This window comes from Mytilus galloprovincialis, chromosome 6 (genome assembly GCF_965363235.1).
Source record: "Mytilus galloprovincialis chromosome 6, xbMytGall1.hap1.1, whole genome shotgun sequence".
Classification (NCBI taxonomy): domain Eukaryota; kingdom Metazoa; phylum Mollusca; class Bivalvia; order Mytilida; family Mytilidae; genus Mytilus; species Mytilus galloprovincialis.
In genome coordinates, this window is record NC_134843.1 from 63,013,790 (window position 1) to 63,121,801 (window position 108,012).

Here is a 108,012-nt window from a genome sequence, read left to right on the forward strand (position 1 = left end):
GGTATTTGTTGCCTTATTTGAAGTCCCATTGTTCTATTCTAATTGTTCATCCATTGCACACAACTTGAAGCACAACAAATGCTAAACAATTCAATGTTAAAACTTTTTAAATTGTACTGTCGCTTGTCGTTTGTATTCAATTATGTTTTGTTAAATAAAAAAATCGATATAACGATTGAAAACGTATATAACTGTTTCTTATATTACTCAAATTTTGAAGTAAAAAACATCAAAAATGTCAAGATTGAATTAAATTCATTGTTTATAGATGAACTGGTAATTAATTGATTTATTTTTAAATGTATGCCCCACTTATGGGTATTATGTTTTCTTGTCTGTGCGTCCGTTCGTCCGTCCATTCGTTTTTTCGTCCGCCCGTTCGTTCGTCTGTCCCGATTCAGGATGAAGTTTTTGGTGGAGGTAGTTTTTGATGAAGTTGAAGTCCAATCAACTTGAAACTTAGTACACATGTTTCCTGTGCTATGATCTTTCTAATGTTAATGCCAAATTAGAGTTTTTATCTCTTTTACACTCTACTGAACATAGAAAATGATAGTGCGGATGGGGCATACGTGTACTTTGGACACATTCTTGTTTATCTTTATTTGTCGGTCACGCAAGTGTAAAAAGTCGTGCTTTGCCGTCGCTTGCATGTATTATGTCGCGACCTTTAAACTACTGTCGATCTATTTGATTTTATACAGTATCAGTTTGTGTGTGATCTCCTAAGGGATTGATTTCTATAAACAACATGAGGAAATTGGATGTTGAAACGCAAGGAAAATTCATCGTACTCAACTTACCTATTTTCCGAGTTCATAATTTTGTATTTACTTGTAGTTATAAAACTTTCATTTTTGATACAAAAAAAATATTAAAGAAATATCTATATCTTAAGTATTTCTATAAAGTTCACGTAGAATATTTGTAATATTTAATATGCCAGTTACACAAAAATGTATAAATCAATGTTAATATTGTTTCATCAGTAAACGTTAACACACAATTATCATATTGCTTATACACCATCATTATGTTTTATATCGCCTCGAAAAAGATTGTATGTATTGTGTACCAGTTTTAAATATCAGTCGAATTTTGAAGTGTTGTTTCATTTCCTTGTCTGAGTATAACAAGATATAAAGTACATAACGGTAAACATTGTTATCGCATATATTTCACAACAGATTGAAATATGTCGGTAACATTTTTTTTTAATCGAATCTCCTTACCTACAAAAACGCGCGCTAATTATGAAAAAAAAATAATGTGAGTTTATTATCAGTCAGGTGTGCCTACGTATTAAACATGTTAAACGACAATAAATTGTAAACTGTATGAACAAAAACAAGCAATCAACATTTATTTCACTGTGCACAACTGTTACTCTATGGGACGTAAATTGAAACAAAGATATAGTCTCTCTTGATGCGAGCGGGGGTTGGGGGTTGGGGGGGGGGGGGGAGGGGGTATAAATAGCTAAAGTTGTACTAAATAACTCCTCGTTTTCCCTTATACCATTCCATTCATTTCATTTCTTTTACGGTTCGAAAGTCATCATTCAAACTAGTCTACAGAGTAATCTATTGGTTTTTTTCAATACGCGCATGTGGAAACTTTTCACTAAAACAGTCTAGCTTTTTATATAGATTATTGTTTTTCCCGTTTGAATGGTTTTACACTAGTAATTATTTGGGGCCCTTTATAGCTTGCTGTTCGATGTGAGCCATGGCTCTGTGTTGAGACTGTACTTTGACCTATATTGGTTTACTTTTGCATGTTTTTGTAAATTGTGACTTTGATGGAGAGTTGTCAAATTGGCACTAATACCAATCTTCTTATATCTATTTGCTATTTCAAAGTCGAACCTAAATCGAATACTAGTATACATACAAGGGTTGTCCGTAAAGTTCGTGGACAAGCTACAGTCTGCGTAAAAATAGCATTTCAGGTGAATTCTTTTTGTATATTTGCAATCCTGAACTATATCCTAGTTCGGTTTTATCAATATTTGTCGAATTTTAAATGCGAAATAATAACTCTTTCTTCATATAAATATAAGCAATAGGGACCCGGAGCACGGCTAAAATATCGCATAACATGCAGGCTGGTGTTTTCATATTTTTGTTTCTTTTAGTTTCAAAATCCGCAAAAATATATAATTTGAACTCTTAAAATATGATCTATTTTATTGAATTGTATTTCATTGTATTGCATTGTATTTAAAATGTATAATTGTTTGTTTGTATTGCTTGACCCTTATGGGTGTAATTTTGCAATAAAGATATATATATATTGTGACGTCGGCATGAAATAATAATATAATCTAACTTAGATGAAAATTCCAATCAAGTCAAAAGAAAAATTATCTAGCGAATAACGATTGTGTTTGAAGGGCATTGATGACTCCGTAAAAAAACAAATGATAAGGTCATACCAAATAGGACTACGATAATATGTGCCTAGAACTAGAAAATTCTTTGTATTTTGCCTAATTCAAAGTTTTTAAAACAGTGTTGATAAAAAAATATCATTGATATTTCATGCCAATAAAGAAATATAAGCCAACATTGTGCCAAAAATATGCCAACGTATTAGGTACTTATCTCCCACCTTTATACATCATAATTGAAAAATTATTTTTTATATTATTCCAACGTTCTTACAAAAAATGTGCTCTTCATTCTCTTTATCTAACATTTTCAAATATGTGTAGTCATTTAGATGTATTTACCTAAATGATTGAAAAATTTTATGCACAAACAAAAAATATTTAAAACCAGCCCAAAACAAGAAATACAATTTGAATATACTTTCATTTTTTTCATCTTAATTCAAATCAGCACATCATTATCGATAGGAGTGAAATTACTTGCTCTTCAATTGACAGTTGTAAAACTACTGAATATATATCATATAATATCTAACAGTACAATTTATGAGTTGACAAATCTTTCAATTCATTGCATCAACTTCTCATTAGGATGGGTAAACCGACTATATTTAAAAAAAACCATTTGGTGAACATCCATAAAACATATCCTGGACATGAGAAGGAATATTTTGTCCAGATGTTTGAAATATGTTTTCTGGATATTTTCAATTGACACTGAATAATATCAAAATTATGTTATTTCAATATAAAAGCAAGATATTTAAAAATAATGCTCTTTAAACATTCAGAACAAATATTTCCAGAAAATATGATGTTTTTGAATGATATTTTGGTGACATTTTGCAATATATTTTAAAAATATCAATAAAATGTTTTTGTGCTACCTGATCGGTACCAGACACGGCAAGTGGTCTATTAGTTCCTTAATTACCTTTAATTACAAGCCTTTAAAAAAATTCTTTATTTTGTCTATATGTGTACAGGTTGGCATTATCAGGACAGTTTGATACGAAAAGATCATTTGTGCTGTCACGTTGTCGTATACATTCCTTGAATTTTGCATTTGACCTAAAATGACCATTACGCATTGATTTGACAAAATTGATTTGAGCTGATGTCTATCCCTGAAATACGTTTAACACTCATGAATATCGTAATCAAATACATTTAAAGTAAAATATCAATTTGAGCAAATCCTTGACTAATATCTCAATATAATGACAGGATAACACAATGAGGATATGTTTTGCACTCTGTGACATCTTGGCATAAAGTAGAACAATTATTGAAATTGGAAAGAATAGATACTTCTATCAGACAATTTAATATCTTTGTGACGCTTGAAGAAAGAAATGCTTTTATGTATAAAAAAAAACCTTAAAGGGTCGTACATGTAGCTCTATTATTTTTATTTAAATGTAAGTCCATGGTGAACTCATAATCAGCTGGAAAAAAACAGTTCCAATGATTTAATACCAGTATCATTTTTCAATCGATCAGATCACCATATGTTACTTTATTTCAAGGTTTTTGTTCTTTATACTTTTAAGTTTACATTGCATAGTGAACCGCACCGAGACTTTAGCACATACTTTTTAATCTTCAAAAAAGATGTTTCGGATAGCAGACGCAAATATTTTGTCAAGAAATGGATCGTTAACACATACCTCAAAAGAATTGTTGCTAACATACAGAAAGCGTGGCTAACATACAGAAAGCGTGATACTAGAAATAGATCAACATTTAGGTGCATATATTAGAGACATTTAAGGCAAGTTGTTTCGTTGGTGTTTATGTCCTTTAGTATTTGGTTGGCATGAATTCATATGATGCAATATGTATTTTAGTTTAATGACCTCTTTTAGAGGTATTATAAATGATTGCTTAATAACTTGTATGTTGAAACCCACTAAATTATCAATAATTGTCTACAGTTGTTTTTTAAATTTCCATTATTTTCTTCACTGAGCTGGTATTTTGAATGTTACCGTTGTTCACAGAGCTTACCCATCCAAAATTTTAGCTTCAAATTTCCAAAACCTTTTTCTTAAATTTGTCATACTTTTATTAGTTTGTCCATCAAAAATCGAGATTACAAATTTGAGGTAGGGCCAATTTCCCTTGAATTTTTTTCACAGAAGGGTCAATTTCAAAAAGTGGTGAAAGAATAAAATTTACTCTAAAAAACAAAAAATAAAAATGATTTTTGATCAATATCTCGATTTTTTTTTATATCATGATTTGTGTGAACAATAGTTAATTCAACCCCCCAAAAAGGATGAAAGTCAAATATGCGGAGCTTATGGTGTTTTTAGGTAAGAAGGTAAGAAGGACATTTCAAACCCAAAAAAGTTATGTTTTTTGTTATTGTTATAATTTATACAACTTTTTCCCTCAAAAATGAAATTGATTTAGGGTGTCCTTAATACATGTATCTAAAAAACAACTTTTTAATGAAAAAGTGGAACATCGATAAATTGTACCTATAAAGCTGCTTAATAACAGAAATGTGTATTTATAAGCATCGCCGTGGCTCAATCGGTAGAGCAAAGAACTTTGAATGAAAGATTGTTTTGAAGAGAAGGTTCAATTCTCACACAGATTTTTGCATTTTTTGTGTTGAAATACTAAATTGTAATGTTGCTATCATATTTTTTCGAATTCATATATCATTTTGACTAGGCCTATATATCATTTGGTAAATTTTTTTTTAAATATGTGTCGCTTATTGTTTGCATTCCTATAACTATCCATACTCTTGACTTACTTCCTATTCCTGTGTTTACATTTATTATACATACGCAAGGAACAATTGCCGTCGAACTGAAGTAGGTTCCTGTACATAACCAATCACGCGAGATTGATTTAATAGCAACGAAGCTTAAATGTTGCGTGTGTAATATACATATAACGACAAAAGGCAATTGTAGAAAAATTTCAAAACAACACAAACAATTTTTGGAAACCTTGAACAAAAACGTTAACGTTTTTGAACATGGTACTATGTAACAAATGCAGACAGCAATTTTTTCGCCAATTAACCAACTGTGTAGATACTGTAGTACTGACATTGTAGCCACCGTCCTTGCACAGGTATTTTAGTCATCAGAAAATAAAGCAACACCACAGAACAAATAAATTACACTACAAACCGTGACTGTATGTAAAACCTCAAGAAAGTGTTGCATCTGTATCACATCAAAGGGCCAATTTGTTACAATGCCAGCCAGAAAATGCTATATTACATGTGTTTGTAACAGAGGGTGTTCTATGACCAACTGATGTAAGATGTTGTCAGGTTTATATAGACGATGAAACCTTAAAGACCGGGACAAATATAGATATATCCAGAATGAAAAAAACACCACATTTAAAAGTATCCGATATTATTTGGCATCTTGACAGGTTCCGTGGTATGGTACTGTATGCGCATAAGGGGCGTTAACAATTAACCAAAATCAATATTGGTTTTGATAAATAAAAAAATCAATATTCTTCTTCTTGTTTTTTGTACAAATTCCTGTCCAAGGTATGGAAATAGATGGTGTGACGTATTTTCATGTACTACAATTAGCATCTATCGGGCTATTTAAAACATGATTTACCTATTAAATCAAATGAAAAGAACTCCGGGGAAAATGGCCCTAGATCTTTCTAGTAAATTCTAGACTTTTGTCTTTTACCTTTTGTTTTAAGCTTCAGGAACATTTCACTGTGTTAGATGTTAGATTATGTGTTATTAATGTTTTATCGCATCAACGCTGAAATTTTTAAATCCAAATGGCATTGGCACTGATAACCTCTTTGCAATACTCATATTCATGTGTTTGTTCCAATACAAGAACAGATTAACTAGGGGTTTACAATGATTGATGCATCCAATGATCTGAAACACAAGCACATTTATAAGCTTTTTTCAAAGTCTTTATTAATGCATTGCTCAACCGAAATATGTGGCCACACCCTGATCAATTCTAGGTGTCCAAAACAGTATATCTACAGCCTACGAACCATCATAGAAGTTGCCTTCAGTGAATAGTGATGACCTTTCCATGTACTCCAAATTACACCATTCCAAGATCCAACAGGAGTCTTAATATAGTAATGACCATTTAGATTAGAATCCATGCAATTCTTGTACCACCATGCACCAGGATGACGTCGAGCACAGTTATCATTAGCGTCATCATTGTCCCTGTCTAGAGTTGTAAACCTTCCTCCGTTACTGTAGTTTAGACTGTCGCCTGTTCGAAGAAAAGTATAAAAAAATCATTCATGTCTGAAAAATCTGGAAAAAAACGCTTCGAACGCATGAAATTATTTAACGTGTTGTTTTCATTTCAATGTAGAAACCGTTAAGATCCTCGTGTAAAGTCTTCTGGTCACATTACGATCGAAACTCATGCGATTTCCCGAATCCCAATGGCATTCACTTTTGATCATCAAGCTTGAAGTATGATTTTGTTTCTCAGTTTTATTAAAAACGATGTAAACAGTGATATAAATATAACTGACAAACACGTGTTGGTGAAAATATCAGTAACCATCATATAGATTGTGTTTAATGACAGTGGCTTTATCTGGAAGGGTACACAAAACACTTTCTTTCTGAAAATCTGTATGTAAAATCACTAGTAGATATTTGTTTTAAAGTGGAAACTTTTGCATTCTTACATATTATGTTTGGTAGAAATGAGATAATTCATACTTTTTAAGATTATAACACTTACAGACTTAAAATCTTATCTCTAGAATTTTACATTTGTAGATAAAAATCTATTGTTTAATGTGGAAAAAACTAGTATGCTTGTAGGTTTGACAGTATTTTCTGTTAGTGTGGGAAAAAAACCTACACGCGCACGAATAAAAGATATTCAAGCGCATGCCTAGTTCATTGTTAAGAAATCCTAAATGAAACAATACATGTCTTGTGTCATACATATTCATGAGGTTTTTCACCGAGTTTAAAACAGAATTTTTGTTTAACTTTTATCGATTAAAACAGATAACAGCAAGATTGATATAGTCACTAAACACGACAGAGGAGGCGGAGGGGAGCCTTGTGATTTAGTTATTTGAATGGATAAGCCAATGGATTTTGCCAACAAGGATTTTGGTTTGTAGGTACAAATATTCATGCATGCAATGATATTGAGCCCAAACACAGTTTGCTCTATTAGATCTATATATATTAATTATGGACTTTAAGGGTACACAAATTGGAGCATTTTTTTCATTGCACATTTTATTTATTACACTTTTAGTTGTTACTTTAAGATATGGTACAAAACTAAACCAAAAAAATCAATTCGTTTTGGCACCAAATGACTTTTAAAATGTTTATATCATTGAAATAACTCCAAATTATCTCCATTGGGTGCAAAAAATGCCATTTTTTTGGCATCAAAATCGAAATATCTTTTTTAACTCATCGGTGACCTAAATTTTTTATTATTTTTTTTCAAATAAGCTGTACTTACACTGAACAATTGTAAAATTAAGCCGATTTATGTAATTTAGTTGGTTTTTTTTAATTCGATATTACCTTTATTTCTTCTATTAGTTCAACAGAAAAAAAGTACCTTAACAAAAATGCATGCTTCTTTCGAACGCAGATTGTGAGCTTAAATGAACGGTGACCCATTTTTTTAAATAGTATATGATAAAGTTCCTTTATAGAAAAAAAAGCGAAATCCTATATTTTAAAAAATATATATACCCTCCAGCCCCTTAATGATAGTCCTGAATTTATATTGAATAGTAACTGTTGTCACTAGATTTTAAGCATATACTATCAACCAATTCTTCACTGAAAAGTTTTCGAAAACATGTTATCAAAATTGTCTTCAATACAAATATATTTAGCAATCATTGCAATCGGAATGTCAATGATTAACAAATAAGTAAAATATTTTAAAAGAAATTATTTCAACAAGAGTTCTCTCCTTTCCTGTTTTGATGTAAAATAAAAGCTTATTATACCTACCCGCATGCCCACTGTAACCGTAGACATTTATTTTGTACATTGACGTTTCATTGCCTATGTAGAAATGTTGGTATGTAGCATAATCTTGATGGTTGTCAAAGTCATAGAGATCTATTCTCAATTCATATCTCCCTTGTGATGTCAAAGTGTGAATCTTGTCGTTACCTGAAATAAAATTTTGAATATCCCTTCCGGTAAATTAATCTGATGTTATATAAGACCTCACACAAAATAAAGTAATCTAATGGAATAAAAAATATGTCTTTCAATATTCATGATTATGTATATAATTCGTCGACTAATTGAAAGTCACAACAAGCACATGTGCAGCCTAGTTTTGGAAAGGAACTGTCATGGCCAAATAAAATGTATGTATATATGGTCATGATGGTAAATAGATAAAAACTTATCAGTTTTCCTTTATTTTACAATTTTTGTATACGAGGTTAGACAACCTTCAGTCTTAAGGAATAATGGTCTTGTTGTGAAAATTAATACTATATAAATATGGTTCTGCAGAAGGGATATTTTACAGTTTTCAAGATATTTAACAATCAATGAGATGAAAGAATGTGCATTTACCCTGTGGATAAAACCTTTGGTGAACTAAAAAGGTCTTGCCAAGGCGATTTGAAATTAACTGTATATGTATATATAGTTTATTGTTAGAACTATGAATAGTTTACACGATATTTAAGAATTCCGTATGTCAAGGAAAAGATCTTTGTTGAACTAGAAAGGTATTATCAAGCAATTTAAGAATAAATATGGTTTAAGGTTGAGGTTAGCACAATTTTCCTTTAAACAAGTAGGTGGGAATCGACCAAACAGAAGGTTTGTCCATGGCAAGTAAGATCGCATACGTTTATTTTTTAAATATCAATAGCCGAAAAGTATGCAAAAACAAATAATTTTCCTAACACGAAAATTTCACCAATTATCCGTTATTTTGACCCTGAGGTCAAAGTTCAAGGCCACAGGAAAATCTCATGTTAATTGGCACTGTCTTATTGTTATCCATCTTAAAGCCAAATATTACAAGTAAACTTCACAAGATAAAATATGCATTGTCCATGACAAGATTGTAAGAGAACAAGAAGCTCATTCCGTTGGAGGGAATATATTATACATACACGTGGTAATAATTACCTTCCAAATGTACAATGTTTTTAATTTCATTAATTCAAATTCCTTTGAAATCATTTCATGACATAATATATATATACCCAATTCTGTGTTTTAGTCTTAAAAAATTGTCAACAGTTATGCTCCTCTAGTAACAACTGCAGTGGTACAGTTGCTTATTAAGAACATAAAAAAAAGCTGCGTGGAAAATTTGGTAAAAAAATGTCTTCTTTTCTCTAGCCTAGATAAAAATATATCTTCATACATGCATTTTAACAACAAACTCCATAAAGAACTAAATATTCTTTTTTTTAAAGTACGTTTTGGTTTCAACTAACACTCAAAGCGTAAAAACATAAGATACAAGTTGTGTGTACTATTTAATACAAGTAAACAATTAATAAACGTGTGTACGATAACATGCTTCGTCTTAGAACTGAATAACATCAAATAAAACTAAGGTATGCCTTTTCCCTGCAACCATAACCTTTACTGATTTGCCATGATGATAGCATATGCGCTAAGCATTGATAAAAACTGTTTACCAAAACATACGTACCTAACCAAAATTCTCGATTGAGTTGACCAAATCCTGTTTTGTATTTTTCCCATCCTAGATAGAAATCAAGATCACCACTCTCTCTCCTCTGAATAACCTGTCGAGTGTTTTAAGATATATACAACCCCTTATTGGTGATATAGTCGTGGTTGTAAGATGTATACAACCGCAAACTAATGCATGATTCAAGTTTATAAGATATAAACAACCGCTAATTAATGTATGATTCATGATTATAAGATAGATACAACCGCAACTTAATGCATGATTCATGGTTATACGATATAAACAACCGCTAATTAATGTATTATGCATGATAAGATGTATACAACCGCTAATTAATGTATGATTCATGGTTATAAGATTGAAAACTTCAATATAAATGGACATGATAAAAAATAAATTTCAACCTGATAACAGTAAATTCCAATTCAAGGCCATTTTTTTGTCAGATATGACTAATCTCAAGGTTTCTCTACGTTTGTTTGTTTGTTCAATAATGGGTAATACATTAAAAGGAATCAATGGAGAGATAAAGATGCATTAATTAATATATAGGTCCGAGTGTGGATTACAAAATTAAATACCATGAGACATTCTAAATAGGCAAATATGTTTCACTACCCTACAAGCTTATCAAGTTTTTTTTTATCTTGTTCTTTATTTTTTTAAGTGTATTTGTATTATTCAAATGTGTTCAAATTTGTTTAAATATGCAGTGGTTATAAACAAGCACTTTGAAAAAAATTATGATGATCAAACGCTTTATAATGATGTCGAAAAAGGTAAAATGTTATCCCGGTTTTTGATTCTCATAAGCCCCAGTCCCACTAGACCCCGATCGCACCACGCTCACCGCGATCTAAAATAAATTCAGATCGTGGTGAGCTCGCAGTATGAGCGGCATGAAAATGTAAATTTTCGTTTCAATCACGTTGCTACTACGTCCTCATTACGCTTCTATAACATTAACGATTTCGCTACTATTATACCACGTTCTCACCACGCTTATTCTGCGACCTCAATACGATTTTCACGATCTTTCTACGGTCATCACATCTTCACTACGACCAATCCCATACTATGATTTATCCCATTGCAACACGATCTTACAACGCTTCTACTGCGATTATAGCACGCTCTTATCATGATCATACTACGATCGTACCACGATCTTACTACACTCCCAGCAATAACGTCAACATCGTGTTCCATATAAATACTTTATCATTCCTTCTATTTCTCATAGATACGTAGAGTTTCTCGTAAAAAAACAACGCAGTCATGCAACTAAAATCTACGTAAGGGTAAGATTAGAGGTAGATCTGATAGTAACGAATCATGACCCAGAAGATATATGTCGGACCCACCAATCCAACTTGAATCAAAACTTATTGCTGGTCCATCAAGATCAAATGACAGTGCTTTAGTGACTGATCATAGTAGGATTGACACAGATGTGTCAATAATGATTGAGCCGTTGGAGATAGGGGACAAGAGGTCCAAATGACATACAGACAAACAAAAGCTTGAGAGCTTTTATATGACAATGACAATGAGCATGATGATAGTAGTATGAACGTAGTCGGGTCGTAAGAACAGCGTGATGAGGACGGCATGGACGCAGGGGTGTAGCTATCCGGAGGCACGACAGCACGTGCATCCACGTCGTTTTCACAAAACAAAAAACAAAAAAACAAAAACAAAAAAGCAGAAGAGAGAAGGATGAGTTGGTCAATCGGAATCGGAGACTGTTGGTGTCTTTTCCGTCTATCCCGGATATTAGTTTGACAACCTAGTTAGGGAAAACGGTACTATTTATTCTGCCATAGGCGACAATACTAACAATTCCTAAATTTACCACTTTTTATAATAAAAACCTGGATAAAACAGTTATGTGTGGTGTTAGTACTTTATTATTCTATTTTAAAAATTAAAGCCAAATAGTATCATGACCAATTTCCAACGGAGCTTGTTTATGTTATCCATGCCCACCGTCATTTTACAACAAATTTTTGAAATTTTGGAAGCCTTTTCGAATAATTCTCTAGAAAATATTTCAATAGGTTTAAAATTTATATTGTAAATTTACACACTGCAGTTATTCATAGATAATTAAAAAAATATATTGTACCCTTACATCCAATCACAGCGCTCCTAATTTGACTTCCTTCACCTACCTTGGGTACACAAAAGGCCAACCCAATGCTGGGAAAATGTAATACTACCGTTTTCCCTACAAGTGTTGATGAAGCTGTTCATTCAGAAAAAGATCGTAGCTCCGAAGTTGCGTTCACATTGATTCGGCATTCAAAAAAAGAAATGGCAAAATAAAAATTTATAAATTGAATGTTAAAGGAAACACCTATGTTGTCACTTTTTTTAATTGATGAAATATCATTAAATAACGACATTTGATTTCAAAATAAATTTTTTTGTGGAGATTATGACAAGATCGGAAGGTTACTTGTATCTTTAACAAGATTTTTACTTTTGAATTTGTAATACTCAGTCTAAGAATAAGATGTGTAGTTTTGGAGCACATTTTACAGTGTACAGTTCATCAGTTTGGAATGAGATGTACCAATCGGCATTAATTATCAGATACCATCGATATCGTTGAAAATATGCCGAGGCGATGTGGTTGACAGACTACCGGAGACAATCACCCTGCAACCACGCCAAAACAGTATTGGAAAGTCTCATTATTTTTTGCGTTCATATACCATTTGATAAGGCAACTGGACAGTGGAGTCGCGTCAAGTTATCAGAAAATCGCTTCTTTGTGCTGTATCTGCTTCATCGTGTTGTAGGAAATATCCCAAACGAACAAATCTCAATATTGTCTGAAACATACGAAACTGACCTAGCATGTAATTTTGACGAATTCAATTGGGAGCTCTCTCGATGCCGAACACGTACGCTGGTTTATAACATCTCGCGAGTGCTACCATGCCATGATGGCCCTGATATCTACCAGTCACGGTACTACGTATGTAATTGAAAACAAATGTACGATCAACAATGAACAACGAAAGTTACATAGCTTTACTGCATATTCATCGGGATTCGAGTGTGAATGTTGACAAAGTAATAGAGAAGTTTGTTTCTGCGCAGACCCGAAGAGCAGATTTTGGACAATTTTGAGTAAATTCTGTATCACAAATATGTGTTGTTTATGTATTACTATATTCAGAAGATTTTTTAATAGTTTTACATTCATAAATGTTTATCTACATATAGCTCCTCTTTTAACCGTCCAATGACCGAAAACCGAAAAAAAAAAGATTCTGCATAATAGGGTCCCAAAAATTGGTGGTAGTTGATTCCACATCGTTTCTTTCTAGCTACGCCCCTGCGACGTGCTGAAATCCTACTATGGTCTTAAACAGCGTGGTATAAGCGTATTATAAAAGTGGTATAGTCGTAGTGGAAGCGTGTTTGGGTCGCGGTAAGAACGTGATGATCGTAGTAAAGTTGATGTGAGATCTTAGCGCAGTCTCCCTGACTAGAATCGCGCTTTCACTATGCTGCCGCTACGATGGTACAGCGACCTTTGTGATATTATCACGACCTTACTGCGCCCTCACTACGCTTCTACAACGACCTGATTTTGCCACGCCCGCACCACGATTGTTTTGAACATGTTCAAAATTGGAAACGATCATCACGATCTTGAAGACCTCACCACGATCGTACTACAACCTTACTGTGATCTGCACAATCGCACTACGATCGTAAAAATTTTGATTGTTTTCACAGATCGTAGTGCGATCGTGGCCTAGTTGGACTGCGATATTACATCACACTGAAATCGAGGACTAACTTGGAGTTTATCAAATTTCCGTCACAAAACCGGTGGTTGTGTTATCTGTAATTTTTATATGACGACCTATATTTGGTCAAACATTATAATCATAGAAGATCTACTTTTAGCGCAAAACCATTGATCAGAAAATGGGTTGTTCTGCGCTACGCCCCCCTTATTTATAACGGCCACGTTTTGTGTAGGCCAAGCTGTAAATAAAATCTCTAATCTAATGGAGAAAAAAAATTAGTCGATTTTAGGTATTATGTCAGTGTAAAATATCATCAAATTCTAGTTGCGATGTGAATATATCGCTGGCATATGATTAAGAAAGTTTAGTCATTGAATACAATATTTTAATCTGTCAGATCAAAAACATGTTAAAACAGTCAAGGCTTTCTGTTCTTGTTTCTACCACTATTTATTATGAAACTAAACGTACTGCAACCGTCTCAGCTTCACGTAAATATATATTTTCACTAAATCGCTGCCGTAATAAAAAGGATTTTTGATTCAATTAAATATAGGAAGATATTCATTGATGTTGTGATTTCTGTTCTTTTTATTAAGTAACAATTTGATTTTTTTTCATGAAATCTTAAAATTTAATGAAATATTTGTTTACAACACAAGGTGCATGTTCGGAACCTATAGGTTTTAGTTTAAGTGATATTCCCAGTTTAGTTTTACACATCAATTCTTGTAAGGTCTTTTGGGTTTCTCTGTTTATAAGCTATTGAAATTTATCGTATTTTGTTTCATCGGAACTTCAATAGCCCTTTCTATTTGTTAGCTTACCGTCCAACCTCCACCGTCGACTACCATTTGACAATAAACATTAAATCCATCTGAATTTAAGTTGGTTGGTTGAATTTTGTAGATTCCATTTCGATAGTCTTTTGGAAGGTCGCTACAATCCCTTATTGCTGTAGATAATAGATAATATAGTATACCATTTACATGAGACAGCAGTCTGATGAAATAAATAAGAAGAAAAAGAAGTATGTTAGGATTATCTTAAATCTGCAAGTATTTACATCTTATTAATTGGTACCGTTGATGATATGATATACAAAATCAGTCTTAAAATCCATGTATTTAATTAAGAGACACATATTAAAAACATGATGTCTATCAACATAAGTATCTGTACAAAATTACAATTCAAGTACATTCAAGTTTTTAGTGTTTCACTAAGACAATAAAACGCATATTGTTGTAAATTTAATGAAAAACAAAATATAGGCAAACTGGGGTTTTTCTTCTATGATATGAATGGAAAAATCACTTTTCTTCCCCACCATGTTGTTATGTATAACAATTTCCAAATCCCCTTGTTTAACTTTTAAATTAGTAGTAACATAGAACTTTCGTGGTTTAACATGCTTGTTTATAAAGATGAAAATGAAACAAGTCTCTTTTATTATTAACTAAAACTGCTAGAACTATAAGCTAGGGCTTTCCAGTCAGTTAAAACACACATCTGACCACAGCAACGACTACGACCTGGCTTATGTATTTGCTTTTTATATGCTAGCCTAGCTGTTTTATACCATGTTATATATAGTTGTACACCATACTACGTGCCTTGAATAATTTACTTGACTAATACCGCCTTCTGATTCCCCGCTGTTATGAGGCAAACAATATCAGGCATATACTAGAGGGGTGCGTTAAGGTTCATGTGGACCCTATGGAAAAAATGGCTGTATTTTCACCTCAAATTTAAGACAAACCTGTGCATCTGGAAAAGTTTTAAGGCATAGCATGCACTAGATAAAAAGAATTCAAATGCATTGTATGATTGAGAAAATTTATAACTTAACTGGATTTTGCCGTGCACTTTTTTTCGTCCCTGCAGAAGATGGTTAAATTAACAAACAGTTGAGTTTCCATTGATATGGTCCACTCAGGTACACAGTTAAATCACCAATTATTATTAGGTATATATTGTCCATCTATTGTCCATGTCAATCAATACCGCTCACTTCAATTATTACCTGTGGGGAAGTTCTCAAACCTGTTTCCCAACTTAGTTTATTTTGGCACCTTCTGGAGGAATGAAAAAAAAGTGTACTGCAAAATCATGGTAAGTTTTTATTTTTCTAAAACATAAAACATACTTGAAATTTATTTATCTAGGGCATGCTATGCCTGAAAATTTTTACAGATGCGGGCCATTTTAGCCAAAGGGTCCACATGAACCTTAAACAAATACACCTCATAGAGAGAATTTTATTTTAGAATATATCGTTAAAGTATAGATATGCTACATGTAGTTTACATTTACATTAAAGGAAAAGCCGAAATGTAGACATTTGGTTCAGATGTCGACTTGTCATTAGCCTAAATATAATCTGTTTAACATAAATATGTAACCAAATAGCCCAAGTGTGTATCTCCCGAAAGGTTCAGGTACCACTCAATCTTTTAGAAACTTTCAAATTTTACTAAGAAAACTTATAATACGATAAAAGACCTATTTACTTCTATTTCAAAATAAGAGGGGATATAAATCGCCAAAAACAAAAGGAATAATTCATAAAGGCAAATTTATTTCTTCTTTTTAAAACAATCAAATACTAGTACATTTTCAGTTATATACAATCGTTACAATTTTTTAAACGGCAACTTACATGTTACCTGTCGTTGTCGCTATCACTTGTAGGTATAGTTATTAATAATTAGTTTTGTGGGATGAATACTTTTCAAAATTATTTTCAATGACATTTTGTGTAGTTATGTTCTATATTTTGAACTTTGCTTACCTTTTCCAAAACCATTTAAAGGTTTCTCGTAACGGGTTTTTATATTTTCCTTCATAAATGGCGTAATGTTTTCTTTTATTTCGTATAATTCTTTTTTGCAAACATCGGCAGTTTCTTGCAATATAAGTCTTATGTCTTCCAATTCTTTACTATGTGCACTATTTTGCTCTGTCATTGAATTCGATTTTAATTCTACTTTCATTTCATTTATTTCCTTAATGTGCTGATTTTCTGCTTTAACCAACTCGTCTTTAATTAGACATATTCTTTGTTCTACGGTATACCCATAGAATGCACATAGCAGTGTCACTACAGACAGTGACAAAATAACTAGATTAGCCTCCATTATTAATATATTTCAAAACATTCTATATCTTAATTAGGATATAAATATTAACAAAGTTATTGGTATTTAAATTTGTATGATTAGATTATATTTAAATAAGAAAGAACGTTCCGTGTCACTTACCTCACAATAATTATTGGACACAAAGTTTAAACTTCTTGATTGTATACATCCTTTAGTTTGTTAACGATATGAGGTATATGCAGCGTGTTCTAATACAAACACTTGTGTATAAAAGTGCGCTTCTATTTCATATTTTGACTTGAATTTTCCCGCTATCGATCCAAATTTTATTTGTTTATAGTTGTGAACCAGATGCTCCACAGGGCGCAGCTTAATACGACCGCAGAGTTCGAACCCTGAACAGTTGGGGCAAAAATGGACACAACAACAAGCTTGATACAGCTCTGAATTTGGATTGTGATTAAATAGATGACACAACATAGGTTTCTGACACAGAATGAATGTGATCTAAGAACTTAAACTTAAAAACTTAAAATTTTTAAATTGGACATTTACCTATTATGGTCCAATATCCAAACTCTAAATACATGGTTAGATTCAGCATATCAAAGAACCCCAAGAATTCAATTTTTGATGAAGTCAAATAAAGTTCAATTTTGGACCCTTTATACCTCAATGTGGACAAATTTGATAACCGGGCCTAAATATCAAAAATCTAAATACATGGTTATTTTTCTACATTGGCTAGAGGTATAGGGGAGGGTTGAGATCTCACAAACATGTTTAACCCCGCCGCATTTTTGCGCCTGTCCCAAGCCAGGAGCCTCTGGCCTTTCTTAGTCTTGTATTATTTTAATTTTAGTTTCTTGTGTACAATTTGGAAATTAGTATGGCGTTCATTATCACTGAACTAGTATATATTTGTTTAGGGACCAGCTAAAGGACGCCTCCGTGTGCGGGAATTTCTCGCTACATTGAAGACCTGTTGGTGACCTTCTGCTGTTGTTTTTTTCTATGGTCGGGTTGTTGTCTCTTTGGCACATTCCCCATTTCCATTCTCAATTTTATTAGATTCAGCATATATCAAAGAACCCAATATATTCAATTTTTGTTGAAATCAAACAAAGTTTAATTTTGGACCACGATTTGGACCAAATTGAAAACTGGCCCCATAAGCAAAAATTTTAATAAATGTTTAGATTCAGCATATCAAAGAATCCCAAGGATTCAATTTTTTTTTATATCAAACAAAGTTTAATTTTGGACCCCAATTTGGACCAACTTGAAAACTGGACCCATAATCAAAAATTCAAGTACATGTTTAGATTCAGCATATCAAAGAACCCCAAGAATTCAATTTTTGTTGAGATCAAACAAAGTTTAATTTTGGACCTCAATTACAATGTAGGACCAACTTGAAAACTGGGCCCATAATCAAATACATGTTAAGATTCAGCATATCAGAGAACCCCAATAATTCAATTGTGGTTAAACTTAAGCATTCTAATTTATTTTGTGATGTTGGATGTTGCGTTATTTTACGTTGAGTTTCGTTTATACATATGTCGGATATGCGTTCGAAATATATATCTTATCCTTTAAAAAAGCACATTGGTTTTGCATTGAATGAACTTATGAAGACGTACCAAATTATAAGCCTGGTATACATGATGAGTTTTCGTTTACAAATGCATTTTTACTTTTACTTTTAAAATATATTAAAAATTGTACAGAAAAGAAAGAACGTGAACTTGCATTGAACAAAGAAATAAAGTTTTGAGGCAATAATAAATCTATAATCTATTACTGGCACTACACACTGGATAGGTTGTTGACACCAAGAACCATGCAGTTCTTCTTGATTCCTGTCCATATGATAATTTTAAGGACCCTCTGATGTCTTCAACATTTTTTTTTAAATCGTTATTTTTGTATAACTTCATTGATATTTTATGATATATTTGTTTTGTGGTTTTTTTTATAAATCAGACCATCTTAAACATACCAAACTATGGATGCTGATCAAGGTAAACATAATTTGACATCATTTGATGGTTTGTTTTGTCTGTTTCTAAAGTGTGTAGGTTATTTAATCGCCCATCATTTAAATTCAACTGTATCGAAAGAATGGGTGTGGATTAGATCCCTCAGCGTTAGTCAGTTTTACAGATTTCTTCACCTATGCAAGTGAGGTAGAAATACCGTACTTTTGAATAATAGGACTCCTTTTTATGCAACATATGCGCATTTCCAATAAACTCACATATATTCAGTTGAGCTCTAAAATCGATATCAAAACAGTTGTTAAAAGTCAATAATCATTTAAAATTTTAGTTAAAGTTATTTTTTTATTTACTAGAACATATAACACTGGGCAAAATTATTTTTGTATCTTCATTATTACGGATAAATTTTAGACTAACAGTCCACCATGTTGGAATATCTAAGCCAGAAGATTGGTAATCGAATGCATCATATTTATTTGAATTTTTACTTTTCAATATTGTAACCATTAAATATTTCTATAGTCTACGAATCATCATAGAAGTAGCCTTTAGTGAATATTTAGAGCCTTTCCATGAATTCCAAATTACACCATTCCAAGATCCAACAGGCGTCTTTATATAATAATGACCATGTAGATTAGAATTCATGCAATTTTTGTACCACCATGCACCAGGATGGCGTCGAGCGCAATTATCTTTGGCGTCATCATTGTCCCTGTCTAGAGTTGTAAACCTTCCACGGTTACTGTAGTTGAGATCGTCACCTGTACGAAGAAAAGTCTGACAAATTATTTATGTAGACACAATAAATACAATAAAGATCCTCTTGTAGACGCTTCCGATAGTCGAACGAATGAAACTCATGAGATTTTCCGAATCCCGATGGAATTCATTTTGAAGTACTAGTGTAAATCATAAATCTTGACTTCAGATTTTTTTTCCTACTCTATTGAACTGATGTAAACAGTGATCAAACTGACAAACACATTTTGATTAAAATCAAAAACCCATCATAAAAAGTGTGTCAAAAGTGGCGATGAGTAGACGTTTTTGTTGCTTTATCTGGAGAGTACACAAAACTCTTGATATATTTTTTTAACTAGATTGTTTTCATTCTTACACATTATTTTTGGTATGAATAAAACTACTCAAACGTTTGAGGATCAAAACACTAACAATATTAACTTCATTAAACATGTTATGTTAACAGTTTTATTATTTTTATTTTTATTTGTAACTGATGTTTTAGGAAAGATCGTGGAAGTATGTGATACGTAAACGAAAAATATATGCAAGCCTAAATGAAACAATTCATGCTTTGTGTCGTATACATATTCATGGAGATGAAATTGGAAATTACACGTAATTACTAAAATTTAGGAGTTACACGTTATTAATAAAATTTAGGAATTACACGTAATTACTAAAATTTAGGAACAAAATATAATTCCTGTTGCACTTAGTTAATACTTGTTGTAAGCAATTCTTAAAACTGCCCAGTTATTACCAGTAATTACTTTTTTTTAATGAAATTTAACACCTATTTACTAACTGATAAAACAATTTTGCATTGTATGATCAGCTGATCAAAATTACGGGAAACAATGATTTGCAGTTCAGTCAATACTATTACGAAGTGATCATCCTAAAATATACCTTAAAAATGTTAAATTGTCTGAATCATATTGACTGAAAAATTAATTCTGATAAAGATTAATTATTTACTGAGACGTTGTTCAAATCGTACAATAAATATATGCTATATAGTCTTAATGCCAAACATACCATAATCAGTAGATTGAACAAGAAAAAAAAAACACACACACACACACAAAAACGCAAGAGATATTCACAATTATCTCTCAAGATAAGTAAGAAAAAAGAAGATGTTATATGATTGCCAATGAGACAACTCTCCCAAAGAGGCAAAAATGACTCAGAAATTAACAGCTAAATGTTTTCGTATCGCCTTTTACAATAAGCAAAACCATTACTGCATCATCAGCTATAAATGGCCCCGAAATCACATATGTAAAACAATTGAAACGAGAAAACCAGCGGCTTATTAATTTACCTAAAAAACAACCGGAAAAAACATATATAACACAGCAACAAACGACACTCACTGTACAGTAATGGTTTTGAAGACATTTCTGTTGTATTTAAAACAATTCAACACATACAAGCTATTTTAACAGTCCAAATTATTAAATCAATTGCTGTAATAAAGAGTGAGGGGTTAATGTGCAACTCTTGCTCTGTCTGTCTCTGTTATCCCTAAGCCCCTACCAAGTCCCTTTCCTGGGCCCCCTTTGGAGTCTTAAATCTAGACTAAGGACAGGCCTATGTAAGATGCGGTGGGGTTAAACTAGTTGTGTCATGCTCATACCCTCTCCCATCTATATTTGTGATTAACGATATAAATATGAACTACAATTGTAGGCACATTGCCAAATTTTAAGTAGAAAGCTCAAAATATATCCAGAAATTATAATATCGGTCTGCGTTTGTCTGTTCGCAATTCAGGACCTGAGGACAGGTGTTTTGTAAGGATAAGTGTCATTGGCTTCAAATCCGACACTCTCAGTACGTTAATAGCTTGCCTACTAAACATATAATGAACGGGTAATAATATTTGCTACAAAAGGGCTCTTTAATATGACCTGTATAATACATATTTTTTTGCAAGCAGTAAGGTCAGGTTACGGCCTTAAATAGTCTATGTCACAGATTTCATTAAATTTGGCATACACTTTGGCTTGTTAAAGTGTGTCTGCAAATAAAAAAAAATGCATTTATCTCTTTTTTTTTCTGAATTATTATTGATTTAATTCTTTCAAAATAAGTAGTCAAATTTCTGTTTCTATATATGTATGATATGGAATGATATAAGGGTTACCAACTTCGTTTTTACGGTATACATCAAATAAAGTTGTGTCCTAAGTGACAAAATACCAAACAAATGGCGAAATAATCGTCACATTATCGCATTATATAGCGTAAAAAATATTAGTTAATACATAAAAAACGAAGTTGGTGAACATTAGATTATTTTATATCATTAAAACGGACATTTAAGTATAAACAATATTATTTTTCGATTTTCAGATATAACTAAACGACTCCAAGTCATATTCAGAATTATACCAAAATCTGTGACATAGCCCATTTACTGTTTGGGAGGTCTTATAAAATAATAAAAGGTGAAGTCTTGATTATAAAAACCATTTTCCAGTTTTAAAATCCTAACGGTAATTAATGAGCATGCAGTCTGTAAATACCTTTGAAATTTTACCCCAAAAGTAAGCCCTACAATCCCAGTCCTTTACTTTCTTGTTTAGTTTCTTAAATTATGTCTCAAATTTTGAAACAAAAATATCCAGTTAGTAAATAGCCGTAACAATTACGAAAAAAATCAGTGATTACCTGTACCTACTGAAAGAGGGACGAAAGATACCAGAGGGACAGTCAAACACATAAATCGACAACAAACTGATAACGCCATGGTTAAAAATGAAAAAGACTAACTGACAAACAATAGTACACATGACACGACATAGAAAACTAAAGAATAAGCAACACGAACCCCAACAAAAACTGGGAGAGATTTCAGGTGCTCCGGAAAGGTATGCAGATCCTGCTCCACATGTGACACCCGTCGTGTTGCTCATGTTATAACAATCCGGTAAAAATCTAATTCGGTAGGTCCCATTCATGAAATGGAAGGGGGTTGTAGTAACGACGTAAGGAACATATCCGATATCATCTGTCAAACGGTTATTCCATAACGGTAAACTAACTCGTGATAGCGTCCGTAAAAGGGATGATTTCAACTTCACCACTTGGAACTCTTAGTTCAATACTTCCTTGTTAGCAGCAACCCTCTATCAAGAATATCATGATAGGAAATACAAGCACGGGATTATCGTGTCATTTGGGAGATATATACCCCGTATACAGATGCTGCTGGAGTGTTGCTTCTTTGAATTGGAACAATTAGTAAATACATGTAATCACTAATTCGACTAGTAATTACCGGTATTTAATGAATTGTTTAGTAATTACTTGTAATTTCTAATTTCATCTATTTAACATGTATATTAATTGTGGACTTTAATGATATTCCTGAATTTATATGGTATAGTTGTCATTAGATATAAAGCATATACAATCAACCATTGATTCACTGATTGTTTTAAAACATGTTATCAAAATTGTCTTCAATACCAATATTTAGCAATAATTTCAATCTTAATGTCAATGTCATGAACAAATTGAAAACAAAATTATGTTCGACAAGAGACCACGTTTCCTGATTTTAATGTAAAATAAAAAAAATTAATACCTACCCGCATTCCCGCTATAACCGTAGACATTTATTTTGTACTTTGACGTTTCATTGCCTATGTAGAAATGTTGATATTTAGCATAAGCTTGATTGTTGTCAAAGTCATAGAGGTCTATTCTCAATTCATATCTCCCTTGTGATGTCAAAATGTGAATTTTGTCGTTCCCTGAAATTTAAATTTTGATTATTCCTTCTGGTATATTAATCTGACGTTACATGATAAACTAACATGTATCTAGTGGAATAAAAATATGTCTTCAAATATTGATATCATGATTATTTGTACAGAATTCCCTCGACTTATTTAAAGTCACAAGACCATTTAGTTATGGAAAGTAGCCGTCATGGAAAACAAATATATGTATTTATTGCAAATAGAGAAAAATCTAAATAGTTGTCATTTATTCTACAATTTTAGTATATGAGAAGATGCAACCTTCACTCTTACGGAAAATCGTCTTGTTGTGACAATTAATACTATATATGGTTTGGCAATGGGGATATTAACAGTTAAGAGATGATATAAAGGATTGTGCATATACCCTGGGGGAAAGCTTTGATGAACTAGAAAGTTCTTGTCAATGTTATTTGAAATACAATGTGAATGTATATATAGGTTATTATATTTAGGAATTGCAGATGTCGGGGAAAATGTCTTTGTTGAACAAGAATGGTAGTATAAAGGCAGATAAGAATAAATATGGTTTAAGGTTGAGGTTCGGCACAATTTTCCGTTATGCAAGTAGGTCGGAATCGACCCACATAAGGTTTTTCCCTGGCAAGTATACGTTTATTTGATGTACATTAACATCAACTATTTGCCATTGAAAGTCATAGAACCAGGTCATTTTCAATCAATCGTCACACAACGCCTTGTTATTATTCATCCTTGTGCCAAATATCAACAGCCTATGTGAAATCAATTAAAATTTATTCAAACTTTATCAATAATTATCCGTTATTCTGACTTTGAGTTTAAAGGACACAGGTAGGTCTTACGTTAATTGTCAGTCACTGTCTTATGGTTATCCAGCTAATAGTCAAATATCACAAGTAAACATCAAAAGATAAAAGATAGTTTGGCAATGACAATTATAAAAGTAGAAGAACTAAAAGTTTCAGAAAATTACTGCATTAGAAGTTGTTCATTTCGTCAGATGGGATATATCAACTTTCAAGTAAGAACCGAAGACTCGGCAATCAATAAACGCCGGACCCCGGGATAGTTTGAAAAGCCGACAACCTGGTTACGGAAGTTGATATTAAACATACACGTGGTAATAGTTACCCAATTACAGCATGTTGTTAATTCGTAATATCTAATTCCTTTGAAATAGTTTGATGAAACGATACCCAATTTTTTAAGTCTTGAAAACGGTTAGCTGCTCTACTCCTTTAACAACAATTGCACTGATACACTTCCTTATTAAGGACATCAAAAGAAAAAAATGTACGGTAATTTATGACACAAAGTTCGCTTCATTTAGCTAAGATACAGAAATTAGCATCTTATATGCATTTTTATCTACATAAAATACATAAAAACGAAATGCATGTTTACTTTGGTGAATAATGTTTTGATTCAACTAAAAACAAGGTGCAAGTGAAGACTTTTAAAAGCGATTAACATATTTTCAATGATTGCTGAAAGACAATGTGTCCTATAACATACTTCGTCTTAAAACTGAAAGATATCATTTAAATGTAACAATGAGTAAGGTTTTCTTTTGCCATGCCACTACTGATTTTTCATTATGGTAGCATACAATCTAAGCATTTATAAACACTGTTTACCAAAACATACGCACCTAACCAAAATTCTCTATTAAGTTGACCAAATCCTGTTTTGTATTTTGCCCATCCCAGATAGAAATCAAGATCACCACTCTCTCTCCTTTGTATAACCTGTTAATTGTTTAAAATTATATATAATCACTAATTAATGTATGATTTATGGTAACAAGTTTAAAAACTAGAATATAAATAGACCAATCAAGAACCTGTTGTTCAGTGGTTGTCGGTTTTTTTTTATGTGGTTCATAAATGTTTCCTGTCCTCCCTTTTTTATAGATTATTCATTCAGGTGGTTTTCCTGTTTGAATTGTTTTATTGTTTCACACTAGTCATGTTGGGTCTCTTTATAGCTTGATGTTCGGTGTAGGACAAGAGCCAGTGTTGAAGGCCGAAATTTGACCTACAATGGTTTACTTTTTACAGATCGTGACCTTGACGGAGAGTTGTCTCATTTGCACTCATATGCATGCCACATCTTCTTATATCTATGATAGAGAAACAAATTCAATGTGTTAACATTAATTTCAAATTCAAGACAATTTTTGGTCGATGTGATTATCCGCAAGGTTTCTCTTTGTCTGTTTGTTAGTTCACTAATGGGTAATACATATGAGGAAAAGATCAATGCCTCGTTTTCTATCAGATATAAAGATAAACACTATACAGTTATGAAACAAGAAATAATCAAACAGTATATAATTAACACAGATCAGAGAGGGTGTTACATACATGTAAAGCAGATTGTAACCCATATAACACATTGCGAAGCCGCGAGCAATTTAAGAATAGATTTATTTCAAGACGCTCGGTAATGAAACTGGGTATATGCAGTTTTATGAAATTTTTTTCATATCATTATATAGCAATACATTGCTTGAATAATTAAAGTTTTTATTAATTGACATTAAATCCTTTTAAAAAGTTTGTATTTGTTTTTAGTTGTCAGGTACGTGAAGAATGTGTACAATAGTGTGTTTTAAATTATTTTTAGATATCAAACAAACAAAATGGGATGTAAAAAAGTATACATTCTTAAAAAGTTAATCTAGAAGTGTATATCTGGAGATCAGTAGATACAAATTTAACCCAAACAACCAATTTATCTCTTTCGAATTTGCGGACATCTAGGTAGTCCACCGTTATGTATTGCTTCGGATGACAACCGTTTGATCTTGAATTATATTTCGTAGTTTGGGTACCTAATTGAAACAGAGATAAAGAAAACCAGAAAACCCTTAGGCTTTGGACGCTTCATCTACCAATACACGCAAACTCGGTCGTTTCTTTTTCAATCTTTTCCCAGGAAGGAAATATGAAAAGCAATAAAAAAAGAGGCACTTCGATAATTGATCATATAGAAACTTGAGGAAGTTCGCGCCAGTTTTGTTCTGGGTTCGACAGTTTTAAGGACGCCGAACAGAAAAAAAAATAGCGTTTAACTTTTATAAGTCGTTCAGAAATGTTTAGGTTGATACAATCCTAGGCACTTGTGGTTAGATAAACACGTAGCAGTAGTGTTGTCAAATCGAACTGATTTGAATAACCAGTTATTCGGATGATCGTTGGACCGATTAACCGGTTAACCGATAGTTTAAGTTGATGTTTGAAAACCTTATCTATAGTACCCTACATATGTACGTCACTTTAATATTATGATAAATTGAAGTTTGTCCATTGGCATTGTATATGAGGATTCCTGGCGAAGTTTGACTTTTAATAATGTAATACTACCGTATCTGCTATGGCGTTTATAATAACTTCAGATTGAAAAGATAAACAAACTTCTTGAAAATGTCTGAAACCGATGATTCTTTCTTTTTCTCTTGATGTTACAAAAATGATGTGGAGTGTTTTAAGATCAAGCGTGTTACTCGTACCATCATGTATACATTAATTACGTTCACCATGATATGCATTTCACAATTTCTAAGCCTTGCACGATGGAGGTTTCACATACAGATGAAGGTCTACGCAATATTAGATAAAAAAAAAAATATAATAAAGTAAGTCGTAAAATTAAATCGAATTTCTGATTTAAAGTTACTGTTTAATGAAAAAAAAACAAAAAACATGTATACTAATTATGTTTAATTAAGATCTTGTCCCGAGGAGATAGACAAGTTGCCTAAGTTCTAATTTAATTTATGTTTTTTGGATTAACAATAACAATCAATATTTTGGAAAATTTATCTGCCAAATTATTTACCATGACGATAATTTTTTTAAAATAGAACAAAATTGTTCAATGATTTTAATACATATTTATATCAAATCTATTAAAATTGAAAAAAAAGTTCGGTTAACCGGTAAGCGTTTGAGATATTCGCTATTCGGTCCTTCTGACGGTTAACCGGTCAACCGTTTAATCGTTGACAACACTACTTAGAAGTAATGATTATTCTCATAATACATACAGTCCAACGGCCATAGTCAATTGTCATCTCACAATAAACATCAAATGCTTCTGCTTTGTCGGGTTTAATCCTGTAGATACCACTTCGTAAATCCTTTGGAAGATCGCTGCAATCTCTTATCACTGAAACATAAACATAAATATAACAGCAATAAAATAAATGTTTTCCTTTTTTAAACAAATAAGCAATAGTAATTTGCCCTAAATTTAAACACCATATATCTTTTTGGAATATACATAAACACAGTCACAAGTTATGACAAGACAAAGTGACAACTTTTGGTGCCGGGATGAAGTCACAACAACTGAGGAATACATATGAATGCAAACATTAGCGAGAGCAGTTGCGTCGACAATGTTAAGATGTCTGTTGTAGTGGTATTCACAAGCAATCCAAATCAAGAGAGACGAAAAATGCATGATTTTGATAATTACAAATTAAGGAAATGGTTCTAATTAAAGAAAATGTTCATAGCCCTGATTTTTTTTTGTCAATTTTTGGCTTTACTTTTTGGTTATTTCATCTCAAATGTATACGTTTGGTTAACATCTATTTTTATTTTGAAACCAACAAAGTCATTTTGATCTTAACAGAATTAAAAAGGCTGTACTGAATATATTCTGAATATGATATAAACAGTTTCACTGATGAGTGGTCTGAGGGAAAACGGTACTATTACATTTTCCCAGCATTAGGTTGGCCTTTTGTGTACCCAAGACAGGTGAAGGAAGTCAACTTAGGAGCGCCTTGGTTGGATTTAAGGGTACAATATATTTTTTCATTTATCTATGAATAACTGCAGTGTTTATATTTACAAAATAAATTTTAAAACCTATTGAAATATTTTCTAGAGAATTATTCGACAATGCTTTCAAAATTTTATAAATTTGCTGCAAAATGACGGTGGGCATGGATAACATAAACAAGCTCCGTTTAGATTGGTCATGATACTATTTGGCTTCAATTTTTAAAATAGAGTAATAAAGTACTAACACCACACATAACTGTTTTATCCAGGTTTTTATTATAAAATGTGGTAAAATTAGAAAATGTTAGCATTGTCGCCTATGGCAGAATAAATAGTACCGTTTTCCCTGTAGAAGAAATAGAGATATTGCATTTATGTCAATGAGATAGCAACCAACAATACATATACAGCAGAGCAAAATATACACTTTTAAACAGAGATGCCTATGCAAATTGACAGGCTCTCACTCACTCACCTTGAGACAGGAAAAGAAGTCAATAAAAAGGAATATCTGCAACATGCTAAAAATGCTAAATACATGCACAACCAATCTCCGGACTACATGCTCACGGACCCAAATTATGTCGAAATTATTGTATTTCGAGACAGTTATGTATCAGATATTTTGTTTTAGCTTATTCACAGAAATGAAATCAAGAATTTGCTGGTATCCAATTATTATTTCAATCTTCCACTTCATAGAATCATGTCAAATTTGAAAACATAAAAAATTTATATACATTTTGTTTATATGTACTAGTGCGCCTTTTTTTAGTTACATCATATACTTTATAAATTATGATTTATTTTCAATTACAAGGAAAACAACAACATACAATAGTATAACGTACCAACGAAAGCTCGCCGCGATTCAAAATGGTTGCATTTTATTTTTATTACACCTACGATATAAAAGGAATACGATATGGTGAGCCAAATAAAAATGTACAGAATTTCATTCAACATAAATAAAGGCAACAGCAGTATACCGCTGTTCGAAATTAATAAATCGATTGAGAAAAATACAAATAAGGGTTACAAACTAAAACTGAGGGAAACACATCAAATATAATATAAGAGGAGAACTAGGAGATAACAGAAACACAATATTAAAGACAATAACAATCAAAATCAAGGAGTAAACAAAGACTCACATTACCAAAGGACATTTACATCAACAGTTATAAATAATAATTAAGAAACAACACAAACTCCACTAAAAACCGGGAGTGAAATCAGGTGCTTCGGAAGGGTAAGCATTACCTGCACCGTATACGGCACCCGTCGTGTTATTTCTTTGTTCAGTTCGGTGATGATGTAGGGTTATTATGACCGAGGAAGAATGTCAGATATGATTTCTGACACACTTTTGTCATAATGGCCAATCAGCTCATGATGGCGACTGTAAAATTTCTTGAATGATGACCTTAATTTGATTGATTCATAGCCATGTCTTAGCAACTTTTGAGAAAGCAGTATTCCTCGTTCAAAAAAATCAACGTTCTCTGAACAAGCTCTAGAGTAACGTATCAATTGAGACACATGTACTCCATATGCTGGTGCCGCTGGGATGTTGCTACGCAGAAATGGAAAGTTGACTATAGGAAAATTAAAATCATCGCGTGTGTAATACTTTTGGTATTCAACCTACCATCAGTAGTAATTTCGGGAAAAAGGTCTAAATATGAAGCAGATTTATATGTGTCGGTAGTATCTTTAATTTCAAGTTCACTCTCATATACATTCTATTAAATGTAAGTGATCACTGAATATATTATTATTAAGAGACAGTACATCATCAATATACCGAAAGGTTAAATTAAAAGACTGGCCTCATTTCTTTTCCCCTTTCTGTACAAGCCCTTGGATAAATTCTGCTCCATATGAATATAAAAACAAATTTGCAAGTAGAGGAGCGCAATTAGTACCCATTGGGATTCCAATAGTCTGTTGAAGATCAAATCTCCAAATTCAACAAATATGTTGTCAATTGAAAAGTCCAGCATGGCAGTGATATCCTCGTCGGTATATTTTTTTTCTTGACTCTGTATGATTTTTCACAAAGTAAGCTGAATTCCAGCCCAAAACTAGATATTTAAAACGTCTAGTGCCCTTTTTGTTTAGAGAAACATAAGCTGACGAGTTCTTTAAGTTAAGTATGTGGAATAGTGGTATAAAGAATTGCAAAAGGTTTCAATGTTGGACCAATGTTGTTAATGATTGATATTGTAAATTCACCTATAACTCTTTTGAATTTTTCAGTATCCACATCTGATTAACACCACTTCTTGAATATGCCATTTCGAAATATTTCTGAAGTCCTTCTTTGACTGCAGTGAGTATGGCAGTCAGAACTTTAGAAAGGGGTTTAGTGGAACACTTGGAATAACCTGCAATATACCTTTACTAATAAGGATTCTTGTGAAGCTTAGGAATCCAATATAAGGATAATAAATCCAGGTATTCATCCTTTGGATGAACACCAAAGGAGATTAGAACCGATTTGTGGTTTTCCAGGATCTCCTGCTTCGTAAGCGTACTTAGTGTAAAATGTAACACACACAGAAACGAACTACAATATAACAATGGTCATTTTCCTGACTTGGTACAAGACATTTTAATAAAAACAAATGGTGAGTTGAACCTGGTTTTGTGGCATGCCAAACCTCCCGCTTGTATGGCAATGTTAAATATAACATTAAAATTACAACATAACATGATATGACTGCAATACAAATAAACGGGAGAACATATAGGACAGAGAAACACACGAAAAATTGCTAACAAAAGGTGCCAGGTTTAAAATTTAATACACCAGACGCGCGTTTCGTCCACACAAGACTAACCAATGACGCTCTGATGAAAACCGTTCGAAAGCAAAAAAAGTACTAAGTTGAAGAGCATTGAGGACCAAAAGTTCCAAAAATTTGTACCAAATACGGCTAGGGTTTTCTGCCTGGTATAAGAACATCCGTATCATTTAGAATAATTCATACTTTTGAAAACAGTAAAAGATAAATTACCTAAACCAGCATATAAAAATTCACAGCCGCGATAGTCAAATCGATAAACGCACAAATTAAAGTGACTTCACATTTGAATTTCTGAAAATTTCCAAATAATTGGATAGAATTAGGATAAAATGCATAACAATGGAAATAAAAAAGTATTTAGATTTTCAAGCCGACGATTAGCTTCTGGTCAGTCATGTTTTGTTCACATATTTTCGAGTGTTCAATGATGAATAACATATAATAACAGACATGTAACAGATTTGCAATGTTTTAAACAACTGTTTAAATCTATAAAAATAAATGATACCAGAATTTTAAAACTGTACCATAGTATTTACACGTCGAGACAAGTAAAAATCCATCCAAAATAATTGTGACACACAGATATGCATTTACTTGATATATTTAATTATTTGTTATAAATCTTTTGTCGGTTGTTATAACATAAAAGTTGTCGGTAATCAAAACAATGTATTATTCTAATTGTAAAAGAGGGGCGAAAGGGGTTGCTTATGCTATTACAAATCCGGTAAATAGTCTAATTCGGTAGGTCACATTCGTGAAAAGGGAAGGGTATTGTAGTTACGACATAAGGAACATATTCGAAGTATTATCAGAATCTTATCCTAGTTCAAGAAGTTTAACTACTTTACCTTTTCTATTTTGAGTTCCGGTAGATAGGTCTGTCTCGAGTATTTGACTTTTTTCTTCCAATCCTTGAATGCGATGTTGAATATCTCCAAATTTTTGCTTCATTAACTCATCCACTTTTTCATTTAGTTGTTTTCCAAACGATTTCAATATATTTTGACTGATATTACTAGTGTTTAGCAAAGCTACTAATGGTGCTCTTTGTGGGTCGTCTATCAAAGGTGCAATGTATGTGCCATCTGGGTTTCCAAAACATATGGAACCGATCGTGAGAACAATCAAATGTCTGACCAGCATTTTCTTGACAATTTTACAACTGTTAAAGTATGTGCTGTTTGTTAAGGAAGATGATATTGAAGTAGGTACTTTATTGTAATATGAAACGGAAACTTTCAATTAATATTGTAACAGGTTGTATGAAAATGTCAATTTCAATTTGTCATTATCATATGGATCTAATTTTGACAAATTTAATGAAAAAAGTCCACCGCCTAAACATGAGTGCATATTTACTGAGTTCAATTTATAATCGATATAGTATTAATTTATTGGTGTTTTCATAATATTCCTGTTATGTGTACAAGGTCTCTTATAATGGTCGAGGATGTATGTAATGACATGAGTCAACGCCGAGGGACATAACAGCTCCCGATGCCAATATTACTGACCATGAATAATAACAGGTTTAAACACCCATTTGTTAAGTGGCAATGCGTAATACCTTAGTCCTCATCAAAGCAAATATTTTTATAGGAGAAATTGTATATACATGTATTTAATAAAATTTTGTCTTAAAATCGTATCTCTTATTCTACTCCATAGATTTTTCTTGAAGAAAATATATGTTGTTGATACATAAATTTCCGTGTTTTTTAAGTTTTTTTTGTGCTTTCTATACAATATTCACCCATTTTGAAAGAAATAAACCTGAAATATTGCAGATAATAAAAGTTATGAATGCATTATTTTTTCAATTTACAGTTGTAGTTCAAAAAGCCAAGGTTGTATGAAAATTTTAGCTAAATCTGCGACAAAGCCCATTTACTGTTACTTGACCTTAAAAGAGTGTGATGGAATAACATGTAAATATAACCATAGTTTAATTGTTGTCCTGTTCAGTGCAGCTATTCAAATGATACTGTCTCGAGTGCAGAAATTTCGTAACATACTTGTTGCAGTTTAGGAATCTTTGTTCCGTATTCATAAAAATACTATAAAACATATTGACAGCAAATTTGAGAAATTATTTTTATTAATCGCAGTTTTTTACTTATAATTCCATAATCATTCATTCTAGAAGACACAAGAACAAAATATAAGTTTCGTTTAATTTTCCGTCCCATAATCCATGGTTAGTCTTTTTCAAAATCCCAACTTGAGATTACAGTCTTCGAATCATCATTTCAGTAGCTCTAAGTGAATGATTTGGACCTTTCCAGTTTTTCCAAATAATTCCCCTCCAAGCTTTTGATGGCGTCCTGATGAAATAGTGTCCATTGAGATGACTTTCAAAACAGTCTTGAAACCACCAAGCACCAGTTACACTTTTGGCACAGTTCCCACGGTCTTTATCATTGTCCCTATCGAAGGTAGTGAAAGGCATTCCATTGTGGTAGTTCAAATTATCCCCTTTAATGGAAAATAGTGTTGTAAATAATAGGTATTCCTAATTTTTGTATATTTTAAAATATTCCCACTCTTGTTTTGTTACTTTTTGTCAGATATTCGGAATCCTCTAGTTATGTTTATATAGTATCAATAAAACAAATATTTCCCCGCTAACCAATTTTTTCGTAATAACGTTGTGATGTATATTTTAAAAGTCATTTTTTAAATCTTATAAAATTCTTGTTAAGGTTTGTTATTTATATACAATCAATCATAAAAATCTCACAATATTGAAATTCGATCAGTTGATTTTTTTTCAAACTTACTTCAATTAAATATTTGAAACATTCAGATAGAACTTAGTTAAATCATAAATTAGTAGCTGTATTGTTGAGAATTCTACTATGATATATCAACGGGAACGCAATTCTAAAAAATAGTATCACAGTTCAAATGGTTTCAATATTATGAAAATATTAAACAAAAAGTAGATACCAATAAAAGAGGGACGAAAGATATCAAAGGGACAGTCAAACTCATAAATCTAAAATAAACTGACAACGCCATGGCTAAAATTGAAAAAAGACAAACAGACAAACAATAGTACACATGACACAACATAGAAAACTAAAGAATAAACAACACGAACCCCACCAAAAACTAGGGGTGATCTCAGGTGCTCCGAAAAGTTAAGCAGATCCTGCTCAACATGTGGCACCCGTCGTGTTGCTTATGTGATAACAAATCCGGTAAATAGTCTAATTCGGTAGGTCATATTCATGAAAGGGAAAGGAATTGTAGTTACGACGTAAGGAACATATCCGATATCATTTGTGAAACGGTTATTCCATAACGGTCAACCAACTCGTGATGGCGTCCATAAAATTTACGAAGGGATGATTTCAACTTCACCCTTTGGAACTCTTGGTTTAATAGCTTCCTTGTGAGCAGCAACCCTCTATCAAGAAAATCATGGTAGGAAATGCAAGCACGGGAATATCGCATTAATTGGGAGATATATACCCCGTATGCAGGTGCTGCTGGAATGTTGCTACTTAGAAATGGAAAGTTCACAATTGGAAAGCTGAAATCATCTCTTTTGTCGTAAAGTTTTGTTTTCAGCCGACCCTCATTGTCAATTTCAATAAGTAGATACTAAGCAATTTACTTATAATACCTACCAGCACTACCACTGTAACCGTAAACATTGATTTTGTACTTAGATGTTTCATTGTCGATGTAGAAATGTTGGTATTTAGCATAAGCTTGATTGTTGTCAAAGTCAGCGAGACCTATAAGCAGTTCATATCTCCCTTGTGACGTCAAGGTGTGAATCTTGTCATTCCCTGGAATTGAATAGTGCCCAAAATATTACACCTCTCTGGTATATTTATTTGAAAATCGCGTAAGAATAAAAACTTGTAAAAATTGGGGTAAAGCAATCTAAATCAGTATTAAAAAAAATTTAACAAAGAAACACAAAAGGTATTTAGAAAACGCCTCATAAATCGAAAATAAACAGACAAAGCCTGGCTAAAAATGAAAGAAACAAACAGACAAACAATAGTACACATGACACAACATTTGATTACTATTATCATGGTAATCAGTATCCGATGAATACAACGCCCGCTCTTATTTACTTGACAAAGCTGTTTCATAGAGGGAAATCGTAAGTTGTCATTTCATGCAAATAAGATAATATTATGGTTTTATAGTTACATTGTAGTGTTGTGTCGTTGTTCTCCTCTTATATTTATGCGTTTCCGTCAGTTTTAGTTTGTTACCCCGATTTTGGTTTTTGTCCTTGGATTTATGAGTTTGAACAGCAGTATACTACTGTTGCCTTTATTTATAGTTCGACATAAAAAAAACCATCTTTGCTTTTCAAAGTCAAGGATCAAGATCAGAAGTCGTCTTACGTGGTACATGTTTAAAAACTTGTAAATGACATTAAACCCAGTTTAAGAAAGTTCAACAGACCCGCAAGGATCATTAATTCTTCGTCTTCTTATGGCACTAACTGTGTAGCTGCTGTTAATTTTAGCTAAGGTTCCTTAAATAAATTATGATATTAGTACCAAAGATATTTCTTGCCTAAAATCAGTTAACAACAAAGATTTGTCAGATTTCATTCAGTTTGATGAATGTAACTTAGGTATTCAATTAATGTGTTATGCAACGATACTTGTTTCATATTTTGTTAGGATGATTTCATGATCACTAAAGAAGGTTCAATACAGTTAATCAATACATACTAACCTAACCAAAATTCGCGATTAAGTTGTCCAAATCCTGTCTTATATTTTGTCCATCCTTGATAGAAATCAAGATCACCACTCTCTCTTCTTTGTATAACCTGATGAAAATGTATTATGTTTTCTTAAAGATTTATATATTCTTCTGCTATTTTACGTTTGCTTTATTGTCCTTTTTTAAAGATCAATAGTTTGAAATTTTGAATTAAGCATTAAATTTTAAAACAACTAAATATATGATAAACGTATTAAACTGAACAAACCAGCATCAGTCCCTTTGTATAACAGTGCTGAACAAAAAAAAACCGGTAACCTCTTTGAATCTCAATGTAGAAAAATATGCTTTTGTATCATTCACTTAGTCATGGGAAATGCTTAACTTACCTGTAGGTATATGTAATAAGTTTTGCAAACGACCTGAGATTATCTATCCTGGTAAAGAATGATGATAAAACAGAGACAAAGTAGAATAGACTCTGGTCATCTTGTTAATCATTTATGTTTCAATAATACAGGGTTTATTCAGTTACTTATCAAAATTAAAGAAACTTAGTGAGCACGCTCACATACCCCACGTCCCCACATTGTCATTGGAGAAATTAAATAAGTATAAGAAAAAATATTGAATAAAATTTCCTGTCAATATACATAGTATGTCCTTATTATCTACAAAATTTCATGAAATTCTGTTGTGTGTTTTCAGAGGAGTTGAGATGACAAACTGTTGCAGAAGTACATTGAAGCAAATAAGTTCAAAGGGGCATAACTCCTAGAAAAAAATTGAACCGTAATTTCCTGTTGATATGCACATCTACATAGTATGTCCTTATTATCTACAAAGTTTCATGAAATTCTGTTGTGTGGTTTGAGAGGAGTTGCGATGACAAACTGTTGCAGTAGTACATTAAAGTAAATAAGTTCAAAGGGGCATAACTCCTAGAAAAAAAATTGAATCGCAATTTCCCGTCGATATGCACAACTACATAGTATGTCCTTATTATCTGAAAAGGTTTCGTGAAATTCTGTTGTGTGGTTTGAGAGGAGTTGCGATGACAAACTGTTGCAGTAATACATTAAAGTAAATAAGTTCAAAGGGGCGTAACTCCTAGAAAAAAAAATTGAATAGCAATTTCCCGTCGATATGCACAACTACATAGTATGTCCTTATTATCTGAAAAGGTTTCGTGAATTTCTGTTGTGTGGTTTGAGAGGAGTTGCGATGACAAGAAACAGGACTGACGGACTGACGGACGGACTGACGGACTGACGGACGGACGGGTCAAAAACATTATACCCTCCGCAACTTCGTTGCGTGGGGTATAATTATTCTTATTCTCTTAGATAAAGGAGGATGACCTTGCGTAAGTGTCTTTCTCGTTATTATACAAAAGGAGACAACCGAGAAGACCTATTGTCATTGTCAATACCATGTCATCCTCAACCGCTATACAACATATTGAAATGACCACAAGTAATTTATAATAATAGTCCTGAACATGGTTGTCATAGTTTAAAACATACTCAAACAATCCATGACCAAGTCCGTTGGGTAGGTAATAAAAAAAGCATAAATAGACTTATTAAAGTCCGGAAAATGTCTCTTTTTTTGCTAATCGGATTGATAAAAAGGATAATTAGTCGTATTTAAATGTGAACAGATTGTGGAAATCGGAGAAGAAAATAAACAGATCAGTTACCATGATGTTTATTTGAACTATACTTTTTTTTATGGATACCTGCCAATAATTATTTCGCCCATTACGCAATAATACGGAATCATTGTTCGGTATTGGAATATTTATTTCTCTTGAAATTAAAACGCCTCGGTTCAATAGTTTTTTAATTGCATGTGTAATCCTTTGCAACTGAAGAGGATATCTTAAAGATTCTAAGACGAGAAGGTGAAAATGAAATGAAATGTGTTAGATCTAACCTTCTTACAACAGGCAGGCTTGATATTTTAGTTAGACTTTGCACTCATACTATGCAGCAGAAGAAAAATGTATCGTGGATTTATATCTATTATACATACAGTCCAACCACCGTGATCAACTGTCATCTCACAATATACATCGAATTCTTCTGCATGGTCTGGTTTAATCCTGTAGATACCACTTCGGGAATCCTTTGGAAGATCGCTACAATCTAAAATGTATTACTTTCAATATGTCGCCGTACAATTACATGAAAACTGTCAGTATAAAGATATTACGGTGTATCATTTGATGTATTTACTATCATAATCGGAGAAAATATAACAGTAAAATGAAATAATTGTTTACCTTTTCTATTTCCACTTCCGGATGAACGATCTGTCTCAGTTGTTTTACAATTGTCTTCTACCTTCTGTATGCGACGTTGAATATCACCTAATTTCTCATTGACTGAATTGTTCACTTTTTCGTTTAGTTGGTTCCCAAAAGATTTCAATATATTGTGACTTATATCACTTGTGTTAAGCAAAGCTACTAAAGGTGCTCTTTGAGTATCATCTATTAGTGGTGCAATATATGTGCCATCTAGGTTTCCAAAACATATCGAACCACAAAGGAGAACTATCAAATGTCTGACTAGCATCTTCGTGACCATTTTGCAACTGTATGTTATTTTTGTCAAGGAAGATAATATATTGGAGTAGGTAATTTAAATTTGTATTTCCTTCCTCATAGATTTCAGAGATTTCGCTTGTGTATTTACACGGTGTTTACAAGGGTTTATCGTTTTTGGCATCGGCCAATGTAAGACGACATTTGTTAAATATTCAAAGTGAGCCATGTTCTTTAGAAGTGTCAGATATTCGGTAGGGTTACACAGTCCAACAATGACGTAATATGGTATTCACACTCTTATCAAATTTTTAATTTGGATTCGAGCTTCTTTCTCATCCATATTAAAATTGATTTGTGTATATATACCATATAAGGTCACTAACGATCTGTGTAATATAGAGTTGTGTGAAACGGAAATGCTGTAAGTTGAAAATCAATGTATCATATACCAATCGATATTGTTACAAAGTATTTACTACAAAATAGAAAGTGTAAATATCAGTTCGTTTTATGACATGCATATGGGAGACATTTTCATAAAATTTATGAAATAATGCCAATAGACTTATCCAGATGTACCATAACCTTAACTGTTATACCAATTTCAATACACCATAAATTGAACTTTTAAAATATCAATTGTATCTTTAATTTAATACTCTGACATTGTATTAATTGGTTATATGTATTTTCGTAATCAAAGTTTCAATTATTGCATTGTGCTGGTTCTGATATACTTGCAGTCCCCTTGCATTTTTTTGCTATTTCCAAAGCTTATACAAATAAATACTATTGTCATATCTCCAACAACATATATGTCATATGTCCAAATGATGAATATTTATTTTGATATGCCAACTTTGGTATGCACAAAAGGAGTTATTCTGCAGAACTAAGAATTAATCTTACACATGGAGAGTGCAATAAAATCTAGATGAGACTAAACAATAAACAAATTAATCGTCAACCAAACAGTCACCACAAATTCTAATGCAATTGATTAAGATTGGTTGACAACATTTATTTAAGATCCTTCAATAGGAGCGAATAACCTTCTAGAACGAGGAATAGCAAATAATCCAAGATACTCTTAGGAAAACGGGAACACGACGATTATAACAGAACCCAAGAAAACCGGAAATGTTTACGAATACCAAGTGGGAACATGTGAAAGACGTTTTTCATAATACACAATCAACAACTATATACGTGTGGACGCAAATGAATATGTAAATAACAAATGTATCTTTTTTAACATTACTAGAAGACAATATTAATAAAAGCATACCAGAAAACTGCTTGAAAAAAGATGGATGAAAACGGATTTCAATAAATATATGAAGGCTTTAAAAAGAACTTGCAAGAGAAGAATATATCTGGAGATAGAAATGTGGTGCCGCTATGGTATAAAGATATGAAATGTAAAACCATGAGATACATTAGAACGTCTGGTTGGTACCTCCTAGTAACACCAAGATGCGAACCCGATTGAAATGCTGATTGTAACGCTTTAACGTAGAGAAAGCACAAATGTTCCTATGAATAACGCCCCGCAACTGAATTCTAAAAGGCTACACAAAGACCCTTAAAGAGAGCAGGAGCTTACCCTAATTCAACAGTTGCAATGATCTTTTACCTGTAAAGACTTTAAAATTTAAGTCAAGATGCATCAACAGAAAACACCACTCAATATTATAATCAACATGGAAGGAATTACGATTCTTATTGGTTAGTCTAAGTTTACGTTAATCTGCGATTCATGATATTTCGTTTACATAAGAATCATCAGTGACGCTCAAATCAAAACAGTTATTAAGCCAAACAAGTACAAAGTTGAAGAGCATTGAGGACCTAAAATGTCTGGCGTATTAAATCATAAGCCTGGTACCTTTGATAACTGTTCCCCTCGAATCATTAAGAACTTGCAGTTGGAATAACTCTTTAATTACCACTGATTTGTAGAAGATAATAAAATATTGGGAAAACACAATTAACGTGGAAAACAGTGTCTTGTCTTTGAATTAAGATAAATGATCGAATCAGTGAACTATATGCCAACATAAGTTACAGAAACTAGAGGCTCTAAAGAGCCTGTGTCGCTCATCTTAGTCTATTTGAATATTAAACAAAGGAAGCAGATGGATTCATGACAAAATTGTGTTTTGGTGATGGTGATGTGTTTGTAGATCTCACTTTACTAAACATTCTTGCTGCTTACAATTATCTCTATCTATAACAGTACTTTCTGTGGAAAATGTTATTGAAAATCTTCAAATTTTAAGAAAATTGTTAAAAATTGACTATTAAGGGCAATAACTCCTTAGGGGGTCAATTGACTATTTTGGTCATAGTGACTTATTTTTAGTTCTTACTTTGCTGTACATTATTGCTGTTTACAGTTTATCTCTATCTATTATAATATTCAAGATAATAACAAAAAAAACAGCAAAATTTTCTCAAAATTACCAATTCAGGGGCAGCAACCGATTATCCGATTCATCTGAAAATTCCACGGCAGATAGATCGTGACCTGATCAACAATTTTACTTCCTGTCAGATTTGCTCTTAATGCTTTGGTTTTTGAGTTATAAGCCAAAACTGCATTTTACCCCCATGTTCTATTTTTAGCCATGGCGGCCATCTTGGTTTGTTGGCCGAGTTACCGGACACATCTTTTTAAAAAGATACCCCAATGATGATTATGGCTAAGTTTGGTTGAATTTGACCCAGTAGTTTCAGTGAAGAAGATTATTCTAAAAGATTACTAAGATTTACGAAAAATGGTTAAAAATTGACTATAAAGGGCAATAACTCCTAAAGTGGTCAACTGACCATTTTGGTCATGTTGACTTATTTGTAGATCTTACTTTGCTGAACATTATTGCTGTTTACAGTTTATCTCTATCTATAATAATATTCAAGATAATAACCAAAAACAGCAAAATTTCCTTAAAATTACCATTTCAGGGGCAGCAACCCAACAACGAAATGTCCGATTCCTCTGAAAATTTCAGGGCAGATAGATGTTGACCTGATGAACAATATTACCCCAGTCAGATTTGCTCTAAATGCTTTGGTTTTTTAGTTATAAGCCAAAAACTGCATTTTACCCCTATGTTCTATTTTAAGCCATGGCGGCCATCTTGGTTGGTTGGCCTGGTCACCGGACACATTTTTTAAACTAGATATCCCAATGATGATTGTGGCCAAGTTTGGTTAAATTTGGTCCAGTAGTTTCAGAGGAGAAGATTTTTGTAAAAGTTAACGCAGGACGACGACAGACGACGCCGGACGCCAAGTGAGCTAAAAAACACAAAAACTGAAACTTCTAACGAAGTCGTTGCAAATTGTTTTTCAGCAAGGAGTTACGCTCAAATCGTAGCTAGGAGCTGTCTTAAATTTGCAGTAAGGTGAGTATTTCTCCATGATGCAGGCCTCACTGTGAATTTGAGATAAAAAAAAACAGCGCTGACCCTTTATTTTTTTCTGTGAGTTTTTTGTGTGCAAGTCTTGATTTTGTGCTATGACAGTATACCCCATTTTATTTTTTTTTCTTTTCTATTCTCCATCTAGTCATTGTTTTTAAAAGTGATTCTTTATATGGCCATTCAATCATATTTTCCTAAGTTAGAAATTGGGGCTGCATACAACATATTCCTTTATTTTGATTTGTTAACCTGTAAATACTTCAAAATGGAGGGACTGCATGAACTTTAAAATGGAGGGATTGCATGAACTTCAAAATGGAGGGATTGCATGAACTTCAAAATGGAGGGATTGCATGAACTTCAAAATGGAGTAAGTGGCATAATCTTATACTGGTTTAATTTCTTTTTTTTCCAAAAGAATTGCGTCAGTAGCAGTAACAATTTCAAATTAAGCATAATACAGCTTGAACCTTTGTTTATTTATTTTCATATAGTATGAATATACACTGAGGATGCAGTATACTTTTGTAACAACTGATTCATTGATAAAAACAAACCAAAAGATCAAAATAAAGATGATGCTATGTATCTCATAAAAGGCACATATATAGATGAAAGTGTAAGTGTAAATCAGGTTGACAAAAAACAACAAAAAGTTAATGATCTTAATAACATTTATTTAAGAATAACAATTACACACTAAGTTTTAATTGTTTTGCAAAGACTTTCTTATTCTTTATAAAAAAAAGCACCATCCATCTTTGCTTACAATCATGCAATAACTAGTTTTATAATGCTGTTCATTACAAGATTAACATAAAAATCTTCTTTTTTTTTTCTCACTGTGTTACACTCAAATCCAGTACGGAAAACTCTTTCAAAAATGTAAATGGCAGTGTAAAGTTTACTGACGTAAGCTCAGAATTGAACATTTAAGGTAGATATTACAAGGGAGCACTTAATGTAAGCAAAATAAGCACTTGATACATATACATTTTAAGTAAATCAAAAATTATTCTACATATGTCTACTCATTTTCACCTACTGTGGCTTTCTAATTTTTGGACAAAAAATCAGAAGAATACCTATTTCTAATACTGATCATTCTAGTTATATAATAAGACGGAAAACAAAGCAGAAATAAGTTGTCTATCAAAAGCCAAATCAATAATGGAAAGGAAAGATGGTATTTATATATAGAATTCAAAATTCTTGATTAAGACTACAAAGGTATTGTAGGAGGAAAAGGTAAGATATATTCAATGTAATATATTCACCATATGATCATATATGACAAACCAATCTGGAGTTACTATTTACTATATCATTTATACCAGAGAGTATTTTCATGTATTTTTGGGTATAAGTTAACCATAAATATAATGTCTAAATATTACTTAAATGTAAATTTAATGTTTAACGAAAAGTAAAAATTTCCTAAAGCTTTGAATGCAGACATTGGCAAAACCAAGACATTAAATATCCAAGAAAACACAATCCAAGAAAATTTGTATTCATGAGAATAAGTATTCAAATGCAATAAAATGAATTTCCAACTAAGAAAATTAGGACGTCAAATAGTATAGTCAATACTTTAATCACATTAATAATTAAAACATACTGATGTATAAATTATTACTTGATTGGTATAATAGGAAAAAAAAACAAAATAGCAAAAATTAAAACAATACATTTTATGTAAAAAATTCAGCAACAAGTGTTTTACTAAATAAAACAGGCAAGAGACAGATAAAATACATTCAATTGAGGATTTCAGTACTGGCTTATACACAACTGAGTAATATATGTAAGTAAAATGTTTTTAAAATGACTACCTATAAAGAAATTAGTAAAATATATATACTGACAAATTGGATTTTCTTTGTACAAATATTGAATACAGCACCAATACAATAAAGAAAATCAGAATTGCAGATAATTCTTATATATTTCTCCCCAGATAAATGCAAAAATAGTCTATTTACTGTGGAATCATTTATATTTGTGGGTACCAATTTACGAGGATCATGGAAATCTTACATGTTCATGGATCTTTAAATTCTTGGTTTAGCAGAAATCTGCATACAATCCTATAGAAATCTGTTATTTGTTTAACATATTATTTCGTGGTATCCAACAAATTCTAATGAATACACAGTAGTATATTGAAATTCATTAACGATTCATAACTCTTAATATTAAATTTTATTGAAAGACTTAACAGAACCAGTCCCCATTGGTTCATCAAATTTTTGATTTCTACAATCTGCCTTAGCTCTAATAATTTCTCTCAATTACTTCTAAAAAGGAGGTAATATTACTATTGCATGTGATGATCAAAGCACTTACAAAGTGACAGTAACCTAACAACAAAAATACCCATAAGACATCTAGAGGTCAGTATATGCTATAACAATAGACATGGTATATATAATACGTCCAGCACTACATTATTATACTAGTATGTCATTATTTCTATTTATAAATCTTGTTAAACCAATGGCTGATATAGTCACTCGAAGGAATTTAAACACTACAGTTGATTCAAATTCACCTTCTGAATGCCTACTTACAAAATTTATTTAATGAAAAATAAAAAAATTGTCCTGAAAGTTATTTAGCACCTCTTGATTCAGGTAGATAATGGATTTCAGTTTGGCAGTGAAATAGGACTGATGTTGAATAGTATAATCATAAAATTATGAGATCAGAGGAAAGTTTATTCCCTGATCATGTCAATAACACTATATAATAATAAGCACCAGTAAATGAACAGGTTTTTAAGGATATAAATGCTGTTTTGATATCCTTTGTAGATGCCATTGTATCCGCCCTACTTGATGTTTTTTTCAATTGCATATTCTAAAAACTCAAATAGAAATTGATTATGTATAATTGCAATCTACTTGTACAATCTATTCATGTATAACTAGTAACTACCTTGAAGTCAATAAAAAAAACCTAGCCTTTATGATAATAAGTATCAATCAATTTAAGACAAACTTTTTATAGACAAAAAATAAACAAAATCAAAATACTGCACCTCAAACATCACAAAACAAACAAAAAATTCAAAATTACATGCAATCCCTACTCTAAAAATAACTAAAAAGTATTAAAACAAAATAAATTAATAAAAGTGTTTAACTTTGTCAAGTTTTAAAACTCCTTAATGAACTATTGACTGTTGAAAAATGGATGGCAATCAAACCAATGAATGATCCATTATAATGTGGTTATTTTGTACCAATGGATTTGATTGGATAACAACTAGCTTAAAGTTCTCAGTATGTCTATAACTCAGAAAAGTTGTCTTTTTCTGGAATTTTTGGTTCACCTAGCTCTGCCACTTGTCCCATGGCAAACTCAGGCTTACAATACAATATGAATATCTCCTTATTATTACCAAATATCATAATTATGACGTACATGAAACTTTCCCAAAATCAAGTGTGCAAAATGACAAAAATACAGAAAAAACTCTTTCATTGATTAAATGAAATATTGAAAAATAATAACTATACTATTGAGGGTTCTTGAGAAAATTAATCTGAACAAATTTTTTTGCTTTCAAGCATGAACTGTGTATGAAGGTGTTTCACACTTTGATCAGTGATGTACTATCTATGAGGTTTGATGTGCTTATCGATCTGAAGTTGAGGAATAAAACACAAAATAGCATAACACCTGATGCAAAGACAGTCATGGTATATCAAAAGCCACATTTCTGTGTAACATAAAAATGCAAGTAACTAAAACTAAACAAACGGAATGAAGAAGAAAACAAGTTTCACCATGCAGACCTGCTGTTTAAAACATAGATATGTATAAAACATAACAGTTGTATAAATCTTTAAAATCATGAGTTAAAAATAGACAGTAACAATATATACATATCACAGAAAAGCACACAATGGATTTCCATAATGATTTGAGATACATTACTAAGTATAGATATGGTATGTTGATTTGCACATATAACAAGTGTCATTTAAAGATAGATGCATTTAGACTTTTTCAAATCAATTAAATCAGCCCTAACATTTGAGTGAAATATGATATACAAACTACCAACAATTTATCGTTAACAATAACAATTATAACAAACATATAGCATTTTAATCATAACGTCACACTGAATCATCAGTTCTCTAAAAATAACTCAATTTCTTAGTAGGAGAAACTTTATCTCATAAATATAACCCAGTAACACTTGCTCTTTAGGATATAGTCTAAAATACTTTTAAACTATGCAATTTTAAATGTAGATATGCTTTCCACACAACAGCTATTGATCATTTTAAATGTTTTCAAAATTAAAAAAAGCTCACTCTCATTGCTATATTGTATCCCTAAAATCAAAACAACTAACAAATTACACAAAACTTGCATTAGCTTTGCATTCGTTTTCAAATTGTTTGGAATTTTACAGTTGTTTGTCTAGCAAACTATTACTAAATTTAATATTATCTTGTCAAATTAGATATTAATCAAAAGTAAATTTCAAATCAAGTATTAAGCTAAAGCAGTTATAGGTTCTATTCACAAAAAATACTTTCTACATCATAAATAAATAAAAGTATAACACAATGATTTTCAGAATGCATAAAATTACACATGCATAAAAATTGTCCTATTTGTTTACAATGCAAGCATTCAAAATTTTGCCACATAATATGGGACTTCTATTTTTTATTTGAATTATATTTCTGTTTTGTTTACACATGAAAAAAGTAGTTACAGAAGAAAATTCATTGATACAAGGATTAACTTTACATGTGTTTAAGATATTCATCCAGCATGATAAATATTGGGTTTACAACTAGCAAATTTCAAATCTTAAGTTGAGACAGATAAACATTGTTCAATAAAACAGTAAACCTATATAAATACACTATGTGTGATGTCCTGACTTAAAAAGACAGTCTTTGTTTGAACTTTCCAGCAGAGACCGGTGTAGATTTAGATTCTGTAGATATCTTCTTGTCTGGTGTATGCATACCATTCAGGTCTTTATCAGGTGTCAGGGAATCCTGTTTCTGAAGAAAAAGATAGTTGAGTTACCATACATTCTGTTTCAACTAGTTAGAATATTGACAGTATATATTTATAAATTTATCAAATATTTTTCTTTTAATTATGTCAAATAGATTTTTTTTTTAATACCCAGAGTGTGGTTCTGTTAGTTCAGAAATTATTTGGTGCATTTATTATTGCGATTTTGTCAATTTAGACTAAACTGTGATTTTAATGTTTGTGATATTGAGAAACATCCTGTTTAATTCAATTAAAAACAAAATTAAATGAGAATCAAAATTATTGTGATTATAACTCACATTTTTCGCAATAATGAAAACATCGCAATAGTTTCTGAATTTACAGTATTTATGAATATTTGTTGGGCTCACTAGTTTAACGTTTTACCATGTTCACATTGTTTGGTTATTTATATATTTTGTGGATAAAGGTAGGATGTTTACAAAATCTTGAAAAAAAATCACAAGTTAGAACACTTGTTTATGCAAAAGATGAGGCACAACATTCGAAATGTTTGTAATTTTTTTTTTAATTTCTATTTACTTTAAAAACAATTTATTTGTGATATGTAAAACTGTTTTTTTTTTTTTCTATTTGATTTTTAGTTTGTAATGGCGGAAAGTATGGGAGAGTGATTCTTTTGTTTTGAAGATAATACCTTAGAAAAATAATTCTTGTAAATACAACTAATACAAACAAAATTTTCATGCATCATGCAATATAATGTTCAACATCATTATTAAAACCAAACAACTACGTGGAAACATTACCATATCAAGTTTGAGCAGGGACTTCTTGATATACAACAGCTACAAATCAAGCATTCAGGTATTAATAATTTTCTATGCCTGCCCCTAGTCAAGAACCCTGTCTGCCTTTAGTTATGACTAAATTTGTTTTTGTTATTTAGGGAATTAAAATTGCAGATATATGATAGACTTAGTTTAACTTTGGTAAACTAAATCAGATCATGAACAGACATAGTGTTTACATATCGACACCTCTCTTTTGATGAAGACTTTTAGTTGTCTTCTTTCTGTCTTTAGATTTTAAAATCTTTTGGTTGCTGTCTCATTAACTCAATCACAGACAATACCTACATATTCTTTTGTTCATATGCCATGAATCTTGAAATCATGAAATATTGAGTTACTGTAAATTCAGAAATTATTGAGTGCATTAATTTTATTATTGCAATTTTGTCATTTTGAATTTAAATGCGATTTTAGTTTTTATGATTTTGAGAAAAAACCTACTTAATTTCAGATTAATATTACAAAATGTGAGGTTTAATTATTGCGTTTACAACTCTGTAGCATTATTTGCAATAATAAAAACCTCGCAATAATTTCTGAATTTACAGTATACAAGTGTGTCAGAAAAAGAAATCAATAATGTTGTGGCATAACACAATATAGGTACCTTCTATATGTTTTGGATAGACTGAATTATGGATGGATAGACAAATTGATTAATTGATTGGTGTTTTACACCCTTTCAGCACTATCCCCTTTTTCTTGGAAATGAATAGAAGGAGAAGAGCAGTTACAAGACTTGCTTTTGACTTTAGAATGAGACAATACCAAGAGCCAATTCATATCAAGATAGTTCAACTTACAGAGAGAAGTCCTTTATCATTACACCATTTCTGGAAACAATCCCTGGCTATCTTTAGACTTTCCTCGTCTGTCTTCTTACAATATAGTCGAATCAACTGTTCAGCAAAGACACCAGGCAACATCAGTGATACCTAAAATTAGGTAAAATTGTGAAATGATATAAAATTGAGACTATTTATTTCATACAGGTTGATGACAATACTACAAAAACCTGTATATTACACATGTGATTTACAGGGCCAAAACTATCCCCAAATGTACCTCATCCATTGAAAGACATTTAACCCTAGACAGGCACATAATTCTTACAACAAGGTGACCACTTTTTCTTACTCCTTTATGTTATGTTTGATGGAGCAGTAAATATAAATTTAAAAATCAAAGTGTGCACATAAGCACAGAGTTTCATTTCACTTAGTTTTTGAGAATGTAATAATTTAGGCTATCTAATAAAGGTGTTTTTAATATAAAACTAGATGTGTCAAAGCGACACGAATGGCCCCGTCCCAAAAAGTTGAAAAATCTGCAATTACAATATAAACACATGTGAACACAAACATGATGGTAGTCTAACATATCAAAAATCAGTTCAAAATCTGGAGGAGTATAGAAATAATATCCATATAACTGTGATTTTCAATAATTTATCAAAGTCCAAAGACCGTAATTTCGTCAAAAATTAGTGGAGCGGAACGAAACTTAAACTTGACCTGTAACTCATCATGGTTAACTCACATACCAAAATCAGCCCAATATCTGAAGGTAGTTAGAAAAAAAGTCTGTATAACTGTGATTTTCAGCAATTTCTCAAAGTCCAAAGTCCGTTATTTTGGCAAAATTAGAGGAGCGGAACGGAACTTAGACTTGATCTGTAACTCATCATGGTTAACTCACATACCAAAAATCAGCCCAATATCTGAAGGCGTTGAGTAAAGAAGTCTGTATAACTGTGATTTTTAACAATTTCTCAAAGTCCAAAGTCAATAATTTTGTCAAAAATTAGTGGATTGGGACAAAACTTAGACTTGACCTGTAACTCATCATGGTTAACTCACATACTAAAAATCAGCCCAATATCTGAAGGCAGTAAGAAAAAAAGTGTATAACTGTGATTTTAAACAATTTCTCAAAGTCCAAAGCCCATAATTTTGTCAAAAATTACTGGAGCGGAACAAAACTTAAACTTGACCTGCAACTCATCATGGTTAACTCACATACTAAAAATCAGCCCAATATCTGAAGGCTTTTAGAAAAAAACTCTGTAAAATGGTCTGTTGCGGAATGACTGAAAGACAGAATTTCTGACAAGGGTAAAACTATATGGCGCCGACAACTTCGTTTGCAGGGCCATAAATAGTTGTGGTATGATTTCCAATGAGACAACTCGTCACAAGAGACCAGATGACATAGAAATTAACAGTTATAGGTCATTGTATGGCCTTCAACAATAGTTTGTCTTTGTAAATTAATCTTTTTGGGATGCTAAATGTTTATGTTGTCTAATGTACTATCCACTGTTTTTGGTTATCAATGCTACCCTCATAATGTATGACCAGAATATTTTCACACCTGGCACTCATTACTTCCATTCATAAGCCATAATTCCCTATACTTACGTGGTGTTTGTCTAAAACAATCGCTTTAGTTACATCATTCTTATTATAGAATCTAACATTCTTAATGGGGTTTTCTGTCTTCATTCCATAATCTAAGTACACTAGCTGTAAAAATAAAAATCAACAAAAAAATAATACTTTGTGCACGTTAGTTTATCAATCAAATAGTAAGATATAAGAAAGCATTAGTTTAGCATTAGAAATTTCCTCTGAGTTCGGTATTTTTGTTATTTAAATTTGTTTTGGAAGGCAAATTTTGTATTCTTCAATCAGACATCATTTTTTACATTTTGTATTAGTCTTATCAATTAAGTTTATCATTTGAATTAAAAATATAATCAAAGTTCATTCTGAACACTTTGGCATATAGCATGTATAGGGAATCCCTATTAAGTGGTGTCAAATTCCAAATGTAGCAAGGAAGGCAGTAAGAAATTAGGCTGGCTTCCAAGGGACTTTTTTTCCCAATCATTCTTGATTTCACATTCTATTTTTAATTATGTACAACAAAAACATGGTGACCTTACATGACATATGACCTGTGTAAATTTCACACAACTATCGCTATTATAATATGTTACCAGTCTGTTTTGTTATATATTTGACACAACTAACATGTATAATGATCTATATAATATTTTTATGATTTCAATTATTTTATGGTGACCTTACATGACATATGACCTGTGTAAATTTCACACAAATATCGCTATTATAATATGTTACCAGTCTGTTTTGTTATATATTTGACACAACTAACATGTATAATGATCTATATAATATTTTTATGATTTCAATTATTTCAAATAGTGTACAAAGAAGTGTTTCACATGTTCTCTTTTGTATAACAAATTTTGAAATAACGATCCCTAGTTCAAATAAGAAATGTGACTGTATAAAATTGAGAATGTAAATGGGGAATGTGTCAAAGAGACAACAACTTGAAGTTCAAGTTGAACAACCCAACCAAATAGCAGAAAACAGCCCCAGGCTGTATACTCGACATGAAAAAAACTTACATGTACAACTAAGTCCTTTGGCAGTAACTTGAGGCGTGACTCCTCTTCAATACATGACATGATCTCTTTTTTTATTTTTGTTACATCATCCTGCAAGAAATCAGACAAACAATAAGATAAAATCAACTCCAATAAGTCTCCAAACTCAACGGCATGATTAAAGCTATTTGCATAAACTATCTCAGCATAAACATTTCTTTTGTTTATCTTGTAAAAATAATTGTAGAATGTGTCCATGGGAGATGATAATCCACTTGCATGTAACATTATAAAGGGACATAATTGGAAACCGTAAATAATTAGAGAATGTGTCAATGGGAGATGACACTCCACTTACATATCTATACTATTAAACGAGAAGACCTCATTTTGTGTGTCGCTTCTCTTCCTCGCACTATAAATTAATCAGCATGCCTTTGTGTCTGATAGGTACCGTGCATAGTCGCATTTGTCATCCATTCTTATGACTATTCAGTTTGGGTTATTTTGGGAGAAAAACGAAAATAAAGGCAACCGGATATTGATTCCTTATTCAAATCCACTTTTAAGTCGGATATTGGATCCGGTTTTAACATTGAGAATGTGTCCAAAGTACTTGGATGCCCCACTCGCACTATCGTTTTCCATGTTTAATGGACCGTGAAATTGGGTAAAAAATCTAATTTGGCATTAAAATTAGAAAGATCATACCTTAGGGAACATGTGTACTAAGTTTCAAGTTGATTGGACTTCAACTTCATCAAAAACTACCTTGACCAAAAACTTTAACCTGAAACTTGCACTTTCATTTTCTATGTTTCAGTGGACCGTGAAATTGGGGTCTAAAGTCTAATTTGGCTTTGAAATTAGAAAGATCATATCATAAGCAACATGTGTACTAAGTTTCAAGTCGATTGGACTTCAGCTTCATCAAAAACTACCTTGACCAAAAAATTTAACCTGAAACTTGCACTTTCATTTTCAATGTTCAGTGGACCATGAAATTGGGGTCTAAAGTCTAATTTGGCTTTAAAATTAGAAAGATCATATCTTAAGCAACATGTGTACTAAGTTTCAAGTCGATTGGACTTCAGCTTCATCAAAAACTACTTTGACCAAAAACTTTAACCTGAAGCGGGACGAACAGACGGACGAACAAACGAACGAACAGACGGACGGACACACAGACCAGACAACATAATGCCCCTCTACTGTCGTAGGGGCATAAAAATGAAAAATAAATAAGCCACTCAGGGCGTTGTCTATATCGTGGTTTTTAGATGGTAAGAACGACTATTATACCTCGGTTTAACACACTTGCACATTATTTTCATAAGTACTCGGACGGGGACAGAACAATTATTTTTGCTTTGATCTGCATGTATACTATGATTAATATACTACTATAATATATAGAGACTGTCTACATAATATATAGCAGTGATCCCCATGGAGAAGAAACTTAGAATTAATAGTTAATAGAAAAGTAAATACACTTTTATATTTATAAAATTGAGAATGGAAATGGGGAATGTGTCAAAGAGACAACATATGTATGTTCATAGTATACAGAAACGCGAAAATAATGATATATAACAGGAAGCAAAATAATGAAGGACTTTGAAAAAAAAGGGTTTAAAAATATTGTCCTGTCTCCATATACCTATGTGATTTTTTAATATCATTTCTTAAATTCCCCAGACATAAAATCTTTTACAAAAATTCATCCTTAAAAAGTTAACATACTTTCAACAAGCTTAGACTGCCTGCAATTTTGCTTTTAAGTCATAAGGACTTCCGGATTTTTAACTTGCACATAAATTTCATAAGAATACTTGGGGACAGGACAATAATTAACATCAGTCGCATTGATATAGACTCTATATAATATAGCAGTGATCGCCTAGGAGAAGAAACTTGAATTTGATAGTTGATAGCAAATACACTTTAATTATAGTATATGTATGTTCATAGTATACAGAAACGCGAAAATAATGGAATTTAACAGGGGAAAAAAATATGATAACAGACTTTGGAGGCAAGGGAGAGGGCTTAAACTGTTTCCAAGTTCCTATGAATTTGATAACTTTTCTGAAATTCTCCAGACATGAAATCTTTTATAAAAATTCTTCTTACAACAGTTTACATACTTTCAACCAAGCTCTAAATGCCCGCGATTTCGTGGGTGTGTTCTAGTACAGTATAAAGGGACATAACAAGAGCACCAAAAAAAAGTGAAACCATTCAAATTCAAACTTGATCTTTGGGTTATGGTAATAAGCATTGTGTATAGGTTTCATAAAATTTGGTTTAGGCAAACTTAAGTTAGAAAACAGAACCAAATTTGGAGACATATGTATGGACAGACAAGCATGGCACTCAAAGCCCCATCGCCTAGACATGAGGCATAAAAGTCGGTATTTACTAAGATTGACTAATTACCTTTTAGTTTTAAATAACCAAGCTATGAATTAGGAATCAGAGAAGAACCATTTCTTCTTCTTTTGTTTATTTTTTTAAAATTTTATTCATACCTTTGTTTTTCCTTCTGTTGGAGTTGTTTCCCCTACACATTTGTATAACTGTCTACGCTCGATTCTTCGTAATATTTCTCTGGACTTGGCAAGGTCCTCGTCAGTAGACATAAGAATCACATGAAAGATACTGTCATTGAGGTTGGTATAGGCTACAGGGTCATCTATACACTCAGATAATGTTACAAGTTTTCTGTAAAAGAATAGAGTAGTTATAGATTATCGTTGATCATCTCAAAAAGATTGATTTTCTCACTTGAGCCAGTACGGCGAAAGCGAGAAAAGCAATCGAGTTGAGATGACCAATGATAATCTGTTTATCGCTATTTTACCTATGACGACGTTGTCAATTTCATTAGCCATGACACATGCCTATAGCAAGTAGCATGATATGAAGAATTATCACAAAAAAAGATCAAAGGAAAAATACACCAAATAGCGATAATGTTAAATGAATACATGTAGCTGTAAGAATACTAATAACAATAAAGTGTGAATGGCGTTGAAATCTGCAAGGTTAATGAATAATTATAACAGAATATCCACAAATCATACAATTCATGAGCTTAATTTAGGAAATGCCCTATGGCAGTAACTACTGTAGTATATGAATGGGTATTTGTATTTTCACTGCCAATATTTTGAGACATCCTTCACAAATGGAATACATTTAAGGCTTAAACAAGGACATCTCTTTAAAGATAAAAAGGAACTGATAACAAAAATGACATACCCATCTTTCCCTGGTACAATCCCTTTCTTATCTGCATGAATGAAGGCATCTGTTATCCTAAAATAGGTCATATGTAAATATTTCAGTAACACATAATTGTACCAACATGAATTTTGAGTCTTTCATATTGAACTAAAGATTGCAAAAAAGTTTAAACAAATACAAAAGAACTGGAGTTTGGTGCATTTTGTACAATATATCTGATAATGGATTCCTAATATCAAATTTGATATCAGTAACCATCATTTTAACTTACGGTGATGAGTCGGTAATATTCTCATCCCAGTATTGGTTGTGGTGCATATTGTGTACTTTTGATGTTAATAATTAGATGTACTAATTATAAAAAGTTTTCAAATTGTGTAATGTACTTGTGCCAAATCTAAAACTTACATAGTTTCTATAGCATTGCAGACTCTGTGTTGGTAAGCCCTTCTGTGTAATGTTGCTCTAATCTGAAACATGCTGTAAAGTGTATCTGCTTCCTGAAAATATATTTAAAAACAATAATAATTATAGTTAAAAAAAAATTATAAAGAATGCAAAAACATGCACCCTAGAAGAATATGTCATGAACCATATTATAGAAGCAAGATGTACTGTGCAATTAAAGTTCTTTTTTAATTATCTTTAAACAATAAATTTTGGTTATTTTGGTTTTGCATTTGTTTTGAAAGGCAAACTTGTACTCGAGATTTATTTCAGCCAAAAAAAAAAGAAATATTTTTGATGTGCCTTCATGAATGTTATTCTTGTATACTGTTTTTTTTTTCTCTTAAACTTAGATCTTTGGGCATTTAAAACTTGAATTTAAACCATATGTCAAGCTATAATTTGTTTAAATTCTAAACCAGTTATAAATAATGATCAAAATTTTATTAAGCATCAAACATATTGTTACCTTATCTCTAGAACAGATCTGTAGTGTGCCATCTACATTTAACACTCTTGAAAACTTCATAAACCTGTGGTGATCAAAGTTGTTCTTTATCCCCAGACCATGACAGTCCCTGGCAAAGTAGTCCCATTTATCTACATCTATACCATTTCTTTTGTTTGCTACTATCTGTAAAACAATAATGGGTTTAAAATAAGTTCTGAAGACCAAACCTATATAAATCTGGTTTAAACTTTTTAATACTTTTTGAACAAAAACTGCTAAATCTAGAATAAACACATCATGTAATGCTATAATTGCAGCTGTAGTGCTTATTTATTTATGTTGTGTCGTGTGTACTATTGTTTTTCTGTTTGTCTTTTTCATTTTTAGCCATGGTGTTGTCAGTTTGTTTTAGATTTATGAGTTTGACTGTCCCTTTGGTATCTTTCGTCCCTCTTTTATAAGAATGTGCAACCCATTCAGAACCCTTAAAGGGAAATCACACTATTGTTTATACGCATTGCTCTCGGCGCCGCCATAGTGTCGTAACTGTATTATGACGTCGCCGTTTTCGATTCCGCCGTAAAGGTTGCTAATTTATGAGAAAGCGAACGCTCGAAGGGATGTTCCACTAAAGCAGGAGAAATGATAATGGACATATCATATTTTTTACAACTGATATGGTGTACTAGCGAGTTTCTAGATTGTATTGGGGTTTACCTGCGGAATACAAAATAATGGGCAAATACTGCAGAATAAAAGGCAAAAAAAAAAGATTGAATGATGAGGTGCTGAAATATAAAGAATAAAAAATATTGGAACACACAAAATATACATTAACAAATGAATGACCCACTATCCAGACCATTATGATAAAAAGGATCTACCAATACAAAACACATAATCATCATGCATAATCAACACTAAGAACATTGTAATTTCATCCTCTCCGACCATTTTCTCGATAACGAAGTCGGTGACATATAATTTTTTTTAATTTTCTGATGTATATGTTCAATATCTAATTGAATTCTAAATTTCCAAAAATATTATGGACTCATCTTGACCTTAAGTGAAAAAATGAAAATGCTACTCGAAATGGACAAAATGTATGGCAAAAAAAGCCGAAAGTGGTCATGAAATGGCACAACTTTGGCAGCGTATACGTATCGCCGCGATGCGGTATGTAGGTTTCAGCGTATATTTTCGGGGGGGGAGGGGTACATATAGACCAAGAGTACCAGCATGTTAGCGTATAGCTATCGGAATCTATAGTTTTCTGTTCAAAAGAGGGTTGTAAATAAGAACAATGAGTTTCAACTTACAGTTTTCTCATATCACATGAATGCAACGTCATAACTATTATAGTCTTCTATACTACATGTATAAATAATTCATCAAACATCTCATTTCATATAAGTATTTATCCGGCTCAGCCTGTCGGGTTTTTACAAAGCAGAGTCAAATTCATATGTTCTAGTTCTGAATATGCATTAAACTTGCCACTGGACGTAAATGTGTGAAGTCCTACTTGAAATCGTTATTTATTTCACATGTGACGACAGAAATTATCTAAGTGTCGTCCATCTTTCCCAAATATTTCTTTAATATCTAACGCCTCTGAACCCTGAACAGTTGGGCAAGTTTAGATACAATATTAAAGCTTGATACGGTCTAAATTTGGATTGTGATAAAATTTTTGACATAATATAGGTTTCTGACACAAAATAAATGTGGTCAAAGGTATTAAAAATCTATTGTGCAATACTGTGCAATTGGAGATTTCTTTTTGAGATATTTCGAAAAATTTGCAAAAAAAAAATGAAACGCCAACCCCTCCCCTCTTGGAGTAATTACCACCAAACTCAATCCCAGCCTTCCCTGTGTGGTATGGAACCTTGTAGTACAATTTTAGATAGATCCATAACACAAGTTATTGTAAAATAGTAATTTTAGTAAAATGCTTGTTTGTGGCCCCTAATTCCTGAACGTTTTGAGCAATTACATGTACCCCTTAAATCAATTTCATCCTTTCATTTGTGATATAAACAATTTATCATAGTTGTATGAAAACTGATGAAAGCGATGTTGAGTTATAATTGTCCGAAAACTGGAAAATCCCCCTTTTTTAATGGATAACTCGGAAACGTAAAATCAAAATTTATAAAAAAAAAAAAAAAGGGAGCTCACGTCAATAGATATAAACAATTTCTTTAAAGTTTCATGCCAATTGTTTAAAGCGTTTTTGAGTTAATGTCTGACATGTTGACGACGGACGTACGGACAGATGTATACCATAATACGTCCCGTAACCGGGCGTATAATAATTCAACACGTACTATACATTTGGCTTTACCAGTCTCCAACAAGAGAAATATTTAACACACACACACACATGTATTTATGAAGAGATATACACATGTCTCACAGATTACTGTAAAACTGTAACAAACACATTAATGGTCCGTCTGGTGAAAGAATATTCCACTCATATAGACAAATGTTTAGTGCTGATGTTCATGTAATATTTGCCACTGAAAGTTTTGCAAAAATCAAGAAAACAATGGTTAAAAAATTAATAAATAGTAATAAAAGTTCAGATGTAGGTTCGAGTTTAGATCACTCAATGTGATCACTGTCGACAGTGATAAAGGGATGGCACTGGCTACGGTTACATGTAAATGTAACAATAACAAAAATATTATTGTTACATCGGAGACTAAGTACCGGAATGCAAAGTTGGGTAAGGAACCGATTAATTACGAATGTAACAATAATTATTGAGGCTACGGTTACATTGTGTTATTGTTACATGAAAAACAGCAATGTACGCTAGATTTATTAAATTTAAATTTTCTATAGTTATGTTGCTTAATTCTTTGATATGTACTAAACAATTATACTAATAATAATGATAAATAATAAATATTATTCAGCAAATGGCGTTTAAATAGTTTTACGTATTAATGGTTTTGATGTTCTTAAAGGTACAACTTAAGATTAGTAGTGTAAAAGGCGAAAAATGGTTTGTTGTTGAGAACTCGGGCTGAGAAAAGTGTTCACTTTTTTAAGTATTGAACTGCACATCTACTCTTATTACTGTCATTATACTTTGAACAATGGATGAAGAGATTCCTATTACCAATTTTGTTTTGGATGAAAAATTTTAAACTTGGGATGCGTTTGATACGAAACTGAAACAATATCAAGAAACAAAATTTCTTACAGCTATAGGAACAAACTCTGAAAAAATGATACATCAAAAGCAAGGTTTTCTAACTGCTAAGTTGGATACTGAAATTTGAGGTAAACCTAAAATCCGTAATGGACGGCAGTGCGATCATATTGAAAGACGACATGAAACTATACCACATGCTTTCAACCAAAATACTGGATGTATTTCTCACAAGAAGCATGGCAAACATTAAAGGTTGCCTTATCTTCTAAAAGGAATATTGCAGAATAGAATTGCACGGTATGCAATACAGACGTTCGTAATGCGGCATCACTGGTGTGTGATGGCTGCTTGGAGTGGATTCGTCAAAAATGCGTCGGACTTAAACATGCTCCAAAACCACTTACTCCGGATATGTAGAAACTGTCATTGTAAATACAAAAATAAAGAAATTGTATGTAACAATTGTATGTATTGTAAATATAAAATAAACGTCATCAATTTTTATAAATTAGTACATATTACAAGTCCCATCGTACATTGCTGTTTCAAATTCATGTAACAATAACGCCATGTAACCGTAGCCTCAATATTTATTGTTACATTCGTAATTAATCAGGTCCTTACCCGACCATGCATTCCGGTATTTAGTCTCCAATGTAACAATAATATTTTTATTATTGTTACATTTCCATGTAACCGTAGCCAGTGCCTAAAGGGATATTGTCGGAGACCGTGACTGAAAAGGACATCCAGTTTGTTGACTCTTTATTCTTTGGTTCTTTAAACAAAAATAGCCAACATGATATATCAGAGAGTGCTTAAATATTGGCACACAAATTCAATTAATTATTTTCAAATTAACTATCATTAATGAGGGGTGGGGGTCAGAGGGGTCCTGATCCCGAAATCCCGGGCTTAAAAACATGAAATTCCGAGGTTCTGACATCCCCAACATCGAAAAAAGAAATCCCGGATCCCGAAAGGGTCAATCCCGAAATCCCGAGCTTAAAACACTTGATCCCGACGTCCCGAAAAAGGTCCTTCCCCCCCTCCTCATTAATCAGTATTGGCAAACATAGGTGCATTTACCACAATGAAAGTAAAATGTGATAAAAGAATATATACATTCAAACAAAAAAAAGGTGCACCAACAGAAAATTGAAACCACATTAATTTCATCGGATCTCAAAATTTAAACTCTTACCAGAATTTTTACTCCATCTAACAGTATAACTCAAGAAATTTCTAAGTGTAACTCGAGCTTAAATTAGAAATCTTACTGGAAAAAATATTCGAAATCAAAATAAAACTGGAACTCGAACTTAATTTGTGTCGATTAAGGAGTGTTGTGTAATAACAGAAATGTTAGCCAATTTTAAATTTCTTCCGAAAACGGTGTCATTGAGGGCTATTTTTTTTTGAAGTGCCGAGTTTGTGGCTTTTTAAACACGGCATTTCGGGTTTTATCTTCCCGGTGCAATGGACAAGTTAGTGAATTTATTCTGTTTGTAGTCTAAATGGAACGTGTTACTTTTCATCCCAGATACCCTCAATCTTCCGAAGTGGAAGATTCTAAATCTGCAAGCCGTAAATTAATTCTTTAATACGGCATGAGGTACACATTAGTTTTTCCTATACAACAAATGCAATTAAAAATTTTAGATGACTCCAACTTTGACAATTACTTTTTTATAAACTGTTACTGTATGTTTAATAATGATCGAATAATCAAAATACCTTAAAAAAAGATTTATTATATAAAAAAAATAAAATATATATAATTTTAACCCAATAGTTCCAAGCATTGCAAGAAATGCAACGTCGTTCTATAACGTTAAGAGAAAAAGTTATAATTCCCGCCAAAAATTGATAATAAGATTATTTCCACTGTGGCGGATTTAAAACATCGGTGACCCCCCTTTTTTATTAATGCTTTTAAAATCTCCCCTGAAGCTGCAACTAATGCAGAAGTTTGAAGGAAAAAACATTAGTAGATTTTTTTTATTTCAATAAAAATCTATAATAAACGGCAATTAAAAATGGCGGGAAATGTAAAAAGGCTTTAAAAATTAGGAAACTGAGAAAAATAAATGTGTATAAGATAAAATTTACAATTGACTGTTTTAGTTAAACCAGTTAAACATCGTTTTTCAATAATTTTGCCTTCTTCTAGTATTTTTGAGCGCTATTTCTATATTACAGTATAACGCAATTCTTTACTTTTTGATGACGTCATATCTCGAAAACAACATCGGTGACCCCAATTTTTTTTTCGCCTAAAATATTTAAATAAGTATGATCTGTCTAAATGCAAAATTTCAATGAATTATTATTAGTAGTTTAAATAGTGTGATTTCCCTTTAAGGATGTATTCTTCTAACTTTCAGTCTCAGTCAGTCTCGTTGAAATCTTTTTTTTTAAATAATTTCCAAAACATGTGATACAAGTGGAAAAAATCAAGGAATTTTAGAAATATTATAATTAAACATAAGTCTTTGAAAAAATTGTGTATTTACAATGAATGGTTTTTGAGTAATCCACTTTTCAAATTTTACGAGCAATCAAGTCAGTATTTTTAGCCAAAATTTTGAGAAAATGGGTGAGGGATACAAGAAATGATTTTACAAGAATCATGTACATCCCATATCATTTTGGTCTTTTTAAATTACTTAGATATGTATTTTTTCAATCATTTATAACAAAAAAGTTGAAATAATATGCATTTTGTTTTTAAAACTGCGAAAAATCACAAAAATACAAAATTGACTGCATGTTAAATTTTACCCAAAAAAGCGTCAAAATATGATAAAACTTTCTTATATTAACACCTACCTATAGTTTTTTTTTCAAGTAAAATATATTCAGATTGGTCCACTTCATCTTTAGATAAAGCATGAAAAAAAGTTTAATTGTGGAACTGTGATTTTTTCATGATAATGGCCAAAAAATAGGTAAAAATAGATGAAAAATGGGAAAATCATCAAAATTGGTCATTTTCAAAGGGCCGTAGCAAAAAAAGAAGTGCACCACCATATGATTTTTTCTTCACCAATTATTTTGTTAGTCTTCTTTTCCCAAAAATCAGGTAAAGAAAAAAAGTTTAATCCTAGAAATTTTTGTCTCCTCAGAGGTGTACATCCTTAAGTATAGTTTCTTCTGAAATTTGATGCTCATCCTTTTGAGCAAAATTGTGCAGTAAGAGCTGTTCTCCAACCCATTCTATCTAAAATATGTTATTGTGATTTGTATGTTATGTATGCAATGATGATGTGATGGTTTGTAAATATTAATAACTTTAAAATATGCGTGCTGCGGTCTTCTGTTAAACTGTTCTGTGCAAGGATCTCAAAATTATTATATTACTGGTCCCTTTCACAAATATATGTTTACAAATTAACTGTTATTAAAGCTAAATCCATATTCTTGTTGGCGTATTATAACACCATTCAACAAATATACAGAAACTTAAAACAATATGTTTGCTAGACAATGGTGTTGCCATTTTGGTTGAATTAATTTATCCACAATCACCTCATACAAAAAGCCTTTCTTTTCTTCTCTACCTTGATAAGGCCATTCCTATAAAAACAAATAAAATAAACAATTACAATTCAAAATTCTATTACAATTAGAGCTATTCCAGAAAAAAATGTATGGTGGGGGGTTTGAAGGCAGTTTTTGTCAGCAACCACCACCCAGACAATTGTAATTGAGAATTAAAGTGCATTATAGTGTGAAAAGTTGCTCTGAAACCCATCACCCATGTATTATTAATATAATGTGCCTTCCATATCAATTTCATAATATAATGGTTGTAGCAAACACAAGTTTATAAAAGGGACATAACTCTAAAACTTTGTCACACCACCTAAATTCTAACTTGTATTTGGTGGTAGTAAAGTATTGTATTAAAGTTTCATAACATTTACTAAAGACAAAGTAAAGTAAGATTGCATAACCGATCAAATTGTTAATTTTTCCATTTATAAAGGGACATAACTTGATCAGTGTATGATGGTATTAAAGGCGTATACTAGTGATAAAACATTTGGTTCATGAAAACTAAAGTAAGTGAATAGAAACTCAATTTGGGACTTACACTCAAATGTAAAGACACATGTTTATAAATGAATGGACGTACATAGAGGAGTTAATGGTTAAACTTTATGCATTCTCTGTCACTGCTTATTAAAACAATTACAAAGAACATCTGGGAGACCTTTTTTTAATCTAACCCAACAAATTATCACATTCAATTAAATCAGTTTGAACACATCTTTAAAAGTAATAAATTTACTATGAAATCATATATAAATGCACATATCAATTTGTTAATGTTAAACATTGACTTACAAGCTAGATTTAATCATGCCATTCCAATACATCTCTTATTGAATGATCCAGAATTAAAACAAAAGTTTGATTTTGAATAATGAGTTTTGAAACACTTGATGACTTTTTACAATATTACATTGCAAATTTAAATAACATGGAAATCAGTCCTTAAAAGCAAGTAGAACAGCCAGATGTCTACCCTTAAAAATTTATAAGGGGTTGTTCAGTTTTCACCTTAAATGTCTAATCAATGCAATAAATCGTCATTGTCGATAACATGAATATTACTAACACAAATAGACCTATCCCGAATTTTCAATCATGCCTTACCAGTTCTTGAAATGTATTTGGTTAAAAAAAAAAAGAGGAAAAAGATAAGAATAAGAAGCATAGCGATGCAATTTAGGTCTCTACAAATATTTGATCGGAAAAAATAGGTCTGTATTTTAAATCTTTTAAAAAACAAAGTGCACCGGCAAACAGTTACCCAAAAAATCAGAGCTAACCAATCCTTAATTTTTAATAGCACTGAAACTTCAGGTACTTTCATACATTGGAAGCGAAATTTAAATCAACATGAAGCAAAATGAATATAATGTTTTGAGGATGGAGAAAAAAGCAAAATCTTATTGATACTTTTTAGAAAGTTGCATGAATGTTTAAGCTAAAGATTTGTTTATGTTTTGTACTCACTTCTGTAACACCCTGTAAAAGTTTTTCCTGTTTGAGTGAGCATGGAAAATGAATTTGTAATTAATTTTAAACATATATAATGAAGTGTCATACAGTTAAAGGAGACAGTAAATATTTCTAACCTTAATCATCTTTTTATGTGTTTACTTGGGAAAATACCCAATTACTTAAGAACGTTTCCCTGAAGAAACTAAGAATTTTGTTGAATGAAACTACTTGATTTTAGTTTTTTTTTTCCTTTTAGCAATCAGGAGAGGTTGCCATTAAAAAATGTGTATAAGCTTGACAAAGGAAACTTAGATTAAATTGGACAATAAAAATTACAATGAACAACAGATCAGTCTAACAAAGGAATGTTAAGGAAAATAAACTAAAATCTGAAATTTGTAATCATATATATATAAAGCAATGTACTACAAGAATGAATTAACAATCTTACATTTTTATCCTTCTTCAAGGGACCTGCAATCTGTTCCTTAACAAATGTTATATCCTGTTCTGTCAAACCGAATCTCTCAAACTCTTTTCTCAGTTCATTTTCCTCGATCAGGTAATCAAACATTTTTACAGAGGCATCTTCATGCTAAAATAAAGTCATTAAAGTTTCTAATTGTTTGATGATAGAAGTATATTACCAACATATACATACTGAACTTGGGTATGACTATTTTATAACAGGTCTTTTTGCTGTCTTTAGTTTGAAGTTTTAACCTCTTTTTTTTATCTTTAACTTCACAAGATTTTTTTTAACCACTTAAATAACTTGAACTATTTTACATTGATTGTGTTTGGCATTTAAAAAAAGTTCAAGATATACAACAGATTTTTAAAAGTAGAAAATAAACTGAAATTTAGTCATTTCTCATATTTTAAGGCATAATTTTGTTAGTTTTTTAATTGTAAATTTATAATCAAAATCACTTTTTTTTATAATAAAAATATTAAGGACAAATATAGAAATAATGTCTACCATGTGTCTACAAACACAGCGAATATTAGAACGATGAAAAGTCTGAAAAATTTCTGTTTTGATAAATATCTTCCTTAAGGCTTTACTCTTTCAACATTCTTTTCCAGATTTCCTATTTCTTTAACATTTGCTTCAGCTTGAACTATTATCCTGGGGTCTTTTAAAGTTTGCTATCTGTTTTTATGCCCCATTTATTATGTCCCATTTATGGGCATAATGTTTTCTGGTCTGTGCATCTGTCTATTTGTTTGTTTGTCTGTCCGTGCGTCACAGGCTAAAGTTTTTGGTTGAGGTAATTTTGATGAAGTTGAAGTCCAATCAACTTGAAACTTAGTACACATGTTCCCTATGATATGATCTTTCTAATTTTAATGCCAAATTAGAGATTTTCACCCATTTTCTCAGTCCACTGAACATAGAAAATGATAGTGCTGATGGGGCATCCGTGTACTGGGGACACATTCTTGTTTTTGGACAGCTTTGTGGTACTAACCTTCCATTTCAAATCTGGCCTTACAGTTGGTATAAATTTTCCATCAAATAAATGTGAAAAAGGTCCATGACCTGCAAATATAAATTCAATCAAGCTTTAAAGAACCAAATGTTTTGTACAAACTAAACCTTTTTTATAATTGTAGATTTGTACATGTTATATTTCCTGTACATTTTTATTATACATCACAGTTCACAAATTATCATTCCATATATATACTCAAACCATATGTTATAATTCGACAAAAACAATCTGTTAAGACTCTTTTCAATATGTCCACATATATTTTGTTCCTTTATAGATTGGCCTTTATCTTTGCAATACTTTATATTCGCAAATGAGACCACATCCATGAAAATTAAAGATGTGAACAACAACAAGTCACCATATGCCTTTAACAATGAGCAAAATAAACACCTTTCTGCTCAGTAAGCTATATTAGCCCCATCATTGGAATGTGAAAAATTCAAAAGATTAAACCTATATAATTGGCCTCATTTTGACATTACTTTGTGGTGCTCTTTTGAACACTGTTGACCAAAGCAAATATTTGAGCCATTTGATGTCCTGACGTAAAGTGTAGCATTGACAGTACATCAATTGAAAACGTGCAACATATATTAGCATACAAATACCTGCATTAAACTCTAGGATCTAAAACAAGCTGTCAGAAACATGCACACACAAATGTACTGGTTTTAACAATGTGGTTCTGTCTTCCTTATAAACCCTATTAGCGGTACATTTTAAATTAATCATCTTAACATAATCATTCATATTCAAAGTGTTTACTTATACAAATCATTTAATTTAATATATATAACTTAAACTACCTAAATCATGACATAGGCCTGCTATTTCTACACACAATACATCTTTATTTGTTATGTCTAGTTCTGGCTGTCTTTTCTTCAAAGTCCGTGCTAACTGTCCAGCTAGATGACAAACACTGAAAAGTAAAGATAAATACTCACTCTTAAAGAAATTGTATTAAAAAGTAAAAACATTCATGGGTAAAATATTTATAAGTTGTCATCAACAGATGTATGTATACCAACTCTTTTGAGAACCTCAAAAATCATAAAAAATATGAGACAATGAATTGTGGATGGAACTTTATGATATTTCCTGCCACTATGATCTTGAAATTAAAGCCAGCTTTTTATTTGTACAGGGTCTGTCCTTTTATTGTATTGTGGTGATAGCAAACTTTTAAGGGGGTAGTTTTGTACATATGCTACAGCTTAACCTAATTTCTTTTTATCTGTTGGATGCTAAACATCAACATATACATTCATCCATAACATTGATGGAAGCATTTTAGTCCATGATCCATTTCAGATAGCTTTTTCTCGACCACATGTCTAATAAGATATTTCAAATTCTTTTATTAATGTTTGTTATTTAATCTATTTACAGTTAAATTTTGTTTGGACCAGTTATTAGTATTATTTGTGGTACTCTTGTACAACCTATGAACATAGTCAAGTAAGAGAATAAAAAAAAATGTGAAAAATATATAAACATACTGAAGACATTCGCAACCATCATCTTTAGAAACAGCCAAAATCACACAAAGTTTAAAAAGACCATTGAAAGTCTGATATTCTCAAATATCACCATAGCTATATAATACGCCTTCAACGACTTGTCATCAGGTTATAATATCTAAGGAGTTTCTAAGAATGTAATTCATTTACAAGTGTTCATGTGGGACATTGAAAACCATGCACATAGGACAATAGAACAATGTTTAACCACAAATATACTATCTTATAGCTAGAATCACTTACCCAATACAATGTTCAAATCTGTTATGACCAGCACCTGGATAAACAAAGTAACAAGCACCTAATTGTTTCAAATATCTCAGCCTCTGAAACTGTGGTGTATCAATTATCTTTACACATAGTGGATGTATTTCTGTGTGACCATGGACGGGATCATTAAATACCTGCAAATATAACATGAAATCACTAAAATGAGTTTACAATATTAGTATTATCTTTCTTTTATCAAATTCAAGACATATATTGCATTAAACTGATAGTATGAGGATCCTTGGGAGACTAATAATAAATCAGCAATTTAAAATTGAACTAAAATGATGGTGCTTTAAATTACAAAATCTTGAACATTTCAAACTGTTTCCTGTTCTTGTCTTCATCTTCAAAAAAGTTAAACATAAACTTAGGGAGTTATAAAAATCCCCAAAACTGACCAATAATTAATTCTGAAGTCCATATGTCATAGGTGCATTTTCCCTTTCAGGTTTTTATTAGAATTTTTATCATTTTCCTATTTAATTTTTTAATCTTGAATAAGTTTGTAATCAAAAGATTGTATTCCATTAGGATTATATTTATTTACAGTTTTCTTATTTAATTCTTATTGAACTTATCTAAATTTAATTACCTTCAAACTAATTAGAAATATTTGAATATGTCACATATGTTTTTGAGAATAACAGTAATTGTTCAAATTGTTAATTAGGCAGACAGATGTCATTTGATAACTCACTTTAATCCTTTAATTGTAATCTTTAATTAATTTACTATTCATATTTTAACTTTATCATTTCATGTTATTACTGGAATCAATTAGGAATTTACTTGTCACATTGAGTTCTTTTCAGTTTTGGTATAAATAGTTCGTAGAAATTCTAATATGGCACTAAGTCTTAGTCACCGTTACAACAGTTAGAAGCGTGAAGGAGTTGGAGTGATCCTGCAGAGTACTGTCTTGTTCCAGTCTTGGTTATTCAAGGATCAGTCACAAAAGATTGACTATCGATCATCTGAAACATTGGAACGCCATCAACCCGACAACAAAGGAAAGACCAACAACTCATCGGATCAAGACCTTTAACCCTGGATCCAGTTCTATCTAAGAAATATAACTATTTGGACAATATCATCTTACAAGTGCATTTCAGACAATTCCAGCTAGTGATTATACAAAAGTGATAAGACAATTCTTACGAACAGTGACATTTAAATTCTCTAGTGCATTTGTTTTGATTATTTGGAATTATCTTTGGCATATAATGTTATTTATTGCACAGGGAAAATAGAAAATAGACTAAAACACAATGTACGCAAAGGATTTACATGGAAATATTTTGAATTCGGGGGGATATAGAGCCGAGATTCAAAGCCCGTTGACAGTAAAACCACCAACACGTCAGCATGTTCCACATTACGCAAAAATTAAAGAATACACTAGGTCCCATAAATGTGCTGATTGCGATAAACTTCATTTTGAGATTGAACAACTACAAATGCAACTTGAGGAGAGGTCCAGTAGAAGAACCAGGCTAGCAATGATTGACACAAGAGAATCAGCTCGTTCGGGTGATTACAGATATAATAATAGTTGGGAAGCCTCCTGGGCAGACACTCCAGATCTTCTGTCCACTCACAATAAAGGAAGACCAAGAGGTCAACAAACTGATCTACAGGAAGAAGTAAAGAGACTGAATAGAGAACTACACCAAAGGACATTGGAAGTGAGGAATTTACGTGATCTACGTACAAAAACACCCACTGGTTCTACCTTACCAACTGATTTAGATGCAATGGTAGACCCTTTACCAGTTGATAGAGTGTCATCAATGTATACGGATATTTATCGCAATGATTGGGTAACAGCAAATAAAGCTCTACAGAAGGATAAGTTGAACCCAGAACAAGCTGCTCAAAAACTGCTGACCGTGCTGATTGATGCCTATACCTACTGTGATAAAGTTGCACCACAACATTTAGAGGCAATTCTCAAATCAACCATTAAAGTAAAATTCAGGGCACAACTAATGTTCCGAGCGGTAAAGACGATGATGCTGACATACACCAAGAAGCTGGATTTTTTAGAAAATCTATTGCTGAAAAAGTAGCACTGAATATAATCAAGAATTTTCGATATGAAGTTTTCATGAGGAAAAACACTTTTACTCCCAGACAAAAGCTGAATATAGACATTACTTCATATGTAGATAAATGTGTTGAAATCACATGGTACATGGCGGTTCAAAATTATTCAATCATTTTAGATGACAGTGTATCACGTGATAATCATTTTGAATATGCACACTATGACTCTTTCAACGAGGATAAAGAAGTTAATGGAGCTGTATACCGTTATCTAATTTGGCCAGCTCTTATCAATGCAGAAAATAATGAACACCTTTGTAAAGGTGTTGCTGAAAGATCAAAATCATTTTAATTTCCTGTGTATTGTCATATAGGAATGATTAAACGATGTTGGTACCTCTTGTCTCGAAAGACTTGTAAAAGAAATGTAATGTTATTTATTGTGCATGATTTTCAGAGGTGAAAGTACTGTCGATTATACGTATAGAATTTAAATAAAAGATGCAGTATTCTAATATGACGTTCTTCTTTAGCTTTGGGTACAAAGCCATGTTCTAATTCAAATAGAACATGGGCTGCACGTGATTGACGTCACAATTGAAATTGCAACGTCAGATGAATTTTGAACAACACCAGAGATCAAAATGGACATTTTTGTTGGTGTTGTTCGCTAGGAAATTAAATATAAACATTCTAAAAGTAAGTTTAAATGTTTCTGTTCTTTTTTTATTGACAAACTGTTGCTTTTTCTATAACGTTTTTGTTCATCAAATCAAAATGGCGACATTTCGAGCGTCTATTATAGGTCCGCTTCGAAGTACAAAAGTTCAAAATATTCCTATTAGAATCGAAATAATTCTATCATGCCATGCTCTATGCTCATTTTAACATGGGTAGGCATTATATTTGTAAACATTTAATACCTCGCTAACGCTCCGTATTAAGATATTAACAAATATAATGCCTACCCATGTTAAAATGAGCATAGAGCATGGCATGAAAGAATTATTTCTTAAATATTCCAAAACAAACAACAAAAAAAAAAACAAAACAAAAACACAAGTCAGTCCTTACTACTAGTATATATGTATTATTTCAAATGTCTTATGTATATAATTCCAGTATACCCTCAATTTATTGTTGGACATCCATGTACATAGTTACTAGATATATAAATCATATCAACAAGTCTCTATTTTTGTATTGGTCAATTTATTATCTTATCTTTTGGTTGATCATTATAAAGTATGGTCACATCAACCAGACTTTGTAATTGATCATGTTCTAAGTAAGCCTGATGAACTTATTTCAGTATTTCCAAAATTATTTTCAAACCTTTTTTAAAAATTGAGTTTCGCATAGTTCAAAGACTTAGATTTTATATTTTTAGATGTATATACATGTTATTTTGCTTGTATATCTTTACGTTCATTGATAAAATAGATATTAACATGATTAATATAATGTTTGAGGACAAAAATTTTAGAGTGGGGGGAAATATGTCATAGGTGCATTTTCCCTTTCAGGTTTTTAAAACTATTTTTATCATTTTTATCATTTTCCTATTTTATTTTTTAATCTTGAATAAGTTTGTAATGAAAAGATTGTATTCCATTAGGATTATATTTATTTACAGTTTTCTTATTTAATTCTCATTGAACTTATCTTAATTTAATTACATTCAAATTAATTAGAAATATTTGAATATGTCACATATGTTTTTGAGAATAACAGTAATTGTTCAAATTGTTAATTAGGCAGACAGATGTCATTTGATAACTCATTTTTATCCTTTAATTGTAATCTTTAATTAATTTACTATTCATACTTTAACTTTATCATTTCATGTTATTACTGGAATCAATTAAAAATTTACTTGTCACATTGAGCTCTTTTCAGTTTTGGTATAAATAGTTCGTAGAAATTCTAATACGTCAAAATTAATGACACTTTCTCAGAAATATATATACTTCAAAATGGAACGCCCCAAGGTAGCTGCATAAGCCCTACTCTCTTTAATATTATGGTAAACGACCTCACTGACTGCATTAAAAATTGTGAAATGTCACAGTTTGCAGATGACGGAGCTATCTGGTTATCGGGAAAATGTATTTCTTTTTTACAGAAAAAAATACAACAGGATTTAAATAATATTTATAAATGGTGTAACACTTGGGGATTCAATTTATCCACCAATAAAACAGTGTGTATTATATTTAATAGAAAAAAGAATATTCCTGATATCAAATTTAAATTTGGAAACAATATATTGCAAATAGTTAAAGAAGTCAAATTTTTAGGGATTATATTTGATTGCAAATTAACTTGGAATAAACACATTCAGTACATACATACTAGATGCACCAAAGTGTTGAACTGTATGAGGGTAATATCTGGGACCAAATGGGGTGCTAACAGTCACACACTACGAAATATATATGTAGCGTTAATAAGATCCAAAATAGATTATGGATGTCAAATTTATAATACCGCATCATACTCGACAAAAAAGATCCTAGATAGTCTACAAACGCAGGCCTTGCGTACTTGTACAGGTGTCATTAAAGGGGCCTCACTTGCAAGTTTACAGGCCGAAATGGGTGACCCTCCCTACGAGGACAGAAGAAAATCTTTAATTACAAAAGCATATTTAAATATTATGAGTTATGATGATCTCCATCCAGCTAAAATTAGTTTACAAAACGATTTTGACTATCAATACTATCAAAACCGTATTAAAACGAAGCAAAAACCATTCTATTGCATAGCACAAGATGTTATACAAACATTTAATATTGATACAAAAGTTATATATAAACAGAGTGAATGCCCACAGCCCCCGTGGCACTTACTTAAACCCAATGTTAGCACCCAGTTACACAATATTATAACAAAAAAGGACCTCCCACATCTTATCAAAAGCGAGGGCGATATCCTCATTGATACTAATTATAAAAATTATATAAAAATATATACTGACGGATCCAAAGAACCAGATAGTGGAAAAAGTAGCTGTGCTTATGTAATACCAGAATTCAAAATAAAAAAAGGGTATAGACTGCATAACAATTTATCAGTATTTACATGCGAACTTATGGCAATATTCCTTGCACTCAATTGGATACAAGATGTCCTACCATTAAATGTTGTAATATTCGTTGATTCATTATCAGCTTTACAGGCAATACAGGGACCTTTATCAAAGGTCAATAACTTAATTATTTATGATATATACTATAGATAGTATAACAACGCTACTAAAAGCAGGTATAAATGTCGTGCTCGAATGGATTCCTAGCCATGTAGGTATCTGGGGAAATGAGTTAGCTGATATGCAAGCAAAACATGCTTTGAATTATGAAATTATATACGCAAATACCCCACTATATAAAGAAGATATTAAAACTTTATGTACAAATATACTTAAAACTATGTGGCAAACTAGCTGGGATTCCAACAAAAAGGGTAGACACTTGTATGAAATAAAGGAAAAAATATCATTTAAGGTGTCCTAACCAAAAATGATAAGGCGCAAAGAAACTATTATGTACAGACTTAGAACTGGATATGCTAAACTAAATAAACATCTATTCAAAATAGGAGTTAAAAATTCTGAAATGTGCGAAAATTGCGGTAGAGCACCAGAAACAGCAAAACACTTTCTGCTAGAGTGCACTACATATAGCGATAACAGAAATGTTATGTTCCAAGAGTTAATAGCACAGGGAGTTACAAATTTTTCGATGCAAAGTCTGCTTAGTGAAAAAGCACAATCAGTCCTACCCATTATTAATTTTATTCATGCCACAAAAGGGGTCATATAAACATATGACATTTGTATAAAACAATGCGTAAATTGCAATTAAACTCTGAAAAGAAAGAAAGAAAGAAAAAAAAAAAACAAAAAAAAAAAACAAAACAACAGAACTAGGTAGGGATACATAAGTTCAGATAATTTTCTATAAATGGCAGTCCAAGTAAGCTATGAAATGCAAAGACAAATATATATATATTTAAACATTTTCATTGAAAGGATAATATCCGTAATAAATTTAAAAAAAAAACAAACAGAAAAAACTAGAATAAGAAATAAGAATATGAAGAAATAACAGGTTATAAAGTAAACATGTAAACACAAAACTTACCCAACTTCTTCAATAACACCAATGCCACACCACAAACATGTGTTACAACACTACAGTGCTAGTACATACACACCCAGGTACAAGGACGTGATTTAGTAACCAATCACCCAATCAAACACACCCACAATTTTATTGTTTCATTACATAAGTATAAAACAACAACACTACAAGGTCAATTAAATAGTTCAATTGTGAAATAAAGGAACACAGAAAGGGTAAAAGATGTATTAATATATAAGTGCCTTTACGACTTTATAAAATAGCAAACATTTTAAGCATATCGGTAGTACTACTATAGTACCCTTAGCATTTAAGTTTAAAAACCAACAAACCGAATTTCTCAACTCAGATTTCAATTTAAAGGCTAAAGCTACAACTAACATATAAAAATAAAAAATTTAACTAACAAACAAAATTATTTAAAAAGTCGTATGCATTACTTGTAGACACGTATGTAGATTAGCGGTGCCAACCAGTGGTCGCCCCCAGACATGGTAGTCGTGACATACAGGGCATGAAATTAAGTTAAAGTTAAATCCAGTTTGACATGTACGAAGCTTAGAAAACAGTGGAGTCAGCGCAAAGTACATCGATTGTACTGAAATGACAAAAAAGCCCGTACAATTCAAACTGGAACCCTTGTAATTAATTTAGAAGTAGAATGCCCCGTTTTGTTTTAAAATAAGTAATAGTTTCATTTATTTAATTATTTTTTTATTTTTTTTTACTCTATCTATACAATTTGGATTTTCAGGGGGGGTATATCATGAAACAGTTATTGCATTTCAGGAGTTAGACATGGGCTTGTTCTCTGCCTGACTGATCATCAGTCAGAGCACACGACGATGCCTTGTTCCAGGTTGCAATTAACCTACACTATCATGGTTTGTATCTTCCGTGAGATAGTGCGTATACACGATTCTCACGGGACCACTGGCTGGGGCAACTGATCAAACATAGTCTACTTATAGTATTCAAGAAATACGACAAAGCAACTGACCATCTTAATTAAAACAAACATAATTAAGTGACACAATACGTTATTTATAACAATAACACTAACAACCACAGATGGAGAAAAAAACAAAAAACATAAACAAAAAACATACAGCATTTTTCTTCTAGTTAAAAAATAGATGTAAAAGTATAGGGCAAAACCCGAAGTCTCAAAAACCAAATTTCTTAACCCCTTATAAAAGATTAAAAAAAAAACCATTCATTTGTTTTATAAGTTTTATTTCTATTTAAATTTAATAAAATAAGTTTAAACTAGTACAGGTTAATAAGGCGCACCACCACCTGTAAACAAAAAGGGTCGCCTAGAATTTATATTTATTTTCTTTAATTTTTAATTAAATGGAATTATCTCTAAAATAAAATATTACTATAATGGACTAATTCCAAATTTAGTTACCAGGGCGCAATTACCAATTGGTAAGTCGTCCACCAAAAACATATAACCGTAACCGTAATACGGCACTAAGTCACAGTCACCGTTACAACAGTTAGAAGTGTGAAGGAGTTGGAGTGATCTAAGTGATTTAAATTCCCTAGTGCATTTGTTTTGATTATTTGGAATTATCTTTGGCATATATTGTTATTTATTAAATTGTTAAAAGTTTTAGAATATTAACTTTGTATTAACTTGTCTGTCGTAAGTCTATTTATGGACTGACCCCCTGTCCCTTGGACCAGGCATGCATAGTTAGTCCCCCCTAGCAAAAAGCATGTCACACTGGCCCTCGGTGACACATATTGAAGGGGCAATTATCTACTGCTGCATTAAATTATTACCTCTGACTTGTACATGCCTCTTCAGAGATTGGCAAGATTATATTTGTATGACAGAGATTTCCCAGTCTAGCTCTCTTTCCAGTATTATTTTTTTTACAGCTTAATATATAGTGAGGGCTTTTGAGCAACTCTCAATATAGAAAAGAGCCAAAGTAACAAGGCTCTTCAAAAGTATTGGTTACTTCTTTGAAATTGAATTTGAATTTCTGGTAAAATAGAATGTAATGATAAAAGTCAATCATACCTTTCTCTGATGCTCTTCAGAAATACCTCTGATGAACTTCAATACTTCTAACATATCACCAATTTTACTGAAAAATAATTTAAATGTGTTAATTTTTTTTGTTGTCATAAACTAGTTATGCTTATATGACAAAGTTCATTGATTTTGTAGTAATAAAATGAAATTTAGTAACAGAGTAGTGTGAAATGAAAGTGCAATGATGATCCTGGGTGTTTGCTTAGCTACTAGTGGAGAACAGAATGCACATTCATGACGATAACATGCTAATAATATAAAATGAATTTTAACCCTGCTTTCGACTAGATTGACAGACTGAGCTTGATTTTTAGCATACTAGTTCAAGAGGTAGCAGACTACAGCAAGACACATTATTCTTAACTCTTCAAACATACTATTGAGAGTTCAGAAAACAAATACTCACTCCCTGAACATCTGTACAGAAAAACAATCAGCCTCTCAGAAATTTCATATGTAAACTAAGTGCTAAACTACAACTGCAAAGAATTTGTTTTTGATTACAGGAGAAGTCTTCAGGATAAACCTTTAATTCTAATGCAATTAGTTTGTAACAATAATTTTCATTGGACATTGAGAAATATTTTGAGGGGTTAGATTCCATGTTCTACCAGTCAGTAACTAGGAAAGCCACCATTTTGAATTCTGATTTCTTTTTAGGTATGTAATTTCTCAAAAGATAAATAAGATAGTCACATTTTGAGCCTCAAAATCATCTTTTTGTCTAGATATCGAAACCATTCTGAAGCGTACGAAAAAGTAAAAATACAATTAGTATTCATGTTGCTACTGTATTTTAAGCTTGGCCTTCGTAAAACTTGATTTTACTGTAGCAAATAACTGCTAGGTAAACTGAATTTGTGACAGTAAAATCTACGTTTTACGAAGGCCAAGCTTAAATTACAATACAGTTATCTCCTAAATCTACAGGCCCAGACTTCAAATTTGGCAAAATTTTTCTGTCATGTCTGTTGGCTTGTATAGATGTGTAACAGGCCTAAATGGAATTTTACCAGCCTGCACTGCTAGGCCTGTGGTTCACCATGAAGACTGCAGAGGGAACTTTTATAACATATTTGCATGTATCGCTTCATGTTAATTTCTTGCAAAAACTTTTAACAACATATTCAGCTATAGTTAAACACAAGACACAAGTCACAACCTCAGGTCAATTTCTAGATTGTCACAGAAACTTACAACAAACCTTGAGGTAAATTATACTTACTCTATACCCATAGCTGTCAGTTTTTCTTCTGTAATCATGTCTAATACTGCTCCAGATATGTTTTGTTCTATAAAATCACAAAATTACATTACAATTTACTGCTTATATTTTTAATTACATAAAATGAGAATGCTGCAAAATTGAAGAATATATCAAACATGTAAAATTCCTTGATCATGTTTATGCAAAGATGGTAAAAACTGTTTTTTAAAATCACACTTGCACTAAAAATTGTGAATTTGGAGCATAAATGCCATTAAAGAACTTATGAAATTGTAAAAAAACAATTACTCATATACATGTATGATGTACAATGCATTATATATATAACAAATATAACTACTTAGACAAATTCTAATGTATTGAACACATGAACATTATAATCAAAGTGCTTGAAAGCACTGAACGGTAAAGATTGCTTCAAATTTATCTGTGGGAAGTAAAATTAAATATTGCATCAATTTGGTTGTTGTTGATTTAACAGCTATTCTAGACAAAAGAAGATAACTCCAACTCTAATTTTTAAAGATAAGGTTAACAATGACATCATTTATATTTTTAGAACAGATATTAGATACCGGCACCTTGCAAAAGTTATGTAGTTTTATAGACAAGTAAAACATTATTTTGTGCCTTGAATATCTGAGCATATATTACATCAATAAATTTCTGGAAATGTTCAAGGATAGGATGTATAGAATGTTATGATCAATGCACAATATTTTGTGTATCAAAAAAGATAGTGATCAACCTTGGAGGATTTAGATATCAAATCAGTCCCATAAGGTTTTGATTGCATTTTATGCAATATTTACCTAAAACCAGATGCTCCGCAGGGCACAGCTTTATACAACGGCAGATGTCGAACCCTGAACAGTTAGGGCAAGTATGGGAACAACATTCAAGCTTGATACAGCTCTGAATTTAAATTGTGATTAAATAGTTGATACAGCAAAGGTTTCTGACACAGAATGAATGTGGTCTAATGAACATAAAAATATTTTTTTTGCTTTTGAGCAATATACTATGATGTTGAATATAAATCCCCTCAAAAAAATATATTTGAAGAAAAATTCTTTTTAATTTCTGAAATCTGAAATGAGAAAAATTTTTCCCCCACCCCTCCCCATTTTTTTCACCTCCCCCAATCCCTTATTCCAAAAATAATCTAAACTCAAATTTCTAATTACATTGGCAAAATAACTACTCATTAAAATACATCTTAAAGTATTAAAATATAAAATAACTTACAACCATGGTGAAAATTAATATTTAAATTAACAGTAACTTCTAACCAGATGCTCCGCAGGGCGTAGCTTTATACGACCGCAGAGGTTGAACCCTGAACGGTTAGGGCAAGTATGGACACAACATTCAAGCTGGATTCAGCTCTAAATTTGGATTGTGATTAAATAGTTGACACAGCATAGGTTTCTGACACAGAATGAATGTGTTCTAATGAACTTAAAATTTTTGTTTCTCTTAGAGCAATTCACTATGCTGTTGAATATTAATCCTCTCAAAAAAATGTTTGAAGAAATTTTCTTTTTTATTTATGAAATTTCAAATGAGAAAAATTGAACCCAATTTTTTTAATCACATCCCCCTTTCCCTTATTCCAAAACTAATCTCAATTAAAATTTCTAATGGAGTTTGCAACAATAACTACTCATTTAAATACATCATAAAATATTAAGATGTAAAAAAACTGCTTGTTATCACTGAATGGTAAAGATTATTTTAATTTATCAGTTGGTAGTAAAAAGTGAATATACATTGTATATTGTATATAACAAAGATTTAAGTTGATTCTGGACAAAGAAAGATAACTCCAATTAAAAAAAAATCTTGCTATTGCACAATATTTTGCAATTAGATATTTCTTGCTTACTATTCTGGACAAAGAAAGATAACTCTAATTAAAAAAAAATTTGATATTTCACAATATTGTGCAATTAGATATTTCTTGCCATTGCGCAATACTGTGCAATTGAAAAGACTTGCTATTGCACAATACTTAATATAATAATTTTAGATCCTGATTTGGACCAACTTGAAAACTGGGCCCATAATAAAAAATCTAAGTACATTTTTGGATTCAGCATATCAAAGAACTTCAAGATTTCAATTTTTGTTAAAATCAGACTAAGTTTAATTTTGGACCCTTTGGACTTTAGTGTAGACCAATTTGAAAACAGGACCAAAAATGAAGAATCTACATACACAGTTAGATTTGGTATATCAAAGAACCCCATTTATTCAATTTTTGATGAAATCAAACAAAGTTTAATTTTGGACCCCGATTTGGACCAACTTGAAAACTGGGCCAATAATCAAGAATCTAAGTACATTTTTAGATTCAGCATATCAAAGAACCTAACTGATTCATTTTTTGTCAAAATCAAACTAAGTTTAATTTTGGACCCTTTGGACCTTAATGTAGACCAATTTGAAAACGGGACCAAAAGTTAAGAATCTACATACACAGTCATGACAGTTAGATTCAGCATATCAAAGAACCCCAATTATTCAATTTTGATGAAATCAAACAAAAGTTTAATTTTGGACCCTTTGGGCCCCTTATTATGTTGGGACCAAAACTTCCAAAATCAAACCCAACCTTTCTTTTATGGTCATAAACCTTGTGTTTAAATTTCATAGATTTCTATTTACTTATACTAACGTTATGGTGCGAAAACCAAGAAAAATGCTTATTTGGGTCCCTTTTTGGCCCCTAATTCCTAAACTGTTGGGACCTAAACTCCCAAAATCAATACCAACCTTCCTTTTGTAGTCATTAACATTGTGTTTAAATTTCATTGATTTCTATTTACTTAAACTAATGTTATTGTGCGAAAACCAAGAATAATGCTTATTTGGGCCCTTTTTTGGCCCCTAATTCCTAAACTGTTGAGACCAAAACTCCCAAAATCAATCCCAACTGTTCTTTTGTGGTCATAAACCTTGTGTCAAAATTTCATAGATTTCTATTAACTTAAACTAAAGTTATAGTGCGAAAACCAAGAAAATGCTTATTTGGGCCCTTTTTGGCCCCTAATTCCTAAAATGTTGGGACCAAAACTCCCAAAATCAATACCAACCTTCCTTTTGTGGTCATAAACCTTGTGTTAAAATTTCATAGATTTCCATTCACTTTTACTAAAGTTAGAGTGCGAAAACTAAAAGTATTCGGACGCCGGACGACGACGACGACGACGACGACGACGATGACGACGACGACGACGCCGACGCCAACGTGATAGCAATATACGACGAAAATTTTTTCAAAATTTGCGGTCGTATAAAAATGAATTTACAGCTACACTTCTCAAGACAGTTATCACTTCCTTTAACCTAATTTTCAAGCAATGTAAGGGAGAAAATCAAGTTATCACAGTATTTTTCAAATTTTAATTGGAATTGGATTACCTCCCTTTCACTGCTTTTAAATTGTCTAAATTGTCCTTTAACCCTTGTTTTCCCCCCTTTTTTGCCCCTAATTGCTTAATGATTTGATCTTTTACCCCCTTTAATCATCCCTTTGTAGTATGGGAACTTGTGGTATAATTTCAGAGAGATTAAATATACATTTAAACACAAGTCATTGACTGAAAACTACAAAAATGCTTATTTGGGCCCCCTTTTTGGCCCCTCACTTATTGAAACCCCCCTTGGACCAATAACCCCCAAGACTCAATTCCAGCCTTTCCTTTGTAGTAGGAAACATTGCAGTATATTTCAGAGAGATCCATACCCTTAAACACAAGTTATTGTCTGTAAACTAGAAAAAAGCTTCTTTTTGGTCCCTTTTTGGCCCCTTTTTCCTAAATGTTCAAGGATATTAACCCCAAACTGACACCAAGCCTTCCCTTCATTATATAGAACCTTGTGGTACAATGTCAGAGAGATCCATACAGTTAAACATAAGTTATTGTCCCAAAACTTCAAAAATGCTTGTTTTTGGCCTTTAAATTCCTAGACTGTTTGCCCCATAACCCTTCAGGTAAGTCCCAACCTTCTACTTAATGGTATGAACATTGTGGTACAATTTTAGAGTAATTGAAATACATGTATAATATAAACAACTTATTGTCCTGAAACTAGATAAATGTATGTTTTGGGCTCCTTTGGGCCCCTAATTCCTAAACTGATGGGACCATATAACCCCCAAAATCAATCCCAACCTTCCTTTTGTGTTTATAAACATTTTTTTTTGTGTTATAAATTTTAATGAATTCTATATACCAATATATGACCAACCGCAAGAATTTTTGCGGCCATATAAAAACTGGACACAGCAGTTTTTAAGAACCTTGGACTAGAAATGACTAATAATCCATGCACTCAATTGCTCTTAATGCTTAATAAATGTGCCGCAATAATATAAATTATAATCACTAAGATTCTAGTACAAAATGTACATAATACAATTAGAGATACACACCTCTAAACTTGTGGGCTACTTCACCTAAACCAATTTCCTCCAACTTCTGAGCAAGATGGTCTGCTGACCACGACTGCTCTCCTGTTCCACCATAGTTACTCTCCTGTGTGGAGGGAAAACCATCCAATATCAAATCGTTCTCTTCCACAACAGGCTGGCCAAGTGAGACTTCAGAATTATTTTTCTTCAGAACATGCCATCCATTACCGTTAGTAAAGGGGAGATCTTCTGCCTTTCTTTTTCTGTCATTCATTGTGATATATAATATCTGTAAAAAAAAATCAATTTATAAAAAATCAGATGCTGATTCATGGTCTCCAAAAAAGAAAATTGAGAAAGGAAATGGGGAATGTGTCAAAGCGACAACAACCGGACCATGTATTTTGTCAATTTTTCTTTTAGGTAACATGTTTATAGGATTTTAATATGGCAGGCAGTTGTCTCTTAGGCAATCATACAACATTTTTCTTAAATGTGGCATATCTCCTCAATCAAAGCTTAATTTTTACTAACACAAATTCTTCATCTGTGATTTCAAAGAATTATAACAATTTAACAACTTGTGGAAGGAATTTATTGGTGTATATATAAATTTGACGAAAGCACTCACAAATATATTGAATTGGTCAAGTGTTAATGTTATATACTTATAAATTCCTTTTAAAAATTTTTGATCATATTATTCATAGCAAAACAATAAAATAGAAACATAAAATGTTATTAAAATTAAAATATATTTAATTTGCCATTTGAAACACAAAGCATATCACATGCTCCTTATGTGAATGTAACTAATTATTTCATATTTCAAAATTACAACTCATCTGCAGGTATAGTTATGTGCTTAATTTTACCTTATATCAGAATTTTAAATTCATTAAAATATACCTCAAGTTTTTGTATCTGCTCAACAGTTGTAATTTTAAATAACTCTTTTGGTTATTTTTTCTTTTTTTTCTTTCTTTCAGAATTACCCAGCATAAAGATAACTTAAAAATAAATAACAATTTAAAGAAAAGACCCTTTACTGTTTCAAACTATCAAACTATGTTCAATATAAACTTACAAATTCAATACACAACTATTGACATCTGCTCCAAATGTGAAATTGACTTTTCAAAAATCATGGGGTGTATTTAGAGAAAGTGGATGTATATGGGTCACTCCCTCAACCCAGAAACAAATCTATAGAATGGGAGATTTATAGATTAACATCAATATCATGGAATTCTAAATTAATATCAACACCATCAATATTGACATTAAAGATGGTTCATTAGTTTCTGAACTAATTCCCACAAAACTGCACTTGTCTAACATGTGAACATGTGTAAAAAGTCACATGACAAACAGCAATCAACATTTATAATGACCTTCAACACTTAGTAATAAATTTTACATACATTTAATATTAATAAATCATATAATTACATAATTCTTTAAAAACAACAAAATCTCTAGGTTATGACATATATAATGTACGTACTCTACATTTATCCTTAAATATAAATCTTTAATTCCATTACAAATGTCATGTTATATAATATTGAGGACACTATGAAAGTTAAAAACATTTAAGGACAAATCTCTTTAAAATGAAACCACATAAATCAATGTTTAAAGGAAATACAAATTTAAAAGTTTTGAATTTTAAGATATTTTAACTAGACTTTAGATGTAGGGCAAGCTTCTCATTGTGTGTCTTTTTTCTGAAATTGTTTAATGATTTTAAAAGATTTGTTGGAAATTGAAGCTCAGTCTGACATAAATAATAAGCTAATCTTTCCAAAAATTGAAGTTCAGAAAAATTTCTTGAAAATTAAGATTCAAGAAATTATAGAATGGAAACAGAGAGGCAAAATTTTAGATGCATGTGTTTTTTCTTAAAACATCACTAACAGATTAAGTTATGTACAGTTTAACTTAAAGAAACACTTTAAAAACTAGATGTGTGACGGGGCCCTGACAAAACGACACAAATGCCGCCCTGTCTCAAAAAGTTGAAAAATCTGCAATTTCATTACACATGTGGACACAAACCTGATGGTGGTCTCACATATCAAAATTCAGCTCAAAATCTGGAAGCGTATAGAAAAAAAGTCTGTACGTATAATTGTGATTTTCAAAAATTTTAGATAGTCCAAAGCCTGTAATTTCGGCAAAAATTAGCGGAGTGGAACGAAACTTTAACTTGATCTGTAACACATCTTGGTTAACTCACATGCCAAAAATCATCCCAATATATGTATCAGAAAGCTTTTAGAAAAAAATTCTGTATATAACTGTGATTTTCAACAATTTAATTTAAGTCCAAAGCCGTAATTTCAGCAAAAATAAGCTGAGCAGAACGAAACTTAAACTTGATCTGTAACACATCTTGGTTAACTCACATGCTTAAAATCAGCCCAATATCTCAAAGTGTCTAGAAAAAAAGTCTGTATAACTGTGATTTTTAACAATTTAACAAATTCCAAAGCCCGTAATTTCTGCAAACATAAGCAGAGCAGAATGAAACATAAACTTGATCTGTAACTCATCATGGTTAACTCACAAACCAAAAATCAGCCCAATATCTGAAGGCGTTTAGAAAAAAAATCCGTATAATGGTTTGTTGCGGAATGATGGAATTACGGAATTTCGGACAAGGGTAAAACTATATGGCACCGACAACTTCGTTGCGGGGAACTTTGTTACGGGGCCAAAATAAAAAAATCTTCAAAAATTCTTTCAAAAGGATACAAAAATTTACAACAATCAGTTTAATTTTATATATCAAGAGACAAATAATGACCTTATCATAATTTTACTATTTCCTTATTTTCACTTTGACTAGCTACTGGTACATATGTTATGAAAAAGAATTGGCCAAACACAATGTATTGATTTTGATATAGATACTTTCGGTTTATCTATAAATCAGTTAATCAATATACATGTATATATATATATATATATATATATATATATGTGATTTATGTTTATTAGAGCATGATCAATATTGTTTATATACTATAAGTAACATCTGCCACCTATCCAGTTGATAGATAGTCTTGTTCTCCAGGAAAATAAGAAATTTCCAATCGCAATCAATTTTGCAGTTGTTTTTTTTCTCTTTTCTTGTTTATTTATTTTTTCAACATCAAATGTCCAAAAGTAAGGATTTAACTTCACCCTTTTACCACCTGACTATGGTGTTACAGAATTATAAGAATATAACAACAAAAGACTATTTGTTTAATTAGACAAACTAAATTATGAATTAATCAGAAATCTCTTTTTGTCTCTCTGATTCTCTCTCTTCTTTTTCACAATCTCTTTATACAAAAATATCTATAGACAATTAAATAGAATAAAAATTTGTACATGTGCTGTGTATAAATATTGCATATTGTTTGCAGTCAAGTTGACATATACAAAAAAAAAAAAACTTAAAAAAATCTATATAAAATGTAGTATGATATCAAAAAGAACAGTTAACTTATACATATAATAATTTGTTTTAAAAGTTCCATAGAAACTTGAAATCAAAGTTGACAGAATAACAAAATACTGCGCCAAATAAAAAAAATATTGTTAACTTACATGATTTACAAACTCAATGTATAACTTCAAATGTGAAAATGGTTAGTATTAATCCTCATGTGTATTTAAAAGAAATGATCAGGTCACTCCCTACGTACTGACTCAGTATATAGAACAGGGGTTTTCCAGACTGCTAGCATCATCATAAATTTTGACATAAGCTGGTTTAATAAATAAGATTTCTTGTAAATAGAAGTTGCAGGTGAACGAAAATAAGATGCATGTGTATAAATGCACAAAAAAAACTACAGGAATTAATTAACATGTACAGCATTGTTTGTACAGCAAACAACATTTTAGAATGTAAGATATTATTACTAGAATTTAGGTCAATTTTTCTATTGTGCTGTAATATTAAATGGCAATTCTGGGAAATTGACAGTGTGTGTCATAAAAAAAAAATCCAGCCCAGAAAAATTTCCTGAAAATCGAGATTAATGAGCATATTTTAATTTTTTTTAATTCAAAATATTGGCCAACCAGGCCAGGAGGTGCTCAGTTCAAAAAGTACAAACACATTGTAAGACATCTCTAAAAAGCTTCACACCATGTGTGAGAACTTTTACTGAAATTCTCCAGACACAAAATCTGACAAGCTCTAATGCCTGTGATTTTTTGCGGGGCTGATCTAGTGTTATTTTGAAAATTAAAGTATGACAAATGCAGGGTGTCCCTTTTCATTTAAGACTTTAAAAACATAACTTCATATTTGGTGTGAAGCTTTTTAGAGCTGTTTTACAATGTGTTATTTTATGCCTTCAAAAAGTAATGTTCCAATCTGCCACAGAACATCATTGTTTTAACTACCGTACCCATGTCATTAGAGCAAAAGAAATGGGGTTTTTTTTCGTTTTTTTTTTGTACTATAAATTGAGCTTCTCTAAATTGTGATCTTGTTAAAGATACTTTGGTTTTGTGAGCAAGCATTTCATAGAAAAAAACAAAGCTCATTGGTAACTTAGGTAAATACATGTACAGTATGTACTATTTTCAGAAAGTAATTTTACATCAATCACCAATCATGTCAATGAGCTCAGGATGTGAAATTATAATAAGTTATAAATTACTTACAACAAACAGCCACTATCCATAGCCTAATATATCATTGTCTTATCTGTCTCGACACCTACAATGACATATGCTCTGGTTAGCTACAAATTATATCAAAATTTAATCATCAACAAAAAAGTCTTGCATCACTGACAAAGAATTTAAAGTTTGTAAAAAATGTTACTATTTATATAGCTTTATTTTGACAATTATGTAAAAGTTTAATTCAGCATGTTATGCATTCTTTGAAGTCAATTTACAAGCACATTTTTGTACATGTATATTTATAGATTTATTAATCCATGTATTTCAGTTTGATTTTTTCGTTAATTGACAGGAACTTATTTGTACATATCAATTTATAGATTTCTAAATACATGTATCCTCTTTGATTTTTTGTGTGTTTTAATTCAAAGTTACAATATATATCTAGTGAGATTTAACTTATAACAAGTCTTAAACAAATCTGACAACTTAAAAATTTGCTCCTTGATTGAAAAGGTTAGTGGCATGGGGACTGACCCTTAAATTAACCAAAAATATAATGTTCAATGCTAACATGTCCACTGTAACATGCTATTATAATAGACAATAGATAATGCAATATCAAATTTAATTTGCCACTGGACGTTAAGCAACCAACAATCAAGCAATATCAAATTTAAACTAGATAAAAGTGTGAAGATAAAATAAATTTAAAACTTGTTAAACATGTTAAATGATGATATTTATATTAGAATTTAAATCAATATTTTCTTTTCAGTTTAGCGGGCTCAAACCCTATAAATATTAACATGTAATGTTTAATGCTGACATTTCAAATGCATACATTCAGTCGTAAGTCCTATAACATATGACTTTGCATTCTTATTCAACTTTTAAACATTTTTATACTGATATTTTCATATTTTTATTTTTTTGAATGCCTGATTTGTAAGCTAGAATTGTCTGCTGGCTGGCATTACACGTCCACAGTCAAAATCTTGAACAAAATGATTTTCATTCTGAGTCCAGTGCTATTATATATTCAACTCTTTTTTTCCTGTGTCTTTTGAATTTATATTATAAATATAATTTCATTAAACTGTACAATGATTTAAATGATGGTTAAGTTAGAAATAATATTAAAATAACAAAAACACATGTACATGTATTTTGCGGTATTTCTATGGACAGAATTTTTTGTTAAATAAACATGTATAGTGTAAGTCAGTGGCTTCTTTTCCCTGTCCAAATAAAAAATTGAATATTTTTATTAGGTGTCTTCCTCGAATGCCAACATTTTAGATGTTACCTATTCCTCGAATGCCAACAAAAATATTTCAAAAGATGTTTATATAAAAACAAAAGGTGTTTTTATAAGTATTTACAGTGAGTTGACTGTTAGTGTTGCTCTCCATCAATTGCAACTCATTCAAAATTTTGACCCAATTGCAATTTGTTTTATTAAACCAAATTGTTCAACTGGTCAGAATATTGAACAAATTGTTCAGTCAAAATGTGAAAGTGCAAGGTGATACTTACAATCCTATAAGACTGTTACTCCACTTTAATGATGTTGTGACAAAATTAGTTTATCAGTTTGTATAGTTATATTATATTCATTTCCATGCTGAAGGGGAACTGTTTATTTGGAATTGCTATAAAATTGTCCAAACTAAGCTTTCATATAGTTTTTCTTTCTAAAAGTATTCTATATTTATAAGAATCAGATATCATTTTAAATAAAACATCATATATTCAGTAAAATATGTATGAAATAACAATATGCTATTGAGAAGTTTTCAGGGGAGATAACCTAAAATATTATTCTTTTGAATAAAGACTTTTTGAAAGAAAAGTTATCATCTCCCCCATGGAAACTTCCTACAAACATATATTGCATTTTAAACATATTTTACTGAATATGTGATGTTTTAATTCACATAATGTCTGATTCTTATAAATATAGAATATTTTTAGAAAGAAAAACTATATGAAAGCTTAGTTTGGACAATTTTATAGCAATTCAAAATAAACAGTTCCTCTTATTTATAAGAATCAGACATTATGTGAATTAAAACATCACATGTTCAGTAAAATATGTGTAAAATTGCAATATATGTTTGTAGGAAGTTTCCATGGGGGAGATAATAACTTTTCTTTCAAAAAGTCTTTATTCAAAAGAATAATATTTTAGGTTATCTCCCCTGAAAACTTATCAATAGCATATTGTTATTTCACACATATTTTACTGAATATATGATGTTTTATTTAAAATGATATCTGATTCTTATAAATATAGAATACTTTTAGAAAGAAAAACTATATGAAAGCTTAGTTTGGACAATTTAATAGCAATTCCAAATAAACAGTTCCCCTTCAGCATGGAAATGAATATAATATAATTATACAAACTGATAAACTCATTTTGTCACAACATCATAAAAGTGGAGTTAAAGTCTTATAGGATTGTAAGTATATTTTATTTTATCACCTTGCACTTTCTTCACTTGGCTGTGGTTTTCTACTGCAGTTGGTTCAAAATTCTGACCAGTTGAACAATTAGATTTTATAAAACAAATTGCAATTTGGTCAAAATTTTGAATGAGTTGCAATTAGTGGAGAGCAACACTAACAGTCAACTCACTGTAACTGTTAAAAATAATTAATGAACTTTATAGAAATGCAACATTTTATCACTTTCTCATAAGGAAAAATAGTAGATTTTAGGGGTAAAATTATTATGAATTTTAAACACATAAAGAAAATTATAACGTTTTATTACTTTTTATCAAAAAATATGTTTGGAATGAATATGTTTATAACATAAGAAATTTTAAAAATTTTAATGAAATTTTAGTTTAATACAATTATTTCAAACAAAATGAAGAATATACGAGATTTGTTTAGTTTCATATCAATTTAAATATATTTTATTAGTTAATATAAAGTATATGAAGATTTCAGTTGTACAATTAATTAAATTTAAAAAAATAATTAAGTTAATTTGATAACTTCTAAGCTGGAAACTCTACAAAAGTTTCAAGAAAATTCATGAGATATGGTTACAAGAATTCAGATGAGTTACGAACATGACAAACAACTTAACAATATTATTTTACGAGTCACTTACAATAAAAAAAAAAACGGGTGTAATTGTATAACCAAGAAAAATATCCTGAACAAACTGAAATAAACAAAATAGTAATCTAACACGAGATACAAAGTTTCAAGAAATTTAATCAGTAATATGGTAAGATATTACAGTACACAAAACTATAGAAATATTGAAAAAAAAAACCTTCAGAGCCCAAAGAGTCTATTGTAGAATTAGTGCAAACTGGAATTCCTGTCCTGACAATATGCACATATTGACTTTGTGATGCAACACTGTTAAAAACTTCATTTTTTAAAAGAGAATCCATGTTTGTTCAAGCAGGAGCAGCAACATATTATTTTTAACAATTTAACAAACATGAACTAGATCTAGCTAACTGTTTAATTAGTATGATTGTTTTGATAATCATGCACTTTTGTTGTGATAACTACTTGCACCTATTCCTGCCCAGTTAGCATATTTTTTTATTTATTCAACATGTTTTTTAATTGGTAAATGATTCTAAATTTTTGTTAAAAGGATTTTCTAATTGATAATGATTTCAAACATAGACAAAAGTTCCTCAAAATTTGAATTTGTGAATAACCACAACAGTGCAAATTTACTCAGAGTTATAATGTATATATAGTTAAAATATATAATAAAGTGTTTATATATATCAGGGCTTTCCATTGAAGCCGGTAGCAGGCGGAAATCCGCCGCTTACAGTGGCTTCAAGTGCCGGCTACTTAACTGCCAAAAATATAAATTCAAAAAGAAAAAAATATCTTTTTCAAATGTTTACAGGCAGCCGAGAGACGTATATTGTCGCAAAGTCGCGGTCACGGTAAACAAGAATGAAAAGTCAATGTTTACCTTGGGCTAAATATAGTTCACATGAATTCAGATCACTGATTGGTTGTCTATTTAAAGTCAGAATGCATCGTTTCTTTTCAAAGATAACAAGAGAGATGTTCCGGTGGTCACTGAAAGATAACAATAGAGACGTTCCGATGGTCATTAACTCGTTGGCTTTTTTTGGCTTTTAAAACGTGAAGACAATCAGATAGGATGACAATCTTATGTTATGGAATAATATTAGTCAAATTAAAGAAAGTGTAGTAGATCATATTGTTCAGAATCTGGAAAACAGTATCTTTTGAAGTTCATTTTTCAAAGCCCACGTGGTGTTCAGAGAATCAAGGTCAAAAACGAAAGTAGAATATTGTCGACTCGACCTCAAATAAATAATATTTCCAAATGATTTATGTATCCGACTTATTGAACAGTTTACAAAAAAAAGAGAAAATCAGAGGATATATCAAATTTCTGTCAATGCTTGAGAAATAATTGTATGATTTAAATACGCGTAACAGTCTTTAGAGAGAAAAGGGGGGTCATTTGTTTACAAATGCACGTAGTTATGCAAAATAAATCGATCAAGATTTCTAACAAACCGGATGATTATTTAAATAAAACTCCTTTAAAAGTAAATGAATTTTAAGCATAAGGTAATGATATAAAAAACTGACAAAAAAAAAATGAAATTTCTTTGAGCTTTTTTTTCTTTCTTTAATTTCATACATAAAAAATGGTCATTTGAAAGATTAAATTAGGTGTCAGGAGATTGCGAGAATGCAGGATTTTGCTCTATTTATGCCAGAGCTTCTGGGGGCCTTGAGCGGCCCCCAGACCCCCTGCCGTAAGGCACCAAGCTTACAGCTTGGTGGGCGTCCGGCTTCGCCGAACGCATGTTGTAGCCGCCTATAATTTTAATTCAGCCATCTACTTCCATTTCAATGGAAAGCCCTGATATATTGTAGTTAAGTAACTGGCTTAGAAAAGGTAAAAAAAACTATTTGCTTGCAATTTTTATATAAAACTTTCATCGAAATGTTTTATGTTTAATGATCATTATGTTTTTTGAAAAATCAAAAGAAATACCAGAAGGACAATACACCACACACTTCTTTTCATAAAAAAAAAAAAAATCTGTTCATTGAATGTACATGATGTATATGACTTTTAAAATTTTATCAAGAAATCTAATCCTCAAAACCGTCTCCTACCTACAAAAATGACAAAGTCCAAAGCTCCAGATCATCTCCCACCCACAAAAGACAAAGTTCAAAGCTCCAGATACTCTCAGACCTACAAAAATGACAAAGTCCAAATCTTCAAACCATCTGACCTACAAAAATGACAAAGTCCAAACCTACAAACCATCTCCTACCTACAAAAAAGACATAGTCCCAAACTCCGAACAATCTCCAACCGATAAAAATGACAAAGTCCAAACCTACAAACTATCTCTGACCTACATAAATGACAAAGTCCCAAACTCCGAACAATCTCCAACCTATAAAAATGACAAAGTCCAAAACTATGAACAATCTCCAACGTATAAAAATGACAAAGTACAAAATTCTGAACAATCTTCGACCTATAAAATTTGCAAAATCAAAAACTCAAAGCTTTTTTCCGAGCCATAAATTGTCAAAGTACAAATTTACGAAGTGTTTCCAACCTTAAAAAAAATATGTACAATTCTCAGAATTATATAGCTCAGAACTCTGACCTTGGCTTGGAATCCCCTGCTAATATACTTTGAATTTCAAAAGAGAGGCAAAGGATATTAAAGAGACCCTAAAACAATTGTAATGTAAGGGTAAGTCGCAAATAGTCAAAAAATAACATAAGGACCCAAGAGCTACACATTGATCCCTGAAAAAAAGTATATGATTCAAACCCCAAGAACCCCCCTTTCTACGCCTAGACCCGCCACTGGAGGGACAGCACATATATCATAAAGTATGCATAGTAAGAAAACATATGATCTGATCATTATAAAGTAAAACACCGAAGAAATAGAAAAAAAAGGGGGGGTCATCTGCGACCTGATGGGAATTAAACTCCTACTTTGTTTCGTGTCTGCGACATAGTATCAACAGACACAATGTTATAAATGAAGCAAAATACATAAAACAATAGATTTGTGAGATGCAATATGTACCTCTTTGTAACTTGGCGCTCTCTTCCCACATCACTGCCATCACCACTGGTTCAGTTGTCTTCTTTGGTGTCACTAAAATGAGATTCTCGGTTCCGGTCCTGTCAGTTGTTGTTATCTTTCCTCCATTGTCTGGAGAACTGTAATGTTGGGTATGGTTACTGACGTACTGTCTGTTAACTCGGATGAACCCAAGATTTGATTTCTGTCAAATAAATCATAAAGATTTCCATCACTTGGAAAAATAACAATTTGTTATTTTTATACGACCGCAAAAATTGAAAATTTTTTGGTCGATATTGGTATCACGTTGGCGTCAGCGTTGTCGTCGTCCGAATACTTTTGGTTTTCGCACTATAACTTTAGTTTAAGTAAATAGAAATCTATGAAATTTAAACACAAGGTTTATGACCACAAAAGGAAGGTTGGGATTGATTTTAGAAGTTTTGGTCCAAACAGTTTAGGAATTAGGGGCCAAAAAGGGGACCAAATAAGCATTATTCTTGGTTTTCGCACCATAACTTTAGAATAAGTAAATAGAAATCTATGAAATTTAAACACAGGGTTTATGACCATAAAAGGAAGGTTGGGATTGATTTTGGGAGTTTTGGTCCCAACAGTTTAGGAATAAGGGGTCCAAAGGGTCCAAAATTAAACTTTGTTTGATTTCATCAAAAATTGCATAATTAGGGTTCTTTGATATGCCGATTCTAAATGTGTATGTAGATTCTTAATTTTTGGTCCCGTTTTCAAATTGGTGTACATTAAGGTCCTAAGGGTCCAAAATTAAACTTGGTTTGATTTTAACAAAAATTGAATCTTTGGGGTTCTTTGATATGCTGAATCTAGAAATGTACTTAGATTTTTTTATTATTGGCCCAGTTTTCAAGTTGGTCCAAATCGGGGTCCAAAATTAAACTCTGTTTGATTTCATCAAAAATTGAATAATTTGGGTTCTTTAATATGACAAATCTAACTGTGTATGTAGATTCTTAATTTTTGGTCCCGTTTTCAAATTGGTCTACATGTAAGGCCAAAAGGTCCAAAATTAAACTAAGTTTGATTTTAACAAAAATTGAATTCTTGGGCTTCTTTGATATGCTGAATCTAAACATGTACTTGGATTTTTGATTATGAGCCCAGTTTTCAAGTTGGTCCAAATTTTAATCAGGTTCCAAAATTATTATATTAAGTATTGTGCAATAGCAAGAAATTTTCAATTGCACAGTATTCAGCAATAGAAAGAAATCTTCAATTGCACAGTATTGTGCAATAGCAAGTATTTTCAATTGCACAGTATTGCGCAATAGCAAGAAATATCTAATTGCACAATTTTGCACAATAGCAAGAAATTTTCAATTGGAGTTATCTTTCTTTGTCCAGAATAGTAGTTGAATCAACTTAAATCATTGTTTTATACAATATACAATGTAAATTCACTTTTACTACCAACTGATAAATTAAAAAAAATCTTTACCATTCAGTGATAACAAGCACTTTTTTTACATTTTAATATTTTATGATGTATTTAAATGAGTAGTTATTGTTGCAAACTACATTAGTTATTTAAATTGAGATCAGTTTTGGAATAAGGTGAAGGGGGATGTGAAAAAAAAATTGGGGAAGGGTTCAATTTTTCTCATTTCAGATTTCATACATAAAAAGAAAATTCCTTCAAACATTTTTTTGAGAGGATTAATATTCAACAGCATAGTGAATTGCTCAAAGGCAAAAAAACATTTAGTTTATTAGACCACATTCATTTTGTGTCAGAAACCTATGCTGTGTCAACTATTTAATCACAATCCAAATTTAGAGCTGTATCCAGCTTGAATGTTGTGTCCATACTTGCCCCAACCGTTCAGGGTTCAACCTCTGCGGTCGTATAAAGCCTCGCCCAGCGAAGCATCTGGTTTAAAAAGTGTTGGAAATCTTCATGATTTATTTGACAGCCATTATTTAAAGACTGAAGAAAAATTCAAAACGGAGAATCCCTTTAAACAGTGGTGGATCCAGAACTTTAGTTAAGATCTAGAACGTTTTGTTAAGATCCAGAACTTTTGTTAAGATCCAGAACAAAAATTTGTTAATCACTAAAGCATGACTGGGGGCACCCCAGTCATGTTTAGTGATTCCCTATATATTCAACTATTTTTTTCGCACGAAAAAGGGGGTGCCGGACAGTCCAAGAGGCCCCTGGATGCGCCTTTGCCTTATCAAATCGCAAAATCAAAAGCTTAAACAAATCATACGAATGTAAAACAACTGTCATATTCCTGACTTGGTACCGTCAGGCACATTCTTAGGTGGATTAAACCTGGTTTAAATTACTGTCAACTAGTTTAATTCTTATAATTATACCTTTTTTAAGCCAGCTAACACTAATACTTTTAATATATTCTCTCTCGGCTATTGCTAACCAAGGACTAGTATACTGTCTAATACTAATTAGTTCTAGAATACTAGTCCCAGTTGATAGCATGTGAAATATTTGTCAAAACTTATCGGGAACTATGTGTATGTGATTTGTTTCTTTATTTTTCTTCTGTTTATAAGTGTTCTTCAGATCCACCTTCGAATTCTGAACGGTTTTTGCAGTGTTATTGATTTGGCCAATTATAGCATATATGCACTCATATCATCATTATCAATATCATTAAATAACTCATAAATTTCAAATAATGCGTTGTGAAGAGTATAGATATCTCAAATATCAGTTTTCTTATCTTTCCCAAATTCTTTAAAATACTTTGAGGTACAGAAAATAAGACCAGTTTGTCCTTTTCTATCTTCTAATCTTCTCTGTGTTCATAATATACGTGAAATATTTGACACTGTCCCATTGTCTGTTCTATAAGCTCTTACTCTTGAGTTTTCTATCTGTTACTGTGCCAACACAGCCTCCCAGCGATAAAAGAATATGTTTGAAAGATATATGCACTCGGCTACCTTGACAGTTTCCTCATCGAAGATCAGTGGTTCTCTCCGGGCGTCTCGGCTTTCTACTCTCAAAAACAGCTGGGCGCCATGAAATAGCAAATAAAGATAAAAGTGGTAATAATGACCAACAATGAATACATCAATCATTGTACATTAGATCAAAGTTTTGTTAAACTCGAATCTTTATATTTGAAATTGAATTTGACAATAGCAATTATTCCCGCATCGTATTAACGATGAATCCGGATAACACTGTAATATGTGCCGCTGGACATGAAAATGCTTAACCTTTAATACTTTTAAATAATAAGAAGATTTGATGAATTTTAAAGCAGAACTATTTTAAAATTTTGTCAGATGTTTTAGGGGAACCCAATAAATATAATAAGGAGTTATTTACGATTTCCAGGGATAATGCATCATAGAATGGGTATATCTTAAAGGTTGGTGTGTCCAACAATATATCATATGTGGTATTTTTTTGTTTAACTGTTTGATCAGGTTAAACATTCAAAAGTTCTTCAAATTCGATTAATAAATCAAAGTCGACACCTTATAATATAGAATATCTGTTTTATATAGATAAGGGTGTTTTCAAAATTTTTGAGAATGAATAGAGCTGTCCAAATTCGAATGCAGCATTTGTTAACTTAGTAGACATGTCTTTGACAAGCAATACTTTCAACCACTGAACAGGGTCTTTAACGACCCAATGCGCAAAAATGACAAAATTAAAAACAAAGTATTGCCCCTGCTAACCTGAAGAGTGTAGTTTTCAGCTCGAGAGGTCCCAGTGAAGACATTTTTTTCAGTTAAAAAATTTGAGGTACAGAAAATCAGATCATTTCGTCTTTTTCTATTTAGTTCTTTGAGTCGCTTTTTTGCTTTTTTTTTTTACTTTATAATGCATGACATGAAACTTTAAATTCATGTTCTAAAACAATATTTACGTACGTGTGCATTGTGCTCCAATATGAAAATATGGGATAAACGTCAATGATATACAGCCACCCAGTGACAGAAACAACCGAAAGACATGTGCTCGGTTTGACGGTAAACCAGATATATATGCGAGATAGTTATGGGAAAAAGGAAGAAAGAACCTTCTCAATTTTGACTTAAATTTGTTTTTCTTTTTTTTTTGTTTAAAATTAATAAAAAAAAAAAAACCTTTCTAATGTAGAGTTCCTAAGATAAAAATATATCCGTTGGAAGAACCCCTTTTTTCGTGCTCTCAGATTTCAACACTCAAATTAAGCTTTCAAATCTAATTACAATTACAACCTTGCTTTTTAACCGATCTATCCATGTACTAGAACGGCAACTTTCTTCATTTAACTTAAGAAAAGATACAGTTGCATGCGTTATAAAACATGCACATGAATAAAAAAAAAAGGAAAAAAAAGAGGTAGAGCCAATTTGCCGGGAATTTTTTCATTCGATAATATAGGTAAATCATGTTTTAAATAGCCCGATAGATGCTAATTATAGTACATGAAAATACGTTACATCATCTATTTTCATACCTTGAACAGGTATTCCTACAAATACAAGGCCAAAACTATTGACTTTATTTTATTATTAACATCCTTTATGCAAGGTACCATACCATGTAACTTGTCAAGGAGCCAAATAATATCGAACAAATTCAAATCGTGTTTTTCTCATTCTGAATATATGTATATATCTGTATTTTTCCTGGTCTTTTAAGGTTTTGTCGTCTATAAGATAAAATAAGATAATACATGTATACATTTTAACCGGAGAACATCTTTCATCAGTTGGCCATAGATCACCCTGTGTTACTAACACATGTTATCTTGCCTTTTCTGGCATTTTAACAAATCGGCCCTTCGTTGTGATACAGATGCAACAGATTCTTGATGTTTTACCTACAATCACGATTTGTAGTGTAATTGATTTGTTCTGTTGTGTTGTTTTATTTTCTGGTGACTTAGGTTCCAGTGTTAGGGACTGTGGTAAACATTTCAGTGCTAGTATCTACAAAGCGACAAAATTGCTGTTGACTGCATTTGTTACATGTACATATAATACCATGTTCAGAAAAGGTTTGGAAAAATTGTTTGTGTTGTTTTAAAACTTGTATACAATGGCCTTACTTCAAGTTATGTGATATTACACCCGCAACATTTGGGCTTCATTGCTATAGAATCAATTCTCGTGTAATTGGTTATGTACAGGGCGAGGCACCTACATCAGTTTGACGGCAGTTGTTCCTTGAATATATGTAATAAATATAAACACATATATAGAAAGTAAGTCAAGAGTATATATAGACAGTCATAGGAATGCACACAATAAGCGATACATTATTTTTTCTTTAATATACATGTAAAATAATATACTAGTACACTATAAAGTCAAAATGAACCAGAATGACTGTATGAATTAAGCAAACATCCAAAAAATGTGATAGAAACATAAAAAATTAATATAACAACACAAAAAATGCAAATTTTCTGAGCGAGATTCGAACCCTTTCTTCAAAACCACCTGTCATTAATTAGTAGTTCTGTGCTCTACTGATGGAGCCCCGGCGATGCTTTTCCATAAATTTCTTAAAGGAGCTATATCGGTACAATTTAGCGATGTAACAATTTTTTTCTTTAAAAAGCTGTTTTTTATGTAATAAGGACACACTAAACCAATTTCATTTTTGGGGAAAAAGTAGTATGAATTACAGCAGTAATAAAAACATAACTTTTTTTTGGTTTGAAATGTCCTTCTCGGGAGATTCTGTTTTTCCCACCTAAAACACCCGATATTCCGCATATTGGACTTTCATTCTTTTTGAGGGTTAAATCAACTATTGATCACACATATCATAATATATATGTAAATCGAGATATTGATAAAAAAGCATTTTTTATTTTTTTATTTTAACGTAAATTTTATTCTGTAGGCACTTTTTGAAATTGACCCTTCTGTGAAAAAAATTCCCGGCAAATTGACCCTACCTCTTTGGAAAGATTTTTTTTGGGGGGAAAAGGGTGCTCTTCTCTGTGTTCATAATATAATACATGAAACATTTGCCACAGCCCCTTGTCTGTTCGATAAACTCCCACCCTGAGTTTTCTTTCTGTTACATGCCAAAAAATCCTAGATCACTTGAAAAGTTACGGACGACCTCCTACGGCACCTATTAGTAGTTAAAGATTTGATTTCATTTAACAAATTAATTTATGACCCGCATGTACGTGTCGCCTAGAATACCAAAGGCAGTGGCTATTTTGACGACTGCGGCAAATTAGCCTCATAAGCGCTATTTTGCCGAATTGCATAGAGTTTTGCTATTTTGCCGGTATACAATATATTTCAGTATTTTACATTCATAGAATAAATGCTGGCAATAGCTTGATATCTATGCATCGTTTGTACAATTTTTTTTTTTTATTAATCTTTATTTTTTATTAAAGTTTTGTCTGGTTTTCAGTTCTATAGAAAAACGGTTGTAGCCCTTTATATTATCAGTCAAAAACAAGTTTGTTTGATAATGGCAATTTTTTTGTTTTTTGGGTTTTTTTTTAATGTTCAACAGAAACTAACGTATGTAGAATTTACATTTAATTATAAAATGAGCGAGTTCACAAAGATGAAGGAATAGAAAGGCAAGGCGAACAAAAGGGTTATTGACATCTAGCCACACATACCATTCAGTTGTGCTAATATAGACTAGTTTCCTTAAGCATGTTAAAAAATATATTTCATATATTCTTGATTAAAAATCTGAAATAATACCGGCAAAAAAGCAAACCACCATAAAAATCGCTATTTTGCCGGAGCCGTCAAATAGCGCCAAGGAGGCTAAGGCTATTTTTCAGAAGTCGGCAAAATAGCCACTGCCTGTACAAAATGGTCAATGGTAGTCATCAATGTATTTGCTCTATGCGATGTTTGCAAAATTTCAACGGAAACTTCAACGGAAGCAATTTCTTGGCATGGTAACAAAAAAAAATCTGAGATGTATGCGGAAGTATAAATACGACTCCAGTGCAATTAGATTGGTTTTTTTTTTACATATTTAAGGTCACTGCATACCGGGGAAAATATCCGCGAATTGATGTCTGCGTGCATGGGAAGTCATTTATTCAATATCGGTACACTGATTTATCACTCTAAGACATAAGCCCGGATTTCCTATTATTTTTCTATAAATTTATCTCAGCATGTTATCAGTAATCAGTTAGATATAAATTATGTGGACACACTTTCTTAGTGGTTCACTAATTATAACCAGATGTTGATCACAAAACGATAAGCTATAAATTTATATTTCTCTGTCTATTTCTTTTCTCCTAGCTTCATTGTATTTCTGAACAATAAATTTGAAAAAAAAAAAAAAATATATACTAAAAAAAAATATTTATACATTAAAAATATTAATATGCATGTTTAGTTTATCGGATGTTATGAAGATTTTGATATCATAAAGGATTTTTTCTTCAAACAATAAGTTCTCGTTTACTTAGCCATTCACGTATTACATATAAAACATGTTCAACTTTTTTTAATTTGAAGCAGGATAATGAACCACCCTCAAAACCGCATTTTCTAAATTTCCGATATTTAAGATATTAATTAAAAATATCCGTATGCTGTGTTAGCAATTTATACAGGCCAAAAGCTCTCTAGAGTTTCCCATATTCATTTAGCATTAAACTTATGAGTTCCGAATATCTCATGTGACTTCCGCATCATCATAATTTTATTTTGTATGAAAACTCTCATTGATCCAAAATGTATTCCATGCCAGAGATAACTTTTAACATCGACCATGGCTATCTTGAGGGCTTAGTAAGAGGGTTTAAAGCTGGTATTCTTACACAGACAGACTACCTGAATTTAGTACAATGTGAAACTCTGGATGGTAAATACTGTCTAACGATTTGTCCCATATTTGCCTTCCAGAAATTATGTTTACCATATTTATGACATGAGCCAGGTGTTACCTATGAAAGAGGACGAAGTTTTTTTCATTTGCTTGATATAATTTGGTAAATCAGATATATTCAAAATTGCATGAAATCTTTAGCTTTAGCTTTTCAGCCTTTTGCTGCATAACACTAATAGCCTAGTCCAAGGCCGGGATCTCCTGTAGTTGGTGATCGCAATACTGGTATACCAGTATTGTCCACAATACTGGTATACAAATTTTGTACCAGTATTGTAACTTTAAAAAAAAAAACCCAGCAATACTGGTACATTGCTGATATACCAGTATTGTAGTTGTATTGTTGACTATACTTTCAGGTCACAGGTGTATAATGAAAACTGAATTTTATGCAAAATTATATATATATTGAAGATCAAAGGGAGATTAAATGAACTCAAAAAGATTATAGAGGATAATTGTGAAATCAATTAACAACCAGTTAAATAACTAATTAAACAAAATATTACTGTAAAATAAAAGCTTATTATTATCTGAGTTAATTTTTAATAAATTCTAACAAATTATTACACTATAACACTGTAAATTCAGCATTTACATGTATGCCATCATATATTTAAAAAAACCCACAATACTGGTACAATACTGGAATACAATACTGGTACAAAATTTTTATACCAGTATTGTAGACAATACTGGTATACCAGTATTGCGATCACCAACTAGAGGAGATTTTGTTGAGTTACATGTAGCGCATTTGGTGACTTGGGAAGCAAGATTTTCAGCAATCTGAAGTTGAACTTCCGTAGTTCTGCATTGATTACTTATGCTAAGTTATGAACTTAAGAAATTAGAATCATCATAACAAACTGAAATGGATGTATTTACACCTTAAAACTTCTCTTGAGTACAGTCTTTCCTGTGCAGTTGGAAAAGTTTAAAGGCCTGGCATCCACTAGATACTGTATAAAAGTGAAGGTTCAACATAACAAATGGACAAATATGGCAGTACATGTATTTATATATGCCAAAACTACTCTGTGTACAGACTTACCTGTGCAGTTTGGAAAATTTTAATGTCTGGCATCCAAGTTAGATATATTATTATACATGTAAGATTAAAATGCATTTTGTGATTCAGGAAGTTAAAATCAGTTAGTACATTGACATTGTCATTGACATTATCCCACAACAATTTCTGATAATTTCCGTTTCATTCCCTTGGATCTCTTCGCCAAATAACGCATGCTTCCTGGGTATTTCTGTATTATGAAAATAAGATTATTGTGTGGTCAATGAATAAAAATTAAATGTGTTTGTGTGTTGTTTCTTCTTTTATATTTAACAAAATCCATACTAGAAATAATTGTACAAGTTATAAGTGAATTTTAGTCTAATTTTGTACAAATGGTAATTTGCACAAGCACTTTATATATATATATATAAGTATGTCTAAGCCCAGGTGGTCTTGTGGTCTAGCGGGACGGCTACAGTGCAGGCGATTAGGTGTCACGATATCTCAGTAGCATGGGTTCGAATCATGGCGAGGGAAGAACAAAAAATTTGCGAAAGCAAATTTACAGATCTAACATTGTTGGGTTGATGTTAAGACGAGTTGTATATATACATGATATATATACGAGTCTAAATTGAAAACTACATTCAAACCTATGATTGTGTTGGATAAAAACCGCAATTTTTATATGTGCATGTAAAACAAATTTCATTGTAGAAGGGTCTAAGGCCAACCTTAAAAATATGTTTGTTTGCAGTTTTCCGACTGTACCTTCAGACTGAAGGGTCGGTAGGTAGGAAAAATATTTTATTTTATCAGCCAAAATACAGTTTAAACAAGCAGTTACACTAAACCAAGTTTCTTGTGAAGAAAAAAAACCATTTTAAAACAACAAACACTGGACATGCTGAAAACCAACATCAAATGAACAGGCATTTTCAGATAAAAAACTTTGTAACCAAAACTGAAACTTTAACATAGTGTCATTATCCAATTTATGACATAAAATATGGTATAATTATTAAATACTGGAACACTTAAAAACAAGGAATGTCATTATGACTAGAACTGTTTTAAAGAAATATATTCAGACATGTATGCTTCTTAACTAGAATGTTTTCATGAGTAGAGTATTTTCATCAGAAAAATGTAGATATTAAAGATTTATAAGACAATGTATTAAAGAGTGTATTTCTAATAAAAAAAAATAACTATTGAATCTTCCTCAATTGAAAAAAAGGCTACTTGAAAAAAAAGTATTAAGACATTCGACTGTTTTCATATTTCTAACAATATTCAATTATATGTGATAAGGTTATATTTTTGCCAGGCTTTAATGAAAACCAAAGAAATTTAAAGTTTGGGGTGAAATCCATAGCACCCCATTAAAAGTAAATGGTCTGTACTGAAATGTTTTTAATGCATAAAAAAAATTGGCAGCATAGCTCCTAAGGACATGTTTTAATTGAATTCACACAGGCCACACAGTTTGGGTATATTTAATATTGTAAGAAAGAGAATAATTGCAATGAGTGGGGCAGCCCCCCTTATCCTAAAGGAGCATACTCATTGCAATCGAAGATAGATTTAATATAGAGAGAGTATATTTATTTTTCAAGCTAACCATTCATTTTCTCTACATCTTTGTGTAGTTAGGATTGCTTCTTATTGATTTGGCATGATCTATATCCATTAACATTTCAAATGAGCCCTTCCTCCGTACAGGCGTGTTTACAGATATCATCGGGCCATGGAGGAGTGGTTTCATCTTTGTCGTCTTCACAACGATTTGTAGAAAATATGCCATACTTCAAGCTGCTGTCCAATTATTTAACCACTGAAATTGGTTCCATAAAGTCAGGCTCCACAGATTCTGTACCCGATTTGTTTGAGACAGGATGGTTATCGTGTCAGTTATGAATATCCGCTGCATCATCGTCAATGATATCATCACACATCATTACATGTGCCTGAATCTGTATAAACAGTTTACTAATAAACTTTTTTGTTTGTTATTTGTCTTAAAATTGACACGAGACGACAGCGTAAAGTACTCCTCCGTGACTTCATGGATACCTGTAAAGGCAATTTCCATGTCCTTTATCATTAAATGGTCACATGAACGCTTGACGGGAAGCTAAGAAAAACCGAACTTGAAATGCGTAATTAACCCAGACTTTAAATCAATTCCGGAAAGGACCCAAAGTTCCGGATCGCGTCAATAGAAGTATTAAAAAAAATTTCTTCAAATTTAAAGCAATAAAATTTTCACAGTCGGGAGGATTTTCAAGGGTAAACTGCAAACAAACAATATTTTAATTTAAGCCTAAAAACAGCACAAACAACATTTTTCAAAAGACCAAAAAAGTGAAAAAGTATATTTAAACAAAACGCATTTGACTAACAGGCCGAACAACTGATGGGTTTTGACTGCCATATATATATATATATATACTGTCCTCACTTATACATATACGAAATGTATGTACATACATGTATGTGTATGATGGAAAAATGTATATTGTTCTTTTTTTTACAGATTTAAAGTTGCACTTACAGGGTACAGATTATGGCAATTTTCTGGCCAATGAGCCAAGTCCATTGACAGTGTCTGTTATTGATGATAAACTAAAAGAAAAGATGGTTGTAGAATTTCAGCATCTGCGGAACCATTGCTTAGAACCTTTGGCAACATTCCTTGATTATATAACGTAGGTTACTCTTGAACAGGAACGGGAAATCTATTCCAATAGTATAAACTAAGTTTTATTTATTTGATTTTTTAGAGATGATTATTAGACACAATACTATCTTTAGATATTATCCCACAAAGTCCTTAATGCTAGGCTCAGTAGGGTTATTTCCAGAGGTGGCAATAGGAACCCCAACAATGTATTAGATTATAATTAGGTTGACAAGTTTAAGTGGAACCCCTAGTGGTAGGTCAATGATATTTGGAATAAAGTTATGTAAGCAGTGGCACATCTCATTTCTATGGAGAATATTTAGCCCCCTCAGTCATGTTCTACAGTGTCTATGGAGGGGGTCTAATTGGGGTTCCGATCCCGGATCCCTCTTACTGTTTTGTCGGATTCCTGTATCCCACTTACACTATGTATGTAAGCACTTCTCATTTTTTTGTCATTTCCCGGGTCCCGCAAGGCCTCATTTCCCGTTTTCACGACACAATAATTTGACTTTCACGTGTCATGCTTACAAAAAATCAGCAATCCCGCGTCACGCTTAGACCCCAATGAGACCCACTAAGGACACGTGACATTCTTGTTGCTTAATAAAAATGTTATTGGAATGAAAATTGTAGTTTTTCTATGAACACACTATATTCTAATTCTTGAAGTTTTCAGAGCACTCTTTCTGCATCCATCTTAATAAATCAGTTTAAAATTGGCATTATTTTGTATTTTATTTTTATATTTGTAGCTATAGTTACATGATAGATAACATAATACTGCTGATTACTGGGACATTACATCAACGACCACTGAGTGAACTTATACCAAAATGTCATCCTCTTGGAAGTTTTGAACAGATGGAAGCCATTCATATAGCCTCTACACCTGCAGAGCTATATAACGCTGTATTGGTAGATACACCATTAGGTTTGTTTACTATCTGTAGAGTTTAAGATATCCGTAAAAAAAAATTGTGAAAAAAAGATGTGGTTTGAAGGAAATTTTGTGGATTCTTTTATTTCATTGATTTTCAAAGAAGTTAATTTTATAGATTCAAGGTCTTGCAGCTATGATAAATTATTCCATCTAACCATAATGAATTTGTGATTTTTATGCCTTGTTTACCATGTTCACACGTACATTTAATTCAATTTGATGTTAATTCGCATTAACAAAATTAGCCAATTTGAATTAACAAATACGCATTAGAAATACATTTTTGTTAATGCGAAATTAAACGTTGTTAGGACAGTAAAGTGAAATAGACGTGCATTGCAATTCAAATTAGAATTAACGTAAGAACGTTAAACGTTTCGAATGCAAAATAAACTAATTCAAATTAGTTAATGCGAATCGAATTCGAATTACGTGTGAACTCAGCAGTAGATTCACTAATACCTGTGGTTCATTTATACTTTTGTTACACAAGAAAATTAGAAAACCCCAAATGTTTTAATGAAAATATGCTAAAATATTTAAAAGTTAAATATAATGTCATTATAAAAACTTTTTCTCCTGTTTGAATTGGTTTTTTTTCCCAATTACTTTAATCAAAAGCAGGATTCCTTTACTGAATCTATCAATTAAAACATTTTTCTTTGAAACTTGCATTTATTTAATTATACCTTATTATTTTATCATGTTTATAGGAAATAAATAAAGATAGTTTTTCTATCATTAATTTCAGCTCCATATTTTATTGATTGTATTCTGGAACAAGATTTGGATGAGATGAACACAGAAATCATTAGAAACACTTTATATAAGGTAAGCTACACAAGAATAGGTTTTAAGTCTTTAGACATACATAAATAATTACATTAGATGTATGTTTCATTATAATACGTTATACTGATTGGCTACACAGAAATCTCGCGTTATTCCTCAATCAACTTCATTACACCATAAAATTTATCATTCATGATGACACGAGGTCCCACAATTAAGTGCACAGGTAAATTAAATAAAAACTTGATTAAAATCGTGTTTTGATGATTCTAGCTAAAAAATGTAATAATAAGTATTGAATGCTTCTTTTTGAATCTTCATAGGCTTGTAAAAGCATTGACTCTGCACACATTTTTAGAATGAAGTGCTTCATACAAAATGTACTTTGGACAACGCTTTTACACCCCAATATAGTTATAAAAAGAAGCATGCAATACTTAAATGAAACTTGAATTGCAACTGTATTAAAATTTTAAAAATATAGCTTAAGGTTTAGCAATATTGACACTAAGGCCATTGGTTATTTGTTTGAATTGTTTCAAATTTTGTCATAAAGGATCTTTTTATAATTTGTTTTGCTCATTGTTAAAGGGCATACAATGACCTAAAGTTGCTTAAATCCACTTCATTTTGACTCGTTTGTTTCATTGGCAATCAGACCATATCTCTCCTTATTTTACACTTAGTACTTTTAAATTGTAATATTCTATAGAAATATTTTGCACCTTTACTGAAAAGTTATTGTAGGGTAAATACAGATGCATTATATCAATAAATTATTATCTTATGTTAGTGTACATCACTCATTATATCTTCTTGTACAATACGAAAGATCCATATCCACTGTTTAAGTTATTTTTTATTTATTTTTTTCAGGCATACTTGGAAGATTTCTATGCATTTTGTCAAGAAACAGGTGGAGCTACAGCAGATGTCATGTGTGAAGCTCTATCTGTAAGTTGTTACCATTATGATTGACTTTATTGGGAGGAACTGCAATAAGAAATTGGCATTAAGGAGGAGCTAAAATTTAAATAATTGATTTTAGTAAGAGCAGCTCTGCATAGTTGTATCATAGACATATGATATAATGCAAATTCTCTGTAAATATCTACAAGTTTTCTTATTCTACAAAATTGTGATGTCTGATTAATTAAAGGCCTTTTATATCTATCTAATAAGTAGGTAGTGTGATATCAATTTGTCACTTACCGTTCTAGAGTTATGCTGCTTTATAACTTGGAAAATTGCATCAAATGCTCTCAAATGGAATTTTCACGTATTACAAGCAAGCTTGAACAGGAGTATCTGTGTCCTCACATTCTCCTTTTATTATATAAATTTTGAAACTAATTTGCATTGATAATTTTTTCCACAAGGTATGAGTCAAAAGAATTGTTTGGATCAACAAAATAGTCACCTTATAACCAATGAATGACAATTACCAAATTACCAAATATATAAAAGTAATCAGTAAACCATATACATGTATTAATTCTTTTTAATTCTAGTTTGAGGCAGACAGAAGGGCATTCATCATAACCATCAACTCCTTTGGTACAGAACTTACAAAAGACGATAGATCCAAGCTATACCCACACTGTGGTAAGCTGTATCCAGCAGGACTGGCTAGATTAGCACTGGCTGATGACTATGACCAAGTTAGAGCAGTAGCTGATTGCTTTACTGTAAGTTGAATTGAGATGCACTACAACGATTTTGTATTGCTGCTAGCCTAATAGAGGTTTATTTAGCATTTTAAAAATTGTCTTCTTGTTGCTTTTTGAACTTTTCACTAAAATATTTGATCATTTTAAGATAAAAATGACAGTTTCTACTTTTTGTTCAAAACCAGTTCGCAAGGTTTTATTTTCATCTTTTTGTTGTTTGTAATTCTTATCATTTGAAAAAATTAACATGTTGAAGAAATTTCCCACTTTTGAGTATTACAGATGGAACCCTAAACTCTGTGATACAGATAAGACAAGACCCACGTTTCTCAACTTATTTAGTTAAATTGTTATAGTGGTCATACGATCATTCCTATTTGGTGTAGAATATAAATACGCTTTGAATACTTGTAATATTATTTTGAGTTAAATTTCTGTAATATTTGTTTGGCTCCTAAAGTAATACCCAAATGCAGGCCATATTTTCCTGAACTTATCTGTTACATGCAAAGTTTACATTTAGAAACCAAGAACATGAGAAAACATTTTCTAATGTCCATCTTACATTTTCCCAGGAATATAAAGAATTGTTTGAAGGTGCTGGAACCAATCCAGGAGACAAAACTTTAGAAGATAAATTCTTTGAATATGAGGTACGAGTTATGTTAAAAACAATGTTAACTAGGGTCTAGACAATGTACATAATTATGTATTAAATAACACTCAACATATATATATGCCTTAGAATTAGCTTCAAATGTAATGGAAGCTTGCACTAGAATTTATAATTTAAATCATTCAATCTGAATTTTAGAAGACAAATTCAAATAAACTTCATGTACTCCATCCTTATCTTGCTTTACTTAACCCTAAAAAAACAATCACTGTTAACAAAAACAATAATTAGTATGCTCCTGTCATAGCAGAGGGGTCATTTAAAAGTTTTACCTCTGTACTTCCATATGTCCCATAATTGGTCTCTGTTCTCTTACTTTAGTTTGCATATACTGAATGTTATGAAACCTATACATATTGCTTATTACCACAACACACAGACTAGGGTTGAATTTTGGTGGCATCACTTTTACTGTTCTAGAGTAATACCCCTTTACCAATGGAAAAATGCTGAATTTTATGTTTCTATTCTCTTATTTAAGTTTGCCTCAACTTAATGTTATGAATCCTATACACAATGTTTTAAACCTTTTTACACAGATAGAGTTTGAACTTTGGTATCATCACTTTTAAAGTTCTTGAGTAATGTCCCTTTATAATGTTGTATGCTAGCTGGGGCATCAGCTGAGTACCATGAACACATTTCCCATTTGTTTGATTTGATAGATTTAATATTTCTTTTCTTTCTATATACCTTTTAGAGAGATTTTGTGCTAAAAAAATTGCTGCAATACCCTAATTGCTATCAATTTATAATTTATTTACATGAAAATTGACCAGATTCAGAGCGCAATAAAGTTCTTAAGTAATTCATATGAATAAAAGAAATGTATGGTATATCACATTGAGTCAACATTTCAGTTACACAAAAAACTGAATGAGATGTAGAGGTCAGCTTGCTGAAATATGTGTTTAAACAAATAGTTTTGTACCCAATTCTACCAGTGAACATTTTGGGATTGTAGTTCAACTACCAATTGCATGTTTAAAATTGTTTGTATTTTGAATAATTTCAGGTGAAACTGATGAAGAACGCCTTCATGCAACAATTCCACTTCGGTGTGTTC

At 31.5% G+C, this 108,012-nt stretch overlaps 4 protein-coding genes across 9 annotated transcripts in view; 1 reads left to right on the plus strand and 3 right to left on the minus strand.

Moving 5' to 3' along the window:
• Positions 1-6,327: 6,327 nt before the first annotated feature.
• Positions 6,328-32,281, minus strand: LOC143080069 (ryncolin-4-like). Of its 3 annotated transcripts, none has more exons than XM_076255729.1 (5): positions 16,642-17,026; positions 14,672-14,799; positions 10,066-10,162; positions 8,382-8,546; positions 6,328-6,639 (listed from the first exon to the last, which is right to left on the minus strand). In XM_076255729.1, the coding sequence occupies exons 1-5, from the start codon at positions 16,985-16,987 to the stop codon at positions 6,392-6,394; spliced, it is 984 nt and encodes a 327-aa protein (XP_076111844.1). In that variant the 5' UTR covers positions 16,988-17,026; the 3' UTR covers positions 6,328-6,391. The 3 variants fall into 3 exon arrangements, with proteins under 3 accessions (XP_076111844.1, XP_076111846.1, XP_076111845.1); XM_076255731.1 differs by lacking the exons at positions 14,672-14,799; positions 16,642-17,026 and adding exons at positions 27,514-27,635; positions 31,929-32,271 and having other exon boundaries at positions 6,332-6,639; XM_076255730.1 differs by lacking the exons at positions 6,328-6,639; positions 8,382-8,546; positions 10,066-10,162; positions 14,672-14,799; positions 16,642-17,026 and adding exons at positions 19,412-19,721; positions 23,307-23,471; positions 25,114-25,210; positions 27,514-27,635; positions 31,929-32,281.
• Positions 32,282-33,160: 879 nt separating this feature from the next.
• LOC143080072 (fibrinogen-like protein A) lies at positions 33,161-38,503 on the minus strand. The gene is made up of 5 exons (XM_076255733.1): positions 38,075-38,503; positions 37,825-37,937; positions 35,797-35,893; positions 34,716-34,880; positions 33,161-33,555 (listed from the first exon to the last, which is right to left on the minus strand). Exons 1-5 carry the CDS (start codon positions 38,379-38,381, stop codon positions 33,308-33,310), a joined length of 930 nt encoding a protein of 309 aa, XP_076111848.1. The 5' UTR covers positions 38,382-38,503; the 3' UTR covers positions 33,161-33,307.
• Positions 38,504-45,608: 7,105 nt separating this feature from the next.
• LOC143080073 (deoxynucleoside triphosphate triphosphohydrolase SAMHD1-like) lies at positions 45,609-91,385 on the minus strand. Of its 4 annotated transcripts, XM_076255734.1 has the most exons (19): positions 91,316-91,385; positions 85,245-85,299; positions 80,592-80,859; positions 76,148-76,214; positions 74,908-74,974; positions 66,649-66,809; positions 65,689-65,804; positions 64,856-64,926; positions 63,832-63,975; positions 63,393-63,419; positions 61,896-61,943; positions 55,208-55,372; positions 54,700-54,791; positions 54,307-54,363; positions 53,574-53,766; positions 51,061-51,150; positions 50,042-50,146; positions 48,425-48,556; positions 45,609-46,808 (listed from the first exon to the last, which is right to left on the minus strand). In XM_076255734.1, the coding sequence occupies exons 3-19, from the start codon at positions 80,842-80,844 to the stop codon at positions 46,683-46,685; spliced, it is 1,914 nt and encodes a 637-aa protein (XP_076111849.1). In that variant the 5' UTR covers positions 80,845-80,859; positions 85,245-85,299; positions 91,316-91,385; the 3' UTR covers positions 45,609-46,682. The 4 variants fall into 4 exon arrangements, with proteins under 4 accessions (XP_076111849.1, XP_076111853.1, XP_076111852.1 ...); XM_076255738.1 differs by lacking the exon at positions 63,393-63,419; XM_076255737.1 differs by lacking the exon at positions 85,245-85,299 and having other exon boundaries at positions 91,316-91,334.
• A 7,556-nt stretch (positions 91,386-98,941) lies between these two features.
• The window catches only part of LOC143080074 (V-type proton ATPase subunit d-like), a 9,773-nt gene continuing 702 nt past the window's right edge, over positions 98,942-108,012 (plus strand). The window contains exons 1-8 of the mRNA XM_076255739.1: positions 98,942-99,140; positions 102,719-102,890; positions 103,621-103,799; positions 104,560-104,639; positions 105,477-105,554; positions 106,112-106,288; positions 106,846-106,923; positions 107,962-108,012. The exon at positions 107,962-108,012 is cut by the window's right edge and continues 702 nt beyond it. Coding sequence (XP_076111854.1) covers positions 99,011-99,140; positions 102,719-102,890; positions 103,621-103,799; positions 104,560-104,639; positions 105,477-105,554; positions 106,112-106,288; positions 106,846-106,923; positions 107,962-108,012 — 945 coding nt within the window. The 5' untranslated portion in view covers positions 98,942-99,010. The remainder of the gene's footprint in view (positions 99,141-102,718; positions 102,891-103,620; positions 103,800-104,559; positions 104,640-105,476; positions 105,555-106,111; positions 106,289-106,845; positions 106,924-107,961) is intronic.

What these genes read in the sequence shown, in the direction of transcription:
- LOC143080069 (XM_076255729.1), bottom strand. Translation starts at nt 16,987, where the DNA reads ATGGAGGCTAATCTAGTTATTTTGTCACTGTCTGTAGTGACACTGCTA. An exon ending in CAATCGAGAATTTTGGTTAG is followed by an intron (nt 8,547 to 10,065) that starts GTACGTATGTTT and finishes ATTTTATTTCAG; the next exon opens with GTAACGACAAGATTCACACT. An exon ending in CGGTTACAGTGGGCATGCGG is followed by an intron (nt 6,640 to 8,381) that starts GTAGGTATAATA and finishes TTCTTCGAACAG; the next exon opens with GCGACAGTCTAAACTACAGT.
- LOC143080072 (XM_076255733.1), bottom strand. Translation starts at nt 38,381, where the DNA reads ATGGTCACGAAGATGCTAGTCAGACATTTGATAGTTCTCCTTTGTGGT. An exon ending in TAATCGCGAATTTTGGTTAG is followed by an intron (nt 34,881 to 35,796) that starts GTTAGTATGTAT and finishes ATTCAATTCCAG; the next exon opens with GGAATGACAAGATTCACACC. An exon ending in CGGTTACAGTGGTAGTGCTG is followed by an intron (nt 33,556 to 34,715) that starts GTAGGTATTATA and finishes TTTCCATTAAAG; the next exon opens with GGGATAATTTGAACTACCAC.
- LOC143080073 (XM_076255734.1), bottom strand. Translation starts at nt 80,844, where the DNA reads ATGAATGACAGAAAAAGAAAGGCAGAAGATCTCCCCTTTACTAACGGT. An exon ending in AGTAGCCCACAAGTTTAGAG is followed by an intron (nt 76,215 to 80,591) that starts GTGTGTATCTCT and finishes GTGATTTTATAG; the next exon opens with AACAAAACATATCTGGAGCA. An exon ending in AGATTTGAACATTGTATTGG is followed by an intron (nt 65,805 to 66,648) that starts GTAAGTGATTCT and finishes TTTACTTTTCAG; the next exon opens with TGTTTGTCATCTAGCTGGAC.